The sequence below is a fragment of the Meriones unguiculatus genome, chromosome 17 (genome assembly GCF_030254825.1).
Source record: "Meriones unguiculatus strain TT.TT164.6M chromosome 17, Bangor_MerUng_6.1, whole genome shotgun sequence".
Classification (NCBI taxonomy): domain Eukaryota; kingdom Metazoa; phylum Chordata; class Mammalia; order Rodentia; family Muridae; genus Meriones; species Meriones unguiculatus.
The window spans coordinates 39,775,360-39,907,627 of record NC_083364.1 but is presented as its reverse complement, the minus strand read 5'-3'; the positions used below and the strand labels follow the sequence as shown (position 1 = coordinate 39,907,627).

Here is a 132,268-nt window from a genome sequence, read left to right as displayed (position 1 = left end):
AACCCTCCACACTCTCCCACCCAGTTCCCACACTTCATCTACTTCCAATGTCTGTTCTTTTTCCCCTTCTGAGTGGAATTCAAGCATCCTTCTTTGGAGCCCCCTTCATACTTAGCTTCTTTGGGTCTGTGGATTGTAGTATGGTTATCCTATACTATATGGCTAATATCTGTTTATAAGTGAGTACATACCATGTGTGTCTTTCTGGGACTGGGTTACCTTACTGAAGATGATATTTTCTGGTTCTGTCCATTTGAGCTGACTGCTCTTTTGCTGAGCTTTTCATTATTGGAAGAAATGACCTATGAATACAACTGTAACAAGGTACCATACCTTCTTGCATGTAAAAGTAACTTTTAGTCTCTATTAAGAGAGGTACACTCGAAAACAGCCAAGTCAAAATGGAAGTCTAATATTGATGCACACATAACCCCCAGGAGGGTAGGAAGGAAACAGAGCCTCACCAGCATTTGGTGTCCTCAGTGTTCTAGATTAATAGGTGTCTACTGGCATCTCATTTTTAAAAATGTTCAATTCTTTAATGGCATCTGATGTTGATCATGAGATATACATCTCATCTTACAACTGCTGTTTTCTTTGGCAAATTTACTATCTATATATCCCTTTTATCCATTTTTTAACTGGGTCATTGTTTTCTTCTTGTTTAAACTGTTCTTATTACAGGTTGGATACACATTCTTTATCAGATTTCTTTTTCTGAAATTTTCTTTCATTCTGTACTTTGTCATCTCAAACTTCTTTCCCAGTGTAGTCACTGTCTTTTGAAGAAGTCAGTATGAAACTGAATTTGGTCTAAAGAGACTTTTGTACTTGAATTCTTCTATAAGGAACCACAACATAATTTAGTACATAAATTAATTTAAAGCCTGATTTAGGGGTGTACTTTTGTGACAGATTGCTGACTCTTGGCCAAACTTCACAAGCCACAGTCAGCCAGTTGATCAGACTGTGAGCAAATGGAAAAACTGCCAATTCCCTGTACCCCGCATCCCCTTTTCTAGCCATGAATATCACCTGCCCACATTACTGAACACACCTCTCTGGACTTGTCATCGGAGAGCTGCCCAGTTTGTGAATTGTTCCTTGCAGTTAAACTCTGTGAAGTGCGCCTTGTCTAAACAGTTTCTTTAAGCAACTGTTTGCTTTTACACAATAACATGGCTGTGGAAGACAAGCGTGGCTCAGGCAAGCTTGCAGATACCAAAGTAATGTGTGGGATCTCAGAGGCAACTTTGACTTCATGTTTACCTAGAACCCTCCTTGCTCAACAAAGCACAGCAAATTTTTAAAGAACCAAGGAAAGGAATTTTGCTTCTTTGTAAGCAGCAGATTGTGGGAAGGAAGGCAAATACATGACTGATGAATAGCTAGGAAAGCTTGTTATTCAGTCTGATATCCAGGCTAAGGGTGACCTGAATTTGGCTTTATCAATCTCCCTCTCTTATTACTGGTGGGTGAGGTAGGGAAGGGAGGGAAGCTTGATAAATTTATTTATCAAAAAACAGGGAAGACCAAAGAGATTTTCTTAAAACTTTTTTTTAACACTTGTTTATTTGATTTTGGGGGTTGGGACAAGTATGCCACAGCATTTAGAGGTCAGAAGACAACTTGCAAAGCCCGTTCTCCTCTCTGTCTTGACCCAGCTCGGGTGGTCAGGCTTGGTTGCAAGTGCCTATTTCCACTGAGCTACCTCAATGACCTAGAGGGCTTCCCTCCCTTTTCTTCCCCAAGGGCATTTAGCTCAAAATAATTATGCTACAAATTCTCTTCTGTTAGGCCCATCTTTAAAAACGCTTATTTTTAGAAAGAATTATGTATTAACAGACACACTGGTAGATTTTCTTGTATTTTATTGAACCAGTCCTGAGAATAATGAGGATACAGCTCATCCTAGAAGTAGCATGTCCCTTCAAAGACATGTCTCTAGATGATTCTAGTACACGGTTACTTACTAAGAGGCACTTCTACAGAATCAAACACTAACACAAGGATGGGAGTGAGGGCACAAAGCTTTAATCTCAGCACTCAGGAGGCAGAGTCAGGTGGATCTCTGTGAGTTCAGAGGCCAGCCTGGTCTACATAGTGAGTTCCCGGATAGCCAGAGCTACATAATACAGAAACCTTGTCTCAAAAACCATACAGACCCAAAATAGGACACTAACACAAACAATAATAAACAGGTAAATAGATGAAAGAAATTATGAACTTGTTTCTGAGTTCAGATGATTAAACAATTGAGATTTTTGAAATATGTTTATAAGGTCAAATGAGGATAAGTTTCACGCTAATAGATTCTCTTAGTTTGAACGTCAGAGAGTGTCCCAATGTGCTTTTTGAGTGGCTTTCCCAGTAATGAGTATAAAGGTCTATGTATTAACCTCTGGTGATTCGTCTAAAATTTATTTTGTATTATAAGGCCTTGGCTTTCAGGGATTCAGTGTAAGGTAAAAGGTCCAAGCCCACTTCCAGGTTTGAAAACTCACCAAACCCCATCAATCCCTAAACTTGAAATCCTACCAATCTCTGGGCTTGATCTGAAATCCCACCAATCCCCCACCCCAGAAAACTCCTCCCCCAAGAAATCCTATATAAGCCTGCCTCCTGTTCCCTTCTCTGCTGCTTCTTGCCTGAGCAGAGGCAGCTAACGTCCTGCATCTTTCTCAATAAATATCGAGTGTGAGGTTTGTTGTGTGGTATGACAAACCTTGGCTCCCAACTGCCAGGATGCCTTTCCCCTCAGACCTACAACTCTTCTATTGGGGAAACATTTCCCCTCAGAGTTGCAATTCTTACAATGGGAATCTGTCCCCTCAGCGCTATAAAACTTGCATTCAGTAAGTGGACAATTTTTAGTTTTTAATGGTTTCAAGTCAGAAGAGGAGGAGGAAATTGGCAATGCTCATTCGGAGAATTTTAGCATGGTATCAGTAAAAGACAGAATAATTCAAAGTTAACGCCTGCTGCACTGGTGCCTCCACTAAGAAATCTTACATAGACATCTACATTGAATTTAAGGCATATAGGTGTTTTGCTTGCACACAAGTCTGCGTATCATATCACATGTATTCCTGGTACTGTTGGAAGCCAAACGGTCCCCTGGAAATGAGGTTACAAGCTTGTGAGCCACTAGGTGAGTGCTGGGAGTTGAACTGGGGGGTCCCATGGAAGGATAGAGTAGTGGTCAGTGCTCTTAACCGTAGAGCCCATTCTCCAGCCCCTCACACAGACCTTTAAAAAGCCCTCTAGACGAAGGGGCCAAAGCCAATGACTCTCTTCACCCATATAGCCTCTTAGTTTGTCCTCCGACATTCCCTAGTTTTGTGTTATCTCACTGAAGTTTGATGGACAAACAAAAACAGCTCAGCAGACAGCAAATGAATGAACAGCCCCTCACAAAAGATAACAAAACATCAAACTCAACAACAAAGATTTCTTTAATTTTATACTTGCTACATAAATTAACTCAGAATTCATTGATTTAGATATAATTAATAAAATTATGCAATGTCATGAAAAAAATCATAGAGGAAAATCTTCAGGCTATAGGCTTAAGCCAGAGTGTTTATAGTTGACATGCAGGATTTATAAAAGGAAAGTGGATAAATTAAACAGAAGAAATTTATTAAAAGGCAAATTGCAGACTAGCAAAAAAAAAAATCGCAATCCACATTTTCAAAACTTGACACTGCTAAAGTAAATGAACTAGCAAATAAGAAAAAAATGAAGAAACATTTCTAAAACAATATACAGAGAGCAAGGAAGCATATAAGAAAGATGTTTATCATTATTAGTCACTGGAAAAAATGTGAATTAAAAACCACAATAAGGCATTTGCTACATACTTATTAGTACAGCCAAATTAAAATAGTGGGACAGGTCACAGTTCATCATGGAGGGAAGTCAGGGCGGGAATCTGGAGGCAGTAACTAGAGTAGAGACCACCACTGACCACAGCTTCCAACATCTGCTCAGCTACCTTTGTTTTTTAAATATGTTTTTAATTTATTACAATTTATTCACTTTGTATCCCAGCTGTAGCCTCCTAGGTCCCCTCCCAACCTCTCCCTTTTCTCCTCTCATGCCCCTCCCACAGTCCACTGATAGGGGAGGTCCTCCTCCCTTCCATCTGACCCTAGCCTATCAGGTCTCATTAGGACTGGCTGCATTGCCTAGTAAGGCTACCCCACCCCAGGAGAAGGAGATCAAAGGGCTAGCCACTGAGATCCTGTCAGAGACAGCCCCTGTTCCCTTACTAGAGAACCCACTTGGAGACTGAACTGCCATGGGCTACATCTGTGCACAGGGTCAACGCATGCCTCTGTGTCTTGCTTGTTACTCTCTTCCATATAGACAGTCCGTACAACTGAAAAATGGGCAAATCAGCTAAGTGGACACTTGAGCCCATAGGGAGACCACTGCACATTTATTAAAACATTTAAAAAACAAAACCAATAATTCAATGTCATTTGCTGAAAGGACAAAGAGCAACAAGAATGTTCCTTCATTGCCTGCAAAAGTGGAAAACAGGGCAGCTATTTTCAAGAACAGTATGGCAGTTTCTTATAAAGTTGAGCTTTAAACATATGTTAAGCACATTCATATGCATTTCTTAATATCACCCCTAAGTTGCCTAGTTGTTTTCTCAAGGAATAGGAAACTCGTGTACAAAGCAAAACCTGCGCATAAATTTTTATAGTAACTTTTGTTCACCCCAAGCTGTTCTACATCAGTTGAACTGATGAACTGTGGAAATCTTGTGTAATGGAACAAATCAAAAAACAACAACAACAACAAAAAACTGGTCTCATAAAGAGACATGTATTCTTAACAAATAGATGAATGATAGCTGCGTTCTGCTAAGCGAAAGAAGCCATACTCAAAAGCTGAATGCTGTTTTGTTTGTTCCTATGATGGCTGGAAAAAGCAGAACAGATTAGTGAGAAACAGACTAGTGGTTGCTAGAGCTCTGGGACATGGGATCTGCTGACTACAACAGAGAAGCGCAAACAGAGACAAAAAAAAAATGTGCTTCAGCTGATGGAATTGCTGTGTGTGATGGAAGAGTGACAATGACAACAAACCTCACACCTTAGTCCATTAGGACAGCAGAACTGGACTCAGTGGGTTAAAAACAAACAAATAACAAAAAAAGCAGGCCATGAAGTTGGGAGGACTACGTGCTGGGAGTTCTGAGGAAAGTTGGGAGAGTTGTAGGGAGCATTGATATAATCAAGATATGATCATAAGCCCCTAGTACATTTTCAAAAACTACGTAGAAATAGTTTTAAACATCAGAAGGTCACACAGAGTGGATATTAACATGAAGAAAATTTTAACCAAAATGTCAAAAATCCATCAACTAGATATGAACATATACTAAAGTATAGACCATTTCACAATAAAATCAATGTCATTCTGGTAAGTGTCTTAATAAGAAAACATGGCAAAGTTCTTCATGTGTTCAGTGTTTTTTTAGTATCTTACAATAAAGCTTCATAATAGTTTCCACAAGTCCCTTCCACACATTTTCTTATGTCTCTCCCTAGATTATTCTCCTGTCTACACTAGGGTTTATTTTTAAATGACTTTAATAGCCAGCACTCTATTGCAGGGTCATTAATGAATGCAAACATGTCAGCTTGCAGAATGCATTTCCAAATGTAAGCATAGGCTTTGGCTTCTGGCCAAGATAGAAGGGCAGGAGTGGAATTTACCATTTGCCTCAAACAAACAACTGGACAGAACTGAAAAAACTGAGTTTAAAGACACTGGATTCCAGGCAACCTAGACAGTAATCCCTGAGATGAGGAGTGAGAGAAATGAGACATACAATGTCCACTATCTTTACAGAGATAAGGAGGGGGAACTTAATTAGGGCAGTGGGTGTACTGAAATAAGGAGTTCAGAAATAGCAGAGCAGCTGGGATTCATAGGCCAGAGGACCAGAGTGAAGAGAGCAGCATAATGATAGTATCTTAGAGATATGCGTGTCCCAGCCGTGTGTCTAAAAAAAAAAAAAAAAAAAAGTTAGGTGTTTGCATGTGAGGAAACCACTCAACACAAGAAAAAACAAGAATTACTTGAAAGCATGTAAGGGAATTGGGTGCAGGACTCATACAAGGGGAAAGAACAGCATATTTTCTTGCAAGCTAAGTTAGAAAATCAAATATTCGTGGGTGCTAGGTGTTATGTTGAGGACATTTGTAAACGGGTCCTGGGATTTTTTAGACGCAGATGAACTGCTCTAGAGCCACCCTTGGAGAAAACTCTGAAAGGAGGAAGCTATTTCCCATAACCTCTTTGTGCCCGAGAACAAATGCAAGGAAAATAGGACTCTGCATGTACTGGTGATTCCAGTGAGACATATCCCACTGGAGATAAGCTAGGGAATTTGCCATCCTGCACCAATTCCAAGATCCCCAAGCAGTCTCCCATCTTCTTGCCATCCAGAGATCTTCTGCTTTGTTTTTGCTTTAGCTCTAAGGAACACTGAAAGGCCTGGACACTTTGTGATGGCTATTCTTGGTTGTCAACTTGACTACATCTGGAATTAACTAAAGGGCAAGCAGCTGGGTGGGTAGACCTGTGAGGGAATTTTTTTCTTAATTAAATCTTTAGAAGTATGAAGGCCCACTGTTAAGTAGGATCTTTCGAGGTGGGAAAATCTACCTTTAAGCTGGGCCACACCTTCTGCTGGCAGCCTATCTAAAGGACACAGAAGAAGGAAGCTTAATCTCTTTGCCTGCTTGCCCTCTCTTGCTGGTAAATCCATTCATTCCTTTACGGCATTAGAGCCAGGATTCTGACAGATACTGAAGACCAGCAGAGACAGCCAACCTCACAGACTAAGCAACACACTGGGTGTTCTTGGACCTTCCATTGATAAACATCCGTTTATCAATACTAGCTGGTTGACAGTGTATAAGCCGTTTTAATAAATCCCTTTTCTAAATATATTTGCCACAGAGTTTCTCTGTCTCTCTCTGGTGAAGAGATGTCTTCACACCTATTCGGATTACGTTAAGTCTTTCATGTCACCACAATCGGAGACGAGAAGAAAGAACCACCTTCAACTACCCCCTCCCTTTTTTTGTCCCCAAGACACTTTTTAAATAGTCAGACGTAGGATTTTTTGTTCTGTCTTGTTGACCTTTTTAGTTCTTCCACAGAGGATATCAGAGGGCTCCATGAGGGTGAGGGAAACACTTGGTACAGCGACAGGGGAGGGCCTGCCAGGTCTTCTGTGCTCCCTGACAAACCGCGAGGCCTGTGAAAGACCTCTATGCACCTTTCACAGGCCTCCGTCGCAGTGTGTAAGGTGAATAAGGTCAGGTAGCCGGTTTCCTAAGCTGAACTCAAATAAAAGGGCAGTGAGCCCAACCCACCTTAACATAGCTGCTGGCTTCGCTGATCAGGTGCATCCTCTAGTAGCAGGCCCTTAATATGAACCAAAGGTAAGCAAGCTCCTTCTTGCCCCGTCCAGACTCCACTCGGATTTCTTTTCTGCTATGGTTTTCTGGATAAATAGTCTTAATTTACCTGGCTCTTGGGTCAATGAGTGCTAACAACTTCTTTACTAGAGTTAAGATAATAAAATAGGTGCCACGCATTGGAGATATTGCTAGTGCTCTGTAAATATCGTAATCTACCCTATTATGTGTAATAAACGGACAAGAAAGTTCAGTTTTTGTGAGCGAGGGCTCTGTTGTTGTAAGCCTGCTCTGGGACAACGCCAGCTATAGTCACCAGGATGTTCATTTCAGACGCTCAAAAGGAGTCAGAAGCAGAACGCTGAGACGCAGAAGGCTCCGAGCCTGTGGTGTTAAATTCCCTAATGACAGAGACCCTGTCTTTTGTTTCTTGTATATTCTTCACAGGATGGTCCTTATTCAAGTATTTCTCCTAGAAAAACTCTCCATCCATAACGCAGAAAAAGTGAAACTCTAGCCAGTAAGTGACCCTGCCTTTCCTGAAAACTCAACTGCAGCATGACCCTGACCCGGATAGCCATATCAGCCTCTCGGTAATTTAGAATTAAGACACAGCAAATAGAGTTAATCATACATTGTGAGATATTAAACCATTTGGGGATGGGGCAGGTGTTGGCAACCATGGTAAGGTGTGTAGAAGCGGAAGTTAACAGAGGAATGAAAGCAGAACCATGTGCTGAAATGAGAGAAAAAGAAAGTGAGGTGGTTGACAGAGAGCACAGATGGACAAATGGATAAGGAAAGAGGGAAATAAAAAGAAAATGAAGGCTGAGCTTAGCTGTGAGTATGAGAGACAGAGACAGAGAGAGATTTGGAGGACAGACTTCCAGGGAAGGATGAACTAACCAGGTAAGGAGTACGAAGAGTGTACCGGGCTCTTTGGCTTGGTATACGGCACCAAATTCAGGTGGGGAAGCCTGTCCTTCAGTTGATTAGACATCCAGTCCTTATTATATTCTAAAAGCAAACTGAATGCTATCTTGAAAGGAAGCTAGTTAAATTTCATAACACATAGGCATTCCCCCAAACCTTATTGTTTGTTTTTTTTTTAAAAAGACCTCTGGCTCGATTTTAATAAAAAGAAAACTAAAATTTGAAAACTTCAAAAGTTATTTCAAGAGATTCTTCACCTCCCAAATTAGTCCTGTTGTTAAATAACACTGCCCATTTAGTTTAGAAAACCCTAAAAAGATTGTATTTATTCAAGGCTCTTCTTCAAATTCTGCAGAATGGACATAAAATTCTGATGGTCATCTTGAAAATCAAAAGCTGTCTGGTCTTTTATAATTCTCTATAAAAGAGAACAGAACAGAACCCTACACTTTCTTAGAACTCCCTTGAAGCTCCAGCACCTCAAGGCATGAATCAGTTAATTATCTTAAGCACATTTCACAGTGCTTGACAAACATATTGGTTTACATTCAGGATAAGTTATTTGGCAGTTTGACAGCATAAAAGTCTCAATTTCTTCATGTTGAGTAGAAGGAAAATAAGCAGAGAAATACCAGGTAGGTTATAGTCAGGTTTCATAATCTAGGAACTTCATCTGTACCTGAATTAGCTGCTAAATACAGCTTTCTTCAAACTGCTAGCTCATAAATCTATCAGAAGAAGAAGAAGAAGAAGAAAAGAATTGCAATGTAGTGCCTGAATGAAAAAGTTGTTTTAGTAAGAGTTGGGAAAATGTCTCCGTAATTAAGAGTGCTTGCTCGTAGTTTTGGTTTTTAAAGATTTATTTATTTCTATTTTGCCTGCATATATAGGTGCACAAGATGCTTGCCAGGTATTCAGAGAAGTCAGAAGAGACAGACACCAGAACGGGAGGTACAGAGGGTTGTGGGCCACCATGTGGGTGCTGGAAGGGAAGCCTGGGTCCCCTGAAGAACAGCGTGTGCTCCTAACCACTGAGCACGGCCAGAGCGGGAGAACCCTCTCTTCGGCCCCGGGAGTGCCTGCTGTTTTTAAAGAGGACCTGGTCCAGTTGCTGTGTGAGCACTGGGGACTGCAGTTCAGATCCCTGGCACCAAGGTGGAAACCGCAGCATGTCAACATGTACTTCTGAACCCAGGATGTGGTGGGGCAGGTGAATCTTGGGAGCTGATTGGCTCCCAGCCCAGGCAAAAGGGGGTGTGTTGTCTATGCATGCTTCTCAGTGCCTGCAGAGGCCTGAAGGAAGTGTTGAGTCTTCTTACAGGATGGTGGGTGCTAGAAATTAAACTCGGGATTTGTGGAAGAATAGAAAAGTCTCTTGACTGTAGAGACATCTCTCCAGCCCCTATAATTTCCTTCTCAAAAAAAACAAAAATAAAACGTGAGGTTTTCTTCTACTTTTCTGTTTGTATAAAATTTATAATTGATTTCTATAACATTTTGACGATGTTTGCTTTAAAATTATTTTCAGATAATTCCAACATCTGGTTCACTCCGGTGCTATCATCAGCTGGTTCCCTGTTTTTATTTGTCACTTTCTTGTTGGTGTATATTTTGGATATTTTGTTTGAGGCTCTGGGTCGCATTTTATAGAGTTACCTTGTTTTTTGTTTTTGTTTTTTTTCTATACTCTTTGCCTACTATCCAACAGCTATTTCAAAGCTGCTATAGAGTTGTTTTACTCAGCTTAATTTACTATTTGGCTTTGTCTTCAACTGGCATCTACTGAGGGGCTGTGGGGGATTTTCTCTGGCCAGGTATTGCATGACTCTTAACAGGGAGGGATGTGAGAGAATTTTCTTGATGGTGTCCCCTGCCACCCAAGTTTGTCTGGGTTAACGAATGGGGAGAGAATCTTGGTTTCTCAAAATGGCCTCTAGGATCAAGCTGGGAGGTAAGTTTTCCTGGTTATACACATCAGCCTCCGTGTCTGTGGGCACAGCAAGAGTCTTTGGCTCGCAGGAACAATGAAGCTTTTCTGAGCTCTTGCTTTACCCACGAGCTTTTCTGTGTAATGGCTTTCCTCAGAAAGGGGGATAGGGTGGGCAGGAAGCAGAGACCCTCTTCCTTCAGCAGGGCTCCCCAATGTTGTTGTTTGAGGTTGTCAGGGTAACTCCACCAAACCCAGAACTCAGAATCAATGATTATGGCTACCTTCTTTTGACTGGGGATGAAGATGCCCTGATTCTATGCCTGTCTCCCAGGTCTATGATCTCAGACCTGCTCCTCACTGTCCTACTACCCTTCAGAGTTTTGTCTCATGGCATTTCCAAGATTTACAAAATTTGAAAATCAGGGATTGTGTTATCTCCAGCAGTTCTTTTGTTGTTCAGGATTATTATTATTATTATTATTATTATTATTAGCTATCCTGGTTTTGTTGTTTTTCCATCTGAAGTTGAGAATGTCCTTTCAAGGTCTGTAAAGGATTGTGTTGTAATTTTGAAGGGGGTTGCACTGAATTTGTAGATTTCTTTTGGTAGGATGGCTATTTTTTACTGTTAATCCTAGCCATCAATGAGCATGGGTGATCTTTCCATCTTCTGATACCTTCTTCAATTTCTCTCTTCAAAGACTTGAAGTTCTTGTTATACAGTTCTTTCACTTGGTTGGTTAGAATTAGCCCAAGATATTTTATATTGTTTGAGGCTTTTTGTGAAAGGTGTTGTTTACCTAATTTCTTTCTCAGCCCATTTATCATTTGTACATAGGAGGGATAGTGATTTTCTTTTAGTTAATTTTGTATTCAGCTACTTCACTGACGGTGTTTATCAGCTGTAGAAGTTCTGTGGGGTCACATATGTATACTATCATATCATCTTTGAATAGCAATATTTTTACTCCTTCCTTTTCAATTTGTATCCCCTTGCTCTTCTTTAGTTGTCATATTGCTCTAGCTAAAACTTTAAGTATAATATTGAATAGATATGGAAAGAGCAGACAATCTTGTTCCTGAATTTACTGGAATGCTTTGAGTTCCTCTCTGTTTAATTTGATGTTGTCTATAGACTTGCTGTAAATTGCCTTTATTTATGTTTAGATATGTCACTTGTATCCCTACTGTCTTTAGGACATTCATCATGAAGGGGTGTTAGCTTTTGTCAAAGGTCTTTTCTGCATCTAATGAGATGATCATGTAGGTTTTCTTCTTTTAGTTTGTATATATGATGGATTACATTTACTGATTTTCATATATTGAAACATCCATGCAGCTCTAAGATGAAGCCTACTAAATAATGGTGGGAATTTGAAAATGAATGGAACTAGAAAAAAATCATCTTGAGTGTGGTAACCCAGAAAGACAAATACAGTATGTGTTCACTTATAAATGGATTATTAGCTGTTAAGTATATAACAACCAAGCTTTAACACATAGACTGAGAGAGGGTAGGTAGGATGAGGGTCTAGGGAATGGATCTTCCTGGGAAGGGGAAAGAGAATAGATTTTATGGGTGAAGACAGGACCAGGTGAGATCAGGTGGGGGTGAGGAATGGAACGAGATATTGTAGGGCGAGGCAGCTGCAATTGGGGGGTGGCATTTGGGAGTAATGTGGAAACCAAGTGCAGTGGAAACTTTCTGGAATCTATGAGGGTGATCCTAGCGCGGACTCCTAGTAATGGGGATATGGAATCTCAACTGAGCATCTCTGTAGCCAAGAAGGCTTCCAGTGCTGGGACTGGGCTGCATTCAGTTGAGTTGTTGGCTAAGGGGGTCCCATGGAGAGGCAACATGTAACCCAGGCTCATGCTAGGACAGAGAGTTGCTCTCCAAAAACTGACAGTGTTGGTGGCATTGCCAAGGACAACATCCACACAGCTCTTTGAACATGGAGAGGTTGAGCTGGTGCCTGCATGAAGCCTTCACCCCTGCCTTCTAATCTCTTAGGCTCGAGAAGGTACTCTGAAGGCTACGGAAAGAGCAACCCTGACACCAGCCCAGCCACAAACCCACTGACCAACAGTCTGTCCTGCCTGCAAGGTGTGCTGGGGCAATGGTAACACAGAACTTGTGAGAATAAACAACCAATGTCTGATTTAACTTGAGACCCACTCTACAAGAGGAAGCCCAGGCCTGATACTGCTTAAATGGCCAGAAACTGGAGACTGACTGGTTAGCCCAAAGACCTAGGGTAGAACCAAACACAACTGGTCAAAAAAAAAATTTAATGAAATTATTTCTAGTGATATTCTGCCATACTCATAGTTTAGTGCCTTGACCAGTTGTCACCAGGGAGATTTCCTCTGGCATCAGATGGGAGCAAATGCAGAGACCCACAGCTATATGGAGAAAGAGTAAAGACAGGAGGTCTCCATTGTGCCCCTCTCCTCAGAGCTCGGGCAGTTCTGCAGAAGAGGGGGCTGAAGGATTCTAAGAGTCAGAGGGGATGGAGGATAACGTGACCCACTGAATCAACTAAGCAGGGCTCCCATGATTTCACAGAGGCCGAAGTGGCAAGTGTGGGGTCTTCATGAGTCTGCACCAGGTGCTTCATTGGTGCTTTTCTGGGACCGCTAACTGTGGGAGTGGGTGTATCTCTGACTCTTTTGCCTCTTTTCTTCCTGTTAAGTTGCCTTGTCCAGTATGAGGGCATTTGCCTTGCCTTATTGTATTTTGTTTTGTTGTGTTTGGTTGTTGTATCTTGGAGGCCTGCTCTTTCCTGATGGGAGATGGAGGGGGAGTGGATCTCAGGAAAAGAGGAGATGACGGGGAGGGGGAGCTGGGAGGAGTGGAAAGAAGGGGAAACTATAGTCTGGATGTATTGTATGAAAGAAGAATCTAATATATACATACATAAGTATGTACATACATACATATATGTACAAAGTTATACTTTGCCAAGAGATGAGCTGAAAAGTGGTTCTATGTTAAATTAGGCAAACTTTAGTAGCACAACCTATTCAATTTTGCATCTACCTTGGCTATTTTTTTCTGTTTCCTAATTTAAATTCAGATTTCAAAAGTCCTGAAAATAACCTCTGCCAAACACAGGAAGTTGGCCTATTTTTTTTTTTTCACTTTTAATTTTGAGTCTGGATTAAAATGGATAGGTTGATACAATTAGCTCTAAATTGAGCTTGCGACCACACAGATGGGGATACTTATCTATACAATATCAATACTGTTGGATCTATCTCCTTCCAGTCGACTCAGAGAAAGCCAACACATCAAGCATAAATATATCTGTGAAGCAACCAAGTGGAAAATGGGAAGCAGTGATCACCCTATTACAGGAAGGGTGCAGCTCTTTCCTCCGGAGACTCTGTGAGTGGCAAAGCCTACCTACATGCTAATGGTTGGGACATCACAATCCTGAACCATTCAGTAGTCCCAGGAGAATGGCAGCTTCAGAGCTACCTAGCATGGCCCGATTCTTCTCTGAATTTTAAGAGAAATTAAAATTTCTGGGAGATAGGCTTAAACCAATGAATAAAGTAGGAACCCAAAGTAGAAAAGCAGATATTTATTTGGGATGGAATCTTCAACCCACTGCATTAATTTTTCTTGTTTATACTGTGTGGTGCTTGCAAGTAGTTAAAGTGATTTCAGCATCATTCTATTATTATATATAAGAAAATAAATTAAGTGTAGGGGAAAGGAGCAAGAAGAAAAAAATGGAGAATATGGTTGTTGAAAAACTTGTTTTCCAGAGTTGCACTAAACAGCCTGTGGGTGTGCACAGAGCTGGAGAACTTCTGCACTTGCTTGGAATGGAAACTCAGGACCACAGGTGGGGACACTTTAGTGGAAAACCCTAAAGTTCAAGAGAGGACAGGAAGTTCCTATGGGAATTTGCCTATACTATCCCATAGGCTTCCTGTTCCTGAAATAACGGTTGATTTCTTCTTTAAGATTCCTGAGTTGTCATTATGTGAACGCCTTGGTCCTGAGCACCTTGACCTACTTGCACACTTGTGCTACTCTGTTCCCGAGAGATCATATCCTAGCTAAGGCATCTTTCAACTCAGAGATCGTGTAAGAGGCAGAGGGCATGAGCAACGGGAATGCTGGCTAGTAATCCCACAGCTCCTGTTCTGAAAATTCTTCTATTTGATTCCTAGAAGCTATGTCCAAACTTGTGAGACACAGATGTGTTCTGTCCTTCCCAAGACAGGACCAAGCTGGAAATCTCGGTAATGCTGAGGACACGTGGGATCCTTGAAGCGGTACAGCAGCTGGAGACTAAATGACCACACTCCGTCCGCTATGGGAGCTCTCTCTCTCCTGAGGAATAAGAACACAAAAACTACAGTCAGCCCAATCTACAGGCCATAAATGCAATACCCAAGGAGAGCTGGTCCAACCTGCTAAATGGCGAGTGCCGTATTTCTTGACCTTTTTACAATGCCATTCATTTTCCTCTCAATGAATGGCCCTCCTCAAACATCAACATTTCTAATCTTATGTACTCTCAAACATTCCTAATCTTATTTACTCTGCCCCTCATTGTTGTTTTTGTACTATCTTCAAGGCTTCAGTAGACTGAAGAAAAGGCTTTCTTTTCACTTATCAGTTCATCTCTCTACTTACCATGAAGACAGCTCTATTCCCTGTTTTGCTCTGAACCATTCCTCCCCATCCCTTTCATTCAACTTTATACTTTAGTATTCCTCTAGTAATATTTTTCAGAGTTTTCCTGAACAAATTCAATGGCTTTTCTTCAAAGACCTCTTGCTGCTTTTGGGTTTGTCATTGGGTTTTATTTGTTTGTTGTTGTTGTTTTATCATCTGATGAGGCAAGAATTGTGTTTCTCCAACCTCTCCATGCATTTCAGAGAAGGGGATTATTTCATCATTACATTTTTGAAAAATCTACAGCTGGAATTCAGGAATAAGATCATCCTCATCTCATTTGTAAAGAGAAGACACTTTTCCTGTAATGAATGTCCTAAAGATACTGTATAGGTATTTGCATCATATTGCTTTAAAAATCTGTTTCTTGTTGTCAGGAAAGTGAGTTTTAAGGACTAAGGTTTTTAATCAGCATATTCTGGAATGAATGTTCTCTATTCCTAACAGCGAATAGGAACAAAGGGATTTTGTTGAAGAGGACCTTGGCAAGATCAAAGGATACTCAAAGTAGACTGCAGATTCCAATGCAACTTTTTAAAATTAAATATAGATTTTTTAACTAAATTATATATATTGTGCAGAGTGCAGAGAATCTTATGAAAGAAGGGGGAGTGAGAAAGACAAGGAGGGAACAGGAGCTCCACAAGGAGAGCAACAGAACCAAAAACTCTGAGCCCAGGGGTCTTTGAAAAGACCAATACTCCAACCAAGGACCATGCATGGAGATAACCTAGAACCCCTGCACAGATCTTGTCCATGGCAGCTCAGTGTCCAAGTGGGTTTCCTAGTAATGGGAACAGGGGCTATCTCTGACATGAACTTAGTGGCTGGCTCTTTGATCACCTCCCCCTGGGGGGAGGGCAGCCTCATGAGGCCACAGAGGAAGACAATGCAGGCATTCCTGATGAGACCTGATAGGCTAGGGTCAGATGGAAGGGGAGGAGGACCTTCCTTATCAGTGGTCTGGGGGAGGGGCATGGGAGGAGAAGAGAGAGGAAGTGTGGGATTGGGAGGGGATGAGGGAGAGGCTACATACAGCTGGGATACGAAGTGAATAAACTGTAATAACAAAAAAAAATAATTAATTAGTTTAAAAAATTTTAAGGCAAAAATATAACCTGATATTCACTCCAGAGCATTACAGGTTAGCCCAGAAACAAACACCATGGCTTTCTCCTCACTACAACAGATATACGTGGGCCAAGTTTTGAAGACTCCAGAGTGTCATGGAACTCATCATTCTATTAGGGCAAGATTGGAAAGAGAGATAATCTGAAGGAAGTTAGGAGCACAGGGATCATTCAGTCGGAAGCTAGGGGAGTAGAAAGCTTGAAGTTCCACTTCATTTTGACTGAGGGAAAGGGCCACCACCAGTGAGTGAGCGAGCTCAGATGAAGTCAGTTGAGTGGGTGCTCCCACAGACAGCATGAGGTCTGTGTTTTCCTGGGCACTGAGCAGAGGGCACTTCTTACCTAGTTTAGATTGTGTGCACAGAAGCTCTTGCTTTTGTCTATTTATTAAACATTACTCTTGAGGAAGAAGGCTCCAGCAAGCCTAAAAATACTTAGTTTCCTCTTTCTCTGAGTGTTTGATGAAATATTTTAGTGCCTTTTTTATTTTTAAAGTTATGGTAAACCTGTTGCTGACAAAGCCTGACTTAACAGTGGTATGAGTTTTTTCACAGAAGGAACACAGAAACTTCAAGTGGTATGCAATCAAAAGTCACCATCTAGTGGCCTAACTGTGCTCGAACAGTGCCTAACGGTGTCCAAAGCTGCAAGCTCCAGTGCCTTCCGAAACCTGTGTAGGGACCATCCAGAACCAACAGAGACTTTTCATCACAGCAAAGCTTCAAAGACCACAAACTGCACCGTTTAAACGAACTCATCAGCAAACTTAAGCTCTGGTCCTGGGCCTCTGGTCACTGTCAGAAAAGTGAGAAGGTTCCATGCAATCCAGTGACACTTCTAAAAGACAAACTCGGGCTCAAGACCACGGGGATTTTAAAATTATTTTGGACCAAATCTTTGCTTCTCGAAGATAACTTTATACCTGAAAGCTGTGGTGGGGTTACTCCCTGTGCACATCTTCTTGTACACTTCCTGTGTACATTTTGTGTACAAAAAGGTACTGAAACTTGGGGGGAAATTAGGAAGCCCTCCATAGTCACTAGAGAGCATTATTGATCTCAGTGGTTGCCTTCTGTCAAAGCAGAAGTGTTGGTTATGGAAAGGGCTCGAGAACCAGAGGGCTACGTTCAAACTCGGGCTTCATTCTCTATTGCCATGTGCTTTGCCCTTCTTACTCAACTGTTCCGAGCCTGGTGAGAACTGAATGAAGCAGGACCTCCTCTAGCATCTACAACCTTCCATACCCTTCCCTTAGGCTATAAGGCTTAGTTTAATCGGAGAAAAAGAAAGAAGAAAAAAAAAAAAAGGAACTTAGAGGGGAAAAAAGGGCTCAGACCTTGGAGCCAAAAACATGACAAATACATTTTGTTTCCTGCTAAAAGGAAGAGGCATATCGAGTCACTACAGGAGAAAGGTCACCATGTGACAGTGGTTCCAGACATCCCAGCTTTGGATGCTTTTGTGCTTTCTTACGGAACCCATTCTAAACCACGGGGCGAAGCAGTTATGTCATGCGTGGATGAGGTCACTCCTTGAGCTTTTGCTGAGACAAAGGGATATGTGAGGGAGCAGCCCGAGGCAGAAGACCATCGGGCACACAAAGCTTTAGCTCAAGAGGGCCTCACAGTTCAGGGCTGCTTCGTATACGGAGGATACGTGGAGTATAGACTGAGAGTATGTGGAGCATATACGCAAAAGGTACGTAGCTCAGTGCCTCAGGCTGGCAGTCACTGATCTCAGCGTCTGTGGGACTCCGTGAAAAAAATGACACAGCTGCTGCTTCTGATTTCAGAAGCACTGGCCGGGCTTCGCTGCCTGCCCCGCACCACTCTTCCATCTCAGTTTTCCCTAGAGGAACACCCTGCATCTCCCCTGGGGGGCTTTTTCCTTTGCACACAGGCATCTGGTGTGTGTGTGTGTGTGTGTGTGTGTGTGTGTGTGTGTGTGTGCGCGCGCGCATAAAGATAGATAGGTCTGTCCTTCAGAGCCCGTAAGAGACTGCTGTTCTTAGGTGATGCCCTTCTTCTGGGACTTCCCCTCAGAGCTTCCCAAGACCTACCTGACCGTGTGTGTCAGCAGAAGAAAATGAGAGAAAGGTTTTGGTCATGGGTAGCCCGTAAGTTGCCTCTGAGTAGGTAGTGCGTTTACGTTGGAGAGGTGGAATATTTTCATAAAGCATCAGCTGTCGTGTGAGTGACTGAATTATAAAATGGTTCCTTAAAGTCATGGTGCTTTTGAGACAGCGTCTCATACAGTGGATCAGGCTGGCCGTGAACTTGTGGCATTTTTCCTGCCTCAGCCTCCTGAGGGCTTGGATTACAGGTGGCTGTACTACCTCACCTTGCTTAAAATTCATTCCCCCCCCCCCCCCAAAAAAAAAGGAAGGAAGAAGGAAGGAAGGAAGGTAGGAAGGAGAGAGAGAGAGAGAGAGAAAGAAAGAAAAGCCAGAGGCGCTAAGGGCACTGTCCTCTTCTCCTATGTTTCCCCTTTAGGTTGCTAAACGCCTGGCAAATTTGGTGTTCACAGCACTCTAAAGTTTTACCCCTAAAGTGGGATGCCAGGGTTGGTTTTCATCTGTCTGATGAGCCTTGGGGATAGGTGGTTTGGGATAATACGAAAGACCTCATCCTCACACACGATACAGTTGCTGCTCCCTTAAACACTCAACGCTCCTGGCCTGTGGAAATAGGATTGCGAAGCCCGAGGTCCAGCTCCCCCACATGGGGTGCTTAGTCATGATGAGCCCCAGCTCTTCACCTGCTTACCAGCAGAACCCACCTGACCTACCTCCGGAAGCAGAGATGGCGACCCTGAGGCAGAGAAGGCCCTTTGCAAGCCTTATGCCTCTTCTGCACCCTGCACTGACTCTGGACCCTTTTATCCCCTCCCCCCCCCCAAAAAAAAGGCAGTGTCCCAGCCTGCTCAGAGAGTTATGCAAAACTAGAAGGACCCTGCCAGGCCTGTGTCAGCTGTGGCCAAGGCCACTGCCTGAGAGGCCTCTGCCCATGCCCAACCCTCCACAGGATGCCCCAGGCTCACCAAGCGCCTCTCCACACTCCCTTTTTTCATGTTGTTCTTGCCTGAAGTAACATCCAGTGAACGGTAGCTGGGTGGCTTCTCCTCAGTCCAGTTCGGGGACTGTGAGCGGCGGCGGCGGCGGTGGCGGCGCTGGGCACCCCAGTTCCTGGGCAGGGACTCTTTCTCCTCTTCAGAGCTCCAAGAACTGGGGCCCGCGGGGAGGGGAGGCGAGTAGCTGCGATGCCTGCGTCTCCCGTGTCTCTGGGCGCCTTCCCGGGGACCTGGTCGTCTGGGGGACCACGGGGCCTCACTGGACGAGGGGCCTTCGCTCAGGCTGTCCCAGTCTGACCAGGGCACGGAGGACTCGCTGGGCCTAGAGCGGTGGTGCCTCCAACTCCAATGGGGGTCCAGCTCCCTTCTTCCCGGGGCCCAGGGCCTGATACCCCGGTCCTGGAGCTCTTGGAGGAAGTCGGAGTGATGGCGCTGCCTCCGGCCGCCCTCACTGGGATCCCAAGGTCTGGAAGAAACAGGGTTGAGCCGCTGCTGGTGGGAGGAGTCGCTGGTCCTGGAGGACAGTGGGTCTCTGATCAGCGGGGGAAGGTGGATGACTCTGCGCTCCACAACCTGTGTGGAACCTAGAGAGGACAGCATGCTACAGGGGTGGCCAGATTTGGCTCTAAAATCGCCAGGCAGAGGCTGAGCTGGGTTGAGGTTCCGCAACTCTTTCTCCAAATATTCCAGGACACCGTTGGCCACGGGAGGGTGAGCTGCCGTCTGGGTCATTGGCATCTGTGGAAGGCTGGACCGTAAGGACAGATCTGAATGGAAACAAGGACAGAGCGCACTAAACTGCGAGCCCGGACATCGTCCTGGGTGTCAAACTGTCACGTTATTTAGCAGGCTTCCACTCCCTCCCACCTTGCCATAGCCAAGACAACCCCAATAGTGCGCATGCTCCTCGGCGGTCTGCCCTTCTGCCCTCCCCCTCTGCCCTCCTCCTCCCCTGGCTTTCTGGCAAAGTTTACCTCGCTGCAGCAGCGGGTTCATTGCATAAGATGAAACTTGGGAGCTCCTGTCCGCCCCCCAATACAGGGGTTTTTCCATCATCTGAGGACCTAGGGCCTGAACCTGCTTCATGTAGCGGTGGCGGGCCAGGGCTGCAGGGGAAGAAGGAGAAACGCAGACCCTTAGCCAGCGGGAGTCCCACGCCTCCCACTTCACTCGGTCTGTGCTTGCAGCTTCTCGCCTTGGAGCCCATTCTCACCTATCTTGCGTGGAAACAAGAGATAAGGGGAACAGGACTCAGCTGTGTCTTTAAGAAGGGCCTGGGAACAAATTCCCCATAGTGAAGGCTATACCTTCCACACCCAAGGAAAGACTGCTTCTTCCTAGCTTCAAAACCTGTTATTCGCTCTCCAGGTCACCCACGGGCATAGGCAGGTGCGCACACATACCAAGCAGTCCATCAAACTACAAGCCACACAGAGACACCCGCGTGGTAAAGGCTTGGAGGAGGCTGGCGGCTCTTGGGCCTTCAGGGCAAGCTCAGGGCTATCCGCCCCAAGGGGAAAACAAGGCTATGATGTGATGCTGAAACACTACCAGCCCTCCGTGGGAGAAACCGTGTGGGAGGAAGGCCAGGGATGCACAAAGCTGAAGTGAGTTGTCCGGGATCCTTTCTATTTTTCTCCTTTGCTAACTGCTGGGTTTTCCCCCAATTAGGGGTGGGACAGGCAAGTGGAAGGGAAATATTTCCTCTCTTATTGAGGGGAACAGTGTGAAGAAAAAAAAAAAAAGCAACACAAAGGGTCTACGAAACGTCCCCTCAGTCCCCTCAGAGCTGTTCAGAGGCTCCACCATCTGTAGCAAAGGGCAATTAAAAATACCGACGCTTGTTTGTTTTTGTTAGTGAGGTTCCGTTTAGAGGCAATCATGGCTGAGTACCCCTCGACTCCCAAAGGCTCTGCCTAGCCATGCGTGGAGCAGAGGCACGCCGCTACAGACTGTGACGGGCCTCCGCCCTGGTAGCTTCACCCAGCTCAGGGTTCACTGTAAAATGGGGCAAAGGGAGGGTATCCTGTACCCGGCTACACGGGGTGGGAGGTCGGCTGCCACCGTTAAGAGTGCGGCGCAAGAGGAAGTGGTCGCCACGGAGCCCCAAGGACTGTCCAGAACTCCAGCCCCGTTGATGAGTCACAGCCCAGCCAGGGGGAAAGCAAATGCTCCTAAAGTTGCCACACCTTAATAATAACCCAACCCGCTGCGTGCCAGCTTCAAAGGGGACAGGAGGAGGGGCTCAGCAGCCCCCTCTATTGGCCACCGTCAGCACAGCGACTATTTTCTGTAAGCAAGCAGCTAACCCTTCTCTCCCGTACTAGCCCTCTCTCTGTTTTTTGAAATGCGGCCTCGCTCTAGGCCGACATCAAACTTAGTGATCTGAGGGCTGAGGTTACAGGCGTGAGCCACCACACGTGGTCTTGAGATGTCTTTTAATGTGGGAAACAGACGCAGAAGTCGAGATTTCAGAAGCTGCTTTCGGAGCCGACCTCCACTGTGACCAGGAGCCAGGGCGTGATGCTGTTATGTCAGCCTGGAGCTGGCGGCTGGGGAGTCATGAAAATTCTGAGAAATGAAGCCGTCGGGATTTCAGAATCTTTAAATAAAGATTCTGAGGGCCAGGTGGACTTCAACCAGCTAGACTATCCTAGCTTTGCGACTTGGTGTTTTCAAAGTCTCTGGGCTAGACAAAATAGGTCTTTCACAGAGTTGCTGGCATTAAATGAGGCAAAACACATGGAATGCCTGATGGGTGAGTCAGCAAACAGAGACGCTCATTGTTATCACAGTAAATTGTTTCTTTTGCCTTAGCTTCAGGAGAAACAAACACACATATAGTCTAAACTGCACCAATCTTTGTCTCTGAGGGAAACGCGGAGGCATGATGTTTAAGGCGTATGACAACATTTGACCCTCCTCTGAAACCTGTACTCCACCCCCGGTGTCCCTGGAGACCTTCTAGCTTCCCTTGCTCGTGGCTGATTTCCATTCCATGCCACCGCCCATCTGTTCTTTACTGTCCTTCACCCTATAGCCACTCGGCCCTTTGCTTTTCCCAACTCAATGTCCTCAGCAGCTTTTAGGAACTCTAAAGGAACAGCCCTTTGAACTCTTGTCATTTTAACCTCAGGGAACCACCAACCAAAGCTCCCTGGCCCCAGCTAAGCAATGGGACCTCAAATAGTCCTCCTTAGAATGGTCTTTCCTTGAGGGACCTTCCTATCAAGTATGCCTTTCCTCCTTCTAGGCTCCCCATTGCTCGGGTCCCCCACGAACTTCCAGCAGATTGTGTCTTCTTTGCTAAGGACAGGAACTGGCCCTCACAGAGAGCCAACAGCTATGGGTCTTGATCATCAAGGTCTATGTAACTAGAGAAGTCTCTCCAACCCTCATTTTTCCCTGCTCTGTATAGAGAGATCTTCTCTGGGGAGGGGAGGCCAGTAACTCAGAGAGATGAGAAGTTTCTCCAGTTCTTGTAAGAAAAAAAAAGAATAGGCTCGATTCTAAAAACATTCATCTGTAAATCCTATGAGGGTTGTTTGCCAATACTGGGTGGATTATTGGATCTACTAAAAGTTAGCATCACTTTCATTTTTCTCTCCAGTCCCCTGTTGCAACTCAGGAAGGTGGGAGCTGGCTGGGGAGATGGGCTGTGGTGGGAGAAGTTCAAGCATCTCTGACATCCTTCCAGAGGTTTCCTTCTACATCTAGGACATTTGTTTGTTTCTGATATTGCGATTGAAACCCAGGGGTCTCGTGGGAACCACTGAGCTATGTCTCCAGCACCGCACTTTGATTTGCAGAAGTTGTGGCAGGCTGTGGGCTCCCTCATACACTGACCATCCTCCACATGTAATGACCTCTCTTTTGAGAGGTCAGGCTGCCTACGCTCTTGTCTCTTTCCTTTCTCAGGCTAGTTCTTTCTTGGTAGAGAAAACTTCCAACTCATCCGTGATCACCCAGGTTCTTATCTGGGGCTTCCATTTATTCCTTTTCAGTCCTTTGCTTATACACATTGTTAGGGCTATTTTGGCCTAAACAAACAAACAAGTAAACAAAAAAATCAAACAAGAACAGCATCAGAATACTTCCCTTATTCACAGATCTTTCCTTAACCATTCCTGCTCCTCACTGCAACTCATCTTCTCACCAAATTTGTCAGGAAAGTTAAAAGTGAGCTTGTCTGATCAAAGCCAAGGACTTTAAGTTATGGCCTGAAGTTCTTCATTTCATCAGTTCTTTTTAATGAGTAAATTCCAGACACTGAAGAGAAACCAAACCTTTGCTTCTCTCACTGATCAAATGCATCCTCCATCCATGCTAGCTTTGCCCCAATCCTGCCTGCCTTTAATGCCCTGTAATCTAAGGAGTTAGCAGGTGAGGACATATCTCTCATCTGACTGCTCCCTGAGAGGGAAAAATCGCCATAGACTCAAGTTGAGTCCCCGGCTATTTCCACCCCTTCCAAGAGTTTATATAACCTTAGCAAGTCCACAGAGGCTGTAGCAGCCCCCACATGGGACACACAGACACAGATCAGTAGCAGGCACTGTACTTCTGAGCTGTGAGACTTCTCTCTCTGACCTGGCCTGTGAGGTGGTGATGACATTTTCCTTTGGTGGCTGTGGTGAGGATTCGGTGAGGAAGTAGACACAGAGGACACACATAAAGCAGACATCTAATGAAAGTTATTTCTCTTTTCCTGTAAGACATCAGGCAGCCTTTCATCACAAGCCTGAAACCATACTTACACCACTGACCTTGACATCATAGATTAAGTAGGCTGTCTATCATCATTGAGTAATCGTCATGTTTTCCTTTCAAACTTTCTTCCTCTACATGGACCAAGACGACAAGGATAGTTGTCTCTGGGGATTTGGTTTAGTCTACTTTTTGATTTTTTTAATTCTCAGATTTTCTACCATGTGGTACTTTATATCATCAGGAAAAGGAAATGTTACTTAAAACAAATACACAGAAAAAAAAAACTTGCAGTTAAAACACTCTCATCTATTTACTGAGGAAAGAACTTCATAGAACATTCTTTTGCTTTTGGGGTGGTTGTTTTGCTTTGTTGTTCTGTTTTTTGTTGTTTTGGTTTCTGTTTTTGTTTTTGAAACAGGGTTTCTCTGTGTAACGTTGGCTGTCCTAGATTCACTTTGTAGACCAGGCTGGCCTTAAATTCATACTGATCCACCTGCCTCTGCCTCCCTGAGTTCTGGGATTACAGGTGTGCACCACTGAGCCCTGCTTAAATTCATCTAATCTGAAACCTAAAATTTAGAGCCTATCATAGTCTTATTATGTTTTTATCTGTGTGTGTGTGTGTGTGTGTGTGTGTGTGTGTGTGCACGCGTTCATGCAGGCTTGCATATGCCTTGGCATATATGTAGAGGTCAAAAGACCACCTACAGAGTCAGTTCTCTCTTTATACCATGTGGTCCCAGGGATAGAACTCAGGTTGTCAGGCTGGGTGGCAAGCCCCTTACCCATTAAGCCATTTTGCTGGTCCAAAATTTCTCTTTTAAAGTATAAAATTTCAGTCCAAAGAAAGCTCTTGCTAAGAGCAAGATCTTCTGTTCCTTCTCACCTTCCCACACATAGTTTCACATCACCTGGGAATGTCTGAAAAATACACATTCTTGGGCCCTAATCCCCCAGACACATGGGGTCAGAAGCTGGGTAGGGGGCAGCAATTAGTTTTGACCAAGTCCTCCACATTTTCTAGTGTGGACTTCAGTTTGAAAACTAAGTCTTCAATATCCTTCCCTATTGCTCTGTTCTTTTCATCTCATCTCTAAGCAGTGTTGTGAAATTGTGATAGAATAAGGTACATATCCGTCTCTGTCCCTGGTTTCTGAAATACAAGTCCTACAATTCTGGGGACCTCAAGAGTGAGGAGAATTTCCATGTACTAAGTAGATGACTTGGTGGCCGGGGTCCCTAGAGAGCTTTGGGATGAAGACAGGTTGCCCAAAAGGCCAAAGCATAGTTAAAGAACTGGAAATTTCTATTCCACTTTTGACCTGGGAGAGAAGAGTTGAACTGCCCAAATACACAAAAAGGAAAACTTCCACTTAAAACAGTTGATCCAATCCCTTCTGCTTACTAAATAATAATAATAATAATAATAATAATAATAATAATAGCTTTATAGGTAGAAATCCTGTTATCGGCCACCTTTCTTGTCGATTTAGAGCATTTTTAAGCTACAGCTCACGTCTTCTGAGCCTGTGTGAAGGAAGAAGGTATGAGGGAGATCCCAGAAGAGCCAGGAAGTTTGACCTGAGAAAGGAAAACCTATCTCCTTGGGGCACTTGTACCATCATGCCCAACCAGTTCTCTCTCTCTCTCTCTCACCTTCCTCGGGGCAGCAGCAACGGGTAGGACAGCAGGGGCAGCGGATGTAGCAGCAGCAATACTGAGGACAACACTGGCACCAGCACACACCAATCAGCAGCAGGAAAAGGAGGGCTCCAAGGATGATGAAGATCACTGTCAGCCAGTCTACGGTGAAGAGAAGCCAAAAAGGGGGTGAACTAAATCTTCAGAGGGATGCCTTCACTCCAACAGTCTAGGCCAGTGGTTCTCAATCTTTCCAACATTGTGACCCTTTAATACACTTTCTCGTATTGTATGTAACCGTAAAATTATGTTTGGTGCCGCTTAATGACTATAATTCTACTACTGTTATGAATTGTAATGTATATATCTGTTTTTTTTTTCCGAATGACCTTAGGCAAAAGGGGTCACAACTCACGGGTTAAGAATCAGTGTTCTAAAAAATAATAAAATAAAATAAAAATAAAAAAAATAAAAGAATCAGTGTTCTAGACCCTGGTAAATACAGCCATTGACCTAGATGTTAAGTTCAAATGATATACTGGGGGAAAAAAAGTTTAGCTCTAGTTAAGAGACCATCAGAGGCTCCCAATCCAATGACAGCTAGACAGATCTGTTTGCTTCTGGCTTTGCTGCTATTGGTGGGTACTTTTGCATGAAGCATACATTGATGGGTGGCCCAAGAGAGCTCCAGCAGCACTTACGTAGGACAATGAGCTTCACCTCCTTATCCGGGTCTCCTGACGTATCTCCTGGAGCCTCAATGGTGCAATAGTAAACCCCATGATCCCACCACATCACTTCGTTAATCACAAGATCTGCCCCTGTGGAGGATGAAAAGAACAAAAAAAGCACCAGTTATCAGGGCATGGTAGCTCAGGATCTCAGAATCATCTTCCCTAAGAAGGCCTGTGGTAGATGAGAAAGAAGTCCAAGATCCTAAGACCTTCCCTTGGCACCAAAGATGGAGCCGATGGAAGAACATGCATTGAACCCTACCAGCAGTTTATTGGGATCTGGATACATTGTCTCATTTAATTTCCACTATATATTCCATATGTGGGTGAGGTAGGGATTCCCAGTTTTCTCCCACTGATGCTGTTCCCTTCTCCCAGGATCATAGAATTGTTGGATATTATTTAAGTAAATGTATGTCTGTTCTCTTTAAAATTCATTTTGAAAAAAAGAATATGATTATATCAGTATTAAGGGATTAGGACCTCAATAAACAGTGTCCTGGAAGCTAATCTGAACACTTTCTGAGGGGCGGGGAGAGAAAGAGAGACTTTTAAAAGGTGGAATGAGCCATGAGGGGTCATGGGTAGGTAGGTTGGGGACATCAAAAATGGTGAATTTAGCTGGGAGTGGTGGCACACACCTTTAATCCCAGTACTTTGCAGGCAGAGGCAGGAGGATCTCTGTGAGTTCCGCACCAGCCTGGCCTACCTGTCTGCATAGCAAGTTCCAAGACAGCCAGAGATACTTAGTGAGATCTGTCTCAATAAAACAGAAACAAACAAACAGACAGACACAAAGGATGAGTTTGGTCTCCTCATGCCCTCTCTTCTATTGCTATATGATGACGTAGCAGTAAGACCCTCATCAGACTTCCCAGCCCTTATAAACACAGGCAAGTGCATGTCTACTGATTATAATGACCTAGGCATGAGTAACCTACGATAACAGAACATAAACTAGACTAAGTCACCTAGAGTAAAGTCAGTATTCCCCATCCTCTCTTCCAAGCCACTCAGCTCCATACAGAATATGCGCAAGATTGCTGCAGGAACTTTCTTAAAAACTGCACGTGAACACCCTGCCCTCTCTTCATCTTTTCTGCTTTGTTCCCTGGATTGGATATAGTCTGAGTGTGTGTTACCAAGTTTCACGTGTAGGAAGCTTAGTCTTCAGTGTGGCCTTGTAGGAGACTCTAGAAAGCTCGAAAACATGGCTCTGGCAGGCCTTGCCCTTCTGCCCACTTCCCTCTGCCTTGCTGAAAACTGTTAGATTACATTCCTAAAGCTGGCCACCAAGGTCCATTCCCTTATTTGACTATTTCCTCTTCCTGAGGCTGACTACCAAGCCCAACTATCACAGTATTGAAGGCCAGCCATCAAGTCCTCTTTGGCTCACCTAATTAATATGCTCAATTAAAATTAAACAGCTCATCTTAACAGGGGCTTTCTCCTTTTATCTTTATAAACTGTCATTTGATTATGGCCCACATCTGTTTTCTCTCTATCTAGAGACAGTCCTTTGTCCTCCTGGACATGTACCCCTGACCCCTCTCCCTCGATCCCTTCCCCTTCTCCTGTTTTTGTCTCTTATTCCCTGCCCTTTGCCCTCTGGGGCAAACAGATCTCTTTTGTTCTGAGAACTTGGTCTTGGGGTATCTTGTACCACCTCTGAGATTCCCTACAGCCTTGTTGGAAAGCAGAGAAATCTTTAATGGATGGAAATTAGGACAGTAATTAGGTTCCTTGGATGTGTTGCCCTGAGAAGAGATTAAAGTCATTCTCACACTTCTTTCCAAAGAGAGTTCACAGCAGAATGGGTTGTTACAGAAGAACGAGAATGCTCTTTGTCTCCTGCCTCCCCCGGGTGCTCTCTGCTTCCTGGAAGCACTTCTGCAATGATGCTGTTCTCAGGGTTGTGACACAGCCATGAGTCTTCATGAGGCCAAACCAATGGCACCATCTACTCTATGACTTTCAGCATCCAAAGTAATGAGCTAAATAAGACTCTTTGCAAATTTCTTTTCTAAATAAGCCTCTTTTCTTTGCAAATTACCCACTGGCATTTTATTTTAGAAGGAAAAAAAAAGGTGGAACATCTAGAAAGAAGACGACAATCTGGGTGAGCTGAAATGAACTTGGGCCCCCAAGGATTTACTGGAATTAAGCTACTCTCCTAGGTCTGGACTGAATGTTTATGAGTTTATGCATGAAATCAAAACAAACTTCCTTTTGCTTAAGTCACTAATATTTCTGGTTTCTGCTTATTTGCAATCAAATGCACCCACTAAGAGGCGATCATGATTACTTAGCTATGCTCCAGATAAGGACAATGAGGATAGAGAGAGGTTAAGAGGGCATACAAACAACAAAAAGACAGTGCTAAGCATGGCTGGGTTCATTCCCACGCCTACGCCTCAGACTGGTGCTCTTAAACACTGGGCCCTGCTAGTTTCTCCAGAATGGATGGAAAACTTCACAGGCTGGACCCCTCAGCAGTCCAAGATGAGCAAGTAGCTCTGGTGCTCAAAGGGATGGCTTGTGCAATGGACTTGAAAGAACACAGAAAACGTCCAATATTTTCAGAATATTACCCAAGGGGGGAAAAAAATCTACGTTCCCACAAGCACCTGCTGCATTGCCGCCCGATGAAGACCAACAATGTTTAATGTATACTTTCAATTTAAGTGAATGTGATCAACTAAAACCCAACTGACTCCAATTATTAAGTGACACTCTGTGGAAGATTTGAACAGGGGCCAGCCCCTCTCTGGTCCAGCAGGTTTAAAAGCCAATCAGATCCTCAAAGATCAGCCTGCCTGCTGATCTCAGAAACCAGAGAATAGACCTCAGCATTATGGAGTTGCTGTTGCACAGTCGATGGTCATATCTGTGACTCTTTTTTGGTCTGTTTGTCAAGAAATATCTACTGAGGAACCGAAACAAAAACGTGAGGTCATGCAAGACCGGAGCGAATCTTGACTTCTGTTTCCTTCTCTTTTACGTCAATCCTTGCGATGCTTTTTCTCCCCATGATTTTCTAAACCCACCACTTTCCCCATGAGCAAGCTTCCCCCTAGATGAGCTAGAATGATGAATTGCCCACTGAGCACTGCAAACCTGATCCAACACTCCCTGGAGTCAAAAAAAGTTTCTGAAAAACGTCAGCTCGGCAAGACTATTCAGCTATGTTAAGATTTTAGGCCACCTGCGACTTCATGTGGCGGGGTCCTCTTAAATGACAGAAACTCAGACATTAAATATCAGAAAGTAAGGATTCTGGAAAGTCAGGGTGAGCCTAGAAGTCAAAATAAAACCCAAGGGGAAATACTGCTTTCCCCTTGGAGTGAGAACAAGATGGGGTGTGGCCCAAGAGCGGTCGGGAGGAGAGGTAGTGAAAGGTACAACTCAGAACTAGATACACACAAAATATGAGACTGTCCTCCAGATTCTCCATGGGGACTTCTCGCCCTTCAGAAACTCTGAAGGAGACTGGCTAATTCAAGATGTAAGCCCAGGGGTCAGATCAGAGCTGAGTCCAAGGCAGCAGAGCCATCTGGGCTAAGAGTTCAAGGGCTACCTCGAGAAACTCAGGATGAGTGGGAAAAGATCATATTTAAGCATTACAAAACTGGAAGCAATGGTTAAATTGTCCCTTTAAATAATCACTAATTCCCTGCACTGTTTGGGTACTAAAGTAGCCTGATATGTGTTTCCTCCCTTATAACCAGCAAATATTTTTTTAAAAAATATTTACTTTTATTATTTTTATTTGATTATGTGTGTGGTGAGAGAGAGAATGGACTCACATTTAGGTGTGCTTGTGCATGTTAGTACGGTTCTGCAGAGGCCAGAAAAGGGCATAGGGCCCCCTGAAACTAGAATTATAGGCAGTTGTGAGCTGCCTGAAGTGAGTACTGGGAACTAAATTTGTCTTTGCTGGAAGAGCAATGAGCTCTGTTACCCACTGAGCTCTCCAGCCTCCAAATACTTTTTTTTCTTTTCAATTTTCAAGTTTTTGTTTGTTTGTTTGTTTATGTATATATATAGGTGTGTTTTGCCACATGTGTCTGCACACCCCTTGCATGCCTGGTGCCCAGTGAGCCAGGAGGGGTTGTCAGGGTCCCTGGAAATAGAGCAACAGACTGTGTGAGCCACCATGTAAGAGCTGGGAATCGAACCTGGGTCCTCTGGAAAAATAGCTGAGTGTTCTCAACTGCTGAACCCTCTCCCCATCCTCACAAACACCTTTTTAACACGGCATATAAAGCTCAGTGCAGCCGTCTGTGAGTTCCATCACTATAACTTGACAGTAATCCAGGCTGGCAGGCTAGGACTGTGGGGCCCTTGCTCAATCCTACGTATACAAAAATAGCCCGGCTACATAACTCAGGCTCACTCCATGTTGACTTCTGGGTAAGTGAATTTCAGACACCGTGTCATAATTCTCTGTGAGATGGGCCCTGCCGCCAGCCCCGCTAATAGAAACTGAGGCAAAACAAATTAAAACCTGAGGGGGCTTGCCCAGTTTCATGTTCCCTGCAAGGGCAGAGCAGCCACCATGCCTGAATCCAGCTGTGCGGGTGGCTCCTTGTGTCAGGCATAAAGAAGGAACTTGCGTTAGGCCGGTGCATGCATTTGATATTTACTGCAGGGTGGGAGACAGATGACTTGTGGTTCTCTCTCAGATGATGGTGAGGGGGCAGGGGAGGAATATGGCCGACCAGCCGCTGGTAGCTGAGCTTCTGAGTGGAAACTCGGCAACTCTTAACCCAGGCCTGTGCCCAAGCCAGTGTTGTTTCCTCTGCCCAGGGATGGCAGTGGATCTCAAAGAAGTCATTTGCCCACCAGCTCCTGTTTCTGTTTCCTGTTTCTTGATGCTACAGGCATCAAGAGCAGCCAAGGGGACCTCAGGGACCTGGTGTGTGAGTGGGCCGGGAGAACAATTTGCAATTGCATCAGAGGAGCCAGATCTACATCTCAGCACGAATCTCAGGGAGCAAAGGAACCAGTGACGCCCTGACCTTTAACCAAGGCTGAGGAACATCCTTTTGTCCACAGGCCAAGTTCCAGGGAAGTGGCTTCTGATGGTGGAACACATTCTAAGAATCGGGCACTTGCTTTAAAACAACACAGTGACCAAGTCAGTCCCTGGGCCCCAGGAGATTGAGGGAAATCCCTTGCTGACTCAGCCAGCTGAGCCTGTGTCTGCATCCTCCTCAGACCTTAGTTCCCCCCGCACCTCCCCCATACGCACGGTTCTGGATGGTGATCTTGCGCTGCCGGTAATCCACCCCCAGCACGGGCTCGTTCTGCCCCCGCCTCTGGGCCACGATGCGAACTTCCCTCTGGTTGTCACTACAGTCATTGGTGGGGTCCTGGCCCAGGGATAAAGCGGCCTGGTATGCTGCGAAGAGAACACCAAGCGGCTAAGAGCTTTCAGATTCTGTGGGTCTGGAGTAGGCTAACAGGTCCCCGCTGATGCCGGTGAGGCTCCAAACCCCTTGAAAACTATCATTTCCAAAGCCTGTCTGCGTCCGTCATCCCGATTCCCCTTGATTCATTTACAGAGCGCCTACCCCAAGCTTCTGCTCCAAAGAGGGGTTCACTCACACAACCTTCACAACAGAGAACTCAAAAGCTGTTCAACGTTCTAGGCGACCACTGCTTATCTACCAACCCACGTGTTTAAGAAGAACCCACAGGAAACAACACCTCAATTTGGAAGGATTCCTTTGGTGCCAACATCAGACTACGTGGGGAGGCTCGGAGGTTTGGGGGCTCCCTCTAGCCCTTACTTGTAAGGCCAGAGCTACAGGAGCCACAGCCAAACCTCCCTTCCCTTCGCTTCATCTCAGAACACCCACTTCCTTCCCCCAAACGGTGTGCCTCCTTGTACTCTCAAACTTTCTATAGGTCTAATCAGCCCAGGCTGAGTGCGGGGCTCCAGGTTCCCCTGATGCCGGAAGGAGGCGAGAAACGAGCATCTGGGAAGGCGCTCCTGGCGCCATGAGCATGCGCTGATAAGAATGTGGGCAGTTGTTCCTGAGAGGGCAGAGTTGGCTAAAGCGAAGGAGGAGCGGAGTGTGCTTCACTGTGATCCAATACGCCAAGAGCGAGTAGGCTGTGTGGAGGCAGAGCTCTCCCTACTACTCAGAGTGAGGCAAGGAGCAGGGGTCCTCCAAACAAGGGCCACTGACTTGAGAGCCCACGTGGCTCACAGCTGGTTTGAATGAGGAGCACACAGGAGGAAGGACGTGCTAGGTCTTTTACATCTCAGCTGCCTGAAATATTTTTAGAACACGGGGTAAACAACCTAACATTTGCCCTTGAACAACCTGATAGGCACCTGGGTTCAGTTTAGCTAAAAAAAAAAAAAAAATCAAGGGACAGCTTCACAGCCACTTCTTCTCATGAGGACAATTTGTGGTAGCCGACAGCTGCCAGGGACCACGAGCAGAACAAGGATCGGGGTTACTCACAGGCAGAGAAGTAGTCGAAGATGGGGTCCTTGCAGAAGGACTTGAAGCGCCATGTCACGACCACGTCCTGGAGCTGGGCCGAGGTGGTGTAGTCACATTTGAGGGTGACCGAGGCGAACAGGGTGACATAGCGTTCTGTGTGCTGGACTGTGACCAGCAAGGACAGACACCCTGAAGGCAAGAGCAGGAGACAATGCCAAAGGTGACCTACTTCTGTTCCTGAGTAATAAAAGCCATGCAAATGAACAAAGGCTGCACAGCCCCTGGCCTCCTACCCATCACAGGCTGGGAGCTCAAAAGACACCAGCTCTGGCTGAGCAGCATACAGAAGGAAAGGGCTCTAAGCACAGGGAGGAGGGGGAGGAGGAATTGAGTGAGGAAACAAACCCAGACGTTCACAGTCCATTAACACACCCAACACCCGTCCAACAATACCAACAGCAACAATAAAAGAATAAAAGACCAGAGTTGTAGTGGAGTGATCCGGTTAAAGCCAGTTTTCCCCTGTCCCTTCTCTTCTGAAGGTAGTTTCCCATTTGCAGCCGGGCTCCAGTAGCACAGCCCGTTCATCCCAGCACTCACAGTGCGGAGGCAGGTGGATCCTTGTGAGTTTGAGGTCAGGCCGGGCTACAGGTCAAGCTGGTCAACCTGCCTTTCCCAGCTGCCTCATTTCACTTCATTTCTGGCTTCGCACAAGCCTCAGCCATTCTCAACTTACTTCCTTACTGTCGCTGTCACTCTTCACCTCTACAGAGTTTCACGCGGTGGCATTCTGAGGCTGGATTGCTCTCTGTGCCACCCTCCCTCCTCGCAGAAAGTCTTACAGGCAGCCAGGCTGAGAGAAGGGCCTCCCCTCCCCTTGCTCAACGCACCCTGCCTTGTGGGTAGAGAGCACATTGCCGCTTCTTGGATATGGAGGGTCTGAGAAAAACATCTGGGTTTGTCTCCCGCTGTTCAAACACAAACCTAGGTCACCATGCCTGTCACATCCCACAGAGGAGGCTTGGATAAGCCCCTCACAAGCAGTGGGCATTGAGCTGCATAGGCAGGCAGCATCAACACAGAGCCAATGAAACAGCAAGGGTCACAGAAAACAGACCGTGTCAAGAAAGGCTTGAGGGACTTAGGAGCTTTTCTTTCTTTCATAAAAGTCCCTCCTGCTGCCCTGAAGTCATCAGGCCTCCTTAAATCTCCAGATGTCTTGAGGAGGAGGTAGGTGGCACAGAGGCACCAGACAGAACGGTAAGAGGTCCATCCACAACCAGCATCTTAGAATACTTCCGAGGGTTCTAGGCTGCATTCAAAGGGGGTCTTCTTCAGAAGGTGCAGTGGGAGACAGTATAGAGCAATGGTACTCAAGGCTGAGTGATGTCACTATAAGGACTGTGACAGTCCAGATTGTTTGGTCCTATGCCAGGAGTTTCAGCAGGACTTGGGTGAGGCCCAAGAACTTACATTTCTAACAGATTTCTGGGAGGAAAACTATGGTCAGGAGATACTGAAGGTTAAGTCTCCAGGCTTTGGATTCAGACACAAATCACTAGACAAACATCTTGCTCCTAGCTTCTCTTTCCTCAGCTGTTGATTGGGGATAATGACAGCACTGCAGGCTGAGCATCCTTCCTCAAATACTCCCAAATCTGAAATGGTCTGAAGCCCTAAATTTGCTTTTCTTTCTTGCTGTGTTTATGTGTGGTGTGCCTATCTGTAGGCTCCATGCAGGGGCCAGAGGAGGAAAGTCATGTCTATTGCCTCTAGCTTCTTTCCTTGAGTCTCTCACTGTCCCTGGAAATAGCCATTTCCTGCACCCAACAAACTCCAGCAAAAGTCTCCACCCTCCCCAGTGCTGGGGTTACAAGTGCGTGCCACACCTAGTGGGTGCTGGGAGTCTGAACCCAGGTCCTCAGGCTCATACAATAAGCTCTCTTTACCCACACAGCCATCTCCCCAGCACCCCCAAAACTCTCTGAATGTCAACACGACACCTAAAACATTTCTGATTTTAGACTTTCGCAGAGTTCATATTTTCAGATTAAGGATAATCCAGCCAATAAAGACTATGCAAGTATTCCCAAATTCAAAAACTTCAATCTGAAGCGCTTTTGGTCCCAAGCACTTTGAAGAAGAGATAGTCGACCTGAAATGACCTTACCATGTCCTCACAGAAGGGCAATCGCTGTTCATGCTGGACTCCTGTTCTCTCTAGCAGAGCCACCTTCCTTTGTGACTGAGCCATCCCTTTAGAAGGCAGCTAACTGGGTATCTTAACGTCATCATCATTATATTATCGTTATTATCGGGGAAGGCAAGTGTGTGGGTATCAGATGAAAACTTTGTGGAATCAGTTTTCTCCTACCTTGATGTGAGTTCCCAAGGGCGAATTCAGGTTCATCAGGCTTGTGCTCAGAGTCATCCACTCTGTCTCGTAGATGGGGCTATCTTTTATTTTTTTCTTAAGTTCATCAGTGTTTCATTCTATTGTACATTGTATACACTTCTTTGGGCCATGCCATGGCATCTTATGTATTGCAGTGGTTTATGCATCGTCTTTTTTTTTTTTTTCCAGAAAACTGAGATGTTTTATCATAGTAACAAAATGACGCACAGACTTCCAAGGCTATCTTATGATGCAGCTTACTGGGTCGTGTGCGGCAGACACAGTGTCCACTTAGAAACGGCAGTTTGTGAAGGAGAGGCTGCTGGGAGTTAGCTTTGCAACTTCTATAACTTGACTTTCCACGAAAGACTCAGCGGTCAAGTTCTGGACCCAACAGTGGGCTTTTGGGTAAGAGAAATACCACTGACTCTGGGGAACCTGAGACCCCTCATAGGTGGTCTGGAAAGCTATGGCCATATGATTCTGGGTTGAACACTTGATCTTTGGCCACAGGCCTCCTACAAGCCCTTAGGCTACCTTATGATGGGCATCTTCTTCTGCTTTTCTCATGTCTCTGGGAAGACAGTAAAACGCTGCTCAGGGCAAGCTCTGGCACTCGGAATTGACCCGGCTAGTCTCCAGGACTGGGCCATGATCGGGATGCCCTATGACAGTCAGACAGTTCGAAAAAATCTTTAGCAGTCAAAGCTGTGTATGAAGACTGTGCAGAAGCAAAAGATTTAAGGCAAACCTTAGGCTTAGGTAGAATTCATATCACATATCAGAAGCAGGGAGGGTGAGTCAGAAGGAAAGAAAAATGAAAGAGCCAAGGTTCTCACCTGGAAGGCCTGCTGTTTAGGGAACCTAGGGGGGACCAGTCTGGCTGCAGCCTAAGGGAAGAAGGTAATTAGGCAGAGCAGGTGTCCAGTGGGTGATGGAGCATGGGGTGGAGTCAAGACATACCCACTGTCCAGTTCAAGGATATTAATCTCTGATGGCATCCCAGAAGAGCAATGGGAGGAGGGGCGGGCTGTGCTTGAATGTATTACTCAACTGTAAATGGAAGAACATTTTCAGAATAAGCCTTCAAGAGTTCGGTAGGGCTTTGTCCCTGGTTTTACCAGCAGCAGGATGCTGAGAACTCAGGCCAAGCAGACTGGAGCCGCTATGGCCTTGCATGGAAGACAACATGATGCTGTTCTTACATTTGCACAAAATGAGCCCTGCTCCTGTTTCCTCGCCGTTGGGACTAGAACGTGAAGTGTCTCTCACAGGCACATGTATTTTGTACACTTGGTCCTTCAGACGGAATGGTGCTGTTGTGGGAGATTCTGAAACCTGAAGGAGGTGGAGCTCTGCTAGAGGAAGTGGGTGACTAGTAGAGGGCCTTAAGGTGTTGTAGCCCAGCCCTGCTTCCTGTCTGCTCACTGCTTCTTGACTGGGGACACAATGTGACACGCCACCATGACCCCATGATCGTGATACACTCTGAAGGGACATGAGCCCACTCAGCATATGGCTCTGGCAGGCCTTGCCCTTCTCCCCCATTCCCTCTGCCTTGCTAAAAACTGTTAGATCACATTCCTAAGGCTAGCCGCCAAGGTCCATTCCCTTATTCGGCCACTTCCTCCTCCTGAGACTGACTACCAACATCCAGCTATCAAAGTATGTATTGAAGTCCAGCCATCAAGCCCCCTTTGACCCAGCTAATTAACATGTCCAGTTAAAATTAAAGGCCTCATCCTAGCAGGGGTTTCCCCCTTGTACCATTATAAACTGCCATTTACCAGTTGCCCAGGTCTGTCTCCTCTCTATCCAGAGGCAGTCCTTTGTCCTCCTGGACAATACCCCTGACTCATCTCCCTTGATCCCTTCCCCGTCTCCCTCTTCCTCCATCTCCTGTCTTTGTCTCTTATTCCCTGCCCTTAGTCCCTCTGTTGCAAATAAATTTCCTTTATCCTGAGAAGCTGGTCTTGGGAATCCTAAGCCTGTACTTTTCCTCTCCTACTCTATTGTTCTTAAACTGTGAGCCAATCCCCCCACCCCCCAATATCTTATTAGATATTTAGTCACAGCAAGGACAAAAGTAAAGACCTAAATTGTCCTTGAAGCATTCCTCCATCACAGCTTTCACACACATATAACAGGGAAGACGCTGACAATGAATGACGTAGCCTGGCCAACGCTGGCTTATGTTGCTCACTGACACGTGTCTTCTCACTGCCATGACAAAACACCTGACAGGTGCACATGAAGGGAGGCTTTATTTTGGCTCACAGTTTGAGAGACCAGTCCTTCAGGGAAGGGGGCAGCGTTTGTGGTGGTGGGAAAACACGGGTGGCGCTCTTCACCCTCTCTGCAAGACCAGGAAACAGAAAAAGGCAAAGGCTAGTGTGCCAATCACTGCCACCTCTGTGTTCTGTCTGGACTGTGTGCCGCCCACACTCAGGGCAGGCCTTCTCTCCTCAGTTAAGCCTCTCCGGTGTGCCTCAGTCAGGCTGACAAGGAACGCCGGGTAACACACCCTGTTTGGAATATGTGGAGAACCCTTTTGGTTCCAAACAAGGCCTTTCTTCACACGGCACCTTTGGGTACTTTCTTTTACACAATAAATGTGATCCTGGAAGGAGACAAGCTGTGTGGCTTTTACATGCATGCGGACATGCGTGTGGACATATGGCTTGCCTGTGGCCACTCTACTGGGTTCATTGTCAGGATTCTCTCACATTCTTCCTGGCTCTCCTTCAGCTAGAGGGGGCACTGGCAATCCCTAACTTATGTGCTGTGTTCTCTAGTTGGCTGAAAGGTAATTTGGTATGAGCAGTTGACTCAAATTCCAGTCGGCTTTTGTGCACTTGAGAGGGAAGAATGTGTGTTTGTGGAGGGTCAGGAAAGGGAATTTGGTGGCAGCCAGAAGGTACTCTGGGGGGAGCTTTGAAGACTGCTGACTCAACCCCCTGGAGGGAGGAGAATGGGATCTGGGGCGATGGTCTTGATTACCAAATGCACACCTAGCTCCGCTTACATGAATGCCCTTATTATGGGCAAGCCATACCTGGAGTGATCAAGTCACCTTTACCAACGTCAGTGCTGGCTTTGCTACGTGGGGACCCAGCTTCTCTATCACTGCACCCCCTGTGAATCTCAAGGCTTAAAACATTTCAGGTCTTCACAGGTTCTGAGTGTTAATTTCATTCATGCTTCTCCAGAGATCTACGGAACCCTCAAATGCCCTGTAGGGAATCACACATCTTCACCTCTGCTCTGCCACATACAAATACAGAGATGGTGGGGAAGCACAGGGAGAGGAGGTACCAGAACACTCTCATACCTTTGTGTGCTTGCTGCTGGTCCTCAGAATCTACCTGGTACCGAGTGATGGACGAATGGTCCTTTTTTCTAACACCCACCTCCATGATGGAACTTAGCTCTGCTCTTTCATGTGGACAGGGGTTAGAAGGTTTAAACCAATACTCCACGTGCCTGAGCGCACATCTAATTCAATAAATACCAGTGTTGATATCAAACTCAAAACCACAGTGTTTCCTAAATGGGCAAAGGTCCTCTTCCAAGTGGACATCAGGCACTAGACCCCTACAAGCAGTAGAAATGTTCAGAAAGGTAGAGAAGAAAAGGAAGCAGCAATTACTCCATCTCAAAAGCAAGACTGTCCCACCTTCCCTTTTCTTCAGATTACACCTTTTACTCTGCAAAAAGAACCACACTGGACATCCACAGTGATTAACCCAGGAGGTTTTGAGGAAGTGACCTGAAGAACCACAGAATCTGGGCTGGAAAAGTTCAAATTCAAATGAGAAACCCTCTGATTATGGATGACCTCATTGCCTGTTTGTTCTTTCAAACTTAGTACTAAAAAGCTTCAAATTCTCGTTTGTTTGTTTATTTGGTTGGTTGCTTGGGTTTTTTTGGCTCTTTGGATTTTTTCAAGACAAGGTTCCTCTGTGTAGGCTTGGTTGTCCCGGAATTCGCTTTGTAGACCAGGCTGACCTCAAACTCACAGAGATCTGCCTGCCTCTGCCTCCCTGAGTGCTGGGGTTAAAAACGTGTGCCACCTGGGGAAGTTCTCAAATTCCCTTCATCTTGTGACCCTTCCTATGCCCAGTCTGTCAACTAATGTCCTAGCTCTATCTATCATGTTCTCTTGCAAACATTAAAGTCTAGGGCCTGATTGCCTACAGTCCGAACCTAACACCCTCTTCCCCATTCTAGAAACCTGATGAGTTATTTCAAGCTACGGGACATCAGACAATGGCAATATCTGTCTCATACTAGAATGCTACATGCCCCCGATAAGCAAAGATCCTGGCACATCGTGGAAGAATGAGCACGAGCCATCCGCCATGTCCTCTGCGCGTATTTCATCTAGATTAAGAGGTTAAGATCACCTAAGGCCAGAATGTTAAAGACAACCATCCCAAAAGAATTGAAATAGTGCAGGTGCAAGCTGTCGTGATAGCCTCTGCCCTGCAAACGCAGTTAGCAAACTGACCGCTCTACAGCTCTGCACCCCAGCAAACCCATTCATAGTTTGCCACTTCTGTGAAAGAGGAAGGGAGCGGAGACCTGTCATTTAGGGGTAGAATGGAAACTTCAGATGAACTATGAGAACACATGGGAAGGAGGGAAGGGGAAGGGGATTCTTCATTTCCCGACACCGGGTACTTTCCGAGACCATTTTGCTGTGCCAAGTGGGGACTGCCATCTTACACTGAAGTTGAAGGAAAGCAGACCAAAGGCATGGTATCTCACCAGCCAAAGGCCATGTATTCCCAAGTGCATGCAGAACCCACTACATTTCTTAACTTGGTGTGTGGTAGCAGATGAGAAAAGAGGCTACAGTTTCTAGGAGATGCCATTCATACAGAACAGAGATGCCATCTTCTTTTTCTTTGAGTCAAGCCTTTCTGGCGGGGGCGGGGGCAGGAGCTAGATGGTTTTTTCCCTTCCATCCTATGTAAAGTTGTGCTTGAAGGCCATAAGCCATTTTGTACGTACTTGGGATGTCCCAAAGGGCCTGTGTGTTAAAGGCGGGGTCCCGAGATGGTGCAGCCTGAGAGGGGGAACGAAGTAAGATTTTCCACCACTGGGCCATGCTTTCAGAGAGGACAGACAGAGGATGCCTGCCGGCTTTCCTCACTTCTGAACCATCTCGCTGCTGTGGAGTGAGTCACTTGGTTCTACCACAGACTCACCACAGTCCCCAAAGCAGCCATGACCTGAAACCTCCAAGGCTCTGAGCCAGTGCAAACCTTTTCCCACCCCAAGTTGAGTTTTTCTTGTTACAGCAATGCAAAGTTTCCCCCACACAAGGAGGTAAATAGGGACCCAGAGCCCGGCTGGGGAGTATAAGGCCTGGTCCTCCACTGATGGGAGCTTGCTTGGCCGAGTGTCTGCAAACGCGCAGGCACTTCAGCTCCACTCTGCAGGTTAACCAAAAGCACACAGGTTCAATCCTGTCAGAGTTTATGTCTGGGCCAGCTATCTCCTTAAGTGTATTTACCATCAGGACTTGCTACACTGCCTTAGATAACAGAGCAAACATGAGAGAAGTTAAAAGGAAAGGGACCAGCAATGAGCAATGGATAAGAAGGGTCAGGGAACACAGGGAGCGGTGTGGATGGGGGAAGTGGAGGAGGAATTACACCCGTGCATGCAGAGCTGGGCTGTAGGGAAGGGAAGCTAAGTACCAGGCTTCAATGAGGACACTAAGACTGAGAATCCCCTGCTCTGTCAAACCTGATACCACGTGCTTTATCATGCACCGCACTCTACCTCTGAAGAAAAGACAAAGACAAACAGAAGTTCTTTCTTTCTTTTCCTCAAGTTTATCAGTGGCACTCCTCAAAGGTATGGCCTATTCTGGTACATAGCTAGTAAACCACAAAGGTGCATTTTAACGGGAGCCTCCTAAAATCCTAAGCGCCGCCCTGCTCTTGTTACACTACCCTATTTTCCTGCTAAGTTTTCAAAATGGTTGAGATTTAATATTCCGAGGGATAGAGAAATGGCTCACTGGGTAAGAGCATTTGCTGCTCACCCACTTTGGTTGTATCACAATATCTGTACTTCTAGCTCCAGGGGATCTGATACCCTCTTCTGGCCTCTACTGGAGCCCAGACACACAGGATCATACATGTACAGACACACAGATAAAAATCATGTTCTTCTATTTGGTTTTTGTTGCTGTTTTTGAGACAGGGCTTCTCTGTGTAGTCCTGGCTGTCCTGGAACTCTCTTTGTAGACCAAGCTAGCCTCAAACTCACAGAAATCAGCCTGTCTCTGCCTCCCTGGGTGCTGGGATCACAGGCATGCGCCACCACGCCTGGCAAAAATAAAATTTTGAAGAAAAAAAAAATCTCAACTTTAAAAGACCTTCACAAACTTATTCTAACCACTGTGCATAGAAACTCTTTTCTTTTTGTTTATTAATATAACATAAACAAGAAGCTTCAAACAAAACTGTCCCTTCTTGCTTGCCATGTAAAGAGTCACTGTTGATTGTCTGGCGTGCATCCTTCCACATCCTTCCCTGACTTTTCAAAATGAATTATATGTACATTGATTAGCAACCATGTTTTATCTTCAAATGACCAACATATTCTATATGAGTATCTACAGATCTCTTTGTTTCCAGTGACTGCATGAAATCATTCTGTGAATTATAAGGTGTTGCAAATTCTCCTAATAATGGGAGTTTGTGTTGCTTTTGATCTTTCACTGTAGAAACAACGATGCTGTGAATTGCTGGAACGGATATTTGAACGTCATTATCTGTTAACCTGCATATTTTTATCCCATAGCGTTTGCCAAGTCTAAGGAAATAAACTTTTTTATGTTTTAATAGCGACTTCAGAAATTAAAGTTATATTCCTGTAAACAGTAAACGGCACTCCTGTGCTTTACCACAATCTTTCCAAAAAGGGGAAGCATGCAATCTTTTTAAAAAAAAAAAAAAAAAAGGTGAAAAACTACGAGGTGGAAAAAAAAATTTACAAAGGTAACTGCTCAGGTAACTTGAACTTGACATTCCTTTGGTTACCAGTGGGAAAGGACAGGACCTGTTTCAGGGGCAAACGCTTGGGGTTTCCCATAGTCATCTGCCCAGGTTGGTGATTCATGACCCCACACGCTAATCTCAGAGCATATGCAAATTTGGGCCCCACCAGAATGCACACATACATTTATTTTTGAGTGCTCACTCTGGGCCAGACACTGTTCCAGAAGACAGGCTCTGTGCTCTTGAAACCCATCCTCTGGATGGGGACTTAGTAGTGAGCCCTCACGCATTACTGTTGAATAAACAATAAAGCACACAGATAAAATAATCTGTTATGAGCAAGTCTGGCAGGGTTTTCAGAGCTTTGAAGCCAGCTCCTGCCATTGTACATATACCAAGGGGCTGGCAGGGACATGTGCCAAACGCTCCTGATGGTTCTTCTTTGGTATTTTAAATTCTCAATCGAGCCCAATTCCTAAATCAACATCCTCTGTCTAAACTCCCATTTTAGTGGATGAGTAAGACCAAAACTCAGCAACCACCCTTAATGTCTCCTTCTCCTTTGTTATTCATATACAATGTGGCCACATTGGGTTTTCTTATCTCTTCAGTGCCCCTGGGATCTCTGTGCATCTTCACAGCCATCTCAGTAACACGCCGCCATCACTTTCAGCCATCACCTCCAGCCCATACACTGCCCTAGCTTAGCTGTTACGGTAAGCCTCTGTGGCTCCCCAATATATGGATCCCACAGTGCTGCTCATCTCCCAACTCAGACTCCTTAAGATCCTCCATTCCACTACACAGACACACACAGACACACACACACACAGACACACACACACACACACACACACACACACATTCCTCCCCACCATGACCCATATTCGAATCATGTCCTCTGCTCTTCCTTGTCCTCATCACAGTCTGCATCTTTCTCCACTCAGCCTCACTGACCTTTTTTTTTTTTTTTTTTTTTTTTTTTTTCCTGCCTCATACTCACAGAGCTCCTATCTGGTGATCTGGCACATGCTATTCCTTTGATTTCAGATGACCATTCCTCAACTCAAGCATGTCTTTCGGGAGGGCCTCCAGGTTGGAAAAAATATCTAACCCTTATGTGTTCTCCTGGTGCCTTAGGGCTTTGTAGCCTTAGTCACAGTTCTGTATCTGCAGCATTGTGAATCCTCCTTAAACCATAAGAATCTCAGGAGCCAGGACCATGGCTGCTTTTGTTCGCCAGCACAGGAGCTTATAAAACGATGCCTTAAGCATGTTTAAAAAAAAATAAATTAACTCAATACGGGCTAAATTACTTGGAACCAATTTTAAGTGTTCTAAAAAGTTCATGAAATAAACTCAGAGTTAACCATTAGTAATACGGCCACACATAAAAATACAAAGAATGGCCTGATGTGCATTCTGAAAATGCACAGTTTTATTTTTCCCCCGAGGACTTCAAAAACAAAATAAATTATTATGCTAAAAAAAAAATTTCAGGTAGAAGGTAGATTAATTACCCAACACTTGACTCCGTTGCATTGTGTTTGGGCCTCCATGTTTAACTGGCATCTATCCAGGCAACGAGGGCTAATCGCTCACTCTGGTTCCGTGTTATCGGGAGCCAACCACACCGAACCAACCTGCTCTGCTGTGTGAACTGGGGGAAGGAGCAGGGGGGGGCCTGCTCTCCTGAGTGGCGTCTCACCACGACACACAGGGCTTCCCTGGATCCAGATTTTCCTATCTGTGCTAACAGCTGGGGGTGGAGGCGAGGAGCAAGGTAAGACAGGAGATGGGATGATTTCTCCTTGTGTGTAACGAGGAATGGGAATACTGGAAGGGACTTCAGGAGCCCTCGCAGGGACAGGGAGGTTCCAAGTGAGCAGTCTCCCACCACACAGTTCACCCCGAGAGGCCCCACGTCACTATCTATCATACTGTGGATCTTATAAGATTTCACTAGTTCCAAGTCTTCTCCGCCCCTCTGCCCCCAGCACCTAGCATCAGCTGTCAGATTCCCCACAGCATAAGGATATGTCTGGGTAGCTGGTGGTTCTGTAAAGTAACACAACTCTTCTACAGGTGGGCCGTAGTGGCGCACACCTTTACTTCCTGTACTCTGGAGGCAGAGGCAGGTGGATCTCTGTGAGCTTGAGGACAGCCTAGTTCACGTAGAGAGTTCCAGGCCAGCCAGGGTTGCACAGAGAGACCTTGGTCTCAAAAAAACAAACAAACAAAAATCGCTTATAGAAGCACAAATGACATGAATCCTTTTAGAATCAGAGGAAAGCTAAACTTGAGACCAAAAATAAACTCATGGAGCAGACAAAAATCAAGAATTAAAGCTATAAGCCAGTAATGCCAAATGCTAAAGTGCTTTTATCTTAGCCTCACTTAATATTTTGCATTAAGGAACAAGAATTCAGATGTTCATGTGATAAAAAAAAAAAAAAAAAAAAAAAAAACTTCCTAAAAAAAAAAGTGACTTCTAAGAATAGCAAAAGAACCCAGAGCTGGCCAGTGATCTTTGCAGAGCTCAGAGCATAGGGATGGGAACTTCACAGGACTCCCTGACCTCAGCACCTTCCTCCGGGACTTCACAATTCTATCACAGGCCTACACTTGACAACTGTGGAAACTCAGATGCTAATCAGGGAGTTGGGTTGACTCTTCTCAACAAGCAAAACGGAACAAGTTGCTAGACCACAAAGGAGCACACTTTAAGTACAGGGTTTTCCAATAAATGCAGTACAGTCGGGATAGTCTTCAAAAAACTGACAACACGGTTTCCTACTCAATAGTGTTGGTGGGGATTATTGCCTCTGAGTTTAAATAGCAATAACATTTCTAGGTGGCTCTCATTTTAGCTGACTCAGTAACAGATTTTGTGGACCTTTTGTTCCTACATTATAAGTCTTGCCTATGAAGACAGATTGCTGTACAGTTACGCAACACACGTGTGCCCGCTACTGCAAGTTGTGGGAGAATTTTTGGTAAGCATTGTTTAGTGAGATACTGCAAGCAAGTAATGTCTCTACAGTTTTTTTTTTCCAGAGGGATACTTTGTGGCGTTTGGTTTAAAAATAAGGAACAGTCTGGAAAATAAGGAAAGTCTGGGAGATGGGTCCATTCTCAGGACTGCTTGCATGAAAACTATGCCATGGCCACTGGGCTTGATTGTAACCCACCCAAAAAGAGGTGGCCTGGCTGGGTGTGTGGGCAGCAGTGGTGGGAAAGATTTAACTCACCTGCTTTCTAGATGGAAAGAGTTGCAGTAATTCGCTCGAAGTTGTGAGCATTGAGGCAGGGCATAAACTCAGACTCCACAGTCACTGCTATAGTTGTGGCTCAGAGCGTCTCCCAAAGGCCCACGTGTTAAAGATTTGGCCCCAGTTTGGCACCATTCAGAAGTGTTGGAACCTTAATGGATGGGGCCTAGAGGAAGGTAATCGGTAAAGTTGAGGGACATACTGGGACGCTGGCCCTGTTCCTCTGTTTCTATTCCTCGCCACCTTGAGGAAGGCAGCATCTTCCACCACATGCCCCCACTTTAATGTGCTGCCTGACCAAAGGCCCAAAAGCAGCGAGGCTAACCAACTATGGTCTGAAAACTCCAAGACTTTGAGCCAAAATAAGCCATTCCCCTTTGCAGCTTGACTGTCTCAATTATTTTGTTACAGTAACAGGCATCTCACTGTTCCTTCAGTCTCTTAGCCTCAAAGGAAGGAGGGGTTAATTTCTGAGCTTTAAACAGTCCTACTTAGGTCCAAATCATAGCTAGCATTATCACCATGGCTAATATTTATGAAGCCTTCCTTCACATTTTACAAGCAGTACTTTAAAGCCTGCATTTTAATTAATCTTTATTTAAAAAACTGTATAAAATGTGTATCATTACCCCTGTTTACTGCAGCTCAGCAAATCATCAGAATCACACAGACATCAGCTGTACAAGCCCCAAAAAGACATCACCTAGAGCAGTGGTTTTCCACCTTCCTAACGCTGTGACCCTTTAATACAGTGCTTCATGCTGTGGTGACCCCCCCCCGCCACAACCATAAGATTATTTTGTTACTACTTCATAACTGTAATTTTGATAGTTATGAATCATAATGTAAATGTCTGCCTTTTCGAACGGTCTGAGGTGACCCCTGCTAAAGAGTCACTCGACCCCCAGAGGAGTGGTGACCCACAGGTTGAGAGCCACTGGTCCACACAACAGATGGAGTGTTACTCATAGCCGTCCACACATTCAGGAGCAGTATCTGTAGCCATTTCCTCTCAGAGTGCTGGGGCCTCAGTTTCTCATCTATGAAATGAAAGTGAACCCATCGGTAAACACCGAAGACTTCACTTTCCACACACTTGAAAACACAGACCAGCTTCCACTTAAGGAAGGCCAGGCTAGCACCACACTCTGTGTTACCTACCATCTTGTCTCAGGATCCCAGCTGCGGACGTCCTGAGGCTGGCTCAGAGACTTGGGGGCCATGCTTTCTGACGTCTCTATACAGTTAGCAAGTTGCATACGCTAAGACATATTTGGCTATCGTAGCTGTATTTTTCAAATGCCCGTTGACAATGTTCTTCATTAACCAAACAAAAAAGAACTGTACAGTTTAAAACATTTAAGGCGCCAAGGACCAGAGTTTATATGTTAACAGGTCCTTCATCTGCAAGTATCCTTGTTCTGCCCAGAAGATTGCTACATCAGAAGTCCCAGTTTGGGAAAGAGAATGTCAGTGGCTGTTGGAAGCACACCTCTATTTTCCTAAGACAACTCAAACAGGAATTTTGTCCCCACCTGCCACAGACTTGGAAAAGAAAGATTCAACACACAAGAGAAAAGACTGTAGCTGACTCCAGGATTCTTACAGATGTGCACTTAGGGTCTAAGCTAACTGTTGTGGTGGCATTCGGAGCACCGAAACTCAGTTGAGGCTTTGTAAGCTTCTTGTGCGCTGTGTACGTTTGGCATACAGTCTTGTTAGGTACAGACAATTTATAAAACCTCCAGGTGTCAGAAAAAGCCAAAAGCCAGTGTGCCCCCCCCCCACACACTGATTTTCCTTAGATCCCTTCCCTTTTGCAACCCTCCCCTGTTTATTTTCAGCACTGAGCTTAAGTTCTTGTAGACTCTAGTTTGGGTGAGGTGCGGTTACACCTGAGCCACCCTCTAGCTCAAAGAAAGGAAATTCTGCCTCCATCTTCCTATTACATCTGTTCATTCAAAAGCTTTACAGGCTTTCAACTGGTCTGAGCTGGCCTTCCACGGACAACCCAAAGGTTAAGAGGACAGACAGCTAATTCCCAAAGGGGAGCAACTGGGAAGTAAGTCGATGACATAAAACTGGGTGGACCATCCAGAGGAAATTAAAAGTCTTGTTTGCAGAGTCACAGCTACATGCTAACGTGAAGAGAGCCTTTGCTTGGCTTTCCTTTCTCCTACGAGGCTTCACTCACAGTCAGAACCACACAGCCCTGTTTCCAAGAGATACCTTAAGACACAAATCCCAAGTGAGGAGGTTGAAAGGATGGTACTGGGACATCAACAGCAGGTAACTAAACCTGAAAGGAGCGGGTAACAGGGAAAAGGCAGACGCGAAAAGTAGAAAAATGACAGGTGCTAGTGTGTGTCCTGTGGAAAAGAGACTGGAATTTACACCCAACGCGCCTTCACACACTAAGGAGGCAATCTAGCCTGCCAGGAAAGAATAAAATCATTCTGGGCCAATATGGTTGTCGCCACCGCCCTGTCTACGCTTTGGAAGCAAATAGGGAAACGGGGTTGGGGGCGGGGAGGGGGCATTAGGATGTTTAAGAATGGTGATTTTCGCCCCTATCGATTCAGTTTTAGCCGTTAAGTGCCCAAACACCTGTTGGAGCGGAAATCCAAAGGCTGAGGTTTCTTTTCGGTTGCATCTGCTTCAGAAAGCCCCCGGCTAATAAAGGAGGAAAACAAGAGGTTCCCACTGGCAGACACTCGATCCGGCCCCTGCACCTGCCGGGTGCCCAGCGCTCCCCGAGTGGGGCCCAGGCCCGCACCGCCCTGTGGGTGGCCGGTTCTGCAAGGCCGGGCAATAATGGCTTCCTGTGGCGCGGCCCCAGGATGGGACCAACTTTTTTTTCCAGGGCTCACCTGCTGGGAGCCAGGTGAAGAGAAGCAGGCACGGTGCATGCCCCCTGCAGCCCATGCCGGCCGCCTCTCCGGCCACTGAGGCTCAAGGGCCTCGGAGAGCCGCCTCTACCTTCATCAGCCGCTGGCCGGGGACTTGCATCTCGGCGAGGCCCCGCAGGTAAGCGACAGGAGCGTCCCCTCGGGTCCCCACCGATTCGGCCCTGCCCACGGGCACCTGAGGCTCTCCCAGCTCCGCCCCGGCCCTGGGCGGTTGCGGTTTCCGGCTCCTCCCAGGCTTGGGGACCGCAAGCCTCCGCCCTACCTGTCCCAGGCTGCCAGGTGACCGCAGGAAACCGAGCCCCTGGCCGTCGGCCCCGCCTGCGCGCGGGAGGTGCTCAGGCGCACCGGCTTCCCCAAGTTCCCCAAGTTCTAAGCCACTCTCGCCCCTCGCAATTCTCCCTCTCTGGCTCTAGAATTATGTGGCTGTAACTTCTTGGGGAGTATTTCTCGCCGTGTATATCTGCTCGCCCACCCACACACTCTGAAAATACACTTCTGATGTTTACACATAATAATGTCTGCTCTGGTCTTTCTTTTCTTTCTTTCTTTACACACCTTTCCCTTATAGGGATTTTTCGCTGGGTATGTTTTCCTCTTCTGTGAGACTATTGCCCCTCCTCCCACCCCTCTCACCTCCAGCCTCTCTCCCAGCTCATTGCCTTCTTCAAAGATATAGCATTGTAAGATGCCATTCAACACAGCTCAGGTGGGTCCCACGCTGGTCACTGAACAAGATGCGACCATTCTCTCTCACAAGCACCTCTCGTTCTGCTTCGCTTTCAAGGGCATTCTCTTCACTGATGCTACCAGCATCCCTCATCTCACTCCATCCCAAAGAAGCATGGCTGTCCCCCATCTCCCAGAACACGCCCCTACCACACGCGTACACATGCTCCTAGTTAGCCCTTTCGTCCCCTCAATGGGCCTCATTACTTTAAATGGTTTTTATTTTATTTTATTTTATTTTATTTTATTTTTATTTGTAGTCTCTTCTCTTCCAGAAAATAGGAAGTAAATTCAGAAAGTGTGTGGCCCAAAGCTGATGGTGAAGTATGAGTAGGGGCCCTTAGGTCTTTCAGGGTGGAGAGCATCATGACAGCAGGAGGAGGCATTACTGTGAGTGAGGGGGTGGAGCTCCATCCTCTCCAGAGACCTTCAACACGTTCCTAGGAATACTGGTCAAGTCAGATGTCTGTGATGTGGAGCGATTTGTGTGGTTTTTCTGGGCTTTGGCATTGTCCTCACCAAATTCTAAAGTACATGAGCTGTCATCTTCTCCCACTTTCCTTCTAAACTCCCCAGCCCCTTCTTTGGTAAGAGGACCATTTCCGTGCTCATCTTAGTAACCATTCCCCCATGTTTGTTCCACAAGATTTTAATAGATACATAATAAACAGGAGTGGGACTGACTGAGCCGTGGTTAAACCAGCCAAATCTGAGCTGTGATCTCATCACTTCTCATCATCTTTCTTTGAAACTTTGTCTATAAATCATTCTGACATCCGTGTGTTTCCTGAACGCCATGCATATGCCTCTGCATTTAAAACATTTATTAAGAATGAAAACTGTCTGATCCACATTTTAAAACAGAATCATGTAAGAAGATGCTTCGGGCTAAAGTAGTTCGCCCAAACCAGCATACAAACTGTGCCTTCTGCATTCTTACAGAGTTAGACCTAGCATAACACCTGCCAGAAAGATAGTACTTAACGAATATTTGCTTAATTCTATCTGTAGGCCCTGGAGGACGTGACGGCTGATCTGGGGATAAATGAACAAAACGTTACCGGAGTCACACGACCAGAATGAACAGACTCCATGGCCCGAGGAAACAGCAGAGCTGAACTACACAAACTTCAGTTTTGCTAGGCTCTACATGAGAAAACCTGTCACGCTGCATATAAAGAGCTTTGTTTGAGCAGCTGAAGAACCACAGCTTTATCTAGAAGACAATGAGTGTTGTGTTTTAAGTTGGGTGAGGCATGAGCAGGAGAATATTTTAGAAAGAGAAACTTGGCAGTGATGAGAAGAATGGCAGAAAGGCAGGTGAGAGCAGCCACCTGAAATAAGAAGACTAGTCAGGAAACTTGCTGCAGTTAAGATAGGACATGCTGATGGAAACACCGAAGCTCTGAACCAATCATTGCTCTTCAAAATGTAGGTGAGAGATTACTTTGGCAGATAAAAGAAGGTACAACTAACAAGATCAATCAGTATGGATACCAAGGAAAGAGTATAGGTTTCTGCCAGTAATTCTGGGTAGGTAGTTAAAGACTCCAGACATACAGAAAGAATAAAACAAGATTTTAATTGCTCAGACACACTGCCCTAGACAGGACAGTGGATCATCAAAATAAAAGTCCGATGGTTGGATGCCTTCATTAAGTGGAATTGTCTGAATGAGGTTTGTATGAGCTTTGAAAGTGACCAGGAAGGTCTGAGTCAGTAAGGGGTTGAGGCGCCTAATTACTGGACGTAACTTAATTGTCTGAATGAGGTTGGTATGAGCTTTGAAAGTGACCAGGAAGGTCTGAGTCATTAGGGGGGTGAGGCGCCTAATTACTGGACATAACAAAGTCAAAAGGTGGTATGATCTAGTGAAAGAAATTTTAGAACAAGTGTGTGAACTATTTTCATTCTGATTTAGCTAGCATCATACTTGATAGTAGCACAATGATAAACAGTAAAAACCATGAAAAGGAAGAATGAAAGTGTTACTTACAGTTTCATGGTATCCATATGTATGTACATATACAGAAATATATACACACACATATGTGTGTGTATACACACATACATGCTGTTCTTTTTATTTTTTTTTCAAGACAAGTTTTCTCTATGTAGCCCTGGCTGTCCTGAACTCCCTCTATTAACCAAGCTGACCTCAAACTCATAGCCATCAGCTTGCCTTTGCCTCCTTGAGTACTGTGATTAAAGATGTGTGCCACCATGCCTGGCTAGCTCCTTATTTTTTTTTAATACCCTTTGACCTTAAAATAAGCTTTGCATTTTAAAGACTTTTTAATTTAATTTAATTTTTCTGGGGGATTTTGAGACAGGGTTTCTCTGTTTAGTCCTGGCTGTTCTAGAACGCACTCTATAGACCAGTCTGGCCTCGAATTCAGAAATCTGCCTGCTTCTATCTCCCAAGTGCATGGATGAAAGGCATGCACCACCACCATCTGGCTGGAATATTTTAAAATCTTGAGCAGTTAGTGAAAACATTTTTAAAAAGAAATAATTTCAAAAATGTGTCTTGTTCTTAGAGAAGAACAGTCAGCATGACCAATGATGAGTATTCTCACGAAGTCAGTCAATTCTACATCTTCCTAGTAAAATATTTGAAAACAATTTTAAGAATTTTATGAATTTAATTAGTCAACATGTTTTTTAAGAAGGAGGAACTAGGGGAATTTTCTTTACCGGACATCAAAGCTAAAAAGAAATCTGACCCATGAGAAGAGTGTGACGTTGGATAAACAGACAACAAGAATATAAAAGAGTCCAAAAGTATGTAACCATCCGATAGAGACTTGCAATAGATGCTCAGGCATTTGCACCCTTGGCCCCTGGTTGGTTTGGAAAGAGAACGGGGGAGGTGCAGCTCTGTTGGAGCTCTGTTTGTCTCTCCTGCTGCTACCCCTCCAGCCATGATGGACTCATATTCTCCTGGAACCAAAAGTCCAGACAACCTTTCCTTCCACAATTGCTTTGGTGATGTTACTTTATCACAGCAACAGAAAAGTAACATACATACATATGTAGCACATACGTATGGGTGTATCCAAAGGCAGTATTATACTTTAGCCAGAACACTGTCCAGTAAGTGATGCCATAACAATTAACTTTTTTTATGTGTCAAAAGCAAAGAAAATGTATCTTTTCTTCATACTGAATGCAAGATCAATTTTCAACTGATTAATATCCAAGGGCTAAAATAAAGCATCTCAAGCTTTAAGAATTAAATATGATATTAAAAAGGATAAAATATGGCAGGGAAAGCATTATGGCTAGAATGCCAAGTGTCCCTCTAAAAGGTACTTATATTATAGGCTTAATACTCAGAGAAGGAAGGAAGGGAAAAGAAAAGGAAAGGAAGGAAGAAAAGAAGGAAGGAAGGAAAGAAGGAAGGAAGGAGGGAAGGGAAAAAGGAGGGAAAAGAAGGGGTGAAGGGAAGAAAAAGGAAGAGGGAGAGAGGGCAGGAAGAAAGGAACGAAGGAAGGAAAGAAGGAAGGAAGGAAGGAAGGAAGGAAGGAAGGAAGGAAGGAAAGAAGGAACCTGACTAACATGGAAGGTAAGTGCCAGAAGTGGAATTGTTGCTGTGAACATTCCTGGCCACTAGAAGCCTTTGGAACTGGTTTCTGGAAGAAACTGTTAAAGTCTAAGGAAGTAGGCAAGAGACAGCTTAGAACCCTATTGGCAGAGCTTACTGAGTGATTCTGGTGAAGAGCACAAAAGACCAAATTGCTAACAGGAATGTAGATAATAAAGACTGCCATGAGGTTTCAGACAGAATGAATGGCTCTGCTGAGAATTGGAGTGGAGGTCACGGGTTCTACATTCCGGCAAAGAACTTGTATATATCTTGCCTATGCCCTGAGCCTTGCAAAAGGTGGTGTACTAATTAATCTGGTAGAGGACATTTCAAGGCAGTGAAGTGTACTAGTTGTAGGATGAGTTTTACTGGCTGTTTTTAGCAGATTTACAGTGAGAATCAGAAGCAAAAACAGAGCAGAAAGGTTTTTGTGGTGTGTGTGTGTGTGCGTGTGTTTATCACACTTTTTTTTTTCCAGAAAAGAAGTATGCTTAAAGTTGAGGCCAAGAAAGGCATGGGTGTTAAGTAGATTAATGCTATTACATGTGCACATGTTCGTGCGTGCAGACACACACACCTACACACACACACACACACACACACACACACACACACACGTGCCAAGTGCTTTGTACCGGACAGTAAGAGTGATGCTTTGAGAGATCTTGAAAATAAGCAAAACCTTCTATCCCAAACTCAAGGGTAGTTTCCTTTAAAAGATAGCATCTCTTGGGTACTCTGTTAGTCAAGGGGCCCCTAGGAGGTTATAGGTCACTGTCCTATGATCCATTTTACTTGTTCAGCCATTCAGATACTCATAGGCTATTGCAACCATGATCCAAGAAGGTCTGGCTATCACTTGAGCTGGAATCATCCATTCGATGCTGGTTTTAGAGGAAGGCAGAAAGCAAGAGGTGCGGTGTCCTCACGGCTTCCAAAGGAAGGATTTCAAAGGAAAGTATGGAACACCAAGCATGGGATGGCAAGGTCAATGTCCCTGCAAGATGCCCCTGAAAGGGTGATGTATGAAGCTGTGAGCTTGAAGCCAAGCTGAAATGGAGGCCCAGGAAATTGGAAATGCCAGAAACATGGACTATCTGCCAGGGAAAGGGAAGGCAGCAGATAGAGCTGAGTAGCTGTGTCCCAAAGGAGACAGGAAGACCCTGACATCTTTCCCTTTTGTGCTGTGAGTTAAGCTCATTTGTGTCACCTCACTGTGTGCTCTTTCCATGATGTGCTGTGCCTCCAGAAGCCCCAAATGATGGAGCAATCAGCCATGGACTGAAATCTCAAAGACTGTGAGTCAAGATAAACATTTCTTTTTTAAACGGTTGGTTTATCTCAGTGACAGTAACGGGAACCTGAACATCATACTGTGACTGAGTTACAGAATTTGAAGTTCTCAGATTACAGCAGAAAAGACAGAGAGGAGAGAGAGAGAGAGAGAGAGAGAGAGAGAGAGAGAGAGAGAGAGAGAATACACAGAGAATCTGTAAACATAGTGGAGAAGAAAAGTGCCGATCAAGTGTTTCTCTGCTCCCCTGTCTGTGTGTCTGTGTCTAATCCTGGACCAAAATGGAAGATGTGATTTGTGAACATAAATTCGTCCTGTTCAATTTTGCCACCACTCTCTGCATCCAACTGCGAGTTTTCTAATGGTTCCCTTTCCAGTGTCTATGGGCTTATCCCTGAAAAAAAGGGATCCAGGAGGCTGTCCACCTCCACCACCACTATCATCACCACCATCCCCATGCCTGTTGCTTCTCTGGCAGGGTCCAGTTTGCTGTTTAGCCCTTTTGATAAGCAGCCTCCGTAGAGACGTTTTCTGTGAGGTGTGAGGAGGGTCTGACTAGTCAGACCCCTCCCCACCCCTGCCAGCCAGCCTCAGAGCATATGATTCAATCAGTCTAGTGGAAAGGCCCAGGCAATTGTACTGAAAAATGTTCCCAGGTGGTTCCAATGTTCAGTCAGATTTGATAATCAGAGTGAAGGGTGGACTGTGTGAGAGAATGCCCCACATATCTGCGTCCGAGTAGGGCATTCCCCAGGGCAGTCCCCAGATGGGACACTTTCCAACACGTCGTATCAGCTCTCACTGGTAACCACGTTGCCAGCGCGGCAGAATAGGAGAATTTCTGCTCCCAAGATGGAAACGTGTAATGTTTCTCCTCTTGCCTCCTTCTCCACCAGAACAATGTGACGCACTCCTCAAATACTCAGATGATGTCTCCATCCAGCCCTTGTATAACAAACCGACCCTCTCAAACCTCTGCTCCGTGTTTGTAACGTTGGGTAAGGTTTAGGCACACCAGTGATTTTCGCAGTTCTGAATTCTTGCAGAAAGATTCTTTTGGAAAATCACTGGGCCAAATGATTCACTGTTTTGTTGTTTGTTTGTTTGTTTGTTTGTTTGTTTTTCCTGGAACCAACATTCAGCAGTTGTAAAATTTCAGGGATCATATTCATTCCATCAGTTTGCTGTAAACCATAGGCCTCAGTGTCTACTGAAGACTATTTACCTACTGCCGTTGACAGGATGTTTATGTCTCCACAAAATTTTCATATTGGAACGTAATCCCTAACATGGCAGTCCTGGGAGATAAGGTAATGAAGAGGAGTTTGTGGGGACGTGGTTAGATCATGAGTTGACACCCTCACAAATTAGATTAGTGCCTTTTAAAGAGACACCTCAGAGAGCCCCTTTTCATGTCCTGCCATGCAAAAAGTCATCAAGAAGATGGGCACCCACATACCAGCCTTTACCACATCTACCAGCGCCTAGATCTTGGATTTCCTAGCCCTCAAAACTTCGAGAAATAAGGTTTTGGTGTTTATAAGTTACCTGCTCTATAATAGATTTAAACAAATCTTTCCATTGCATTTAATTTGCTGTTGGGGGTGGGGAGTGTGCATGTGGAGAGGACAACCTAAGGGAATCTGTTCTCTTCTACGATGTAAGACCCAGCATTGAACTCATGCCATCAGGCTTAATGGCATGCCATACCACCGACCCTACAATAGGTTTTTAAAACAGCACAAACAGACTAAGACATGACCCCTGGCCAAAATCAGATACTACAAACTGATTACTCATAAGCCAAATTCAGCACGTGTGCACCTATTTTGTTTTACCTAATGCATGTTTTTTTGTTCCTTCAACATAATTTTAAGATGTTTGTAAGTTGGGATATAGGAGAAGTCTGAAATTAGAGATGCATGGCTCAGTGAACTGCCATGATATAAAAATATCTTTGCCACAAACCCTAGGGGCAAGTTGTAGAGTAGCTTTGTCATTCCAGAAGCTCCTAGTACCATCAAAAAAAAGCATTGTATTGTATTGTATTTATTTATTTATTTGAAAACAAGGCTCATATATTTCAGGCTAGCTTCAAACTTTCTTGTAATTTAGGACGGCCTTGAACTTGTGATCCTTCTACCTCTACTGCCCAAGCACTAGGACTGTAGGCATGCTCCATCACACCTGTTCTGTGTGGTGCTGGGGACCAAACCTCGGGCTTTGTATGTGCTAGGCAATCATTCTACCAATTAAGCTCCATCTCCATCCTCCCCACATAAGCCTTCTTCACCAGTTCCTCCTTCCTATTCTGAAGGTAAATATCATCTCCACTTCTTACATTATAGATTAGTTTTGCCTCCTTTTAATATTTATGTAAAATGATCTACTTCACATTTTGGTGTGTCTATTTTGCTCAATTATATATTAGTGAGATCCAGCTATGTTTAAAATGTATTTCTGGGTAATGGTGGCACATACCTTTAATCCCAGCACTCAGGAGGCAGACATAGGTGGATATCTGTGAGTTCAAGGTCAGTCTGGTCTACAGATTGAGTTCCAGGACAACCAGGGCTATACAAAGAAACCCTGTTTCAAAAACAAAAATAAAAAAAGTATTTTTACACATATTTATAGTTTATTTATTAAATTATGCTAAAATTCTTAACCATGCTATTACTGAGAGACGTTGGTTTTGTTTCTAGTATTGTGAATGAGGGCATAATATTGGGTACATCTTTCTCTGTACGCACTATTTTTTTTCTTCTGTAGCTAAAGCTTAAAAATGGGTGATTGGCGGGGCTGGAGAGATGGCTCAGTGGTTAAGAGCATTGTCTGCTCTTCCAAAGGACCTGGGTTCAATTCCTAGCACCCACATGGCAGCTCACAACTGTCTGTAACACCAATTCCAAGGGACCTGACACCTTCACACTAGTGCACAAAAAATAATTTTTTTAAAAAAATGGGTGATTGCTTATGTGTGGCAATTTTAAGGTAAGTCCATAAATTCTTCAGTCCTCCTCCTTTCAGAAGAAAGAAGCTAAATCCATAACCCTCACAAGTGCATTGCAGTGACTCACTTCTAATGAATAGAAGAGGAGAAGTGATGGGGTGTTATGTCCAACCACTTGGGCATTTGGGAAACCAGCTGTCATTTCATAACAGTTGAGCTGGTCTTTAGGAAGATCTAGATGGTGAGAAGGTAAAGCCTTCTGGGGCTAGTCATGTGACTGAGTCATCGTGAAAGCAAGATCTCCAACCACATTCATGTCTGCAGAGGAGCAGATACTTATTGAAAACTCGTGAGAGACCATCAGCCCCAAGCCTGAGCCTCTTTCCCAGTCCTGACACTCAGACCCAGCGAGAGCATCCATGTCTTATTTCCAGCCACTAAGCTGTGGAGTAGTTTTTACCACATGCTTATCGTGCCCGTGTTCAACCTTAGCAGACAGACCATTTTCTGTTGTTGTTTTTAAACCAGTTGTGTTTGAGATTTTGTTGCTGTCCTTGTTCCAAATATGTGGCAACATTTAGGATCAACAGAATTTTCAGTTTTAGCTCTACTGAGTGGGTGTGTTACTGCTGCACCATGGTTTAATTTGCATTTCCCTGATGACTAAGGAAGATGACTAAGAAAGTTCACTGCCCCTGTCTGGGTCCTCTGGAACGACTGGTCAGTGGGTGTCCTATTTTCGGTTCTGTATGTGCTGCTCCATTGGAGTGATCCTATCCTCGTGTGGCCTGTGGAGACTGAAGGCCTCCTTTACCCTATAAGCACATGAAGTGCATGCACCCAATGCCAGCAACTGCACCTAAAGAAGCTACGAAGAGACGATACTGCTGTGTCCAGTCAAAGACAAAGGGTAACCAACCGCAGTGACACCCTAACATGCGATGCATCTTCAGGAGAACTTCTGCCATGAAAGCCACCTGTAAGATTCATACAGATGACAGATCAGCCAGATGTCCACATGCTAAACCACTGACACTAGAACCATGGAAGAGCGATTATCAAGGTGCCTCAAAAGGAACACAGTAGCTAGAGAAACAGACAGAAGGAAAGCGACAATGATAAAATGCCTGGAAATAATTCAAAGTAAGAAGTCTAGGGAAACATTTCAAGAGTCAAAGGAACAGACAGTTCAGCAACACCAGAAAACACAATTCATGATCTGAATTAAAAATTAACCAGAGAGGTAGAGATCATAAAAAAATTGAAATATCAGAGCTTAATAATTCAATAGAACGCATGCGCACACACACACACACACACACACACACACACATATACACATATATATGGCACTTCAAAAGCAGAAGAGTTTCTGAACCTTAAAATCAGTTCTTTGAAATAAGCTGAGTCAGATAACAACCCTAAGAAGCCTGGGAAGAAAGGGGTGCAGTTAGAAGAATTATGGGATTCAGATTTATTCTGGAGAGCACTGCAAAGTGAAGACTCAGAAAAATATGCAGAGGAACCCAAAGCCAAACATTCAGAGAACAGTCTGAGCAAGTAAACTGTTCCCCAGCATGGCTATTGCTAGAAAGATTTTTGGCTTAGTATTCATTGGGGTTAACCACAGCAGCAGCAAACTTAGAATCCAGCTTGAGTGTGAACTGACAGAAATCCCTCTACTTCCGTCTGAAGGAGAGATTGCATTCTAATGTTAGGGAAGCGTTTTAAGTCAGTGGAAGGGACGGCCAGATGATACTGGAACAACTTCCTGGGAATTTAGTTATCTCTCAATGTGCTCCTCTCAGACAAGTTAGTGAAGTCGGCGTCACAGGAGCTAAGCCACAGCTTGAACTGCAATTCGGAAACTAGAAACACAAGAGAAAAGTTACATTTCTAACTGAGAAATAAGAGTCTTAACAGACTGGGGGCGAGATGGTCGTGGTTTGAAACAAAAGTCTGAATTTTAGTGCCGACATATTTGGAAAAGAATGTATGAAGACAACTGTGTTACAGCCCACCCTGTTTATATTCCCTGTTCTGGGAATATTAGGAGGTGAGGGCTGGCGGGAGAAGCCGCTCCCAGGGGCCAGATGCTGGTTTTGCTTCCCACCACCCTGACTTGAAGAAACTCCCCTGCCTTGACACATGTTCCCACAGCTACTATGTTTTGTTCACACAGTCCGGAGAGCACAAGGCCTGGGCCCTCTGAAACCATGACCCTAAATGAATTCTCCTCCTTTAAATGGTTTAGCCAGGTACTTCACACAGAAACGCAAAGTAACAGAGAAAACTCTCCCCCGAGGAGCAGGCTGCTTGTTACCGCAACCCCCTAGTCAGAAATAAGGAATTTCAGAAAAAATGATCTCCACCCCAGAGCCCCTCGAAGGTGAGGAATAAAATGTCGAGGGACTGGCGATTTATTGGTTCCTCGGGGAGGCAGACATCTTTAGGGGAAACGTTAACTCACCTTTGAAGTTTTCTCTCACTTTGTTTCTGCTCAAAACTTGGGGGGGGGGTGACTGAAAGAAAAAGTAAAGAGTAGAAAGTAAGAAATTAAGAAGAAAGGAAACTGCCAGTGTGCTGGCATGGGGGATTTCCCTCACAGGTGTCTGTTCAGCTGCTTGCTAACGCTTCTGTCCCGTCATTCCCTTTTCTCTTCTCACCCTTCCTTTGCAACTATATGCTGGAAGCACGCGATCTGGTTTTGTTTTTGTTTTTAACAGAGGAGCACAGGTAAAAGTTGACTTTGAATCTGAGAAGACTTTGAACTTGGAATTTTGAGAAAAGATGGAGCTGTGTGTTTCTGGAGATCCGTAGGGCTAAGCCGAATATATTTTTGCATTATAAGATGAAAGTGAGCCTTTAGGGTCAGGGATGGAGCGTTACGGTTTGAGTATGAAATATCACCTACAGATCCTCATACTGAGGGCTTGGTACCAGCTGATGAGCTTCTGGACTGTGACTAGATGCTGAGGGGGTCTGACCAACTCACTGGCTCGTAATATAAAAAAGTAAGAAAGGGGTGACGTCCAGTCAGAGGAAGTCAGCCTGGTTAGTGGGCAGACATCTTGTCCCCCGCCTTCCCTGGCTGCCACAGGCTGAGCAGCCTCAGCCAAGCGTTCTTGCTGCTGCAATGCCTTGCCTTAATTCCCGACCCACATGTGGTCCAGCCGTCCTGACCTGACATCTCTGGAGGAGTGAGTCCAAATAAAAATCTTCCTCTTTCCGGTGTTCGCCACAGTGATGGAAAGTCTGATGAACACAGTCCCTCTGGTATCTATTGGGCATATGTCCTGAGGATAATAACACTCACACACCAGGCAGCCTCTGGTCATCTAGAGTATGTTAAGCCCGGTCACTGCCTGATCTTGGATTAGACAGAACCAAGTTTCTGGTGAATAATATTAAGTCAACTTGATTGGTTGAGGTTATGTCTGGGAGGGCATTCCCAGAAAGAGGTATGTTCATGAGGGTCATGACCTAATGGATGGTGGATCCACAATACGACGCTATTTTGTTGGGCAGGAGGGGGTAAGGTAGGAGGTGTGACCTAGTTGGAGAACATAAGACGCTGGGGACATGCCTTAGAAGTATATCTTGCCCCTGCCTCTTCCTATATGGTCCTTCACTCTGTTTCCTGTCAGCTTTCCCCACTTGCTCTCCCGCAGCCATGGTGTTCTACAAGAGTTACAGATGGAACCGTGAGTCTCGAACAGATTACTCTTCTTGGAAGCTTTTCCCTCTGGCATTTTGGTAAAAACAACAAGAAAAGTAATTAATACGAAGTTCCTTGGCCAGACTCAAAAATATCATAATACAGAACATACGCTTCTCTCTCATTTCCTCAAAGGAGGGGGTCACTGCTGTGCTGCCCCCTGCTGTACCCCAAGAGTGCTGGAGCAGTACCCACTCATTTATTTCTTCTCAGCAGCCCGAAAGTAAGTATCTACGCTAGGCCTATGCTAGGCCCTGTCGGCGCACTAAGACGCTCATGAAGGAAACCAAAACCTCACAGGCAGCCCTCCCCCACAAAGCAGGAACATGGGGTGCTTGCTCCAGTGTTCCCCCTGAGGGCAAGTCTGTCGCAATCTCTGCCTGAGTCTGGTGGGCTGGGGGCACTCTGGGGCAGCGGGGTACCACTCTGCTCTTTCGTGCTCCCTGTTGCCAAGATTTCAGGTGCCCTCCAAGCTGCGAGACTGGCAAGACAGAAGCAATCCCCCATGCAGCCCCGCCCCGGTCCAGCTCTGTATACACACACGGTCCGTCTCTGTCTCTCCCCAGGCAGGATCCAAGCATTAGCCATTCTTTCCAAACGCGTGGCGCTGGACCGAGGGAACGAATTCCTGCACCAGGGCGCTGAAGGCGTCCCTCCAGCTTTGATGGACCTGGGTCTGTGCTCACCTGGTGTGAAGGCGCCCCTTAACTGACTTCCAGATTTCTTACACAGAGAACTGTGAACCGTGGGTTATAATTATTGCTTCAATCATCATCATCATCGCATTATTGGGGTATGTGGGCGATACGCATGTGCTTCAGTGTTTTTTTGGACATCAGAAAACGGCTTTCAGCGGTGGTTTCTCTCCTTCCACATGGAATCACTTTCACTTCCTGAGCTATCTCAGCCAGCTCGTGTGAGTGTGCGTGAGTGTGTGTGTGTGTGTGTGTGTGTGTGTGCGCGCGTGCTTGCGTTCGTGCGTGTGTGCATATGTGTGTGTGCGTGTGTGCGCGCGCGCGCGTGTGTGTGTGTGCGCGTGCGCGCGCGTGCGTGCGTGCGTGCGTGCGTGCGTGCGTGCGTGTGTGTGTGTGTGTGTGTGTGTGTGTGTGTGTGCGTGTGTGTGATATTTCTGAATGGGCATCTTTGTGGGAGGAAGGCGTGGCTGAGGTTTCCTATTCTGCCATGTTACTGACGTTCGCTGTGGTTATGGTTTACGTTTCCCCAATTACTAGTAGTTTTGAAACATATTTTCCATGTGCTTATTGGCTATTTGTATAGCTTCCTTAGAGAAGCATCTATTCAAGTTCTTTGTTTTAAAACTGAACTCATTGTGGATATCAAGTTCTAAACCTTACTGGTTTTAAGCAACTAATTTGTAGGATAATCTGCTTATGGACCAGTGACCCACAAATAAATGCTGAAAGTTCATATGTGGATATCATAATAGAAAGTCATTAATATGGAAAAATACTGAATGCTACATACTGCCTGACATTTGGAGAATGGTTTTGCTATAATATTTCTATAATAATATTGTATTAGTTACTTTTTCCATTGCTGTGTGATGAAACACCGTGGCAGAGGCAACCGATAGAAGAAAACATTTGTTTTTGCTATGGTTCCGGATAGATAATAATCCATCACGGCTGCGCGCACAGGTATAGAGGCAAGCGTGGAGGCAGGAGGAGGAAGCTGAGATATCATGGACTCCACTACAAACGTGAAACAGAGAGTGTGAACTGGAAATGGGGCCAGACCATGACCTCTCAAAGCTGGCCCCGGTGACCTGTCTTCTCCACCTGTTTAGGCTGTTCTCCTAAATGCCTTCAGTCTAGGAACCAAGTGTTCAAATGCACGAGTCTATGGGAGACATTTCATGTTGTACCCCAAAGACTAGTATACCATTTCAAAAACACCAAGAGGCTCAAAATATTATAAGAAGATGTTTGTTCAATCTTAAATAAAATTAGAGATTGATGTTAAGAAAATGAAAAGTATTTCACCCCTTTAGTGTACTTATTATTTATAATAAGTAAAGTTTATATGGCTTTTTTGGTTTTATTTTGCTATGGTAGTTCATTTTGTACCCAATGTCACTTAATTATTCATGAATTTTCAGTTATCCTCCTTCAATCATTTGGAAGGTATATAATCCTTTTGAAATGTGTTTTGCTATCTTCTCATTTATTTCAAATTGTATTTATTTATTTATTTTTCTGAAATAGGGTCTCTCTGCATGGTCCTTGCTGCCCTAGAACTTGGTATGTAGATCAGGTTGGCCTCAAACTCACAGAGATATACCTGCCTCTACCTCATGGATTCTGGGATTAAAGCCATGTGCTACCACACCCAGACAAATAGTTCTGAGTTATAGACTCTTTACCTAGATAAAATACCAGACAAATGTGAAGTTGATAGAAAGATATCACCAAAATCTGGGCATTAGCCGGACCAGCAGTTCTCAACCTGTGGGTTGTAATCCCTCCCCCCCCACACCCCACATCTCCCAATATGATGACTGTGGCAAGATAGGTTTTGCTTCTCAGGTGTGGGATAAGAAGCCACACGGTCATATAGAGAGGCGTTTTAATTAGCCTCATCCACTAATTGAATTTACCTTTCTGTTTTAACTTCTTTTTTAAAAAAAATTAAAATTTATTATGATTTATTCACTTTGAATCCCAGCTGTAGCCCCCTTCCTCATCCCCTCCCAATCCCGCCCTCCCTCCTTCTTCTCCTCCCATGTCCCTTCCCCAGTCCACTGATAGGGAAGGTCCTCCTCCCCTTCCATCTGACCCTAGTCTATCAGGTCTCATCAGGACTGGGTGCATTGTCTTCCTCTGTGGCCTGGTAAGGCTGCCCATGCCTCAAGGGGAGGTTATCAAAGAGCCAGCCACTGAGTTTATGTCAGAGACAGTCCCTGTTCCCATTTCTAGGGAACACAGTTGGACACTGACCTGCCATGGGCTACATCTGTACAGGGGTTCTAGGTTATCTCCATGCCTGGTCCTTGGTTGAAGTATCAGTCTCAGAAAAGACCCCCTGGGCCCAGATTTTTCTGTTCTGTTGCTCTCCTTGTGGAATTCTTGTCCCCTCCAGGTCTTTCTATCTCCCCCTTCTTTCAAAAGATTCTTTGCACTCTGCCCAAAGTTTGGCTATGAGTCCCAGTATCTGCTTTAATACCCTACTGGGTAGAGGCTTTCAGGCTCTCTGTGGGTAGGCTCCTGTCTTGTTCCTTGTTTTCACCCTCTTCTGATGTCTATTCCATTTGCCTTTCTGAATGAGAACTGAGCATCTTACCCAGGATCCTCCTTCTTGATTAGCTTCCTTACATGTACAGATTTTAGTATGTTTAATCCTATATTATATGTCTAATATCCACTTATAAGTCAGTATATACCATGTGTGTCTTTTTGCTTCTGGGTTACCTCACTCAGGATGATCTTTTCTAAATCCCACAATTTGCCTGAAAATTTCATAATTTCCTTGTTTTTAATTGCTAAGTGGAATTTCATTGTGTAAATGTACCACAATTTCTGTATCCATTCCTCAGTTGAGGGACATCTGTTTTGTTTCCAGATTCTGGTTATTACAAATAAAGCTGCTATGATCATGGTTAAGCAAATGTCCTTGTTGTATACTTGATCATATTTTGGATATATGCCTAGGCATGGTATAGCTGGATCTTGAGGTAGCACTATTCCTAATTGTCTGAGAAAGGGCCAGATTGATTTCAAAAGTGGTTGTACAAGTTTACATTCCCATCAGCAATGGAGGAAGAGTCCCCTTTCTCCACATCCTCTCCAACATGTGTTGTCACTTGAGTTTTCGATCTTAGCCTTCTAACGGGTGTAAGGTGAAATCTCAGGGTAGTTTTGATTTGCATTTCCATGGTGACTAAGGATGTTGAGCATTTCTTTAAGTGTTTCTCTGCCATTCGATATTCCTCTATTTAGAATTCTCTGTTTTGCTCATTACCCCATTTTTAAATTGGATTACTTATTTGTCAGTGTTTAACATCTTGAGTTCTTTATATATTCTGGATATTAGCCCTCTGTCAGATGCTTTCTCAGTTTATAGGCTATTGTTTTGTTCTGATGACAGTGTCCTTTGCTTTACAGAAGCTTTTCAGTTTCATGAGGTCCCATTTATTGATTTTTGCTCTTAGAGCCTGTGCTGTTTCTGTTCTGTTCAGGAAGTTGTCTCCTATGCCAATGAGTTCAAGGCTCTTTCCCACTTTTTCTTCTAACAGGTTTAGTGTGTCTGGTTTTATGTTGAGCTCTTTGATCCATTTGAACTTTGATTTTGTGCAGGGTGATAAATATGGATCTTTTTGTATTTTTCTACATGTAGACATCCAGTTAGACCAGCACCATTTGTTGAAAATGCTATCTTTTTTCCATTGTATACTTTTGGCATCTTTGTCAAAAATCAGGTGTCCATAAAGTGTGTGGGTTTATTTCTGGGTCTTCTATTTGATTCCATTGATCCACCAGCCTGTTTCTAAGCCAGTACCATGCAGTTTTTATTACTGTTACTCTATAATACAGCTTGATCTCAGGGATGGAGATACCTCCAGAAGATCTTTTATTATAGAGGATTGTTTTAGCTATTCTGGGTTTCTTGTTATTCCATATGAAATTGAATTTTTTTTCTTTGAAGGTCTGTAAAAAAATCGTGTTGGTAATTTGATGGGAATTGCATTGAATCTGTAGATTGCTTTTGGTAAGATGGCCATTTTTACTATGTTAATCCTGACAAGTCATGAGGATGGGAGATCTTTCCATCTTCTGATAGCTTCTTCTATTTCTTTCTTCAGAGAAATTGAAGTTGTTTTGTTTTTTTTTTTTTGTTTTGTTTTGTTTTTTTTTTTTTATTCATGCAAGTCTTTGACTTGCTTGGTTAGGGTTACACTAAGGTACTTTATGTCCTTTGTGGCTATTATGAAGGGTGTTATTTCCCTAATTTATTTATCATTAGTCTTTTGTAAACAGGAGAGCTACTGATTTTTTTTTTGAGTTAATTTTGAATCCAGCCACTTTGCTGAAGTTGTTTATCAGATGTAGGAGTTCCCTGGTAGAATTTTTGGGGTCACTCATTTATACTATCATATTATCTGCAAATAGTGATACTTTGATTTCTTCCTTTCTGAACTGAATCCCCTGATCTCCTTTAGTTGTAGTATTGCTCTAGCTAGGACTTCAAGTACTATTTTGAAGAAACATGGAGAGAGAGGGCAGCCTTGCCGTGTCTCTGATTTCAGTGGGATTGATTTCAGTTTCTCTCTGTTTAGTTTGATGTTGGCTATAGGTTTGCTGTATATTGCCTTTACTATGTTTAGGTATATGCCTTGTATCCCTGATCTCTCCAGGACTTTAAACGTATATGAATGTTGGATTTTATCACATGCTTTTTCAGCATCTAAGGAGATTATCATGTGTTTTTTTTTTTCTTTCAGTTTGTTTATATGGTGGATTACATTTATGGATTTCTGTATATTGAACCACCCTTGCATCCCAGGGTTGAAGCCTACTTGGTCATAGTGGATGATGTCTTCTTGGATTCTACTTGCAAGTATTTTGTTGAGTATTTTTGCATCAGTGTTCATAAGGGAAATTGGCCTGAAATTCTTTTTCTTTGTTGGGTCTTTGTGAGGTTTAGGTATCAAGGAGACTGTGGCTTCATAGAATGAGTTTGGTAATGTTCGTCCTGTTTCTCCTTTGTGGAATAGATTGAAGAGTATTGGTGTTAGCGCTTCTTTAAAGGTCTAGTAGAATTCTGCGCTGAAACCATATGGCCCTAGGCTTTTTTTTTTTTTTTTTTTTTTTTTTTTTTTTTGATGGGAGTCTTTTGATGACAGCTTCTATTTCCTTAGGGATATAGGACTATTTAATTTATTTAGCTGGTCTTGATTCAGCTTTAGTAAGTGGAATCGACCAAGAAAATTGTCCATTTCATTTAGATTTTTAAATTTTGTGGCTTATAGGCTTTTGAAGACCTAATGATTGTTTGGATTTCTTCAGTGTCTGTTGTTATGTCCCCATTTTCATTTCTGATTTTGTTGATTTGGACAGTGTCCCTCTGCCTTTTAGTTAGATTGGCTAAGGGTTTGTCTATCTTGTTGTTTTTTTTCAAAGAACCTGTTCTTGCTTTCATTGATTCTTTGAATTGTTTTATTTGTCTCTAAGTTATTGATTTCAGCCTCGAGAGCAGCTGTCTACTCCTCTTGGGAGTGTTTACCTTTTTCCTAGGACTTTCAGGTGAGCCATTAAGTTGCTTGAATGAGATGTTTCAAATTTCTTCCTAAAGGCTTAGTGCTATGAACTTTCCTCTTAGCACTGCTTTCATTGTGTTCCATAAGTTTGGGTATATTGTGCCTTCATTTTCATTGAATTCTAGGAAGTCTTTAATTTCTTTCTTTATTTCTTCCCTGACCCAGCTGTCACAGAGTAGCAAGTTGTTCAGTTTCCATGTGTGTGTAGGTTTTTTACTATTTCTGTTGTTGTTGAGATATAGCTTTAGTCCATGGTGGTCAGGTAAGATACATGGGATTATTTTAATCTTCTTTATCTGTTGAGACTTGCTTTGTGACCAACTATATGGTCTATTTTGGAGAAGGTTCCATGAGGTGCTGAGAAGAAGGTAAATTCTTTTGTGTTTGGGTGAAAGGTTCTGTAGATGTCTTTTAGGTCCACTTGATTCATGACCTCTGTTAGAGCCATTTCTTCGTTTAATTTCTGTTTTGTTGACCTGTCCTTTGTTGAGAGTGGGGTGTTGAAGTCTCCCACTATTAATGTGTGGGGATCTATATGTGGTTTCAGTTTTATTAATGTTTCTTTTACATTTGGGGCATAGATGTTCAGAATTGTGATGTCTTCTTGGTGGAATTTTTCTTTGATGAGTATAAAGTGAGCTTCCTCATCTTTTTTGATTAATTTTGGTTGAAAGTCTATTATATTAGATATTAGGATGGTTACTCCCACTTGCTTCTTGTGTCCATATGCTTGGAAAACCATTTTCCAGCCCTTTACTCTCAGGTAATGTCTATCTTTGTGACTTAGGTGAGTTTCTTGTATGGAACATATTGTTGTGTCTTGTTTTCGCCTCCATTCTATTAGTCTATGTCTTTTTATTGGAGAATTGAGTCCATTGATGTTGAAAGAGATTAATGACCAGTGGCTGTTAGATCCTTTGATTTTGCTGTTGGTTGTGGTAGGGTGTTTGTGTGCTTGTCTACTTTTAGTTTTGCTGTAGTGAGGTTATTTATTTCCTCATTTTTCATGAATGTAGTTAACTTTCTTGGGTTGTATTTTTCCTTCTGGTATCTTCTGTAAGGCTGGATTTGTGAGTAGGTACTGTTTAAATTTGTTTTTGTTGTTGAATATCTTGTTTTCTCCATCTATGATGACTGAGAGTTTTGCTGGGTATAGCAGCCTGGGCTGACATCTGTGTTCTCTTAGGATCTGCATGATATACATCCGGGCCCTTCTGGCTTTCATAGTCTCAGTTTAGAAGCCAGGTATGATTATGATGCATTTGCAATTATATGTTACTTGGCCTTTTTCCCTTGCAGCTTTTACTATTTTTTTAATTTGTTATATACACTTATTGTTTTGATTATTATATGGTGGGAGGATTTTCTATTCTGGTCTAATTTATTAGGTGTTCTGTAGGCCTCTTGTATGCTTATAGGCCTCTCCTTTAAATTGGGGAAATTTTCTTCTATGATTTTGTTTAAAATATTTCCTGGGCCTTGGAGATGGGAATCTTCTTTTTCCTCTAGTCCTATTATTCCTAGGTTTTGTCTTTTCATGTTGTCTTGGATTTCTTGGATGGTTTGTGTCATGAATTTTTTAGATTTAACATTTTCTTTGACAGATACATCAGTTTCTTTCATTGTATCTTCCATACCTGAGATTCTTCCCTCTATCCCTTGTAGTCTGTTGGTTATGTTTACCTTTGTAGTTCCTGTTTTCTTTCCTAAGTTCTGCCATTCCATGATTTCATTGCCATTCCATTTGTGTTTTCTTTATTTTTTCCAATTCTATCTTCAGATTTTGAAACTTTTTGTTGATTTCCTTCACCTGTCTGACTGTATTGTCCTGTTTTTCCTCCAATTCCTTCAGCTGTTTGTTTGAACATTCCTCTGTTTCTTTTATTTCTTTCAGTGATTTATTTCCTCTCTGAAGGCCACAAACTGGCTGCATCTTCCTGTATTTCTTTAAGGATGGCCATAGTCTGTTTGACTTTATCTTTCTCTATTTCTTTACATATTTTATTTGTTTCCTCCATTATCCTCTTCATAAGCATAGATGTAAGGTCATCTTCTCAAATTTCACTTATGATAGGGTGTCCAGGGCTACTTGCCCCTGGATAACTTGGTTCTGGAGATGCCATATTGCTTTGGATTTGTTGGTTGTGCTTCAACACTGGCCTCTACCCATCTGGCTGTCTCAGGTGTTGGTTGTTAGTTTCTGGTATCTGCTGGAATCCTGGGATGGGGAGAATCCCCCTGGCAGGAAGATGGTTGTTCCTGAAGGAGGCCTCCTCAGCTTTTTGGGTAGGGTCACTGAATGGCTAGTGCTTCTCAGGAATTGTCACAGCTCTCCTCAGGCGTCTGGACCTGTATGGTAACTGTGGTGTTAGGTAGTCAGGGGGCCTCTCCACTCAGCAGGAGAAATCCTAAAGACAGCTGCCCTGCTGCTGGGTTTCTTGCTTTGAAATTAGTAAGCTGCCACTGCTGCTCTTACACTGTGTTTGCAGCCCTCTTGAAGAACCAGGGAGCCCTGTAGTATGGTCAGTTTAGCTAGGGAGACAGGTTGTGCCTTGAAGTGTCTGGGGGCCAATCCTGTGGATCCCAGGCTTTTGTAGGTCTGAGGTCGGAGCTTTGTGTCCCAGTACCCAAGCGGTAATCAGTGGCAGGTGAGCGCAGCATTCATGTGTGTGGCAGGAGGCTAGAGCCTGGGCCCTGAGGGAAACCAGAAACTTTTCTGGAGCTGGATGTCTTGAGGTCAGACCTGGTGTTTCCCCCACCATGGAGTTTCCTTCTGACAGGGAAACCCAGTCTCTGTTGTTGTGGGGCCCACAGTTCAGACTGAGACAGTGATAAGAGCACACAGGCCCAGCAGCTATTCCAGGTTTAGCTTGGTGACCTAAGGATGGATCCGATTGCTTCCCACACCGTGGGGCTTCCTCTCACCTGGGAAACCCAATTGCTGGTGTTTTAGGGCCCAGAGTTCTGTCTGGTGGTTGCTGTGCAGTCACTGCTGTCCTGCTCATCAGACACAGTGTCCTCTCGGTGCCGCCATCTTGGATTCCCTGCAATCCCTTCTGGGAGGGGTCGACCCTTTCACAAGGGCTGCATATCAGATATTTTTCATATCGGATATTTACAGTCTGATTCATAATAGTAGTGAAAACAAACTGAAACAAAAACAACAAAAAATACTGTTGCCAGTAGTCTTCCCAAATAGTTTAAGAGTGTGTTTCAGGAAAGCTGTGGGGGTGGGAAGTGGGGGGGGTGAATTTGTGTAATGCCAGCACTCAGCTACATAGCATGTTCAAGGCCTGCCCTAGTCCACTTGAAATAGTGTCATAAAAAAAAATATTTTAGCATAGCAAAGTTATGCCCTCCCCTACAGTGAGAATTCACCCCACACACTCAAAATAAATAAATAAATAAATAACCTCATGAGTTTGGAGCTAGTGGTTCTCAACCGTCCTAATGCTGTGACCCTTTGATACAGTTCCTCATGTTGTGGTGACCTCCCACTATAAAATGATCTTCACAGCTACTTCATAGCTACAATTTTGCTACTGTTCTGAATCGCACTGTAAATGTCTGATATGCAGGCCCTGGGAAAGGGTTGTTTGACCCCTCCCCAAAGGGGTTGCAACCCACAGGTTGAGAACCGCTGGTCTGGCTAAATCCCAAAAAGGAGCAGCCACTGATAGGAGATTTTAGCAACTTACACACACACACACACACACACACACACACACACACACCCCTTAGGCCTATGCATTCCACGTGTGCTGACATTCATAGACCTCTTTTGGGTCCTGTCCCCAATTAATACTTTGAACAATTTAAGCAGATAAAAGAGACTGCAAGTCTGGCCACTCGGGCAGAAGGAAGTTACACAGCAAGGATATTCAGCGCTGCCAGAACCATGTGTGGACCACCGTTACTCTTTCTGAAATAGCTGTTGCTCAGGGTCATCTTACTGACCTAGCAGCATTGTGCTTTTCTCAAGAAGAGAACTGGAGCTTTAGGACAGGCCAGGGCTTAATGATGACCGTCACCCTATGCTGCCCCAGTGGGTTGCCTGCTGGGGGCTTGTTCTCAAGTAAAGAAATGGGGATAGAGACTGTCTGTAAATCAGGGTCTCCTCTTGTGACAAGAACGGATCCCAGTGGCCAGTGAGTCCTGTTGAACAAACACGGTCATTCTAGCATACTAAATGTCACTTACATACAGACCTGGTTAGCAGACTACTTACCTTTTGGGTTGTTTTGGAGGCAGTGCTCCTTAAGCTAAATCCTGCTTTGTGTGACTTAACATCTCTTAAGCAAACCTACCAATATGCTTTATGACATCAATTCTATCGTTTCCAGTCTCTTCTGCACCACCAGAACCATACTAAGTGGATTAAAATAGACAGCTTTAGGATGAAGACACTGGAGCGAAACAGAAACAAAACTGAACAGTGCTAAGTCTTAAAGCTGTGGGGTGAGGGTGATAGTTATTGTAAACTTAATCTAGAACGCTAAGAAAAATATTAGGAGTGAATTATCTATGTTACTGTAATGAAGTTTAAAAAACATTACTGTTATCTGGAACAAAGAAGCAATAGCTTGTTTTCTTCAAAAAATATGGGGGAAGTTATCATCTCATCTTTGGTAATTTCATCTAGATTTGAACCTATTTTAAAAAAATATATAAAGATAGCGAAGTACATTTCAAATAGATTAAGGAGCCATAGTATTATTTATTTACCAATAATTATATTCTCTCTCTCTCTCTCTCTCTCTCTCTCTCTGTGTGTGTGTGTGTGTGTATGTGTGTGTGTGTGTGTGTGTGTGTGTGTGTGTGTGTGTGTGTTAAAGCCATGGATGGGGGGAATAGTTATTGTAAATTCAATCTAGAATGCTAAGGAAATGTTAGAAGTGAACTATCTACATTATTTTAATGATGTTTAAACACACACACACACACATAATTTTACTTGTTCCACTTGTGCTAACAATACTCCCCAAAAGAACCATAAATTACCTAACAAAAACCCCCAATGCCGTGCATGAGAATCCCATTTCTAGGTGGTCGGAGCAGTTCAAGAAACCCCAAAACAATATAGGCAATTGCTGTTGCTCAGGGTGGCCTCTCAGAGTCGGAAGGTAAGTCCCTAATGCTGAAGACAAGCACCTCAGACACAAGACATGGAAGACCCTGACTGGATCTGACCCGAAAGTCTGCTTTCTGAGGACCAGTTTCCATGAAGCAATCAGTGGTCTTACCGATCTGTAACACCTAGAATCCCAACAGTCTCATGGCCAGACAACCAACTCTGTCTAGATAAGGATCCCCTTCGTGGAGTTCTCAATAGAGGAATCTCAAACAGCTGAGAAACGCTTAAAGAAATGTTCAACTATCCTTAGCCATCAGGGAGATGCAAATCAAAAACTACTTTGAGATTCCACCTTCCACTTGTCAGAATGGCTAAGATCACCTGACAGGACATGCTGTCGAGGAAACACTCCTCCATTGCTGGTGGGAGTGCAAACTTGTACAGACATTATGGAAATCAATATGGAAATTTCTCAGAAAATTGGGGCTTGATCTACCTCAAGACTCAGCTATACCATTCTTGGGCATATACCCTAAAGATTCTCCATCCTGCCACAAGGACAGTTGCTATGTTCATAGCAGCTTTATTCATAATAGCCAGAAACTGGAAACAACCTAGATGTCCCTCAACTGAAGAATGGATAGAGAAAGTGTGGTGCATTTACACCATGGAGTGTTACTCAGCTGTTAGGGGGAAAATGACATCATATAATTTTCAGGTAAATGGATGGAGCTAGAAAAAAAAAATCATCCTGAGTGAGGTAATCCAGACCCAGAAAGACAAACATGACATGTACTCTCTTATAAATGGATATCAGTTGTCAAGTAAAGGACAGTCATGCTACAAGCCACAGACCCAGAGAGGCTAAGTAATGAGGACACAGGAAATTATACTGTTTCCTGGAAAGGGGAAACAGTATAGATTTTGTCGATGGACTGGAGTCAGGTGATCATAGAAACAGGAGGGGTCAGGTGGTGGAAGGAGGGAAGGATCGAGTACAGGGACATATGTCTGGACGGGACCTCCAGAAGTGGGGGCTTTTAGGTGGCCATGTAGAAGCCTAGTGCAGTGGAAACTTCCTGGAACCTCTGAGGGTGACCCTATCAAGGACTCTCAGTCATCAAGGATGCAGAGCCTGAACGGGCCATCTTCTGTAACCAGGCTAGATTTCCAGTGTGGGGCTGGGACACCAGCTGAGCCACAAAACCTTCGGTCCACACTTGTCCTGCCTGCAAGATGTGCTGGGTCAATGATGGCTCAGCCCTTGTGGGTGTGGCCAACCAAGGAGTGGTCTAACTTGAGGCCCATGCCAGAAGAGGGAGCCCATGCCTAAAAGGCCAGAAACCAGAACCTGGATAGCTCAGAGACCTAGGGGAGAGCCAAACATGATTAACAACAACAACAACAACAAAGGTAATGAATCCTAATGATATTCTGCTATACTCACAGATGGGTGCCTAGCCCAGTCATCATCAGATAGGCTTGCTCCAGCAGCTGTTGGAAGCAGTTGCAGAGACCCACACACAAACATTAGGTGGAGCTCGGGAAACTCCTTGGAAGATGGGAAGGAAGGATTCTAGAAGCCAGAGGAGTCGAGGATACAAGGAATGTTCCACAAGATCAACTGAGCTAGGCTCATGGCTCAAAGGAGCTCACAGAGAATTAAATGGCAATCACGGAGCCTGCGTGGTCTGTATGTACTAGGTCCTCTGCAATCGTGCCGTGGTTGTTTGCCTTGGGGGTTTTGTGGGACTCCCAACAGTGGGAGTGGGGTTGTCTCTGACTCTTTTGCTTGCTCATGGGACCCCTTTCCTTCTATTAGGTTGCCTTATCCAGCCTTGGTAGAAGGGTTTGTGCTGGTCTTAAAGCATCTTGTTATGCTGTTTAGTTGACATTCTTGGGTGGCCTGCTCTTCTCTGAAAGGAAATAGAGGAGCAGAGGATCTGGGGGAGAGATGGGAGGGGGGGCACTGGGAAGAGTGGAGGGAGGGGAAGCTGGGGGGAATGCTGGGAGAAGTGGAGTGAGGGGAGGCTATAGATAAGAGTAAATAAAAACAAAAAGAAAAAATTAGAACCCCTTAAAGAAGAATCCACTTCATAAATTTTGCTGAATTCTGAGTTTCTTGTAGCACAGTTGGCAGAGCCGTGGTATCTGGCATGAATTCCAGAGTGGTGGCAACATAGGTTTTGAAGTAACCTTTTGTAAACGGTCACTGATTGCCACCTGAGGTTTATAAAGTTGCTCTCCTGAAGGATTCATAGAACCTCTGCAGAACTTAGTCCCTAGACACACCTGGCAAACCAGGAAGCCTTGGATGTCGGGAGAATTGCTTCTGTGAGGATTCCTTCAGACAACTAGGTCCAGTTTTTGTGTGTGGAAATAGACTTATTAAAAGTATCTTTAGTGTAACAATAGAGGCTTCTGCAAGGCGGTTGGTTCTGGAGTTCTGTCGCTCAGAGCTGACCCACCCCGCTGCCAAGAGGCCTGTTACATCCTGCAGTGCCTTCCTAGGATAACTGAGAACACCCACAGTTTCTAACACTGTCTCGTTCAGAAGACGACATTTCATCTTATGTAGGTAGTTTCTGCTTTTCTCTCTCTCTCTTTTTTCCTGTACACCTCCCGTTGTCACTGCGTGGCACGTTTTTGGCTTTCTTAGTTTCATTTTTAACATCGTATCCGGAAGCTCAAGGCACCAAATTGTTTTTTTAAAAACTCAAGATTTAGACCCAACTCAAAGAATCTGCAAAGCAAGTAAAGGGTTAAAGCTTTTCCCCAAGTCTAAGAAAAGAGGAACAAGAGTTAAGAAAAAGTCTCCGGGGGGTGTGCACAGTCATTGCTGAGGAAGGCAGCACCGACTCACTACATTCGCGGTGGACTTGTTCCCAGAACTTTCGGAAGCAACCCAAGATGGATCCCAGACGGTGAGAGACGGCTTCTGGTCTTTGCAATGGGGTTTACCGATTATGGCCTCAGTGGAGGCCGAGAAGGCACACCACGCTCACTCTGGGTGCTGACCTTGGGACCACTGCGCTCGAAACGCTCTCCTGTGTGGTGTGTGTCTACTTAAGGGAGAGTCCGCGAAGGCAGAGCGCTGTTGATGTGAAGAGGTAACTGGTTCCACATCAGGGATGCTTTCTCTTCTTTTTCCTACCATGGCTTTCTTTCCTTCCTTCCTTCCTTCTTTCTTTTCTTTCTTTCTTTCTTTCTTTCTTTCTTTCTTTCTTTCTTTCTTTCTTTCTTTCTTTCTTTCTTTCTTTCTTTCTTTCTTTCTTTCTTTCTCAAGAGGGTAAGACTTATCTGAGGTGCCAAAAGCAGTTGATAGTTGTATTTTTCCCCCCGAAGGTGGTTTCAGATATTGAATATCTACAGCCACTGATTTTAAGTCCGGAACGGGCTTTTTAATGTCTGTATCAACACGAGAAATGAGAGGAGGCACGTTTTTTTTTTTCTGGTACACCAGAGTTGGTTTAGTCTAAAGGGGAAGAAATCAAATAGAGAGCAGGGAGAAGAAGAGAGGCCAAAGAGAACGCAGAGAAAGGGCACAGCCAGTTCTGAGAATGCGGGGGTTCCACATCCATGAACTCGGAGGGCCAAATGTCAGCCAGCGTCTTTCCATTTAAGATAGAAATGTAGCTAAGCCTACAGTTTTGTGCCTATACCGGGAACAGGCACGGGGCTTTTGTGGTCGTTCACTTATACTGCACGGGCATCGTATGTAATCTAGGGATAATTTAACGTGCGTGGGAGGATGCACGTTACCACCCCACTCTTATATCGGGAACTTGAGCATCCAAGATTTTAGTGTTTGTGAAGATTCTCGGGGGTGGCTGTATAGAAGAAAAAGGAAAAGAAAAACAAAACAAAAACTGAGGCACAAACAGGCGATGGGAGTGATTCAGTTACCCGGTGTCTGTGGAATGCCTGGAGAGCGGTGCTCCTCGCCAGAGGCATCTTATTAATGTTATACCTCCCAGTGGTGTCCGGACAGACAGTACCACTGTGCTAACTCCCAGGTGGGCTGGGAGAAGAGAGATATCCCTCAAGGCTACAGGGCTCCTGAAGATGGAAGTAAAATCCTTCTTGTCCAGTTTGCTGTGGCAGGTTCCCAGGGCACGGAGTTCTTGGAGAGAACCATGCCCACGCTTCTTTTGCTTGGGCAGCTGGAGGCGTTATCGTTTGTTGTCTTCTGTTATTTGTTACAGAACTCTGAGATTCCCTCACCTACCCAGCCCTTACTGGTTTGAGAAGGGCCTCTCTGGTGCTTTTATTTCAGAAGTTTAGAGATCAGTTTCCAAGTAAAAATTTCTTTCCTCTCTGGAATAACTTTTAAAGCTAAAATCCATGTGAAAAAAATTTTCAGGATTTAGAGTTTTCTTGGAGCTGTGGAAGCGATACTACTGAGTTGTGCTGGCTGCCTGAGGGTCTCTATAGAATCATGGGCTGCTGTATATGGTTCTTATTTAAGATGGTCTTTGTTTCCAGCTATGAGTAATAAATACCAATAAACATTTTGAATCTTAGCAGAAATAAAAGTGATGCAAATCCTAACAGTAAATTATCATTTTTTGTTTGTCGAAGTGGCAAATGTTAGATTTCAAAAACAAGCACGCATTCCCCATGTTAGTAAGGAGAGAGGAGTGCGTACTTATATTGCCACCGGATGGCTGTGTACTCCTACTAGCTGATAATCTGCTCAAGTGTGCTATACAGCCTTAACGTTACATGCTAGTTAACAAAACCAGCTCATCTTTTAGTGTACAATAACATATGTTGATAAAGGTTTGATGGCGTGAATCTTTTTGGCATTTTTTTATAATGAGGAAAATCTTAGAAACAATTGTTTAAAAAGAGATGACTGTTTATGTGGAACACCCACAATGGGATATCATGAAATTATTTTGTTTTGTTTTGTTTTGTTCTCTAATGTGCTTAGCTTATGGGAAAAAGAAGATGCTCTCCCATTTACAAGCCATAATGCATATATGTACAATATTCACAAGAAGCCTGAGTGGTTTTACTTTTCACTGTATCCTTTTGACCTTTGAAGCATGTCTGTAGGAAGAAAATTAAAAGTAGATTTTAGAAATGGAAACCAGTAATCACTCAAATTTTACAGAAGTCTATTGCAAGGGACTCCAGCCTTTTGTTTTGAATTATGCTTTTTTGTTTTGGTGGTTGCTGGGTATTTGAATACCATAACCCACACAGACACATCTTCTAGATGTAGGCCTTAGACAAGCTTCTGAACCATTCTAATCTTCAGGTTCTTGGCTGTCAAATGTGGCTAACAGTGAAGTCATATGTGGTTGTGAGGTTTTAATGTGATAATCTATGGTAAGTGCTTAGAATTTTGCTTTAGTAAGAACTCAGTGATTGCTATTATTAGTCGTTTTTATTATTACTATTACTATAATTATTACTATAATTACCATTGTTAGCAATTTTATTATTATGGTTAAGAAATAGAGGGGAAATTACTTATCAAAGATTGGATAACTGTATAGTGACATTCTTAGGACTAGAATTCAGGAAGCTTGATGTCCTGTGTCCTGTCTTTTCTCTGTGGAACTACCTTGGAAGTTGGTAGGTTGGTCCCAGGCTAAATTCCTAAAGGGCTGACCTGAAACAAGCTGTGCCCAAGGGTGAGGGCAGCCTCCATTGAGTGGCTGATTCCGTCCAGTGGGAAGCTAAACACACTGGGGGGAACTGTGAAATGAAGGAAACCAAGGGGTAACCTAGGTACAGGAAGAAAGCATGAGCAAAGGATTAAGGGAAGGCAGAAAATGGCACAGAGGTTAGTTGTGCTGGGGTCAGGGAATGTGGGACCACTGGAACCCTCAGGACTTGCTTGTTTTTGCTGTTGTTTATTTTCTTGCTTGCTTGCTTTTTATATTTATTTATTTGTTTGTTTGTTTGTTTATTTAGAGGCAGGGTCTCTCTTCCTAGCTCTCGCTGTCCTGGACTGACTGTGTAGATCAGCCTGGCCCCAAACTCATAGAGATTCACCTGCCTCTGCCTCCTGAGTGCTGGGATTAAAGGCTTTCGCCACCACGCTGGGCATTGCGTTGTGTTGTTTTGTTTTGTTTTGTTTTTTTAACATGTGTGAAGGCTGGAGAACAGAGAAGACATAAGTGCATGCATGGTCTCATCGTTCATAATGAAGGACATGGGAAGTGGAGTGAGTTTGGGGCAAATGGAGAGAGGGAACAGGTGGTGGGTTCATTTGCACCCGGGGAATTTGAGCAGCTAGATGGAGATGCCTAAATAGAACACATCCCAGTGCCAAGCCCAGGAAAGGTTTGTAGCACCATGGACACTGAGAGTCCTCAGCCTAAGTACAGCCGGCAGTGGAAATTCTCAGGTGGGTGAGTTCTCAGGGAGCAGGCCAGTGGATGGACAAGCCCAGGACGGAACCTGGAAAACCTTGACTGGGAGGAGGTTGAGGAAGAACAGTCTGGAGTGAACATGAAAGACAGGCTGGAGAGTTGAAGAACACCAGGACAAAAGTGGTACCATGTAAACCAAAATGTGAGAGAAAACAAGGAGGTGTTCATGGAGGGAGAAAACATGTTAGCTAAAATCCTGCCCTGAGATACGTGAACCTGAGGTGCAATGGGGAGGGTGATTCCAATGACTGTGTCAGGGGTCCTTCCCCAACCTCCCAAATCGTACGTTGAAATCTAACCCATCCCTGTCCCAGAATGTGACCATATTTGGAGATAAGGCTTTTTACAGAGATAAGATAAAATGGGGTCATTAGTGTATGTCTCAGTCTAAGCTTGTAAATGAGACTGAGGCAATTTGGATAGAGAAGAAAACACAGAGAAGGGAAAAAGCCATCCATGTGTCAAGGAGCAAGGCTGGGAGCAGAGCCCTTTCTGACAGTCCACAGACAGAGCCAACACAGTTGATAACCTTCATCTGGTACATTTGGAAAAAGGAAGAAAGGAAAAAACTGTGTTGTTTCCTCATTTGGTCTTTGGTACTCTGTTACCACAGCCCCGGTAAAGGAATACATGTGGTGAGAGTGGGCGCAGCCAGAGAAACCGAGCAAGCGCATCTGAGAGAGACACTGAGAAGGGATTAGGTCACCTAGGAGAGCAAAAACATTCCACAAAAGAGAAGGTAACCATGGTGTCAAATTCTACAGAAAGGTGGAGCAGGATGACCAAAACTATCCAGAGACTTTCGTGACCTTTCCGACACTCTCAGTTGAACAGAGGGAAGTGGCTTCACAGAGCCAAGACCAGGAAGGCAGCCCAGAGGGATGCCTCCTTAAAAAAGTTTGATGCGAAATACCTGACTCCTGCACAAACTCCCTTCTGATGTTTAAGCTGGGAGGTCGAGAGATGGCTCAGTAGCTAAGGGCACACGTGCCAGGCAGCTTACAACCACCAGGAACTCCAGCTAATACCTCTAGCCTCTGAGTACACACCTACCCGTAGCCACACACAAATAAACATGATTTTAAATAAATCTTCATAGAAAGAACATAAAGTCAGCTCCGCTGGACCTGGGGCGCCCTCTTCCCATGTTTACAAGCTAGGCAAAGAAAGAGGTCGATGTTTCTTTTTCAGCCAAAACTTGTTTGAGAAGGATTACAGAAACAAACAAAAAAATCTATGCAGCTACCATTACATGGGGTGGATTTTTTGTACCAAAACAGATCCCAGTCTGCATTGTGGAGGAGAGAAACCTGCTTATCTGAGGGCTCTTGGAGAAGAATCTCAGTGGTCAAACAAGCCTAACTGGAATTTCAGAGAGCCTTCATAGTTTATATCAACAAGCAGGCAGAAAAACCACAAGAGAACTGGAAGACAGAAGTATGAAAATGTTCTTTGAACCAGTAAGAATCCACGGCCAGATATGGTGGCCTACACTTTTAACCCCAGCACTTGGAAGGCAAAGGCAGGAGGATTTCTGTGAGTGGCTTGATACTCCACACGTACATTGGTGAGACGGAGGCCAACCAGGGCTATGTAGGGAGACCGCTTCAAGGGAAATCCAGAATCAGGGGTGGAGAGGTGGCTTCAGGGTAAAAGATACTTGATGCTCTTCCAGAGGAACTGAGTTCGGTTCTCAGCCCCTACATCAGGCATTCCATGACTTCGTGTAACTACAGCTCCAGGGAATATTACACCCTTTTCTGACCTCCTTAGAAGTACTTGCGTGCACCTGGTGACAGACAATATACACACAGGTACACAAAAATGAAATAAAATAAATCTCTTAAAGGGGCAGAGTCTGTACTACAGGAAATCATAGTATGAGCAACCCAATTACAGATCCCTACTATTCAGATTCAAAGGTATCAGAATTAAAGAGAGTAAAGGCCTAATAAAAATAAAAATGGGTGGACATTTAGTTATGTAAACTAGTTAGTAAATGACAGCCTGAAACTGGTAAGATTGGGGAAACCTTAAATGCTTAACTAACAGAAGGTAAGCCTAGTTTGTCATCCTCATCTTACAGTGATTTTCAAACAATTAAACATGTATTTATTGCGAATCTGAGAGTTTTTGAAAGCATCAGAGGAAATACAGGTGAAATAGATGGCATGTTATTTTATAGTGGAATAGGTAATAGAAATAATAATACAAAATTTTAAGTTAATTATTCTCTGTAGAGAATTAGTCTCTCTCTCTCTCACGTATGTGTGTGTGTTTGTTTGTGTGTGTGTGTGTGTGTTTGTTTGTGTGTGTGTGTGTGTGTGTGTTTGTTTGTGTGTGTGTGTGTGTGTGTGTGTGTGTGTGTTTAGAAAGGGGAGTCTAGGCTAAGATCCTCCTACCTCTACCTCTCAAGAGCTCCACTCCAGACCTGTGCCACTAGGCCTAGCTCTACTCACTCATTTAAAAAAAAAAAAAGAAATACAAATATTAAGAAGTTCATCTTGACAAATATTAAATAAATGACGGACACTACGAACTCATTTTCATTTGTGAGCCAGAACAGTAAAACAACAAGCCAAAGTAAGATAGGCAAAACACGTAAAAGGAGATTTCTCCACAGAGTATAAATGACAGATCACCACATTACAGGACAGTTAGGATCATTAGCCATTGCTGAAGCCAAAGTGAACAATTACCATATCCCTATTAGTGTATTTAAAAATAAGAATGTTCTCACCAGTGTCGAGAGAATGCAGAGAAACAGGACCATTCTGTTTTGGCAAGTGTTGAGATGGTACAGTCCCTCTGGAAAAATCTTTGGTGGTTTCTTACAAACACAAAGACGCTCTTACTCTATAACCATGCAATTGCAATAATTGCCATTTACCCGAGAGCAATGAAAACCCATGTTCAGGCAAAACTAGTACATAGATATTCACACCAGTTTTATAGTAGTTTTAAATGACCTTTAGTGTGAGTAGTTAAAAAAAAATTGGTACATGCCCATCACTAAATAATACACAGCAAAAAGAAGGGAAAAGCTATTTATACACACAAAAACTCCGATGAATCTTTAAGGAATTACCCTGAGTGAAATGCCAGTCCCCCAAAGTTACAAGCTGCCTGTTCCATTTACCTGCCATTATAACAAAGAGAGACAGGGGTCAGACTGGTAGTTGTCATGGTTATGATGATGTGGAAAGTAGAAGTGGGGAGGGGGGCCTGCTGGAGGACATAGAGTTATCAAAGGTCAACACAGGATACTCCGGGGATTGCATCATTCTCTAGCTATTAAAAATATGTGTATTTTTAAGTTATGTGTTTGTATGTGAGTATGTGGACGTAAAAGCAGGTACCTAAGGAAGCCGGAGAGTAGAGTTGGAGCCCTTGAAGCTGGAGTTACAGGCAGTCATGAGCCAACTGCCATGGCTGGTGGGAACTTCATTCAGATCCCCCACTGATTTGTCTCCTCAGCTCTTTGTTCTCCATCTTGGTGACAGTACTCATGACATGAGCCTGCAGATGTCATAGAATTGCATAGGACTCCACACAGAGAAAGATGAAAGCAACGAAATGCTGGTGAAATTGGAATAGGTTTCGTGGATTGTTCATTGCTGAGTTCCTGGCTTTGATATACTAAAATAATTATGCAAGACACTACCGTTAGAAGAAACTGGTGGAAGATTATTCAGGATCTCCCTGTAGATTGTTTTTCTAACTTCCTTTGAATCTAGAGATTATTTGAAAGGTTTTTTTAAAGGTTTGAAAAAGTAATTAAAAACAAAACAAAACAAAACTGAGAATGTTCATCCTCATCAAGTACCGAACACATGAGACTCCAACTCCTTTCCAAGAGATTTCCATCTATTGAATTACCAACTTGTGGAATTTTCGAGGGTCTGAATGCAGATGAGTGGACACTAGCAGTACCTCCCTGTGCTCCTGGTTGTGTACTACGATTGGGCATCTTTCCCCCGGGGCGATACCTGTCAGCAGGTATAGAGAGTTTCCAATGCCTGCTCTGGGTACGACCTGCTTCTCTTGTCCATAGTGGCCTTTTAAGAAATTCATTAAGCCTGTGGTAGTTTGAATAAGAATGCTCTCCCCACCCCGTAAACTCCTATATTTGAATGCTTAGTCACTGGGGAGTAAATGTTTGAAAGGATTACAAGAAACAGAAGGTACTGCTTTGTTGAATTGTAACACTGGGGGGAGGGGGCGCGTTGAAGTTTCAAAAGCCCGTGGCCACGCCCAGATCAGGATGTAGCTCTCAGCTACAGCTCTAGTCCTATGCCTGCCAGCCGCTGTGCTCCCTGCTGCCATGCCCACCCCCACCCCCAATGATGATAATGGACTAAGCCTATGAAACTGTAAGCAAGCCCCCAATTAAATTTTTTTACAAGAGTCTCCTTGGTCATGGTGTCTCTTCACAGCAACTTCCAGTGACTAAGTCACAGCCCTTTGGTACACACTGAAAAGACACTAAAGCTGAGCAACTATGTCTCGTTCCTCAAAAGGCTTCTTAGTGGTAAATAGATCAAACCCGTTGGTCTTTTTAGAAAAGTGAGCTGTGCAGGTTTCCACGGGAGTGTGAAGGTAGCTGCTTTGCATTGGTCTGTGGGCTGTATCATGTCTGAGATAAATGCTGGGCTTCAATTGCACTGTGCTGGGATCCCGTTTTGACATCTACTTAAATTCTAGTGGCATCATCTTGGAGAAGCACCCAATTCCCTTAACCGTGGGGTCCTCCTCTGTAAAATGAGGCTCATAGTACTGATCACTACCAGGAGGGCTGTTACGAATTTATGATGTCTTTCAGAAACGTGGTGTTTAACATTTGCTCGCCTGCATTTGAAATTCAAGCCGTTCACTTAATTTAAGAAAACTAAGTTTTCTTTAGCTCTCTTCTTTTTAAATAAAAAAAAAATCATTTTTATCTTTATTTTATTTTACACGCATGAGTGTTTTTCCTGCATGTATGTCCTGCACATAGGCGTGTCTGGAGCGTGCAGAAAGCAGGTGTCAGATCCCCCTAGAAGGGGTGTTACAAACAGATGTGAGATGGCATGTGAGTGCTGGGAGTTGAACCCAGGTCCTTTGCAAGAGCAGCCAGCGCTCTTAACCATGGAGTTATCTCTCCAGCCTCCCTTTATTTATTATTTCTGTAAGGCGAGCGTCATTTTCCAGAAGTGGTGACGGTTGACCTCCTAACTATAGCCATGAGGGCAGGCCGAAGACAGGTAGGATGCCTAGAACATTACAAAAAAATCCTTCCCCGTAACTGGTAACCCTGTAAGTATCGTCAAGAAGTCCTTATGACAGTCTGCTTTTGAGCCGTTGGGTCTTTAAGCACTTAATCCACTTGTAAGTTTCTTTGTGTGGTTTGCTGGGATTGAACCTGAGGCTTTGTGCATGCTGGGAAATCACTCTGCTGGTGAGCTAACATCTCTAGCCCCTTTTATGAATTTTGAGACAGGGTCCTCTGAGTTGCCCAGGCTGGCTTCTAACTCGCTAGTCATCCAGGCAAGTCCTGAACTGTGTAACCTTCCTGCCTTAAGCCTCTGAGATTACAGGCTTACAGGGGTGTGCCCCTAGGCTCTGCTCTGTACTTCTACCTTGTAATGACCTTTTTCAGCATTTGTTTTCACGAATATCTGTGCTCACATTTGTACTTCTAATTCTAGAAGAAACATGAATGAGTGTTTTATTTACTAGAGAAATGCTTACATACCTTGCTCTAATTTCACCTCCATGGAAGCCCATTTAAATAACGAGAGACATAGAAACAGATTTGTGCATAGAAATGCATTTCACACCATTGTTTAATATAATCAGCCTACATGGTTAATAATGTTTAATAGTCAACGGATGGATCAGTAAGCCAATCATGAAGCTGAAAGCAAGATTTTAGTAACAGAAGCCGGCACAAGATCACGTGATTTATAAAGAAACTAACGCACAGACAGAAGCAGGCAGCATGTCACAACTCAGCGACTCCTTCTAGTGCAGTTATGGAATAAAAAGGGGGGAGGGTCTTTGATAGCAATTGCCAAATCCACCATGAACTCACATGGTCCTGCTAAACTCAGCACAGTGACGTATAAAGCAATCTTGAGGTCAGGCTTAGAGACTTGACTCATCCCATTCAGAGCACTTGCTGCTCTTCCACAGGACCTGGATTCAATTTCCGAGGGCGGCTCGCAGCCATCTACGGTCCTAGGAGATTAGATACCCTCTTCTGACCTCCTCAGCACCTAGGCACTCTTGTGGAGAAGTTGAACTTCCAGCCAGAGACCCTGAGATGCTGGAGGTGAGGGGTATGGTCTGTGGTTTCTGTCTAACCCGAGAGGCCTGAGCAGTGGGATCTGCATTGCAGCTGTCTGTCAGCCCCTCTCCAAACTGTTCTCCGTTCCGTTGTCCTGTGTGTAAGAACAAGGCAGGACAGCCTGGTCTCGTTTTTTCAGGGATCAGAAAGATAAACTTTGTAAGCATTTGAGGAAACGCCCTCATTTTATGTAATGGCTCAGGGTCTGAAAGGGCTTGGTTTGGCCTCCAATACCAGTTTTGTTTTGACCTCTTGAGCTCTGTTAGGGTGACAGGGATTGGGAGGAGAATGAGGCTAGTGTGAGAAGAAAGGTTGGGGCCAGGCTGTGAGGAGCCGAAGCCAGAGCCAGAAAGGAGGCTGGGACCATTTGCTCATCTATTTACTCAGTAATGTTGGCGAAGTGAGAGTGAATACGATTGGGATAGTGTTTAGAACCTACAGCCACAATAGGGAGGGCAAGTCACCATAGCTGAAATCTCTTACTCTTTGGCAAGAGCCATGTTACATGATGTTATATTGTGTTATCTTGCATAAGCTTCATAAATGCTGTTCTCAATTCTTCACAAGTAAAAGTCGAGTCTTAAACATCACAGAGCGGTAAACAGAGTCATCCTGACTCTAGACCTCAGCCCTCAACAGCTGCTTACCTATGTATTGTGGGGAAGATTTGTATGTATGTGTGGGTGGGTGGGTGTGGGTATGTGTGTATGCATGTGTGTGTGTGTGTGTGCGCGTGTGCGCGTGTGTGCATGTGTGCATGTGTTTGTGTTGCGGGGTTACTTTCAACAATACAGAAGATTGTGGTTATGTGTAGAGATTTGAACTTGGGCTCGGGAAATGGCTAAATGGGTAAAATTCTGCCGTATAAGCAGGAGGACCTGGACTGGATGCCCAGTGACCCTGAAAAGCCAGTGCTGATGCACATCTGTAATCCTAGAACTGGGAAGGCAAAGACAGGTGGGTCCTAGGTCAGTCTGGTGGAATCGGTGACCTCCAGGGTCAGTAAGAGACTGACTTAAAAATGTATGTGCAGAACAGTCAAGGAAGACACCCAAGATTGATCTCTGGTTCCTACATGCACTCACATACATGTACACACAAACACTGGTGCTCACCGCGTAGAGAGAGTGGTGCAAAACATACTCTTGTGACTAAGTGATAAAGGCAGGAATCACAGGAGAGCCATGGATGGGACAAAATTAGAGAAAAGGTTGGAAATTAAAGGTTGTTGCCTTAAAAAAAATGTTCTTAGTCATTAAAATAGCAAAATAAAACAAAATAAACAATATATAAAACAAAAACTTCTCAAAAGTAATTGCCAACATATATGTTATATATTATATATGTATATAATATATATTATGTATATGTTATATATAACATACACAATGTTACATATTATTAATTAATTATTAATTATTAATAGTTTAATAATTAATTGTGATGATAATTGATAATATATAACATAATATTTTATATAATAACATAATATGTTATATGTTATATGTTATTTATATATGTATATTAATCTGGAGAATCTGCATAGACTCAAATCTCATTTTCCTCTGAAGAATCAGGGCGCCTGTAGCAGGAGGCCACATTCCCCACGGAAAATCCAGCCAGTAAGCAGAGGCTGCCCACTTTTAGTGAAGAGCTGGCTCTTCCTCTCATCTGGCTGCCTCCCTGTGAGTGTGTGACCTTCTCAAGACAGGAGTCTAAGAGGCTTTGTGTCAAGAGCAGGAATGACCGCTAACCAGGGCAAAGCAAGCAGGAAGTCTGTCAGAGGTAGCCACGTGCAAGTGAGGCTCTTCTTAGCCCACCCCCTCAGGGAAGCCAGGTCCTCCCCACTTGAGATCTGTGCCCCGGAAGAAGGGGGGCGGAAGGAGGTGACTCGAGGGCAGACAGAAACTAGATTGAGAAGTCAGTGGAGGAGGTGAGAATCTGAAAGAAATGGAGAGATCAGAAAAGAGTGTGTTTGTCCACTGGCTGATCCCTGGTTCTGTTTACTCCGGCTTGAATGTTCATAATTGTCAGGAGAAAAAGAAAAAGTCAGAAAAGTGGAGTGGGGTGGGGTGGCCAAAACCCAGCCTCTTAAATGCTTATAAATGTATTTGTATATGAGCTTACACCATGGTCACTTTATTTATTTAATTGGATATTTTTGCAGGGTTTTTTTCAGTCCTAGGGGGCCTCAGGGGGAAAATATATATATATATATATATATATATATATATATATATATATATATATATATATATCCACAGATTAAAGGGACTTTGCATACTTTGCTAATGTCTCTAAGCAAGTTTCTTTGTCTGTTAGAAAAGCTCGAATGGGTCTGAACTTTCAGGGGATGAAAGAGCAAGCGAATGAAAGGAGGAATATCAAGCATGGGGAGGGGTAGATGGAGCACACTGTCTCTGTGATGGCCAGGGTCGATGATGAGGACTTTCTATGGTTGCCATCCCAAACCCTGGTAGCGACCAAGTGGGTTAGATCTTTTCTATCAATAGAAAAGAATGAGAAAAGTGTGACTCAGCTGCCAGCCCAAGGTGGCACAAATAGTAAGCCAAATAGAGGAACTCACCTGAAAAGCGTCAAGCCTTTCAGCATCAGGTAATTAAAATTAAAACAACAACAACAACAACAACAAAAATACAAAACAAAACAAAACAGAAAGAATGCTGACATCCATCTGCCGCTTTGACAACAGTCATACAGCATGATCAGCCAGAAGCTGAAACAGATTCAATTCTATACCCTACTGAACTCACAGGCTGTGCCATCCTTGAAACTCTCTCCTCTTATGTCAAACATTTCGCTTTCATTGTGAAGATTAAATGAAGACGGCAGACACAGAATAGCGGCAGGGAGCCTCCCTCCTTGGTTGGCAGATCACTGAGCCATTCTCTGGACCTGCTACTAAGTATCAAGTACCATGAACGCAAAGGGGAGAGAAATATGGTCCCCCACCCTATGGCTCTCAGGACAAGGAAATTGAACACAAAGAGAAACTGTTGTGAGGGGTGAATACATGGTGCTGTCTGGGCATGAGGAAGACAGGGGCATCCGGAAAAGAGCTGGTAAAGGTGGCAGGAAGGCTTCAGTGGTAAAATAGCCTTCATTTTGAGGGCAAGTAGAGGCTTGCCATTGAGAAGGGAAAGAAGGGGTTACAGGCCCGAGGAACAGCTTATGCAGCATTGATGGAGGCAAAGAGTCTTCAGAGAGCCTGGAGGCCAAGAAAAGAGTAAACGCATAATGTAACCAGCAGGTAATTTGCACAGGATGACTGATAAAAATAGAAAAGTAAAACTGGATTTAGACAGTGAAGAGCGCTGCTCAGAAGTGTGACAGCACGGGACATCAATGTCATAGTCCAGCAAGAAGAGATGAGAGCCCCAGAACCGGACACTAAGGAATTAGAAGCAGATAATGAGGAACAAAGGCGAGGGTGTGACATAATCCCGAGCTTGCAATCCACTGTATGAAAATGAGCCACACACTGCCTCCTGGCTGCTGCCATCCCAAGGGACCCAAACAAAAACAAGAGGACACCACTTTTTTAAAATAACCTCTTTTGTTTGTATGCAAAGAGGCCAGGCACAGTGAAAGTTCAACTCAGCTTCGACACACAGAGGTCACTTTGGTTTAGAAATGTCCTTCAAAAATCTCAACTCTTTGCGTTACAATTGCACCACTACAGGCGAGGCTCCTTTCAGATTGTTTTCAGTCTAAAGAAAGCTCAACTTGAGGCCCTTTTCAAAGGTCAGGATCGGGATGAGTGACCTTTGATTTCACCAGTGAAAATTTCTAAGTAGCATCATCCTTTGGAATTTTCTAGACAGAAGGATGTGGAGGGAGTAGAAAGGAACTGCAAAGGTAGGTAGGTAGGTAGGTAGGTAGGTGGATGGATGGATGGATGGATGGATAAATGGATGAACAGACGGATGGACAGACAGACAGATAGATAGATAGATAGATAGATAGATAGATAGATAGATAGATAGATAGATAGACAGATAAAACCTCAGTGGCCCTGCACCAATAACGGGAAAACTAAATCCAAGTGTGCAAGTACACATTCCAAGCGTTCACCAATATCCCATGTGTTGCTTCTGGTCATGAAAATGTCACAGAGAAGAGGGATTCGGTGGGCAGAGGTCTTTCTCCCAGTCCTGTGGTGAAATGGAAGCTAAAAAAAACCAATTTTTAAATTAAAAAAAATTTAAAAAAAAACAACTTCTTCCTTAAACAAGCTTAGTCATTCATATAGGCTGTGTTCTACGGGCCCCTGTCTTTTTTTTTTTTTTACTTTGTCATGCATGTCTTATTTAGATTCCTGCACAAATATTTCTTTTGCATAGGGTACTTTCACAATTCCTTGGCTTCCTCAAATCTGAAATATGCTGCCATTTGTTAAAACGTGTTACTTTTGATTTGTACGCTCTGCCCTCTCTGCAAAGACAGAAAAAAAAAAAAAAAAAAAAAAAAACATGGGCCGATGTCTTCCAGCAACGTTGACCTCACTCTGAGCTTCCTAAAAGAGGGTCCCGGGGAGATGGTGATTTCACAGAATGTATAAGCCCCCATGGCTCTCAGTGTGCAGTGCCTGAGCATCCTTGGTCCCCATTTAATGTTCTCAGCTAACCCTAAGGTTAAGAGGAATGTGAGCATGGGACCAGGTATTTATTTTGAGTTCTAGAAAATGGCCTCACAGATGCGTGCATTGCTACTGATTTTTAAACCGACCACATGTGTTTCATTTGTCAAAGAAAGGCTTTTTTTGCTACTTGCTAAATACCAGGCTGTCCGACTATCAGAGAAGTCCTGGGGCTGAAAGAGAGTGGACGCCACTGAAGAGCAGGGCTGGAATATAGAACTGTTCAAATGAAGGGCATGTTAAGGGTCCTTCCAGCCATCGTGGGCCCACAGATGCTCTCTGCTTTACTATCCATGTCCCCTAGGCATTTTAGATGGGCTGTGAAGGGAAGCCAGTAGCTCCTGGAGGAGCCAGGTCTTGACTGTCTGAAAACTTTGAGATGTGGCCTGTACAGCCGGGTTAGAATCCACATTATGCTCTTAATGCAGTATTTAGTCTCCAGGGTAGCGGTCCTGACTGAAGCTGGGCTTGCTGACCATTGCCTGGTGGTCAGGCACCTGACCTTGCTGGATAGCTGGAGATCTCCTGCATTTCAACCACAGGCCCCCCAGATGGCATGGACCAGTCTTCTCCAGCTCCCTGTGGGCCCAAAGCCAGAAATCTCCAAGGGTGCAATGACATCTTTAATTTCAATTACTGTTGGGAGATGGAAAATATTGCTGGAATACAAAGGAGTAAAGAGGAATCAAGCATGTGTTCACCTCTGTGTGTCTTTAGAATCTGTAGTTAACCTTAGTTCCTATGTAGCTCTTTCTAGGAGGCCTTGGGTCCCCAGTAGGCAGACAAGATAGGAAAGGTCCTCCGAATGTCTTCCTGGAATACCCTGGTCTCCAGTATCTCCAGGATGAGTGTTGATTCCCCCTCATTGTTCCACACTGTGGCCCTTCTCCACCTTACCCTGGCTTGCCTGACCTGTGGTCTATCTACGTTGCTCCTGGACTAGTGGTGAGCCTTCCATACGCTTCCAGAAGCCCCTGATTCTATTCTGCCATGTCTTCACCAGACTGCAGCTCTCTCTCATGGGTCCCTCATCTGCTGCTGCACTAGCCTGAGTGCTGTTATAAACAATGATGGAAATCCCAACTGTTCTATTTTGCCAATAAGCACTCAGAAGCCCGATGCCGGGGGGGGGGGTGTGTGTGTGTGAAAACCTGCTAGCTCAGAGAGGCAGGTAATCAGCTGACCTTCCTTCTCAGCTCAGGTCCTGCTAGGAAAAACCCGAAAGGCTTACTAGTACAACTGACAGCCCAAGAGGAAAAGGTCAAAAAACCCAAAGCCGAATATTTGCTAACTCAAAGTCCAAAAAGCCAGGGAACTGAGGAGCTGAAGCCTAAGCTAAAGATAGAGCTTGAGCTAAAAGTTTTCTTCTCCACACTGTCTTAAGTACCCCTCAACTCCAAGTCCCTCCTTCTCTTTAATCCCTTTCAGCTGGTCTCTTGCTCCACCTCTTGACCTAGAATTAACTTTATTAGATCTGGTGTACAGAGAGCTCTTGGATTAAAGGTGTGTGCTGCTAGGGCTGGGTGGACCACACCATAATCACCTGTTTACAATAAATAGAAAGTTCTTGGGTTAAAGGTGTGTGTTAGGGCTCAACCAAACCAAACAAGAAACAAGAGATTTACAATTCACAGTTTTGGGGTTCATGATGGGATCAAATATGTTGCAACACCTGCGGTCCATCCAGGCCAACCTTCCCCACATTCTCTGTTGCCTGTATCGTCAACATTACTATATCCCTGCAGACACCCCAACACCTAGCTCAGCAGTGTCCCGTCTAGAATGTATACGCTCCAATGGCAACTTTTATCTACTCAATAACATTTTCATTCACTTTATTCTTTGGTACACATACATGTAGGCTGTTGTTGAAGTTCAGACATATATTTTGAAGCTATCATGAGGCACGGAGACTAAAACAGTCTTTGCATTCACTTGAAAGCACTGTGCAAATATACCACATCTCTTGCCTTTCTGATTTCTCCCCTGAGAACATCCAGGTGACGTGTGTCCCTGGGTTGTAGGTTTTATGTCCAGAAACTAACAGAATACATCTGAAGAGGTCATGGACATTGCCTCTTTCCTAGCATGCATGGATGATGGGTGTAAATTTGCTTCATGTGAAAGGGAATAAAGGATACCTCCAGGGCAGCTAATGAAAGAGAAGAGCCAGCCTGTGGGGGAAGTGGAGCCTGGTGGAACTTGAGAGAAAGAGCGTCCCTTTCTACATCAGTGACTCCCTTGTAAGACAAAAATAAAGGCTAAAAAGAAATTGGAAAGGGCGAAAAAATAAAACCTGAAATCCTTTTAACTATATAAGATGTGCTCATGCTATAGACCAAGACTGCATCCCTCCCCCATTCAAAGAGAAAAGAAACACACCACATTTCTAAGAATGTTCCTCCAGAAAAGAGAGATAGAGGGGGGAAGAAAAGGACGAGGAAGGGAGAAACTGGAAACCTTTATTTTTTCTTAAATTTATCTGGCCCATAGAAAAGGTGGATTTTTTTTTTCTTTCACTTACTTAAGGAATTGACATGAAAACCTATGGTTCTGCACCAGAAATATGCATACATTATCAAAAGAGAGGCTATAAATACAGCGGTGGAGTTTTTTTTTTCTCAGCACTGCTGTGTGCATGGCATTTTGATGACCAGCGTGGAACATGGGGAAGCGAGCCTTTGGACTGTGAAATGAATCGTAATTCACTTTCCCACCAGTGTGGGAGCCCTCTAAAATGTCACATCGTTAATTTAGTTGCCTTGCCAGGAACTGGTGTGTGTGTGTGTGTGTGTGTGTGTGTGTGTGTGTGTGGTTAGTGTGTGTGTGTCTTGAAAATAATAGCTTTTATTTTTAGAAGAGTTTAGATTTTTTTTTTTAATTGAGCAGCTAGTACAGAAAATTCCCACCCTCCCTGTAACTATGGGGCACCCAGCTTCCCCTATTGCCATATCTTCAGCAGGGCAGTGTATTTGTTAGGCCCAATGAACAGGTGTTAAGACGTTAACATTAACCAGGCAGAGGCTTCAGAAGACCAAGTTTCTCTTCGCGTTTTTCATGGTTTTGCCAAATGTGTATGTGCTGCCATGACCTCCATTATGCTATCATACATGGCAGCACGTGCCATCTGCTTATCTCCCTACCTCTGTCCTATCTTGAAGGTTGCTCTGGTAGCTACCAATCTCACTTCATGATCTCCATGTGTTATGTTCTTCAGGATGTCATGTTTCTGGAATCGTGTAGTATGTAGTCTGTTCAGATTGGCTTCCCTTCTCAAGTTGGAGGCATTTAAGTTTTCTTCATGTATTTCATATCCTGGTGGCTCATTCAATTTCATCATTAAAACACATTCCATTACGTGGATGTACAAGCTGTCCATTCACCTGTTGAAGGCCTCTTTTTTTTCTCCACGTTGATCACTTGAATATCTTCTTTGAAGTCGTCTATTTAAGTATTTTTTATTTGAAGGGTTTTTTTGTTTGTTTTTAATTATATACTTGTACCTTGTGTATGAATGTGTGCATATGAGGGCCAGTGCCAGCAGAGGACGGAAGCATTGGATCCCCCTGCAGCTGGGTGACGGGTGGTTGTAAAGTGCCTGACGCCATTTCAGGGGCTCAAACCTGGGTAATCTTGTTTTTAGCTTTTAAGCAATTATAAACAAACCTGACATTAACATTTGTGTGTGAGTGTTTGTGCAGGTGTTTTTAACTCCACTGCATCAATATGTTCTGAAGTATGGTTGCTAGCTCATACAGTAGAAGTAGGTGAAGATTTTAAGAGCTTGCTAAATGGTCTTCCCAGTCTTTTATGTCATTTGTGTTCCTGTTGATCCACACTGCTGCCAGGATTGGTATCCTCTGGTATTTAAGTTGTCATCATTTTGACCTGCAGTTCTGTGATGGCATAGTGCTGGCCTTCTTTGCATACATTATTTACTGACTGTATACTTTCTTTGGCCAGGTACATGCTCAGATCTTTTGCCCGTTTTACATTGGGATGTTTGTTTCCTTGTCATATTTTTTAAAATATTTTTTTATTTATGTATATGTGTGCTCTATGTACATGTATGCCTGCATGACAGAAAAGAGATCATCAGATTCCATTATAGGTGGTTGTGAGCCACCATGTGGTTGCTGAAAAATTGAACTCAATTGCCACCATGTGGTTGCTGAAATAGACCTCTGAAAGAGCAGCTAGCACTCAGCTAGCCACTGAGCCATCTCTCCAGCTTCTTGTCATTGTATTTTAAGTGTTCTTTGTATATTTTGGATCAGAGCCTCTTCATCAGATAGGTGGTGCTTTGCAAATATTTTCCTCCCGGTCTGTGGCTTGTACTTTTTCCCTCTTAATAGTGTGTGCTTATGCTTGAAGGAAGAGGCTTCTGCACGTACAGTTTTATCTTCACTGTGAATGTTTTGTGTGTTGTCCCAGAGGATAGGAAGGAAGTGTGGGCTCGTTAGAGTTTCATTAAAAGGGCAGCATTAGGTCCTAGGGACGCTGACAGCTATTCTGCTTTATTAGAGCTTGTGTAGCAGGGCTGAGAGCTAGGGAACAAGTCAGCTCTGGGCTGCACTGATGCCCAACAAAGAGATGGCTCAGTGGTTAAGAGCACTGGCTGCCCTTCCAGAGGATTCTGGTCCAATTCCTAGCAACCGCATCACAGCTCACAACCATCTTTTTAAACTCCAGTCCCAGAGGACCCTGAACTGTCTTCTGTCTTCTGCAGACACTGCACACATGGTACACAAACATACATTCAGGCAGAACACATGCATTAAGTAAATCTTAAGAGAGAGAGAGAGAGAGAGAGCAGTTCAGGAATTCTGTTCACACACACATTTTATTGCCCTTGCACGAGTGATATTCTGAATAGGAATATCAGGAGTATAAGTATACATAAAACAGTTGCTTTCCTTATTCAGTGTATGAGTGTGTGTGTGTGTTACTGGGATTGAATCTAGTGTTTTGCAGATTCTGAACAAACACTTTATCACTCTATAACTTTATTTTCACTTTTTGCTTTGAGATGGTCCCACTAAGTTGCTCATGCTAGTATTGAACTCATTCTATAGTCCAGGCAGGCCTTGAACTTGGTATCCTCCAAAGTGTAGTAATTCCTTAGTTCCTTTTAACTCGGCGTAAGGTCACCTCTGAACCATCATTCTGCCCCCTTTGACAGCAGATTCCACCCTGCTAGTCACCCAAGGCGTTCCTTTCATTGTTTCAGCCCAGGAAGAATCTAAGACGTTTACCTGGGGTCTGATGAAGGACCTTGCATCCTAGCTTGTGTGGTTGCTATGGAGATACGAGAACCCACAGCCTGATGAGTCTGGCAGCTCCCTACCCTCTCACATACTGAGGGTAGGCATAGCTGCTGAGACTGCAAGCCTGAGCTGAAGCTATTGCCTGTCTGGGCATGAGTCATCCACCCCCTAGGAAGTCACCAACCATGGGAGCAGGAAGGGAGGGGTGCTTGAGTGCTCACAGTTCCTTCTGCCCACACATCTCTTTCCCTTGTCTTCTTTCTCTCACAGTTCAAAGGGAGGAAGGGATGCTAGAGACGAAGGGCCACCTACGAGAATCACCTACGCTGTGGGAGTTCATCTCTCATGTCCCCTGGCCCCGGCACACATCTCTGTACCACGGATATACCAATCACTAATAAACACCACAATAAATAATGTTGTTGTAAGTGTTTATGGGGGCCTCTTTGTAATGTATTAAAACCATTTCTACCACCATCAAGAATCCCTCTAGACTATTTTCCATCCCAGGTCCCAGGGGCCATTTAGCAAGCACATGGCCAAAATGGGAAAATGGACCAACATATTTGTTTGGATGTTCAATATGCTTTCATAGAAAGCTGACTCTGTCATACTGAATGGGTCTCAAGTGGGTATTCCCCAGAGGCCATCTCTTGGGCAATGATTAGGTAGAGGCCTCAGGAAGGCATTCTCCCTGCCCAATGCCATGTCTGCTTCCTCTCCCTCTACTGTTTTTCCCTGTAGCTTTGGCCTGGGCTGAGAATGTTCAGGAATGAGGAAGTGGAGAAGTCAGGCAGAAAGCAGCTTCCCAAGGTCTCAGCAACTTCCTCCTCACCGAGGGCAAGGAACTGATTATTGTGCTCAGCCTACCAGTGTTCGGCATGGCTAAACCAGCATCTTTGTGGCACCCCGTTCACCCTTGCCTCTGATGACATGGATGGGAGTCAGCGAGGACTTTTGATTAAGTGAGAGCCCGCCATAAACACTGACACGTAGACAGGACGGGTGAGAAGGCAGAGGCTTAACTGAGTGTGTTAACCCAGCGCGTTAAAAGAAAACCATATTGAGCCAGCCTCCTGCCACACTTCTCACACAAGCATAACTTTGACTCATCAATGATGACTCTGGTTCTACGCTGCTGAGTTGACTCTGCTAGAAGGTGGATTATCCACTCTGGGAGAGGGTGCTGGTGGGAAAGGTGCAGTTGATTAGGGTCTTAAGGACCATAACCAATGGGGAGTGATGGAGCCAGAATTCTGGTAATTGGCTGAGGGGAAGAACTACTGAGGGATTGTGTATCTGCTTTCAGCTGGTTTAAAATGGTCCAGTATTACATTCTGGTATTCTAGGAAGTAGGACAAGGACGGGTATCTAAGTGGGACTTATGGATCCTGGAACGAGGAGTGATAGACTTGGATTGTTCTCAAAATGGCATTTTCATCCAGCTCTCTTAACAGGTGTTACCTTTTCTAGTATGTCAACTGAGAAAGCCAAGGCTAGACCCATGTCTATAAAGGTGGCATGGAAGGATCCTGGCTGATGGACTGCAGTACTGTCTCTGAAGTCCCTCATAGCCTCAAAACTCTCAATCTTAAGAGTCAGAGAACACTGTGTGGATACCATGTCCCTCATCCAGCCGCCTGCCTCATCACTCAAGCTTGTCCCTTTATTCTCTGTAACATACCTATGGGAAGAAGCCGGTCCAGGCAGGAACTAGAGGATGCAGATAAGAGACGAGATGTGGAAAGAGGGAAACAGTGAAACAACCTCTCAAAGAGAGTAAGAGGCCCCTCCGTGTCTGGGTTGGGTGCCATGTGTATGCCATCCAGCTAAACCCTCAAGGCAAGCATATTTAACACAATGTCGCATCTGTGATAAATGTAGGGCCTAGAGAGCTTAAGACTCTAATGACAACACAGATATTAGCTGTACAGCCAGGGAATGAACCCGGGTCTCTGGAATTCCCAAGCCCAGTGTAGTGTGTTATTTTTATTCATTTTTTAAAAATTTCTAACTAAACTGAATTATAAAATTTTTAATATTAACAAAAATATTTAAAAGAAATGTACTTAAAATAAGTTAGAAAAAGGCACATGGCAAGTAGTATGGACAGCTAGGACGGCAGAAGTTTGGGTGAGGGGATGTGATAGCAGCATATTAAAGGTAACTTACTTTGTATTTTAATGTATATTCAAAGATTGTGTGTGTGTGTGTGTGTGTGTGTGTGTGTGTGTGGCCATGAAGGCCAGAAGAAAAAGTCAGATCACCTGGAGTCGGATTTGCAAGCATTTATGAGCTGTTTGACATAAGTGCTGGGGTCCAAACTCCAGTTCCCCAACAGTGCCCTTGACAGCTGAGCCATCTCTCCAGCCCGCACCATCTTGTATTTTGATTGGTGAGTTCATGGAAAAGAAGAATCCTTGAACATTAAGTGAAATGTTAAAGAACTCCCCTGTGCACTGATAAGTGGGTGATTTTTATGTGCTTCAACAAAGAAACCATGTGGACCTTTTCAAATCAATGACAATAATGATTGTAAAATCCAGAGGGCACCCTGATCCCACCTGATAAAGGTGTTTCTAAGATAAGAATATAGAGTCACTGGAGAGGAGGGATGCTGGTGAGTCAGGACCCAGGACCCAGGACCCAGGACCCAGGACCCAGCAGAAACCCATGGATTTGAGTAGCCCTGGACTGAAGGTAACTGGGTTTTCAGATCTGTCTGTGAAGAACCATCGTGAGGGCTATTGATAGAGTGAAGATCTTCGTGGAAAGGTCCAAGTAAGAACTAGAAAAGACTCCAAAGGAAATGGGAAAGGAACAATGAAGCCTAGTTAACTTTGTGGTATATTCTGTGCCCAGTGAATTATCTGCAGGTTTTACCACCAAACTCTCATTTGTTTTTCGTGACCATGCAGCAAGGAGATCTATTATGGGTTGCATTTCATAGGCCAGAAGTCTGACTGTAGGTTAGACAACGATTTGTCCAGAGTCTGGCAGTCAAGCCAGGATTCAACGGGGGCCCACCAACCCCAAACACACACTCCTTCCCCTGCTCTATGTCTCTCCACCAGTGGGCAACAATCAACCTTGACCGTTTTCACAGTCCTTCAGGGGACCCCGGCTAGCCTCTAAGAATGCTGGTGAGGCACTCGTACTATGAGGCTGCTTCTGTCCTGAGTTCACCTCACAGACACACCGAAATGACCCAGCCAAGCCAGCTGGCTAGAGAGCCAGTGCCTGGCAGAAAAAGGATCCAAATACCCAGGGAAGAGTTAAAAACCCAGACATGTAAAATAATCTACTGAAGACCCAGATTCAGAGCGCTCACTGGGCATTCACACACCCTCACGCTAGAGCTTGGGACTTGCCCCCTAGCTCAGAAGAGCCCCTCCTCCCCCTACCTCCACGCCGGCCCAGGTATGGTGGACAGAAGTAATAGAAACAGTTAAGGTTAGATCAGGAGACTCTAGCAATGAAAGCGGTCTGTGCAGACTGGCTTCTAGAAGGATCTGTGGAAAGATCCTTCACAAAGGATTCCTCTGCTCTCTGGTTGGGCGGGAGACTCTGCACAGAGCATAACTTCTTTAAATTTATTTTTGTCTCATGTGCATTGGTGTTTTGCTCACATATATGTCTGTATGAGGGTGTCGGGTCCCGCGGAGCAGGACTCACAGTTGTGAGCTAGCATGTGGTTGCTGGGAGTTGAACCAGGGTCCTATGGAAGAGCAGCCACTGCTCTTAACCTCTGAGCCGTCTCTCTTGACTCCACCGAGCATAGCAGTTAGGCACGGAGGACTTCACGGATTTTACTCCTGGGACTCTCTCCCGTGCATCAAGGAGGTGACTGTTATGTTTGTGGAAGGGGCTGTCTTTGGGGTTTTCCTCAGGGCTTTACACTCGCTGGCTGCCCCAGGGCACACTTAGTAGTCATTCTCGTCAGTGGAAATGCCCACCTCCTAGCAGAAGTTATCTGGAACCTAGCAAGGACATAGCCCTTGTCTGTGGTGTCAGCCTCTCTAGCCAGTTCCCCTTTCTGTAGCTGAGTCCTTCCTCAGGCCTCAGATTAGGAGTTGTAAGGAGGCCCGGGGGGTCTGGGGAGCGGACAAGGCTCCTGTTTTCTAGCTTGTTTGTTTGTTTGTTTTTTTAAAACATACTTTTTTTTTTCTTTTACCTTCGACCTTTTTTGTTTCAAGTTCCTGTAGTCCTCGGGGATGCTACTGTGCTTGTGTACGTGGTCCCTGAGAGCCGCGGTGGAGAGGCAGCGGTGACATGTGTGCCCTCAAGAAATGTGCAGCCTGGTGAGCGAGCGCGGGGGGGGGGGGGGGGAACAGAAGCTACCCCTGGGGCAATCAGCTGGAGAGGGCACGGGTGAGAGAGGAGAGAGGGCGCAGGCTTAAACCTTTTGCCTAGCACATTCGGGCTTCTGACTGTCCGGGCAGCCAGCTGGAGAGGGCTTGGGTGAGAGAGGGGAGAGGGCGCAGGCTTAAACCTTTCGCCTAGCACGTTCGGGCTTCTGCCTGTCGGCATCAGATGTGGGGCCTTACAGAAATGAGTCAGCTTCGAGTGAGCCAAGAGATGGGACAGGCAGGGGAGAGAGGGTGCCACTTACCAAATAGTTGGTAGTTGTTCTTGGTTCTGGGGTGCTGGGGGTTCCCAGCAGCTCTGCTATGGAAGTTTTCAGCAGATACTGGCACTCCCGGACCTCTTATACCTGGGCAAGGTGGAGGGAGAGAATTCCAACAGTTTCTCTGCAGTGGCCTCTGGCTGCCTGTTCAGCTTTTACTTTGACGGGCCCAGCAATGCTTTTCCTTCTTCATTCCCATCTACCTGCTTAATCTAATGGCACATTACAAACCATTAGCTCATTTAGAAAAAAAAAAAAATGCTCTTAGGCTGAAAGAGTCCAGGCAGTGGTTTGATGCGTTCCTCAGGCTTTGTACCCATTTGCATTTGCAAATAGGCTTAAAATATTGCTTCCATTAATAGCCATGTCAGCTTCAGGAGAGACAGGTGAAAATCAACTTTTGGCCAAGGGAACTTCCCCCTCCTCAGATTATAATAACTAAGGAGCTGGCCCGCTCTCCGTAGATTGAACTTTGATCGCAGGATTAAAATGGCCTGGTGGTCCCGCGCTGAGTCTGCGGTTTGCTGCTGTGCACATTGTGAATGGGACTCACAGAAGCTTAAATGAAATCTGTTTTGATTATCGGCTCCTTTGTGCATTTAGCATATGTTTGCTGGCTTCTTAATATGTCCTAGGTACGGGGGTGGGGGTATGGGAGGCACATAGGAAACATATTCCTGAAGCTTCTAATGGAGAAGACGAATGTATTCATCACAGGGACGCAGCCATCAGGTAACAAGAAAATGGTTCTGTATGGCTGCTAGTGATTTTTGGTTATTTTTATCATCCCTGGTTGGAGAGTTAGGATTTAATTATATGAATTTGACAGGGTGGGAGAGAGGGGAAAGGTCGTGGAAGGCAAACTACTGAAACACACCAGATTCTTCAGTAGAAAAACCAGAAGCCCAGAGGCCATGTTTCAAAACGACTTGTGGTGAGAGGGAAAGGGGAGGGATCACACAGGAGGGCCACGGGAACAGGCCTGACACATGCTTGCAGGAGGCAGGGGAACGGGAGGCTCCTAGGAAGACTTCCAGAATTGGGCAAGTGTTGGCCAATTACAGCCAGGCAGATATTAGGAGAGGGGAGGGGGCAGGAAGGAGAGGACTGCCGCTTGGGCACACAGCCACCTACAGACCCTTCTCTGTCACGCCACACAACTCCCTTCTGAGTTCCATACATTAACTTGAACATAATTCCTGATAGCCAAAGGCAGATTCCTCTCTCTCTCTCTCTCTCTCTCTCTCTTCCACATGGCACTTACATTTTATGGGGGCTTTCATAAACTGCCTTGCCCCAAAGGAATGAGTAACAGGAAACTCCAAGACTGGAATACACTGCAGAGTATCTCGGTGAGAAGCATGGGATGAGGGGCCGCCCCGTAGGCTGCGCCATGACAACATTGGTTTTTCTATTTGACCGTGGTTTTGGTTCTGAGACAAGGAGAAAGGGACTTCCCTGGGCACAAGGATGGGCAGTTGCCTTTGAGCGAATCTTGTGACTCTCATTCCTGGCAGGTAGAGTTCTTGAGTGTCCAGGCAGAGAGCTGGGGGCGGTACCTGTGGAATGAGTTCACCTTTGGGTACTTTTTGGCAAAGATGGAAAACTGGCTTTGTAAAACCGTGAATAGCTTAAAAGGAGGATAATCCTCGACTCAGAGAAGCCTGATTATAGATAAAACTAAGAGAACTGGGCCTCTGCCTTATACCCAAGCTTGCTGCTGGGGACGGGAAAGCTAAATGATGATGCCATGCTCCTTCCAAGGCAGGCAGGAGGAAGTAACCTACATTTTAGTAAATTAGTTATGTCAGAGGGAAGTCAAAGCATCCTTTAGAAATTTGTGAATCTGCTTATGCTCCCATGCTCCCATGCTCCCATGCTCCCATGCTTGGGTCCTGAATGAGTGCAGAAAAGAACAGCTAAAGAAAGGGGGAAAAATCTAGGTGAGAAAAGAGGCCAAAGGGGATTCACCCCACAGGGATTTGAGAGACTGAGCCAGACAGATGGTGTGGCCTGAGCTAGGAGACATGGCCATGGAGGGAGCTGGGAGGAAGTGGAGCTCAAACTGAGTGACCCATAGCCAGCTGTCTCCACCTCAGGTGCCCTCCAGACACCAGGAAGCACCTGAGTCTCAGCCAGCATCCTGAGTGCCCAGCTCCTCCCACCATGCCTGCTGCTCCTCCACTGGTTTGCTTCCCTGGGCCTGTTAGTATTGGCCGCCTCCATCACCCTGATAGCAGCACTCACGCTTTTCCCCAGCCACTGATAGGCTATGCTCTTTAAGCTTTTGCGCATTGGTTTTGTTGGTGATGGATCATTTGTTTGTTTGTTTGTTTGTTTCCTTTCTGAGCCATTAATCCCAAACTTCCAAATTCCTATAGAATCAGATGTGAACTCCATATCTGACTTTCCAGCCTTGTTAAGCCCTCCTGCGCTATTTACAGGAACTAATTTCTCATTATTTGCCCCCAAGTCTAGTCATCTTAAAAAACAAACAAAAATGCTATAAAGATTATGGTCACTCCTCATTTCCAAATGTCCTTAAAAGTTATTCTAGGGACTGAAAGGATTAGTCAAGGGGCTCAGGGATTAAGAGCACTGTCTGCTCTTCCAGAGAACACTGGTTCCATTCCCAGCACCAACATGGTGGCAGTTTCAGGGAATCTGTCGCCATCTTCTGGCTTTTGAGGGCACTGCATACATGTGTGGCACAAGCACACATGCAGGCAAAACACATAAACACCCAAATAGAAAAGAATATTTAAAAAAAAAAATAAAGTGATTTTATTTGTTTGTATCTCAGAACCTCATGAAATCAATAGAGCATTAGATACAAATGTTCCCAGGTTGAAAAAAAAAATGATGATAATTTGAGGTGATGGTTCTGCTACTTAACTTTATCTAATCATTATTTGTTGTATAAACATTTTAAAGTATCACACTGTACCCTGAAAATATGTACAACCAGGATGTACTAATTAAAAATGTAGGACAGAGCTGAAGGTGTAGCTCAGTGTTATCACGCTGTACAAGGCCTGGGTCCCATCTCCAGTACAGAGAAAAAAAATCTCGCAGAATATTATAAAAAAAAAAAATCCACTGAACTCAGGGTTATGTGTGTGTGTGTGTGTGTGTGTGTGTGTATCAAGACTGTAAGTGTGAGGTTGAGACATATGAGGTCATCAGCGTTTAAGAATGGCTCACGACAGCTTGACCGAGCTTTTACGATCTACATTAAGCAAATGTGTAGGATGCCTGGGGTGAGGACTGCTTCGGAGAGTGTCCTGGAGGCTGCAAGTCCCAGCATCTGTCTCCATCTGCTGCTGGCTGGAGCCTCCCAGACAATAGAGAGGTTAGCTTCCTGTCTGCAAGCGTAGCAGAGTATCATTATTAGTGTCAGGGGCTGGCTTTCTACAGTGGGGTGGGTCTCAGGTTGAGCCAATTATTGGTTGGACTTTCCCTCAATCTTTTTTCCCCTCGTTATCCCTGCACTTCTTGTAGACAAGGTGATTTTTGGATCACAGGTTTTGCCAGTGGGCTGTTGTTCCCCTCTTTCCACTAGTCCTACCTGGCTAGGAGGTGGTCTTTTCAGACTTCATGTCCCTTCACTCTCAGCTAGAGTCACACCCATATCCTCCCCAGAGCCTACCCTGTAGCAGGCTTCCAGCTTGACAAAGAGATGCCCCCCTCAGTTTCCCTTCTTGTTCCCAGCCCTCTCACCTTCCACCCTCGCTCCGTTCTCCCCACATCTGATTTCCACCCTTGTTTCCCTCCCCATTCCATCTCCTGCCCAGTTCCCTCTCTTCATCCACTTCTGCTGTCTCTTCTATTTCTCCTTCTGAGTGACATTCTGGAACCCTCTCTTGGGCCCTCCTTCTATGGGTCTGTGGATTGTAGTGTGTTTATCCTGTACTGTATATCTAATATCTACTTAGGGCAGAACTTTTGGAGGGGTTTTGTAGAAGTGTTTGGGGGAAAGATGGAGGGACATGGAGGGGACAGGAGACTCACAAGACCAATAGAGACAACTAACCCAGTCCCATGGGGGCTTTCAGAGACTGAGACATCAACTAAGGAGCATGCGTGGTCTGGACCTAGGCCCCTGTACACATGTAGCTGACAGGCAATCTGGTCTTCATATGGGGTACCTGGTGAGTGGAGTGGGGTGCCTGTTTTTAACATGGACTCTGTTGCCTGCTTTTGGATCACTTCCTCCGGACAGGGCTACCTTGCCTAGCGTCAGGGGATGAAAATATGCTCAGTCCTGATGTGACTTGATGTGCTGGGGAAGGTTAATATGGGGGAGGGGAGATGAAGAGGGGAAGGGGGAAGTAGGGGGGCAGGGAGGGGGAGCAAAGGAGGGAAGTCAAAGCATCCTTTAGAAATTTGTGAATCTGCTTATGCACATAAGGAAGGGAGGGGGAGGGACACCCTCAGATGTAAAATAAATAACAACAACAAAAAGAATGTCTTGGAGGAAAGAGTTATTGGAAGCTTACAAAACCTGTCAAGGACAAAGCAGGTGCCAACCACATCCAGCTCCTGGAGATTAACAGTTGCTGATGGTCAGGGAGGAGACCTGTTCTCAGAGATCTCTTGAACAGCGCAGTGGCTCAGGCTGAAACGTTTCTCTCATGAGCAGAAGTCTCAGAACAAATGTCCAGAGCCAACACTAGGTAGGGTTTCATCTGCCCTAACAGAAACTGGCCTCAGCAGCCACTCATTTGCCCCTCTCCCAGACCAGGGTGCGGCCATTGTCCTGGCCCAGTTCTAACTCTCTCTTTCTGTCTGTATCTCTCTCTGTTTTTCTCTGTCTCTCTCTGTCTGTCTCTCTCTTTCTCTCTCTTCCTCTCTCTCTGTCTCTCTCTCTCTCCCCACCCTGGGCTGTTGGAGTGTTTGGTCTTGCCCATGTATCCTGGAGGATCACTGGTAGTCAGCTCATGGTCTCTCTCTAGTTAGAGACATCCTCAGAGAACACGGTACTTCCCACTATGTTAAAATAAAAAGAAAGGACTCACGTGGGATGGAGGGAGATGGGATGGAGGGAGATGATGGGATGGCAGGGGGTCATCTTTTATGTTCTTCCTGGGACTGTAAGGAGATGCTTGGTTGTTACAGAGCTCAACCACACAGCAATTCAAGAATCCCCTTAAAAAGCCTCTTCTGTATTGTTAGCTTACTTCTGCTTGAGCTGTCCTGGTGATGGCGTGCACATACTTAGAAGAAAGCCCAGGCTTTGGTTGTAGCTATGAAAAGTTCTCCATCACTGAGCTGAAATCTGACTCTCCGTGGTTTCTAGCTCCTGGAACCGCCTGTCCTTTAACAGCAGCTTACTGACCTCCCCATTGGAGGGCCCTTCACTCTTTGCTCTTGGCTGTCATAGATCTGCAGCCTTTTCTTCTTCGGGTTCCTTAATCCGGGTCTTTTAATTGTTCCTCATTTGACACGGTTTCAATGTCCCCCAGGGAATCGTGCTGCCCTTTCACTTGGTAAACTCTACTGTCTGGGGTGCCGCTCAAGTGCCCTGACCTCGCTGCACAAGATACCACAGCGATGTGGTCTGATTATCACAGATGACAGTGGGCAGAGGCTAGTTAAGACAGAATTAATTTGGCTCAGAGCTGGGGCACTTGACTAGCACACCTCAGGCCCTGCACGCTGTCTCCACCACCCTCTCCCGACAATGAAAAGGACCAAACTGATGTTGATAATTTATTATGTCACATTGTTATTATGGCATTGTATCATTTGTTGCGCATAAGGTATTTCTCTAGTGTCCACAGTTCTGTTTGGACAGTTGTCTCAAAACCCACGTTTAGATCTTTATGCTAAACCTTTCAGGGTTCATTGTGTTCCTGTCTCTCTTTCTAGGCTTCATGGCTGACTTTTGGTTAATTTTTGTGTCATGATTTATATTGCTTTTATTCACTGTTTTAATAAATACGTGAAAATGAAACTTAAAAAAAAATAGGGTCCTGGAGTACCCAGAATGCTGGTTAGTGTTTTTGTCAACTTGACACAGACTAGGTCATCTGGGGAGAGAGTCCCTTGACTGAGGAAATGGGTCCATCAAATTGGCCTGTAGGCGAATCTGCAGAGTTCTCGATGTGGGAGGGCCCAGCCAACCATGGGCGACAGTGCTGGGAGTGAGAAGTGTGAGCCTGAGGAGCAGGCCAGGAAGTGTCGACCTCCCACACCCACTACCTCAGGTTTGCCTCCGGGTTCCTGTTTCAGCCCTTACTTCCCTCTATGACAGGCTGTGATCGGGACATGTGAGCCAAATAAGCCCTTCTCCCCCACCCCTCCGCAAGCCTCTGCTGCTGTACTCTTCACACAGCAACACAAAGCAAACGAGGTCTCTCAGTGAGACTCGGGCTTGTTAAGAATGAGTCAGCTGTTGGATGGAAGGATGGATGGATGGATGAACTAATCCTTTTTCATCACTTTAATCCATCAACGTATCCTCTTGATTGTAGTCTTACTTCTCAATCAACCCACTTCTCTTTACTAACCATCCCAGACCAAATAGCAAACAATTGCAGTGAAGCAGGCTTCTTGCATCTCTCTCTCTCTTTCTCTCTCTTTTTAGGGAGACAGGGTTTCTCGGTGTACCCCTGGCTGTTCTAGAACTTAGTCTGTAGATCAGGCTGGCCTAGAACTCAGAGATCTCCCTGCCTCTGCCTCCCGAGTGCTGGGATTACAGGCGTGTGCCACCACTGACCATCTTACTGTCCATTTTATATAAGAACAACAAAAACAGACAAACTAACCAACCCACCCTTTTTAATGTAAAATTTTGATGGTCACTCTGCTACAATTTCTGCAGGATGTCATGGTAAAGAACAAAGCTTTTAACTTTACCCCTGAGGCGAGCGTATCGGCCCATGCTGCCTTCACTTGTCTCCCACCTGTCTGCCCTTCAACTACAAACGGTCTCAAACCTTTTCTCAAGTGTCCCGCTGCCTCAGTGCCTTTGCACGTGATATTGCTTTTGCTCAGAATCCTTTATCGCTACCCACCCCCTCCCAACCTTACCTCTGGACCTGTTTTCTTTATATGTTCATTGCAGACTTTCCCCAGGGGTACAGCTGGACTATTTTACTCAGACAGCTTTGTGCTTCAAGAATTAGGCCTCAGGGGGACTCTCCCATTCTCATGTGATTAGAGTAAATGGATGGCATTTCGTTCATTTACCTGGCAGCTGAGCAGAGGGGGTAGTGGAACGTGGTGGGCTCAGTCCTTAGAAGATACATTTCGCAAAGGACATGGAGCTGTTGCAAGGCTTTTCTGAAGCTCCAGGACATTTTAAGATACTGAATTCCGATAGTCAAATGAGTCAGCTGTGGGCTAACCTTGGGAGTCGGGAGACGCTGTTAGACTGGGCCAGCCTTGGAGTTGTTGGAAGGGATTAGACTCCACCTTCTTGCCTCTGGGTATCCAAGAACAATGTCCCTGTGCCAGAGCCTTGTCAAGGCCAAAAGCACAGGATTCCCAGCCATGTCCCTTCTTTCCACTTCAGAAATGTCACCTCCAAGGAAATCTCCACCCCGTTCCTCCTGGAGCCTCAAAGATAATGCCAGCTGCTGCAAGCCTACGGCTTTTGGGACTCTTTGAAGAACCTCAGGAAGGAAGTAATGTCACACTAGGGACAAAGAGAGGTCCCAGGGATGAGTGTCCTCAGGATCTGTGTGGCCCAGCCAGCAGCCACCTTGTCCGTCCACAAGCATACACAGGCATAGAACAGTGGCCAGCCCTTGGCGCACTGACCTATCACACCCGCTCTTCCCTACAGGGGGCATGGCAAGGCTGTGTGGCTTGCAGTGAGAACTCTATCCCCTCCCGCACTCCAGAGAAGAGTGCTGCCCCTCCCTGCAGTGCTTTTCAGCTTGGCTTATTCTTGGACACTCTGCCTTTCTATTTAATGCTATGGCAGGGACCCGGGCATCTACATCTTTACATCTCCCCGAACCTTTAGAAGGAATTCAAGGCTGAAGAGACTCAGCAAAATATTTGCCTTTAAGACTGTGTGAATGAAGAGCCTTGCCAGGGCAATACCCGACTTAGTGGCATTTCCCCAGTACCCATTACCCTCTGTTTAAGACAAAGCCTTTCCAATGCTGTCTTCCCAATTTCTCCCAGGGAACCCTTCCCCAACCTCCTTTTTCAGAAGAGTGTGTTTCTTTGTGTCATCTCCTCTCTCCTCTTCTGCCTCAGCTAGCTCCCGTACACTCCTTCAGACCTGAGAATATCCCTCCCTCCATCATCTGCCTTTTCTGCCTCACTCTTCCTTTTTGCCAGAACTCCTGCAGGTGTGCCTGTGCTAGAGCCTGTTGCCTGCGAGGGGTGGGGCAGAGTAGCACTCTCTGCGTGGCACATAGTAGGTGCTCAGGCAGCATCTGTTGGAATGATTTGCCTACTAGGACAAAACCTCCCATGATGCTGCAAGTGGATGCTTTGACCCCACAAGTGGATGCTTTTACCCAGTCCCAGGGTATTCCCAAGGATACCCATAGTGATTTTAGGGTATGTCCCGGGAGTGTGCTACCTTCTCTTACCCCAGGGGGCAGATTAAGAATCTTTATTGCTTGCTACCCATGCACTGCTGAATCTGCGGCGCTTTCAAAGAAAAGTCGGTGAACTTCGATCAAGTTATATCTCAGTTCTGCTATCACTAGGCCCACGGCCCCAAACATGTCCTCAGCCCTCTGAAACGGCTTCTTTATCTGTATTACGGGGGTGAACAATCTCATCTCAACCTGAAAATGAACGGGGTACATGGTCATTCACCCCACTGTTCTTACTTGGGTTTTGTGAGGTGCCAAGGTAATTAAAGTCAGGGAAAATGGTATCTGCAGATGCTCTGGTTTCTAGAATGTGACTCTTCATATGTGAACCTTTTTTGGGTTTTTCACTAGCTCACCCACATCTCAGACCTTATTCTGCTTCTAGTGACAGAAATCTGTCAGAGAATCCCCCCCATAAATTCTTAGGTTCTTTCCTCTCCCACCGCCTCTGCTGAACGCCCCTTCTGATGGTAAGAGTTTCCATTTCATGGGCCACCTGGCAAAAGCCTTGCCTGTGTTTGAAGTTTGGGGGACAGGAGCAGACATCTCTGCTCTTCTGAGCCAACTAGAGTGGAGGAACTGGCTTCCTACACACACACACACACACACACACACTCACACGCACACATTCTAAAGAAGAGTTGCGTCCGTGGTGTAGGTGTGGACCTTGGCGGTGTCTGTGGATGTGTCTGCCAGGCTGGCGTGCCGTCTCCACGTGAGCAGCCATCAGTGTGGCTTCTCTGAAGAACCAGGACAGCTTGGCCAGGCCAGGGCATGAGGGAGAAGAGTGCTGTCCACAAGGCCCTAAAGGGCTTTTGCTGAACTACAGTGGGCTTGTTGTGAGTAGTTTTAGAGGATAAAATCGATACTGAGCTAGGTATGCTTATGCGAGTTTATAAATCTGGGAGGTTGAGGTGGGGGGGGAGGGGAGGGGGGGAGGGGAGACCATGAGTTTGCGGCAAACGTGAGCTATAGACCAAGACCCCATATCAAATCATGACCCTGCAAAAAATAAAATAAAATAAAATAAAATAAAATAAAATAAAATAAAATAAAATAAAATAAAATAAAATAAAAATAAAGCAAAACACCTCACAAAACTGCTATCAGTCAATGCAAGGAAGTGAAGGAGGCTGCTCCTGCTCATGGAAAGACAAGTTTCCAAACAGAGAAGTTTGCAGCATCACTGACTTCCTGAGCAGGGCCAAACTTCTCCCACCCAGGGAGTTAGAGGAACCATTTGTTCAAGATTTCTGGAGACCATTCTGCAGTGGTTCTCAACCTTCCTAGCACTGTAACCCTTTAATACAGTTCCTCATACTGTGGTAAAATTATTTTCGTTGCTACTTCGTAACTGAAATTTTGCTACTGCTGTGAATCATTATATAAATACCTGACATTTCCCAATTTCTTAGGTGACCCCTGTGAAGGGGTTGTTTGACCCCCAAAGGGGTTACAACCCACAGACTGAGAACCTCTGCCATAATGGTTTCATGTGATTATTTGAGTTAAGCTAATCTCTTAAATTTATAGCATAGCAGTATTTGACTTTGTGTCCCTGTCTGTTTGACATACCAGACAGGGAAAAGCTCTTCCATTATGTCCAATGTGTTGATTTTGGGGGTCTTATACAGACTCCTGTATTTGGGTAGGAATTTAGACCTAAAGAGGCCTCAGCCTTCATATCCATAAGTAGGCTGCTGCTAATAACTTAGTGTGAGGAGATGGACAAGGATTCCCAGGCTCTGCCCTCGTGCTGTGTCTGCTTGAGCTGAACAGACAATGCTAAACCCTAAAGTCCATTACAGTTACTGGGAGAGAGGGAGAAAGCTACTAGAAACCAATCATTCAGTTCGAACACCAAACATCTAATATTTAACAACTGAACTTACTTGTAGCATTATCACAAACTGCTAATATTATCACAGACTGCTATACAGGGAAAAGCTCTTACAGTTTAACAAGAGAAAGCCAGACTCAAAGTACATGGAATGAAAAATATGGACATCTTAATCACTTGGCAGGATACTCCGATTCATGATGGAAATTTGTTTTGAAATGACAGTGGAAACCATCTCCCAGATGCGGCTTAGAAAAGTGTTGGCAAGGATATGGAGAAATCAGTTATTGGGTTCCTTTGATGGGAATGTGAAGTGCTGCTGAAGCACAGCAGTTCCTCAGAGAGTTTTAAACAGAATTTCCATAAGACCTACTCTTCCACTTCTCCGTTTGTATCTGAAAGTGAAAGCAGAAAGCTGGGGAGAAATTTGTGCGCTCATGTTCACAGCAGCATTCTCCCTGGTCCTCAGAAGGATGACGTGATTCAAGCAGCCATCTGCAGATGAGCACATAAGCTGAACATAACCTGAGTGTCCTTAGAAGTGTGGAAATTCTGGCCGGTGCTACAGTACGGATGGGCCCTGATGGACTGGGCCCCTAGGGCAGCGCGCTAAGTGAAACAAACCTACCACGGAAAGCTAAACATCGTGATATCCCACTTAACATCTAGAGAAGTCAGACCCACAGATACAGAAGGTGGTTTTTGAGAGGGGCAGAAGGAAAGGAGGAGGAGCTATCACTGTTTATTGAGTCTCCAGAGTTTCCATCTTGCAAAATGAAAAGGCTTCAGGGGTTGGTGGTATTGATGGTTGCGCAATGTGAACCTTTTGCAGATGCCTTGTTCCCACAACTAAACTTTTACAAACTAAACTTAAAAAAAAAAAAAATACGATAAGAGGGCCAAGGAATGCAGTTGGTGGAGCACTTGCCTGGCATGCACAAGGCCCTAGGTTCAATTTCAAGCACTGCAAAAAATAAAATAAAAATAAAAAAAAACCCACCTATAATAAAGTGTCATTTTAACCTTTATATGGTACAGATCTCAAATTAGAAAACAAGCAAAACCGTATGTGAAAATAAGCATCTCCTGTTGGTGGAAGGGTTAGCATATAATAGGGAAGGGTACTCTTCCCATATCAGTGGAAACTAAAACTGCATTACCCTTACTGCCTTGGTCAGGCAATTCTGCTTCTGGGAAACAGCCAGCTCCTGCGGGTGTGAAACAGTAAAAATTGGGTTTTTCTTTACAACGAGAGATTAGGAACAACTTATCTGGCTAATTGTATCCATAGAATAGCATGCAACTGCTAATATGAGAGAGATAATTAATACAGGTATAATATAATCCCCAAGCTGGTAGGACAGACCCAAAACTATGTACTGAATACTACTATTTCTGTTTTAAAAGAAAATAAGAATAGCATATGGATCTAGGTTGTTATTTTGTTTGTCTAAAATAACTATAAGCGAAGGCAAGAAACCGGAACAGGTAAGAGTGGTCATTCCAGGCACCCCTTTAGAAGAAAGTCAGATGACCAGGGGCCAGGGTTGAAGGACAGAGACTTTCTATCTGCTATTTATCCCTGCGGTCGATAGCTAATCATGGCTACCAGCTCCAATCACCAATCCAGAGTCACCTAGGTGACGCCTCTGGGATGTTTGTGAGTCTCTAGACTGGGCTAATGAAAGCAAGGCAACATGTCATAAACGCAGGCTGCCCCATTCCACGGGCTGGGCTCCGTCTCAGACTGAGTAAATAGGAAAAGAACGCTCCCTGCTTCCTGACTGAAGGCACAATGTGAGCAGGTGCTTCAGACTCTTCCCCCCCATGGCTTCCTTACTATGACAGACTGTACCCCAAAAACTGTGAGCCAACAAACCCTCCCTTCCTTCCTTAAGTTGCTTTTGTCAGATATTTTGCTGCAATAAGAGAATTAACTAATACATCACCTTTACTTTGTTTTTATTTTGTTTTGTTTCTTTTCTTTGGGTTTTATTTTTAAACAAGGTCTCACTATGTGCCCCTTGTTGGCCTAAAACTCACTGGATAGACCAGCCTGGCCTAGAACTCACTGAGAAAGATGGATATCTACCTCTGTCTTCCAAGTGCTGAGATTAGGATGAACATGCTATCATGTCCAAACATCACCTTTACATTTTTGTGCAATGTACAGATATAATCTCTAAAGATTTTTAATTAAAAAATTACCATCTCCCTGGGTGGTGGTGGCACATGCCTTTAATCCTAGCACCCAGGGAGGCAGAGGATCTCTGTGAGTTCCAGTCCAGCCTGGCCTACAGAGTAAATTCCAGGACAGCTAAGACTACAGAGAGAAACCCTGTATCAAAAACAAACAAAGACAAAAAATGATCATCTTGAAGGATGAAAAGAAAACAGCAGCACACTTTTAGCCCATGGTCCTGTGCCAAGCTCTATAAGAACGGAAGGAAGGTCCATACAAAGCCTGAAGGATGGAGAATGGCCAGAGACAATCCACCCTCCCAGGAAGAAACTGAGTAATAGTTGTACGTCTTCCTGAAGTACCAGTTTCTTTTTATGGCTGGGTAGTAATACACCTGCTAGTTTTCTCTTTCACGTGAGCAACAAGCCACATTTGAGTGCCACCCAGTGCAAGGTGGCATATTTCTACAGTAAGAATTTAGCATTGGCCTTGTCTTGGGCTCTGCTCCAAACTCCTGTGATTGGTTTGTTTCCCCAGCAGTTTCTAATATCTGTCCTCATGGTGTGTTTCCTGTAAGCCCTACAGCCATCTTGGCTGAGGTGAGTGATCGAGTAGAGAAGCAGGAAGAAAGGGAGAGAGAGGAAGGGGAAGCGAGACGTCGTAAGGCCGTGTGTGATGTTTTCTTTGGATCATCTTATCGATGAAGTGAACATGTCAGGCAGTGCTCCTCAAAGTGTGGCCCTGGGAATTGCTGGGCCTATGCCTCATCTCAACGTATCATCAATTTCTCTGGGCACAAGGCCCAGACAAAGTGTTTCGCACAGTCTCCTGGTGATCCTTTTGCGTACTAAAGTTTGAAAACCACAGGAAAATCGAAGGAAGTTTGGGTTTCCTCGAGTGTCTCTGTGTTTCCCCATATTCCCCGCATCGTTCTAGAAAGAGTAATGCTATGCTCTATAGCGGACGGTCACCTAACATTGAGTACATCTTCCTAATGCCACAGTCCATCCAGATTGGTTGCGGGGAGGGTGTGAAGGGAGGAGAGCAGTGTTTTATGATATTTCATTCAGGTTTCTGCCTTTGTGAGACTTGGCCATCTTATCGGCCCTTGGACTTCTTGGAATTCCCAAGAAGGAAAGGGGGAGAGGAGGGAAGAGGGAGAAAGTCTGGTGCCATATTTGGATGCAGCAGCCATCTTTTCTGCCCACATTCTCACTGATCAGAACCTAAGAACATGGCCTGCCTCGTTGCAAAGGAGGCTGGGGAATATGGCCTGCGTGGGGAAGGAAGAGGAGGGAAGTGACTTCAGTGGATATGGGAACCCGCATGAACTTCAAATACTATTTCTGGGTCATGTCTTGGGGAACAAGTGTTTCCGATCTCACTTTCTGACTTTTGTCTGGTCTTTTTAAACTCTAGCATCATGGAATTGGGAATCCTTCTGCTAGTGACGGCCTTCACGCTCTCAGGTAAGTTTCCCGCCCTGTGAAAAGCCCTGGAGTGCTGAGAGCTGCTGGGGCTTGCTCACGTTTGATCAGAGTTGCCTAAGACTCCACACAGCAAATAACTTACCCAGAGTCTAAGGAAGGATCAGGACCAGGCCTCTCCAGTCTGAGCATCTCACTCCTCTGCAGCCAAGCCTCCCCTGCCCCCCCATACATACACGCTCTGGTCTTTTCTGCCTCCATTTCCAGTGTTCTAGGGCCCTTAGGAAACAGCTGACGGGCTTTCAAAAGTTCTTCCTTGCAGCACTGGTTCCCACCCACAGCGGCCTTCTTCCTTAACCTGTGCCCTGGTTCATACCAGTCACCCTTTGTGACTCGGAGCCACCAGCTAATCATGCTAGCCATTTTACCAGTGAGCTAAGGAAGCTAGTGTTTCGGGGTTCCCCCTTGCACAGGCTCCCCTTCTCTAAGCACCTAAAGATCCCAGCAGGGCCCTAGGACTACATTGTGAGTCTTATGACTTCGTAAGCTTTAGAGAAGATAACCATAACTAATTAAGATTACCTTCCCCCCCCCCCCCCAGAAATGATGCCTTCCCACCGCTGGGTGACGTTTTTGCATTTGAGTTGTGTGATCTTTTTTTTTCTTAATAGCTCCCTAAAGTTTAGAAGTGTGAGGCCTTCAGAACTCAGCTCTTCCTGGCTCACTGATCTCCTCTGGGATGTACCTGGCTGGAGGCCCTCACACGCATCCTGTAACCCAGTGTCGTTCCGTCTCTGCTGGCCCACCCTTTCCTGTACTCACTTTCTCCACCCCAGGGCTGACTGGGGAGCCATCTCAGTCTTGGCAGGAGGCAGGCTGGGTAGCTGAGCTTTTGGTGTGCCCGCAGCAGCTGCAGGCAATCCCTGACGACCTGGCCTCTGACTAACCAGCTCAGCCACAAAACCACCTCCTCCACCACTGTCACACAGCAGGCCCTTGGTCATTGTCCCCAGCCCAGGCAGGGTGAAGAGGAGCTGAGTATTGTGAAGAGCTAGTCCCTTGGCTCTCAGGTAGAGACAGGCCTTTCGTGATTAGTGTTTTCTGCTTAGCACCTGAGGTCTGCTGAGGCCACCAGTGTGAAGTCTAGAGGTGTTCACCTGTCTGACACCGGTGTAGGTGAGAACAGCAGCCTTCACCTGCAGGGGCCAATGACCTGGATTCTCAGCTCCTGGGGAGGCAGACAGGCAGTGTATACCCACACACAAATACCAGGGGTGCGGGAGATAAAGATAGATTGTGCATGGGTATGCATGTGTGTGTGTGCTCGTGTCTCCGTGTGTGTCTGTGTATCTGTATGTGTCTCTATGTGTGTGCATGCACGTATTTCTCTGTGTGTTTGTGTCTGTGTGTGTGTGTGGTGTTTACATGTGGGCACATGCATGTTTATGTCTAATTAGGTCTGTGTGTATGTTTGTATGTATGTGCCTGAGTGTATGTGTCTTTGTGTATGTGTCTGTATGTATGTGTCTTTGTGTATGTGTCTGTATGTATGCATGTGTGTGTGTGTGTGTGTTTAGTTCCGGTACTGTTCTGAGCACTTTATAAATAGCAATTCGTTCAAAAACCACAATAACCTCCTGCATTAAATCTCGTCATTATTCCTCATTTTAAGACAAGGTCCCTAAGGTGCAGAGTCAATTAAGTAGCTGACTCAAGATGAATGCAGAGACTAACGGGAGAGCCCAGACCCTCTCAGGTCCCTACCCAGCAGTGAGTGCAGGCAGAGCACCAGCCACTGAGGTGAGACATCAGGCGGCTTCCCCTAGCTCTTGCTCCTGAGGCAACTCCCAGTGGCAAGCTCTGGTTTTGGTGGATGATAGTGTTTCGGGTTGGTCCTTCCTTGTTTACAAGGTGCCTCCTTCACATCCGGCTTCAGTCTAAGCCACACTTCAGCCGTCTTTACGTCTCAGGCCTTAGCCTTACCTTCCAGAGTCGGCAAGCCTAGCTTTTACAACCTGGGAGAGAAATGTCCTGGGAACAAATATTTAGTAACAGCTTAGCTGAAACACCATCCCTGTCCCCAAACGTTCTGGCTCTGCCCTTTGAAAGTGAGTAAGTAAAACTGAGAAACCCATCAAAACCAAGGACAGGTGTCACTTTACTTTTGACCTGCTCTGAAACCATGTGGAAACTCCTAGCTCCAGAAAAGGGAGGTGATGATATTGAAACTATGAGAAAAACCTCTTGAATGATAACTGATTAGACATCGTTGTAACAAGGGGATACACAGATTTAAAGAACAGACTTAAAGAGAGTAGGCAAACAGCTTCAACCACTAGAAAATGAACCTGCCAATACTTCACTCACCAATAAACACAATGATAAGATAGTCACCATCTATTTTCAACCCTTCATTTTTTTTTTTACTATCTTAACCATGTATAATCATTTATAGGTTTACTTCTTTAGTTTATTTTTTAGTTTCAAACATGTATACAGTGTATCTTGGTCATATCCATCTCATTCTTTCCTTCTAACCTGTCAGTGTCCCCCCAAATACCTCCCATCTGCCTCTCAACTTTGAACATGCATACGTGGAAAAGCTACGCCCACAGCCCTAACCCCAGAGGCCCAGCGAGCATCCCTGTAGAGAAGAAGGGTGAAAAGGATGGAAAATCCAGAGGATGGGGAGGAGTTCTGTGGCCGCTGGCCTCTGGACGTGAAGTGGCTGTTACACATGTGAATTCACAGGAGCTGTGGCTGTCTGCACAGGGCAACCATAAGGGCAAGAGAGTTAAAGGTTCCAGCAAGAAGCAGGGAGGGGCGGGTTGCTCCCTTCTAATGGCAGCGGATGGCTACCGAGGGAGAGCCACTTTTCTTGGGGTGGGGACATTGGTGTCTGTGTCCCAGTAGGTGATCCACACACACGTGCTCACGAATAGCACTAGATGGACTTAGAGTGTGTTATCAAATTAAAAGCTACCCCTTTTTACACATACAAAAATAATTCTATTGGAAATTAATCTGTCTCTCCTCTCAGGTCACACCTCTGCTTTCTGAGGTAGGGAGCAGAGACCCAGAGAAAGAAGGTGCAGTTGGCGTTAATCCTCCCCAGGGGGTAGAAGGGAGCAAGGCTGGGAAATGTGCGGTGACAGATAAGACATGGAGCAAAACAGTTCTGCCCCGCCCCCTACACCTTTCACATCTTCTCTCGGCCTGACAATTAGAGTCCTTTGCTGCTGCCCCTGATCAGTTGGAGTGAGTGAGGCAGACAAAGGACCGCCTCGTGGAATCAGTTCTCTTCCTCCACCTCTATGTGGGTTCTGAAGGTTGAACTCAAGTCACCAGGCTTGTTGCAGCAACCTTCCGAGCCGTCTCATTGGCCCTTCCTCTAGGGATCCTCCAGCCTGACTGTCGAGTAGCTTTGATGCCCTTGCCCAGTCCACTTGGTCCCTGGCAGTTACTCCTTTTTGTCTGAGGCTCCTCCAGGTTCTAACAATCTAACCTAGAGAAGAGTCTTTCTTCAATTAAACACGTACGTAAACAGGCCTCAGACTCTCATTCCACGTTCTGTGGAAAGGCCTACTGTCTTACCCCAGAAGAAGGTTCTGGCTTGGATGCTAGAATGAAAACAGCATTTATGTGTTTCCTCTTGGCTCCGATTTCTTGTCATTGTTTACCGTCACTAAATCAAGTGCTTGGGGTACAGTTCAAACCTGTTGTACCCATAGAGTCACTTTAGTTTAGCTACTGTCTTGGGGCCTTTTCAGATTTAAGAGGAAGGAGAGTATTTTCCTTGCTGTGTTAAGTGAAAACATCCAGCAGGCCATTGGATACGATGTCTGGGACTCCAGTGAAGGCTGTGGACTGGAGATCAGCATCTTTTAGCTTCTTCTCCTTGGCAGCTGAATCAATGGTCACACAGAGAGAACAGACACATGAACCAGGAAGTCAGACTGAGGAAGTTAATTCCAAGAAGGCTGGATGCCAAAACTGTGCTCCTTTTGGTGGAATGGTCAGGTGGGTGAGGTCACATCAAGAGCACTGGGCTGCCTTGGTGGAAGCTGCTCACATCTTTTGTCAGAAAGCTTCAGGAGAGGTGTGGGCGTGAGCCATGTAGAAGGAGGAAGCTATTTCTGCTTGCTCAGGAAATGAAGAGTGAGGACAGAGGGGACCCAGTTGAGACAGGATGGTGACACTGAAGGCCATCAGAGAAGTAGAATATCTCTAATTCCCTGTCTGTTTGAGGAAATTATTTCCTCTAAAGGTGCTCATCCATCCAGTTATAGAATCAGATCTATAGATTCAAAGTCGTTTCTTTGGTATGACATCTACCAAGGCAAAGAAGCACATTTACTGGCTTTCTACTGGTGAAAAAAAAGATGGTTTAAAAGTCCTATTACACTGCTCTCCAGTATAACAGCCACGAACCCTATGTGACTCATTGAGCTTTAATTAATTAAAAGTAAACAAGATGAAAAAAAAAAAAAGAATCCAGTTTCTTGGCCGCATTTACTATTTATCAAGGACTCAAGAGCTGTCGGTTACCACATTGTTCAAAACCAGATAAAAATCCTCTCATCTCAAAAAATTCTTTGTGGGGAACAATGCACTATGAGGTCAAGACTGAGGTCTAAGAGAGCTAAAGTCTCAATGAAGTTGAAGAGCAGATAGAGAAAGTGAGAGTAAAAACTGGAGAAATCACACGTGATGGGCAGAGATGAGTGTGCTGAGGCCAAGATCTGAGGCATTAAGCTTCCTGTGATACCGCTCAGGATTGTGTCATGGGAAAGCTGCTAAACTGGTCCATGGGTGAAGGTCTTTGTGGCTGATGAAGTCAAGCAACTTTGATTCAAGGTTGTGGGTAGACTGGTTGTTGGAGAAGAAACTGTTAGGTTATCTTGGCAGTTGTGCTGAAAACTGGTTAGAAAGAACTGCCTTGAATGTAATGCCAAAATCCTCCTTGAATGAAGAGGTAGTGACCAATTATCAGTGGTTCATGCCATGAGATAGGAGCCAACCTCTGAGTGGAGAGGAACTGCTCAGGGTCCTTGTTGACAAAGCCAGCAGTGTCTGGGGGCCACACGGAGTCCTTTGGGTAGAACCAGATTTCATGGAAAGGAAATTGAAAGGAATATTTATTGGACAGCTATAGTGGGGTATAGTACAACGGAATAATGGGGCTTTCAGCAGGCGTAGAAAGTCCTTGGAGGAAGTTGACAAAAAGAAGGGAAAGCTTTGAGTGTAATAAGTATAGTAAATGAAGAAGAGATGATTAAAGCAGGCCCTGAGTTTGAAGGCTGACATTCTGGTGAGGTCATAAACTCACAAGGTTCTCAGCCTATGGGCTCTGATGGTTTCTTTCTGCAGAGGTCCTTTAGTATTTTGATCACTGTTTCTTGACTGGGGGGTGGGGGGCACATGACTGGATTCCAGTGTGCCCAGCTCCTGGCATCACCGTAACAATGACTCACGAGTAAATCTAAACCAAGTGTCAGCAGAGGGAAAGATTCTCAGTGCTCTCCACCAATGGAATCCCAGGGAGTTCACTCGCTTAGAGGGCCAAAGTTCTGAGGACTGAAACAGTGAAGGTCCTAAAGCCACTGGGAAAAAACAGAACTTGAGTCATGTCTTTTCCATACGGTCACAGTTAAAATGTGCCTGCCTGATTCCATGACATAAAAAAAAAAAAAAAAAAAAAGGTCTGGTGATGAAGCAAAGCGTGTAGACTGCAAAATACTTCAGTTCCACTCAGAATGGTTACAGAGTGATATCCACTGATGGAGAGAAGAAGACTTCTGAAGAGGGCAGAAATGAATATGTCCGGTCATCTGCTCAGATCCCCTCAACTTCCCAAATAGGAGTTCTTGGTAGAATGCAGATTCTGATTCAGATCTTGGGTGGAACTAGAGAGTCTTTGTGTCTGACCAGCCCCCAGATGTGGCTTTGGTCTACTTTGTATTGGTCGGTAAAGAGGGAGCTGAGAGGAGGACAAAGTCCCTGTTATCTTTGGGAGAAGGGTCCTGGGTCAGAGAAGTTGTATTTGTCCATTTGTAGAGAGAGTGGATGGAAAGGAAAGTAGGTACTGTGTTTCTCCACAGAGGAGAAAAAAAAAATGTGTGTGTGTCAAGAAGATGTAAGAAACTCAGGGTGACTTCCCTTCCTGATCCTGACCCAGCCGATGCAACTGACAGCAATAATGTCATACCAACCAACAGCTGGTCAGTGCTTGAGCAGCCTGCTTGGTTTCTCTATTAGATCGTCTGCCCAGAATCACGCAATATATTAGACCCAAACCAGACCGTGCCCTGATCTCCACAGGGTCCAACGCTCACAGCACTGCCAGCATTTACAGTAGGTGGCACTCTCGCCTCTCACTCCCGAGAAGAGCAGAGGTCTAGCAGAAGGCCGAAGGCAATACATTTTCCGTAGGTCCCGTTTTTTTTCACTGTTGTGGGAACCCGGTGATTTTCCTCCTCTCTCCAGTCACCGGTACCTGTAGCATCCTCTGAGACCACTGGCAACCTCTCGATCATAGGTTCTCATGGGGCGGTCCGCAGGAAGCTCAGCTCTGCAGAGTGCATACCATTGTTGTGCCTGTCTGCCTGCTTAAAGCGAGGCCAAACTGATCAGGTCAATTTAACTTCTCCCGAACCACCAAACTTTGAGTGGGAATCCCCTCATCTCCCTCACCACTGCCTGCCCCCTTCCTCTGTTCCTGAAGTCCTGAAGGACGAATGTCTATTCATGCAGAACCTATTTCAGTCTTCTCCCCAAGGCAGCATCCAACTTCGTGTGAACCAATAGCAGCAAGCCTCTCCCCTCTCCTCCCCCCTCCCCATTTACTTTCTTTGCTGAGTCTCAAGAAACCCTGTGGCTTCAGGAAAAGTCCTGCAAGTTGGCTTATGCCAGCATGTTCTTTCTCTAAACTTTTCCAGTGTGTTCCTTTTGGGTTATAAAACATTTCCAGGGCAGTGCAGCCTGGGAGAAGCGAGTTGGTTTCTCAGGGGTTTCTCCGATGTGACAAGGCACACTGTCATCTTTCCATCTATAGGTCACTCCAAGCAGCTTGAGCGGCCTGCTTGATTTCTCTATTAGATCGTCTGCCCAAACCAGACCTTGCCCTGGGACCATGTCCCTTAAATACCCTGACCACCACGATCTCCTAACAACTACTACATTTGCCCAGTTCCATTTCTGGTCCCTGAAAGAGGCTAGAGAGGTCACGGAGACTAGAAATATTGCCTGACTACTTGAGTCACTTTGAAACCCCTTTTCTGGCCCTGAAACCTGCAGCCAGGGGAGCAGGCTATGGTTGAGTTTCAAAGAGGTTAGTCAGTGGGCCTCCCAACTAATGGAGAACAATGAGAGTGTGGTGGCAAGTGTGTTACCGTCAGCAACCATCTCTTCTTTTTTTAATTATCAGACCAAAGAATAAGGGGATAACATGGGGTCGGGAGGGTTTAAGGGGATAACATAGCAGTTGTGAAGGCCCGTAACAACCATGATGATGATGGTCAATACTCTGCTTTGGAAATTCACAGAACCACATGGACGGTTACTCCAGACCACCTCCTTAATAGGTGAGAAAACTGAGACTCCAAAGGGTTGCAGCTTGCACAAGTGGACAGTGGAGGTCTAAGCTCCAGGCGTCCAGCAAGGATGTCCAGTTCCCATATCCCGGCATCCAGCTCTCTAGTCCCGTCCCTCACTGATGAGCTGGAGGCCGGGTGCTGTGCTAGAGGGACGGAGCTTCTTCCTTCTTGTCTCCTCCTCCCTAATTCTCGCTTGTCCTATTTTAGGCGCTGCTTCCATGAAGATACAAGCTTATTTCAATAGCACTGCATGCCTGCCGTGCCCACATTCAAAGGTTCAGAACATGAGCCTGAGCGAGCTGGTCGTATTCTGGCAGGACCAGAAAAAGCTGGTTCTGTATGAGCACTATCTGGGCAGAGAGAAATCTAATAGCGTAAATGCCAAGTACCTTGGCCGCACGAGCTTCGATGAGCATAACTGGGCTTTACGGCTTCCCAACGTTCAGATCACAGACATGGGCTCATATGACTGCTATATCCAACAAAAACGACCCACGGGATCCGTCATCCTCCAGCAGACAAACATGGAGCTGTCGGTGGTCGGTATGTGGTCAGTGTTGTGTTTAGATTGTTGGCCTGCTTGGATGAGACGGTGGATGAGCAAAGAAACATCAAGGGTGGGGATTTGAATGGACTGGAAAAGAAGGCACTAGGGAGCCATTTCTAGGAAGTCCATTTGAAGGGAATGTGGGGTCTGAGAATGGGGAACAGAGTGCCCTTTGTACTTCAATGTCTGTTTCTTGGGGATCGGGGAGAATTCACTTTAGAGACAAGATAGAGCTAGCAGAACAGGAGTAAAGCCAGATTAAAGCAATGGGTGATGCGGCGTCACACACACTTTCTCCTTGTAGTTAGTCTAAGATCTTTCACTCACAGTAGTCCAGGGGCTACTTGGCGAAGAAAATGCCTGTTCACAACATGAGGACCTGACTTGCGAGTCCCAGAAGCTGTGTAAAGGGCCAAGCACAGTGGCATCTACCTTTAGCTTCAGAACGCGGAGGAAGGGAGTGGGGTGCGGAGACAAGAGGATCCCTGGAGCTCACTGGCCAACCAACCTAATAGGAACAGTCAGCGTCAGGTCCGATGAGAGACGGCTAAAAACCAAGAAAGGTCAAGAATGATAGAGGAGAGACAACTGACGTTCACCTCCACGGGTGTGCAAACTACACACACATGCACGGGCACTCACATGTGAGCACAGACAGAGAGACAAACACACACAGATATGCACCACACATGTGCACACATGTGGACACGCATACACACACACACACACAAACACATGCACATATACACACATGCATGCACGCATGCACACAGAGAGACAAACACACACACACACACACACACACACACACACCATGGTCTGGATTTCCAGCCAAGGGTGACAGCTAACTAATGTGGGCTTTCCCTTCAACTTTCCATAGGTTGTTTATGAGTTTTTGATGCCCCAACCATGAGACCAGCAGACAGAAGCAGACACTGAACAGAATCCACAAAACCATCTTCTCAGCTTCACCAGGCTTTGAAAAGCCTGCATGTCCTTACAGACTTTTGAAACTAGCATACAGTAATTTTAATCTATCATTTGATTAGTTTTATTGTAATATAAATTACATTTTTATTAGTTTTATTGATTCTGTATAGACATTTGGAACAGCCATGATAGATAAGATTCAGGTCACTTCCATCACACTGAGAAATCCCCTCTGGCACAGTTCCTTTATGGAACCATTTTGTTTTCATGCATAGCTCTTGCTTTGGGTCTTAGAGTTCTGTCACTTTAGGAACAGCATATAAATGAGGCTGAATGTGTGTGTTTAGCCTTTAAGACTAACTTTTTTCATTCCGCAAAATGCCTTTTGTGTTTCACCTAAGTTCGGTGTTATAAAAAATTTGAATTTTTTTAAATCAATGGATTACATGGTACTGTCACTCACTGAAAGACACTGGGTTGTCTCCAGTTTGAAGCTGTGCCAAATTGAGCCTCTGTGTCAACGGAAGCTTGTGTTTCTCTAGTGTAGACGCCAAGGTGTGGAATTGCTGGATCCAGGTGAATTCTTCATTAACTTGGAAAAGGCAGACCAACCCATCCTGAGAAGCAGCCTTTCCTCCCAGAATGAAAGCCAAAGCCAAGGGATAAAACAGGCAAAATCAGACCTAGAAAGGAGTGCTATTCCCCTTGAGTGTAACACAACTCAAATGAGGATCCTAAGTCAGTGTTCTCAGTGTGTGGCTGGCACCTTTGGAGAAACAGTGTACTTTAGGAGGGGCCCAGACAAGCTTTTAAAATCTGACGCTATTTATTATAATGTGTATTAGTACTACAACTTCACCCATGACTGCAAAAGGTATTGTTGATGAAGCTAAAGAGAATCTAGTGATCCTCTCCAAGCATCAGGAGAATGTTCAAAGAGCACAGCGATATTGCAAAACTCAAATTAAAACAAACAAACAAACAAACAAACAAACAAAGATGACATGCAAGGGACTTCCATTTTTGGAAACAATACACTATATTCTCTTTTTGGCTATGAACCCAGCCTTGAATGGCTGAGCCATCTCTTCAGCCCCATCCTGAATTATCAATTAGTATAGAGAATCTGCACATTTGTCAGGTCCCAGGATCTATGTGCCAGTGCATTTCAGCCCTAAAAACGTGAGTGGAAAAGGAAGGTGAGAGAATATTGAATTTGCCCCAAGATGGGTGAATTCTTACAGCTCAGTGGTCCTCAACCTTCCTAAGGCCACAACCCTTTAATACACTTCTTTATGCTGTAGTGTCTCCCAGCCATAAAATGATTGTTGTTACTTTGTAACTGTATTGTTGCTAGTTTTATGAGTCATAAACATCTGACATGCACAATGTCTAACATGTGAACCTCCCAAAGGGTTGCAACCCACAGGTTGAGAATTATGGCCATTGCCACGCATGATGACACCGCCATGATAGTCATGTCGAAAAACAATTAAGCACAAAGACCCCACTTATTAGTCTTATTCTTAGTTCTTAAGGATGAGACCCAGAGCAGGCAAGGACTGTAAACCTGGTGAGCTCCTGATGGAATTTTAGCTCCATCCCTGAGTGGTAGGTTGAAATGCTTCTCTGCAGGCCCCCTAATTAAGCAGGTCTCCACTGAGCCCCACTTGTTATAGTGATGGCTTCGCTATAGAAGATAATTTGGTAAGATAATTTCAGCTAGCCCAACTCTCAGAGAGCACTCTTGACGTAAACAAGAAGTAGATTTCTTGAAAGATAAATGTTAGGCTTGCTATGTAGCTCTCACTATGGGCTGAGGCCCACACTGTATACATTTTGAGATAGCCTGGGGTACCCCAATCAGGGGGGTTGATGTTAGCTATTTACCGTTCCTCTGTAAACATGCCTACATTTAGACCGACTGTTTCCATCCCTGTTCTACTTCCAGCTAACTTCAGTGAGCCTGAAATAGAGCTGGCTCAGAATGTAACGAGAAATTCTGGCATAAATTTGACCTGCACATCCGAGCATGGTTTTCCAAAACCTATGAAGATGTATTTTTTGATCATTAACTCAACTAATAAGCAAGGCGACGACATGGAGATATCACAAGACAACGTCACAGAACTATTCAGCGTCTCCACCAGCCTGTCGCTCCCGTTCCCAGAGGACGCGTACAATGTGACTTTCTGGTGTGTTCTGGAAACCAAGTCGATGAATATTTCCTCCAGACCCTTCAGCGTAGGTAAGGCTGTTTCCCAAGACTGCTTATTTCACTGGGCGTTACATGCAAACCTTTTAGCCCAATCATCCGTGTTCACTACCTGCTGTTAAACCTCCCAGGAGGTCACTAGGAAGGGCATGAACAGAAGGCCCCCGCTGCATTTGCATGATCCAAGGTCCAAGAGTCTAATGAACTTGGGTTATACTTGAAGAAACATGGTCTTGGCCCTGAAACTGACCCAGTCTTTGGAGCTGTCCTTTAACAGAGGGGGATGAGGCATTGCAGATAGAAAATAGAAGATAATCTCTTAGCAAGCAGCCTTCAATTGACTAGAACATATACACTCACATACATACACATGTACTGGGTAGATATCTGCCTCCAAAGGTACTTACCGTGTGTGGAATCATGCTAGTCAATGTTGGTTGCAAGGATGAAAACTCAGAAGATATATTCTAGTTCTTGAAACTCTTCCAGGAAAATAAATCCATGATATACATATATGACAAACTGATTTTTTAAAAATATGAAATTCAAGTCTAAATTATAGTTCATGGAGACAATTGCCTAAATCGAAAACAAACTGATAGCCGGTTCAGGGAGCACTCAGAGGCAGGCAAGATCTTTGAAAATCAGGTAAGTCTTCTTAAAGGTACTGGGGCCTTATTGTACCATAAAACAGGTTATGGAGTTTAGTAAATATGGTTAAAAAATGGGGGATGGAACTCTCAATGAAAGACCCTCACATTTGCAGTGATTTTTCTGTACAAAGAAGCTATGAGATAGCGTAGTTTAGCCAATGAGGGGACCAGAGCAAGTCAGTTGTACATGATAAGGAGCAGGAAGTGGGTTCAAGACAGACTCAATGAAGGAATGTTTGTAGCATATATTTGACATGCTTCCGTGGTGATGAAAGAACAGGTTGAAACTCAGTCCTGTATTGCCCTGGAGAGATCTAATATACACCTGTCCACTTCAGGCAAGCAACCATTCCTCTTAGCATGAAGGCGCTCTGTACCCACTTGACCCCCATCACTGTGTATTCTCAGCCTGATCTCACTCCCAACCATCTGCTTCCATGGCCCTTCCACCAGCCCTCTCTCTATGAGTTGCTCCTTCTGATGGCATTCATTCATCTCTTTCTGCACACCCTGGCTTTGCCCCCTCTCTGATCCTGGTGCCTCCCTCAGTAACTTGGCTTATGGATCCACTCCTAGAAATATCCCCTTGGCTCATGCCCACAGCCAGTTATACAACCTGCCCCCTCTCCTAGTACTGATTTCCTTTTACTCAGATTTCCCTCCACTGAAAATCTGGTAAAAGATGAGTTTTCCCAGCTGCCCTGGTTGCTCCTGCTGCAACATAACCTAGTCATATAGAAGATGCTCAAAACCATACCTGAAGCTTACACCTTCAGGTGGCCACCAGAATCTTGTTCCCCCACCCTTGTCTACAAATGAGCATGGACTGGTCAACACAATACACTCATCCTGGCTCTCCTCTACTTGTCAACTATATTAGAACTTCCCCAGGTGCCACCTTCAGAAATGCTTCAGCCCCAGATACCTCATCAAAAGGGCTTACATCTCTGTGTCCCTAATCTATGCCCTGATCAAGCATAGGTTAGCTAACGTCTTAGGGTTTTATTGCTGTGAAGAGACACCGTGACCATGGCAACTCTTATAAAGAAAAACATTTTATTGGGGCTAGCTTACAGTTTCAGAGGTTTAGTCAGTTTTCATCATGGCAGGAAACGTGCTGGCATTCAGGCAGACATGCTACTAGAGAAAGAGCCGAGAGTTTCTACATCTTGATCTGGAGGCAGCAGCAGGAGACTGTGTGCCACACTAGTCATAGCTTGAGCATAGGAGACCTCAAAGCCCGCCTCCACAGTGACATACTTCCTCCAACAAGACCATCCCCACTCCAACAAAGCCACACCTTCTAATAGTGTTACTCTCTATGGCCAAGCATTCAAACATGTGAATCTATGGGGGTCATTACTATTAAAACCACCATAGCTACTGAATCTTTTGGGTTATCCAAAGGCAGAAGTCTTCATACAAAAGGCAAAATCCCCTTTGTTGGAAATCCCAAATAGATTCAAGTGAGACAAACAGGGATTCACTCAAAAGACATCAAATATGTTCCACGATGCCTACAATTCTTTTCCTTAATATTCTAGGAACAGAGCCCATGCCTACAAATTACATCTAAACCGTGGGAGATTTTGATTCTAATTTTCTTATAATTTAAGCTAAAAGAGAAGAACTCCTTTAAAAGACTACAAAGTGAGCTATTCAGTTTTCTATCCGTTTTCCAGGCTGTAGTTAGGCATTCTTATTCTAGGAAATAATGGCTGGTCTTCAAGGATCTGAGTCTCCAGGGAACAGAGGATGTATGCTGAAAGGCAGGCTGAGGAAGCCTAGGGCTACCTCAGTAGGAATAATAATCAGACACCGGGAAGTGGCTGCCCATGGGGAGGTTGTTCTATTTGCCCAAATAAGAGAGTGTGACTTCAAGATGATGATGGACAAAGAAACCATTAACAAAGTTTTCCCAGGCCTCGTGTGGATTGTAGTTTCCTATGGCCCTAGAGCCCAAGGATATGGGAGCGGGAGGAGGGAGGGAAGGAAGGAAATACAGAGGGAGGGAGGGAGGGAGGGAGGGAGGGAGGGAGGAAGGAAGGAAGGAAGGAAGGAAGGAAGGAAGGAAGGAAGGAAGGAAGGAAGGAAGGAAGGAAGGAAGGAAGACAGGCAAGCAGCAACTTTAAACCTTTCATGAATTTCTTACTAATGGAAGACTCGTGGTCGTTTCTAGTTCTTCCAGAGCCCCGACCTGTTCAAGAGAACTGGAGAGTCACGGTTGTTGTCGCGGTTGTTGTTGCTGTCCTCGGCGCGGTTCTTCCTCTGATCATCTATTTCCTATGTAGCTGCTGGTCGAGGCGAAAAGATGCCAGAAGAAGCAGGAGCCGCGTGGCATCTGTCTCTTAGAAAGGTGACGAGTGTCTTTGTCCTGTCTGACAGTCACCGCTGTAAACTTTGTCTTTAAAGAGCCCACAAGATGAGGAGGCAGTTCATCAGTGCAGTGTCACTTGGCATGTGCAAGCCAAGTCCAGTCTCCAGTACCGAAGAAGGTGTTTTGACGTGAGACTCTGAAACCACTCACATTTGCATATGCTGTACCTTGCATACATTCAGCTCCCCGTTGCCATCTCCTGCTCCTCCCTCTCCCTCCCTCGCACCGGTGACCCTCTTGCTTCCTGATAATCCCCCTCCTACTCTCAGGAAGTAGATGATTGATCAGTCTAGATGCTGCATGACAGAAAACATATTACAGCCGTCTTTCTGAGTCTTGGTTTGCTTAGCACGATGATCTCTAGTCATTTACTTTAGGACGGCATAATTTTGTTCTTAACAATGGTTCAATAAAATTTTGTAGTGCATATATATATATATATATATATATGTAGGTATGTACGGACCCCCTGTTCTTTTTACTTACTTATCTGTTGATGGCTCTGTATTTTGGCTACTGTGAATAATGAAATAATAAACCTGGTCTATATGTCAATATCTTTGTGGTATGCAGACTTAGATTTTTTTTGTTATAGACACGGGAATAGTATAGCTGTGTCACCTGGCAGTTCTACTAGTGGACACCCTAATTTGCATTCTGCAGTGTATAAACCTTCTTTATCCTTGCATTCTTTCTGTCATTTTCCCCCCTGATGACAGCCATTCTTGACTAAGTTGCCATAGAATCTCACTGTAGTTTTGACTTGTATTTCCTTAATGACTAAGAATGTTAAGTAGTGGGGTGGGGGGAAGGTGTTATTTATTGGCCGTTAGTTATTTGAGAAGTGACTGACTGATTCATTTACTAATTGGGAACTTTGGGGGTTTCTTTTGTGTTTAGATTTTTTTACTGTTTATTTATATTTTGAAAATTTCCCACATGTATACAGTACAATTTCTCAATCATAATCACTCCTCATTCGGTTCTCCTAGACCTTCTCCCAACATCCCCCCAAATGTCTGTTCTTTTATAATTTACTTAGTTAACCCATTGAGTCCAACAAGAGGTGCCCAATCCACACTGTTAAAGTTAAATAAATCTCTTTCTCCAGCAGCCACAACTGTAAATAGCTTCTCAAGTAGGGTGGGGCCTCACAAGCCCTTCCCCATCAGTGATGGAAATTTTGACAGGTTTGCTCTTGTATAGATCTGTAGGTCACCACAGCCATGATGAGTTCATATGTGCAACAGCCATGACCTGTCCAGAAAACAGCATTTCACAGCTGTCCTCCCCATCCTCTGGCTCTTACAGTCTTTGTTTGTTTGTTTGTTTGTTTGTTTGTTTTCAAGGCAGGGCTTCTCTGTGTAGCCTTGGGTGTCCTGGACTCTTCTTGTAGACCAGGCTGGTCTTGAACTCACAGTGAGCCGCCTGCCTCTGCCTCCCTGAGTGCTGGGATCACAGGCGTGCACCATCGCCCCTGGCTAGCTTTCACATTCTTTCTGCCCCATCTCTTGTGGAGTTCCCTGATCCTTGGGGTGCGGGTGGGGTGGCAGGTATAGATGTGTCATTGGTGGCTAAACATTCACTCATTTTTAGCACTTTGAACAACAGTTTGTCTCTGTGTTAACCACTACCCGCTCCAATTTAAAAACAAAAAGCAAACTTCTCTGGCCAAAGTTGGGAGCAACATAAATCTATAGATGTAAATACAAATATTTAGAAAGCAGTTTGATAACATAACCATTTAAAAGAACATCAATAGATTCTCCCCTAGGATCTGTGTTCCCCCTTCATCTCTGTTTATAGTTCCAGACATGAATTTACTCATGTAAAGCAGGCCTCAAATTCAATTAAGAGATCAGTTGGTAATCTCCATTAACCAAACTTGTTACAGTTGGTGCTGGTGGGCATATTTGGTCTGAAAAGTGGGTCTTAGAATGCAGGGATCAGTAATAGATAAGACCATTGATGACTTTCTCCCTAGTCAGCTTCATAGCACCTTCTAACACTATGAAAGCAGTCTGGCGGGTAGAGAGTTTCCTGAGCAGTTCAAGATTGACTTCTCTGTGTCTTGAAACCAAAGCATGTTGGTTCTTTGCCGGAGCCTGCCGGCAGAGTCAAACAGTACCTGAGTGGGGAGTGAGGATTGAAATAATTAAAGCAAGTCACACTACACACGAGATAAAGACTGTAGATGCGAGTTTATTCCACAATTCTTTTTTTATAGGCAAAGCAAAACAAGTCACATTAATACAAAAAACAAATCATGGAATTGCCAAACTTGTTTCCTTAAAACACTTCCCTCTAATAGATATGGTTCGAGGTCACACAAACAAGCTTAAGGAACTTGGCGAAACATCCTGCTTGTCTTTGTCTCCAGGTGAAGGCCAGGGTGAAAACATGTTTTTCCACTGAATACTCAATAACAAAGCAGCTTGACAAACAAGCAGCTCTCCACAATTCTTCATCAATAGAGAAGATCCAGTTCGGAGGAGCAAGAGCAATAACCTGTGTTGTTTTGGATGTTCTTGGACCTCTCTGACAAATTTCTCAAGCCATCATTCTGTTGTCTGCTTCGCTGTCCAGAAGCCTTTTTTTGTGTGTAGTTCCATAAGTCAGGTCTTGCTGTGATCTCCTGAGTCAGAGGAGTCCTTTTTAAAAAGTCCTTGCCCAGGCCTTATCCTGGGTGTCTACCCTGTGTTTTCCTCTAAAGTGTCAAACATGGCAGTTTGTCTGAATTAAGCTTTTTACCTGTTTTAAATAAAGTTTTCTTTACAAGGTGAAAAAGCAGAGATCTAGTTGTAGTCGTTATGTAGGTATCCAGTTCTCTGGGCATCATTTATTCTCCTTAAAACAAACCTGTAGCTGTATGAGCTAATGATTTCTGAGTCCTTTGTTCTGTCCCATTGGCCTACCTGTCTAGTTTTGTGCTGGTATCACACTGTCTCTGCAAATGCAGCATGATTTGAGATCAGATATTGTGATATGTTTCAGCTATTTAGGGTCTTTTTCTTCTATATCACTTTTACAAATGCTTTTCCTATTTATGTGAGAATGTCATTGGAGTTTTAGTGAGATTGCTCTTGATAATATAACCATCTTTCATGCTCATGTGTGAGCATGAAAAGTCTTTCCTTCTAGTCTCTCCTTTAATTCCTTTCTTTCTTCAATGCTTTAATGTTCTAATTTTGAGTTAGACTAATGCCTCGGTTTGTCATTGTGTTTTTGTTGTTGTTGTCATCATTTTGGTTTTTTTGTTGTTGTTGTTTTTTGGGTTTTTTTTGGTTTGTTTGTTTTGGTTTTTTTTTTTTGCTATGGTCAGTTGAACTCACTATGTAGACCAGGCAGGCAAAGTCACAGAGATCTGCCTGCCTCTGCCTCCCAAGTGCTGGGATTAAAGGTGTGAGCTACCACGCCAGGCAAGACAGCCTCTGTTTTGTTTTCCCACCATATATGCCAGGCTAGCTGGCCCACGGAACTATGAGGACTCTGTCTCCAGGCTAGCTGGCAGCTCCCCACAAAAGCGTTGCGATTACGGATGTTCCTGCTACACATCTGTGTTTTACCTGGGTTCTATGGTACTTACACAGCAAGCACTTCCACACATTGCGCCATCCCCCAGCCTCCAACGCTCCTTCTTAGGCCTTATCTACCTAGTACAGTCCGGTGGCTTTCTAATGGACTTTTAAATTTTGATTCATTGGATTTTCATTTCCAGCATTTCTATTCTGTCTTCCTCTCTCAGAATCTGTTTGTTTGTTGAATTTCTCATGCATGTGGTTGACTTTCTTATTCACATCTGAATTGATTTCCTTAAATCATTTGTTTAGCTGTGTATGCTCCCTTAGAGGTCACTTATCACTTTTATAAGTACAATTTTCAAATATTTGCCAAGCCATCCCGATATCTTTGTGTTCACGAGTTATGATCCTTTGGAGGCACCGTGCTACCTTGTTTTGATGTATTTCTTTTGCTTCTGTCTGTGGTGCACCATCCATTAGGGTGTACATCATTTCTGTTTTTTATTTGGGTATCGCTTAGTGAGCAGCTTTCTTTCAAAAGCTCAGTCTCTAATAGCACTTTTGGAATTAGCCACGGGAGTAGAAGCAATTTCTAGATGTGAGTGAGCAGTTCCCTAAGTTTCTTTTCACAGGAAAGGAACTTGCAACTGAAACAAAGGAGAGATGAAGCAAAAATGAAAAATAAAAATTTTAATTTTTTTTTTTAAAGCTGGTTTCCCCATAAGACAACCAAAACTGTTTGAGACTAGACAAGGAAGTCAAGAAGGATACGTGTACATGCAAGAAAGAAGCTGGAAGGGCATTTAGAGAAGCTAAATGACTGTTGAAGCTGGCCACACTATACTATGTCATCAAAAGACAGAAAACAGGAAAGCGTAGCACATAGTTGCCCCCCAAAAGAGTCACTTCTAGAGGCTACAAGTGCTCCTCTTCACTTGACAGACAGCTAAGAAATGAGGAGATCTCAGAAAAAAACCCTGGGCTCAGTTTTTTGTTTGTTTGTTTGTTTGTTTGTTTTGATCTTTTGCTCTCCTTGCGGAGCTCCAGGCCCCTCCAGGTCTTTCTATCTCCATAATCTTTCATAAGATTCCCTGCACTCCGCCCAAAGTTTGGCTATGAGTCTCAGCATCTGCTTTAATACCCTGCTGGGTAGAGTCTTTCAGAG

General features: G+C 44.7%; 2 protein-coding genes across 8 annotated transcripts; one reads left to right on the top strand and one right to left on the bottom strand.

The window, feature by feature from the left end:
• Positions 1–14,063: 14,063 nt before the first annotated feature.
• Positions 14,064–48,540, bottom strand: Ildr1 (immunoglobulin like domain containing receptor 1). 2 transcript variants are annotated; one of them, XM_060370342.1, is made up of 8 exons: positions 48,315–48,539; positions 32,777–32,947; positions 31,552–31,701; positions 26,265–26,384; positions 25,579–25,725; positions 20,187–20,318; positions 19,183–19,979; positions 14,064–14,665 (listed from the first exon to the last, which is right to left on the bottom strand). In XM_060370342.1, the coding sequence occupies exons 1-8, from the start codon at positions 48,367–48,369 to the stop codon at positions 14,624–14,626; spliced, it is 1,614 nt and encodes a 537-aa protein (XP_060226325.1). In that variant the 5' UTR covers positions 48,370–48,539; the 3' UTR covers positions 14,064–14,623. The 2 variants fall into 2 exon arrangements, with proteins under 2 accessions (XP_060226325.1, XP_060226326.1); XM_060370343.1 differs by lacking the exon at positions 20,187–20,318 and having other exon boundaries at positions 48,315–48,540.
• Positions 48,541–74,790: 26,250 nt separating this feature from the next.
• Cd86 (CD86 molecule) lies at positions 74,791–128,139 on the top strand. Of its 6 annotated transcripts, none has more exons than XM_060370338.1 (6): positions 74,891–74,905; positions 98,822–98,926; positions 113,258–113,307; positions 121,068–121,403; positions 124,289–124,585; positions 127,385–128,139. In XM_060370338.1, exons 2-6 carry the CDS (start codon positions 98,898–98,900, stop codon positions 127,555–127,557), a joined length of 885 nt encoding a protein of 294 aa, XP_060226321.1. In that variant the 5' UTR covers positions 74,891–74,905; positions 98,822–98,897; the 3' UTR covers positions 127,558–128,139. The 6 variants fall into 6 exon arrangements, with proteins under 6 accessions (XP_060226323.1, XP_060226321.1, XP_060226324.1 ...); XM_060370339.1 differs by lacking the exon at positions 74,891–74,905 and adding an exon at positions 74,929–75,091; XM_060370340.1 differs by lacking the exon at positions 98,822–98,926 and having other exon boundaries at positions 74,791–74,905.
• Positions 128,140–132,268: the final 4,129 nt, after the last annotated feature.

Coding starts and splice junctions, on each gene's coding strand:
- Ildr1 (XM_060370342.1), bottom strand. CDS start 48,369: ATGGGCTGCAGGGGGCATGCACCGTGCCTGCTTCTCTTCACCTGGCTC. Junction 26,385..31,551: donor CAAGATCACCATCCAGAACC/GTGCGTATGGGG, acceptor CATCCTCCACAG/GGGCAGATCTTGTGATTAAC. Junction 14,666..19,182: donor GGAGTGTGGAGAGGCGCTTG/GTGAGCCTGGGG, acceptor CTTATTCCTCAG/GAGAGAGAGAGCTCCCATAG.
- Cd86 (XM_060370338.1), top strand. CDS start 98,898: ATGTGTGCCCTCAAGAAATGTGCAGCCTG. Junction 98,927..113,257: donor CTCAAGAAATGTGCAGCCTG/GTGAGCGAGCGC, acceptor TTTAAACTCTAG/CATCATGGAATTGGGAATCC. Junction 124,586..127,384: donor CTCCAGACCCTTCAGCGTAG/GTAAGGCTGTTT, acceptor GGTCGTTTCTAG/TTCTTCCAGAGCCCCGACCT.